The sequence below is a fragment of the Carlito syrichta genome, unplaced genomic scaffold, assembly GCF_000164805.1.
Source record: "Carlito syrichta isolate Samal-C Ts95f unplaced genomic scaffold, Tarsius_syrichta-2.0.1 Scaffold72152, whole genome shotgun sequence".
Classification (NCBI taxonomy): domain Eukaryota; kingdom Metazoa; phylum Chordata; class Mammalia; order Primates; family Tarsiidae; genus Carlito; species Carlito syrichta.
The window spans coordinates 42,629-164,016 of record NW_007016248.1 but is presented as its reverse complement, the minus strand read 5'-3'; the positions used below and the strand labels follow the sequence as shown (position 1 = coordinate 164,016).

The following is a 121,388-nucleotide window of genomic DNA, read 5'->3' as shown; positions in this document are numbered from 1 at the left end:
CACCGCAGCCTCGACGTGGTGGGCTCCGGCAATCCTTCCACCTCAGCCTTCCAAGTAGCCAGAATTATAGGCATGCGCTACCACGCCCGGCTGATTTTTTGATTTATTGTAGAGATGAGGTCTCGCTGCCCAGTCGGGTCTCGAACCCACGGGCTCAGGCAATTCACTCACCTCAGCCTCCCAAAGGCGCGGGATTACAGGCTGAGCCACCGAGCCCGGCTTTGACTCATTTTTAAAGATTGTTCTACTCACAAGGGTGTTATTGCTGTCATAAGTAGAACTGCCATCAGAGACAGGTAAGGGATCTGCTACTTTCATACTTGCCTATATGAAGACCCCTGATGCATTACTGAGGCATCCTCAGAACCCTCCAGTCTCAGAAGCCCTCAGAGGGTCTTTTAAAGCATCGGGCAAGCCGGCATCTCTACTCTGGGTTTGATTCTTCAGATTCTTTTTTATCTTTTAGTTTAATTTTTTTTTCAAATCTGCACAAACCTAGAATTTTGCCAATTCAGTTTATACAAACAAGCTGAGGTTAGAAAATTCAGATTATAATTCAGTCAAGTAACAGATCTCTCTCTATATATATTTTTTTTTCTTGCTATTTTAAGAAAGAGTATTGTATTAAACAAATTAAAAGTATAAACAGAGAGGATTTAATATAACTAGGGAGAAAAGCAAAAAAATCATTTACAACAACCTTTGCTTGTGAACAATGACTATTTTTATTACTAATAACAGCAATAGACTAGCAATGGTAATTATAATGATTACTAATAATAGTAACAAAAAATTGTACAGTACTTTGTAGCAGGGATTAGCAAATTTTTTTTCCTGTAAAAATCAGATAGTAAATATTTTAGACTTTGTGAGCCAAGAGGTGAAATAAAGAATATTATATAGAAACTTATATAATGAGGGAGAACACAAATATCCACAAAATTTTTGTGAAAAATATTCAATATAATAATAGTAATTGAGTACAATTTTTTTGCAATATCAATCTACTAATGAGAACAAACCATTCTCTTTTGGGAGGCAGAAAGAGAGTGATAATATTTTTTACAGTTGGGGTTTAAAATGTGTTCCCTATAAGTAAACTGGTGCAAATGTTCACCAGCATCATTCTCAGCTCAGTTGCTATACCAAAACAGATAATAGGCTGAATGTAGCATAGGGGCCATAGTTTGCCAAATCCTGTTTTATAGTCCTAAGTACTTTCAAAAGAGCAAAATGTTCTTTCATCTAAGTCACTGATGTTTCACAGTAATTCTATGAAACGGCTGGCTAGAGGCATTATTCCCACACTATAGATAAAGTCCCTAAAACTTTCACAAATAAAGTGGCTTCCTGAAAGAATACACCTAGGAAATACTAGAACCAGGACTTGAATTTGGACTTCTTAACTCTTCAACATATTCCAGCTTAGAATTCCAATTCTTCCTCTGATTTGCCAAGGTAAATATTAAATTAGACTCTAATGATAGTCCAAGATAATATTACTATTACCCAAAAAATTTTTGGAAGTCCATTTTTTTGTAAGGTCTTCTAGAATCTCTTCAATGGTGGTTCATCTTCATCCTTAAACAATAGATTAGGCCTTTGGAAATAGTCTCAAACCTTTTGATGCCAAATCTTATAGCACAAACTTAGTTTAAGTCACAGACAAGGTTTGGCTATAATGTAGTAAGACTTTTTTCTGGATAGGCCTGAAAAAAAAAAACATTTTAAAGAAAATATTTAAATGGAAACATCTCCCAAAATATCTTTAAAGTAAAGAAATCTTCATTGGATTAACAAGTGTCCTTTTAGTTGACTAATCTTTATAGAGTTTTAGAACTCAGAGGCTTTGAAAATAAATTTTTCCAATTTTCTTCATTTATAGAAGAAGGAAACAAAGTTAGAAAATGCTTTCAACAACAGCATCCGTTTAGGTTGTAAATTTTAATATTTGTTTTAAAACCCTTCTCTGAACAGTAATAAGCAATAATGAATTATGTTTCAGGATATATTTTTTGAAGTATGCTGGGTATAGTGACATTAAAATAGCAAGGGTAAGATCTGTACCCTAACGGTTGGGAAGTTTGGCCGTTTTAGGTCAAGCAACTGGTTCATATGACTTCTCAAAATCTCTTGCAATCCCCAGATTCCATGATACCATGTAAAATCAGCAAGCCAAGTTTTGTAAGTAGTGGTAACCATTTACTGAGTGCTGCCTATATGCTTTTCAGAGTTCTCAGCTCTTAGCTCATATAATCCTCACAGCAATACTTTATAGTAGATCATATTATAACTATATACATATGCATAACATATTCCCCATCTTATAAATGATGAGGAAACCTAGGCTTAGAGGTGTTTGCCTAAGATCACATTCATAACTAGAGGAAGACTTTGGATTCCTACTTGATCAGTTAATTAGGATTCAATCAGAGAAAGTTATTAAATGTGATATATACATGACCTCAGACAATTACAGGAAGTGACTCAACTGTTTATGTACTGCTGTTGCTTTCACATCTGGTGCTAGGCCTAAAGTCCACAGGGCAGGCTATCAGGAAAGAAAGGTGGACAGGAAGTAGAGAAGACTAAGGACAAACTAAATCCATGAGGATATGCTGGACTATGAGGATAAACCGGAACCTGTGTAAACCTCTCACCTTCAACGAGTCTCCAATTTGATGATGTATATAACCAGCAAAAGAGCTGGGGCACTTTACCACAATGTTGCACATGAACCTGTCCAGTTGGCATTCTTAACTTCCAGATGAATGAAATCATTGCTGTGTCCACCACTCCCTTGGGAACTAAGACCTCTAGATCAACAGAGCAGGGGGAGGAAGCAAAAATTCCACTAGTTTATCTCTAGGGGTGATAAACCATTTGCCTTTGTGCCTCTTGTATCCTAGTCTGGTAAATCCTATCTATGGGGAAAAGAGTATCATATATTAGTCAGTGATTTAGAGCCGATAAAGCATATTGGAGGACATTACTTCAGTCTTCCAAGTTATTTACATCTAGTTGGCACTGTGACCCAGTCTTCAAAAGGGCCTCCCACTGTTTTATCAAGTCAACTACTTCAGAGTGATGGGGATCTTAGAAAGATCAGTGAATTCCATGAGTTTGAGTCTATTGCTGCACTTAATTTGCCATACAATGAGTTGCGTTGTCAGAAGCAATGTGTAGTGATTATAGCATTCTATAATTCCATAGATGGTAGTATTGGCAGAAGCACTACATAGGAAGTTAAAGCAAATCCATATCTAGAGTAAAAATCTATTCCAGTGGTAACAAAGTGCTTGTGCTGTCCTTACCTCATGATATCGATCCAATGTAATCAACCTGCCACCAGGTGACTGGTTCAATCCACCAAGTAATGGTACCATACTAAGGGCTCAGTGTTGTTCTTGCTGCTGGCGGGACAGATCCTTAGCAGTGGCTGAAGCCAAAACAGCCTCAATGAGTAGACATCTATGTTGCTGAGCCCATGTATAACTTCCATCCATGTTTTTATTCAAAGAGCTTCTTGGGCAAGGACAGAGGTAGCTGGGGATAGACCCTGACTGTTGTCCATAAGACAAGTTATCTTGTACACCTGATCATTAAGATCCTCCTTTGCTTAGATTGATCACTGGTGCACATTCAGAGAGGTTCATCCACAAAACTCTTCCCCAGACCTCTTTGTCACTAATTTTCCAATAAGGCTCCTTCCAAGTTCTTGATAATTCAGGCAAACCAATAAATATAGTCATTGACTCACTGTACATCCAGATCTTGTACTCTCTCTCTCTCTAAGCAAAATGAACAGCCAGGTGCACTGCTTGAAGTTCTGCCCACTGGTAGTTTTTTTCCTTACCACTGTCTTTAGGGCCATCCCAGAGTGGGGCTAGCTATAGTGCTATAGCTGTCTACTGTTGGGTATTGACAGCATATCATGAAGAACTATCTATAAACCAGACTCAAATATTTTTTTTCTTCAGTTAATTGATAATAAGGAGTCCCCCATGAGGCCATATGTTTGTATGGAGAAGGAAGAAGCAGTGTGGCAGAAGGATGGCCCATGAGAATCTGTTACAGTTGGTTTCAGTGCCAACTGAATGATAGATATGAGCTACTGGGTTCAGCTGCACACACAACTTAATGAACCAAATATGGGAGTCTCCATAATCCACACTCGTAACAATAGTGCTACACTGCTATTAGAGTTCATAATAAACAGAAGCCAGTATATTTAATATAGAAGGAAAGGTCAGATAACCATCATTTTTTACAATATCACTGCAGACATTTATTGTGTTAACACTCCTGATTACAAATATAAAGCAGATTTAATGGAAGAACTATGACCCAAGCAGCCCCTGAGGAAATAACAATGAAGGATGTCTGATTTATACTCTTGGAGATAATGACCTGTGCCTAGTAACTACAAAGAGAAAAGATTTCCCAAATTATATATAATTTAAATTCTAAGTATCTTTTTCAGTAAATAAGTGACTCTCAATTTTTTTTTCTGTTAATGATGCATTACCATTGGAAAATAACAAAGTATTCAGGCTCATCTTGACTCTTTCATTTTCTTCGCAGTCTTTCCAAAATAAAACTGTATACAAACTATGGTAATTGCTCAAAAAATATAATATTTACACCGTCATCAACCTCAAAACATTCTGCATCATATTTTGACACATTATAAACCACAACCGTTTGATAAGCATCGTTGCCCTTTCAAGAGTTTCTGATTTGATTCAGGCCGATTTAATCCCTGAATTTATAAAGAGGGAGAAAGCAAAAATAAATGAAACTTATCTTGGGAGACATGGTGCAAATATGACATTGGGAAAGCACAGTTGTGGTACCAATGTTGCTATTTCACTCATCATGAACCAAAGGAAGACTCTATGGACGCTATGAATAGTGTCTGTTAATAAAGAAAAGTTACACCTGTTAACATTTCATACATAATAATAGCAAAGAGTGATTTCTTCTAAAAAACTCACTAAGTATTGTATTTGCAAAGATTAGAATATTAAAAATTGAGTCAGATATCCCCAGAATTTTCCTTCTGGTCTTTTGGGTGACTTTTACTCTCTGAGCTTCATGAGAGTGGCTGTGGTCTGCTAATCCTGGCTCTACGATCTAAGCTTCTGGAACCCTGGGGCTTCTCTAGTTTTTTCTGTGGTGATTATCCCACCCTGGCCACTAGCTGAAATAAGTGAAAAGTGAAGTTGAAAATGTAGTCACTGTCAAGGCTAAAAAAAAAAAAAAAAAAAAAGGAATGAGGGGAGTGGTGACAAGGATAATTCAAAAACTGTAGTTACTGTCAAATGCAAGGATAATCTAAGAATTGCAGTTAAGCCAAAGAGCATTAATGCTTGGCTTTGGAATGGATGATCAAATTTAGGGAGACTTCTTGTTGAACTCTAACAAATACTAAAATGAATCATTGCCCCAAGGATATCCCCCAACTTATACTTCTGGGAGGCCAGCTAGCATTTAATATTTTTCCTCAGTTGAGGTACAAAGTGGACAATCCACATAAATTAATAACAAATTGATTGTTTATGTTGAGTGTTGAGAAATGCCATTGGGATGGGGAACGGAAAGAAGAGATGGAGCAAGGAGGCACATTTCACATGTATCCAGGTCAACATGGCTTCCAATCAGATCTGTAATTCTATCCCCCACATTGTAGAGGATGCTTACAATAGTCATGGGTCACAGCACAAAATCCTTTCTTCCCACGGCAAATAGAATTTGAAAATGAAGCTCCATGCAATTAAGGTTTGTTGGAATTTTTTTTCTTTTCACATATGGCAATATTTATCTTCAAAGTTCTCCTCTCTGGCTCACGGGCTCCTTTGTAAAGCAGCTGGTCTTGTGTGGCCTAATTGTGAGATGATTTGTTGTGTGATTCAGTAGCATTGTTTATTTGCACAGTGGTTCGGTGGAATTTATAAACTGCATAATATTGTTCTAGACTGTTTTCTTTTTAGTAAGAAGCCACATATTCTCCAGCATTCATGACTGGGATTATAATTAGGTGGAGCACCCGAGATATTTTCATCCCAACTTCCTCTGTTAATTAATGACATTAAGCAAAAAACTCTTGCAGCTAAGTGAAAAGATGTTAGCAGAACACGGAATGAGAACTAGAGTGATGAGTCCAGTTGAAATCAATCTTTGTTTTGCATATGAGAACTTGTTAGCAAATACTCACATGTAACTAATACAAGCTGTAAGTTATTTCTAATTAGCCCTAGCTGTTCTCAAGAAAATCAAATCAAATCATGGAGTCTTTTAGAAAAGATCTTTTTTGCTATTCTTGGTCTGTCCCTGAGAAACCCTCAGTAAATGGTCCCAGTTACTTGTCACACGTTCTTTCATGATGAAATGTCTCCAATGTTGCCAGGCCTATAAAAAGTTCTAAAGGCAATTTGACCTTCCCACTTCGTTTCCTTTATTAAAAAGAAGTTACATGTGGGTTTTTTGTTTTTTTCCAATAAGAATACTTCTAAATAATGTATGAATGGAATTTTCAAAGTGCTTTGGCGATTATAAACAAAATGATAATTTCAGGATCTGAGATGGGACTTGAAATCTTACAATGTTAAGATATGTTGAAGCTGAAAAGAATGGATTGGAGCAAAATGGGATGTCACAGGAGAGCAGCCAATTAGCTATTGGTCAAGCAGTTTCCAACGTGGCATTGATGAATGAGTCACAAGCTAGGGTCTAGCCCTTTTTAGACTCTTCGGTTCAGCAAATGGACCTTATCAGTAATCTCAGACATGATGAGAATCTTGGGGAGACACATTCAAAGTTCACAGAATATTAATGTGTAAGCCAGAAGGTCAGTTTCCTGATACATTATGGGAGATATCTACGTCCAGTGTCTTGAATGCTTGCCCTTCGTAGCGAAGACATCCCTTTTCATGCACTGAAGGAAATGTTTCCATCTTCTCAGCTAGGAAGCTGGATTATTCATCTGAATGTTGTTTGATTGGCCTGGAACTTAAACAAACAGAAGGAAAATGTTTAGAGGGTCTTGTCATCTGAATGAAGATAGGAGTCAGTAAAATTTCCGTCATCTAACAGGGAGCAACAAACTACAGATATCTGTGTCCCCCAAATGTAGCCATTTTAATCCTCTGATTAAGACTGAGCATTAATTCTTCTATTTCTTTTTTTCTGTGCTGTGTGACTTTATTTAAAAGTGCTAAGATTATTGTTAGCATCAAATGGATATTTCTATGAACCCTAGGAGACATGCTATTTACTCTCATTATGTGCTTATTTAATTTGCTTAAATCTTAGAACATCCTTTTTGACCCCATCACTACATTTTTTGGAAAACTCTTGCCATTACCCTAATGTGTCATCTTCAAACTTCAGTATTCAATCATTCACTGAAGACACATTCATTTATTTGGAATGCTCAGGATATCTGCTAAGTGCAGAGCACTGAGTTGGGTACAGTTAAAGGCATAAGAAGGAAGAAGAGATAAGCCTGCTGTCAGGGAATCTTCAATCCAATTGAGGAAATGAGCTATACACACACAAATCCAAAAGAATAATGTAGTATAGCACATGACTTAGTGACAAATATATAATAAAGTTCAAAGAAGAGAGCAAGTGAAATTATTCAAGAAAGTTTAGTGGAATTTAGGAAGAAAACTGGATAAGTTATATCTTAGATTAAGGCGGGATTTCTCAATCTAGACACTACAATGAATATATTGTTATTGTGGTTCATATAATTCTTTGTTGTGGGGCCTTTTTCAGCATTGTAGAATGTCTAGCTGCATCCCTGGTCACTACCCAACATGACAATAGTACATCCCCCTCACCAAGTTGTGACAACCAAAATGTCTCTAGATATCGTCAAATATCTCCTGGTGGGCAAAATCAGTCTGGTTAAGAACCACAGGGTTAAGGTTGACTGGTCACCTAAGTGAATTATTCAATTGACCCTTCAAAATGGGTGAACAGTGCTCAGGACAGAGTTCAGGGTTTAAGATTTAAAGTGGTGAGCTAATAACACAAGGACATGAACAGATAATACCAAAGAGTGGGTGAGAAGATAATCTAAGAAAAGAGGTGGGTCTGAGACTGGATATAGCATATCACTGTAGTTATGACATTTGTTGTGTACACTTAGACTGATGTTTCATAAGTGCTTAAAATGTTCCCATCTTTATTCTGAGTTACTTTTAAAAATAGACTTTTCTTTGAAAATACTGCAAACAAAAGGAGAGGGTGACCACATGCAATTAATTATCTCTGGAGACATCTAAATAAGATCTTAGACAACATCTACATTTGTCCTGTAAGAACAAATATGATTATAAGCATGCCACCCAAAAAAGTTTGGGAGGATTAGAGAATTCCCTCCTTACTACATACGATTTTGCTTGAGAACTTGAAATCTGAACTGAGTGACTGAAATATATTATTATTGCAGAGCACATTTCCAAATAACAATCATCATAAGCAGTGCCATCACAGCTATCTAATAATCCCTTTCCAGAGTGCTTTTTTTTCCCTATAGGGCTGCACATGAGCAAAATTCCAATTGTCGTGAGTAGTCACTGGTTTTCCCAAAGTGCCAAATGACACAAGTCAGCTTGGAGGAAAAAATTGTTATCTATGATCCATTTGTGACTTTTCTGGCGACCCTGGAGGAGGGACCAAGGAGAAGTCCACTGGCAAAGGGGTACTCTGACACTATAGTAGACCTGTCTGTAGTCCATGAAGCAAAGTTTTCAGCAGCCTCTTTGTCTCCCAGATACTTTTAATAATAATTCAAGCAGGAAGTGAGAAGGCCCAATGAGTCATGCAGAAATACATCCTTTAAAAAACAAACAAACAAAAAAAACCCCTAGTTGACCTTTCCAACTTGTCCAGATGTACATGGGTTTTTAATTTTGCTTGTTTGCAATTCACCATACAAACAGGTGCTGTGAGAAAACATAGTTAGATGTTGGTCAAAGGTGATCCTTTAGCCTGAAGGGTGGTGCCCAGGGTCATAAAGGGGCATGGAGGAGGGCAACTAATTCAGAGAGGAAATTGGGATCAATTTGAAACCTTTGCCAGCCTTCCTGAGTTCGTTTCGATTCTTTTTATTTTGCTTTTTGCCTGGACTCCAACGCGGTGGGAGCAGCAGTGCAGAAACAACACTGATTCAGAAAGTCTGGTTGCCAGACATTCTGTTGGAAACAGAAAGACGAAAGGGATTCTGACTGTGTTGAGGGGGCAGGCTGGACATGGCTAGGGCCTGTTATCCTTGCATGCAGAGGAAAGAATCAGTATCCCTTGAGTCAAAAAGAAAAAAAATAGAGTACAAATTGTCTTACGAAAGAAAAAAAAAGTGCTAACTTTCCTTTGATTTTCAAAGTTTTGAGTTAGGCTCCAATGGGAAATGCCACAAGGGGAAGATATTCTCACACAATTTTTTCCCCCTCCCATTCCCGGATAAAATATTTCTTATATGATGATTTTAAGCTATGGACGAATGTTTAGGATAGTTTGTGTAATGTCCAACACTTTTATCCATCTTTCCCTTTTATTCCTCTTCTTTCCCATTCATTACCATTTACTTCCTTTAAAAAAAAAAAAGAAGTAACCACTCGCATTATGGCACAAACTCGAATAGCTCCATGACCTATTCTTAGACTGATATATAAAGAATTTACTCACCACTCCCTTCAGGATTAAGGAGTATTAACCTTTAGAACACAGTCTTAATATGCATGTCAGGGTATTTTTAAGAATGGGAAAACCCAGGATACAGATAAACAACAATGGTTCCAAATGAGAGTTATTTTTAGACATGATATTCCGAAGTATATAAAGCCACAGACACCAAAAAGGTTCTCATCCTAGTGGATGTGTCTTGCCCTCCTATCACTTTTCAGAAACAGCTGCCCCTCGGTCTAGCATGACCTCTTCATAAAATTCCACTGTCACAATCTCTAGTTTTGGTCATAACCTGAACCATCATGAAGTAAAATTATATAACAATTTCTCCCAGATAAAAGATCATTATTTCAGGTTTCCTCCTAAAACATTTCTAAAAAATCCTGTCATGATTGAAAGTTTTTAAAAATATTATGCACTTAAATGTTGGATGTTGCCAGGCATAGTGGCTCACACCAGTAATCCCAGTACTTGGGGAGGCTGAAGAAGGAGGATGGATTAAGATCAGGAGTTCGAAACCAGTCTAGGCAACATAGTGAGTCCTTGTCTCTATATATTTAAAAGAAATAAAGAATTAAAAGAAAAGAAAAGAAATATTGGATTACATTCAAGACTCCAAATCAGTTTTGAACTCTTGAGGGCGTAATGGGAAAATGTTGTGGATGTTACCCTTCCTGCCGTTACTACCAACAACCAGTATCTGAAAAATGGACAGAGAGTCCATTGAAAAGAACAGAAGGATCTCCCTTATGTGATATTGCATATAAAATCTGCAATGGAAACGAAAGTAACAACACTTGAAAATTTAACTCATTTGTGCTGATCTAGAGCACTCCGTTGAGGTTCCCCTGGGGACATGCAAAATGACATGCTCATTCCCAAAATGTGAATCTATCTAAAACATGGAGTACACTTGAATAAATCTTTTGATTTCCACTAATCTAGGGCACTTGTCATTCCCTAAAGAATGAATAAAGTCTGAGGATAATGTGAACTGTTAGTACTATTTTTCCCCCCTAAAGAACAGCAGCCAAATGGTTCTGGCACCCAGGAGGAGTCAACTTCTCTAGTTGGTTTGAGCAAAATTGTCTGAGCATGTTTATGTTCTAGGAGAAGGAATATCATTATGTTAATGATTTTTAAAAATCTAAGTCAGTTGATACAATATCTGGGATTTCTTTCAAAATAGTCCAGTGAGTGGAAGAGGAAAGTCAGTAGAAATGTAGATAAAGCAGTGATAGCTGAATAAATGATACCTGAGAGTTTTGTATTATTCTTGCTACTTTTGTATATGTTTAAACTTTTCCAGGATAATAAACTTTGAAAAATTGTGTGTAGCTGTTCATTTATTTTCCATATTAACTCTTTGAGTGGTTCTTTCAAAAAAGCACATTTTCCCCATTTAATTTACACAGGAAAAGCATACACATAGCTAGCAACCTAATTTAGGGGCATTATGGAGGAGTGTAAACAGTAAGACATTCAGAGACACAAATCCTGGCTTCACCACTTACTGAGAGAGAGGTTGAAAGCCAAATTACTCTCCCAAAGCTTGATAATTTCATATGTAAATGGGTGATAATACCTACTTTATCATAGAGTTGTTGTAAGGGATAAAGTAGTTAATATATCTAAAAGGGTCTTGATACAACAAGTGGTTAATTGATGTTAAGTTTATTTTCCATTAAAACCACTGATGGAATATAAAAAGCTACAATTATTTTAAACTAAAAAAAAACAAACCCAGAATAAATGTTTATTTAGGTATGTTTTTGGCCTACATGTAAGTACCATTTGTGTACTTTGAACTGTGCTGGGCCCAACACAATCATCTATGATCATTGTTTTAGAGGATTCCATAGCCTGGTGGTAGACAGATATATAAATGTATACAACAAGTGGGGGGAAAGCTAAACTAAGGATATGTATATGGAACTCCTGGAGTCCCAGAGAGGACACCGTGAGCCCAGTCCAGAGGGGTCATTGAGTGGTTAATCAGGCACTCAATTAGGGCATCCTACTAACCACTAAACCCTGCTCCACAGCCTCCCAGGGAATCCATCCAAGCTCCCAGCCAATCCTTTGCCTCTCCTGGTCATATCCTAGGTAACCAACAGACAGCCACGGAAACGGAGCATACACAGTGGAAGGAAACCAGAACAAATAACCTCTGGCATTTCCACTCATTTCAAGACAGTACATCAGAATTGTTAATAAACAGAGAACAGAAACTGTTGGAAGGAGCATAGCAGATTGGAGGGTCTAGCTTGAGGGGCTAGGGCAGGGATTTGGGATTGAGAGAGATATAATGGGAACACTAGAGAGGGTGTTTATTGCCAGTGAGGGGTCAGTTGCAGAACCCCTTGGGCATCAAAGGCTGTCTCTTGCAGGCTCTGCCTTCAGTCAGGGGACAAAGAAGACTTGAAAGACTAAAAAAAGAGAGAAATAGCTGGCAGGGAGAAGGGTGTGCAGAAAGAGGCAGTGGTCCAAATAGCTTACCCCTCCTATTTTCTATTGGCACTATAAATACCATTCTAAAATATTACCGTAACTTAAGGAGTCTCTTTTAGGAAGCATTTGGTAGTGACTCATCCCACAACTATGTATAAAGCTGAACACCCTGCTGTGACTCTGTGAAGCTCCTCAACTGGCTTTTACTGGGTCTGTTTTGGAATCCCATTTCTGTGGTAAGGAAGGACACGTGCAGTTTGCAGACAAGGTCACCTATGCTGCCATGATCTCACAAATTGCACTTTCTCCTGTTTTGTCCAGGGGATTTCCAGGAGAGGGGGGAGAGAGTCAGAAACCTGGACGACACAGATCCACTTTCAAGAAGAGAAGCCAGGGGCCTAAATTTAATAAATAAAATAAATTTTAGAACAAGACCCTTTTCAGATGACAGGCAACAGACAAAAAGAAAACAGACGCAGAGTTCAAGCCAAGGGGATTGGGGATGACTGAATCTTATCCCCAAATATCCTAGATGCACTTTTGCCTGGTGTCACCGCTGTAGCAGCAGCCAACCCGCCATTTTGGCCACCTGCCTAAATAAGCTCCACGCACTTCCATTTCAGGCCTCATCCCCTCTGCCTCATGGCCCTTCGGGAAGTCAGCAACAACAATCCAGGGCCCGTACTGTGCTGACAAAATCCTAGCAAAATCGTTACATTACCTTGCACAGTGAGGGCCTTTCAGTTTAAACTGAAACCTTACCAAACCCTGTGTGTGACATAGCTGGGGCTCAGTAGCCTCAGGTTGTTGATGTCATTTAATAATGCTGTCTTTTGAATAAAATTGTTTGTCAAGGTAATAGTAATATATGCTTACTATGCAAAGATTATAAAGCAAAAAAAAAAAAAGGTGAGAGAAAGAGAGAGAGAGAGACAGGTGAGAATTTTCCTATTCTCCCACCATGCAGAGATAAGAATTATTATTTTGGTCTATTTCTCTGCTGCATTACATAGTAGGTCAGAGCATAGATGCTAGAGACAGTTGTCTGCTCTGTGCATTCTTAGATCCTCCTCATGAGACCTATGTGACTTTGGTCCCTCTACTTAATCTCTCATCATCTCATGTTCCTCATCTGAATAGCCTCTGTCTCATAGGGTTAGTTGTGAAGACCATGTGTGTTAATAAATGAAAATCACTTAATAACAATGCCCAATATAATGAGCAGTATGGAAGTGTTTGCTTTTCTCAAGGTCTAGCTATTCTGCACATGCAACTTTTAAATCCTATTTATCACTTAAAATCAAGCTAGATGTATTTTTGTATGACATCAGCAATTCTTCATAAACATAATTTTATAACATTTCCACTTTCTAATCATAAACTATTAAATATTATTATTAAAAAATGTAGTAAATGCAGAAGAGAACAAAAAAGAAAGCATCTCTGTCACCAAATCTTACTGTGTTCAGAAAATGATTGTTAAGTTTGTATATGTATCCCAGTAGTTTTAATATGTAGAAATTTTAGCAAAATTTAAACCAATGATTGTGAGCATTTAACATTTTACTACATATTCTTCTATAGCATTTTAATAGCTTGATTGAGGCGTATAATTTATGTACTATAATATTCTCCCAGTATGAGTACAATTCTATGAGTTTTAATATATTTCTTCTGTTTGCAGCCATCACCAAAACACAGCTCTAGAATATGTCCATATTTTGAATATAATGTGATTTTAACCACTATATGGTATTATCCTATATAGTTTTACTGTGTAATATATGTTGCATATACAATTTATTCAGCTAATTTTGCATTGTTGGACCTGTGGATTATTTTTATATTCTGTAATTATAAATAATACTATAATGAATATCTTTGTGCCTAGAACTATTTTGATTATTTCATTAGATAAATTCTCACAAACAGCATTACTGAATGAATATTAATATTTATAAGGATCTTGATATACATAGTCAAAACTGTTTCTAAAAGAGTTAAGTATGTTCATGGATTCACTTCATTATAAAAGATGCTTATTTTACAATTCCTTACCAGTATTGACTGTTAATACTTATTACTGTTTCTTTCTTTTTTTTTTTTTGAGTTGGAGTCTCATTCTGTTGCCCGGGCTGGAATGCAGTGGCATGCTCAAGGCCACTACAGCCTCTACCTGTTGGGTTCAGAAGATCCTTCTGCCCTCAGCCTTCCAAGTAGCTGGAACTACAGGTGCGTGCTACCACACTTGGCTAATTTTTTTATTTATTGTAGAGATGAGGTCTCACCAAGTTGCTCAGGCTGGTCTTGAACTCCTGGGCTCAGGCAATCCTCTCACCTCCATCTCCCAAAGTGCTGGGATTACAGGTTTGAGTCACTGCGCTCCACCTATTTCTATATCTTAAAATGGAAACAGAGGCTTTAGTTCTGTGCTATCTAGTACAGTAACCACTAACCACATGAGGCTATTGAGTACGTGAAGTATGGCTAATCCAAATTGAGATGTATTATAAGTATAAAATACCCACCAGATTCTGAAGTCTTAGGATAAAGAGTGTGAAGTTTCACATTAGTAAAGTTTTATATTAATTTCATATTAGAATGATAATATTTTTATATACTGTGCTAAAATATATTGTTAAAATTAATTTCACCTGTTTCTTTTTACTCTTTAAAATATAAATTTTACTTAGTCCATTTTACATTGCTGTAACTGAATATCATAGACTGAGTAATTTATAAAGAAAATAAATTTACTTTTTATGGTTCTGGTGGCTGGGAAGTCCAAAGTCAAGGGGTTGCATCTGGTGAGGGCCTTCTTGCTGTGTCATTACATGGCAGAGGGTATCACATGGTGAGAAGACAAGCACATGTGAGCTCAGGTCTCTCTTCCACTTCTTAGAAAGCCACCAACCTCATGGAGGGCCTACACTGATGTCCTTATCTTATCCCAATTACCTACAAAAGATCCATCCTCCAAATACCATCTACATATCAATTTGGGAGTTAAGTTTCCAACACATGAAATTTTTGTGGACACACTTGAAAACTATAGCAGAATTCCAGAATATTTAAATTATAAATATATGTGGTTTTCATTCTATATCTAGTGGATAGCACTTGCTCTGAGATTAAATGGTTTATCCATGGTGTTCTCATATTGCTAGTAAGCAGCAAAACTGGGACTTGATCTAATAATATCCTACAGTTTTGAAGTCAGAACTTTTCCTACTACATTATTTGGAGAAAGTTATAGCATTTTCTTCCTATAAAAGTTTTTTGAGACTGTTTTCCACCATGTGCCAGGAACCATGTTAGTTATTTTACAGATATAATTTGTAATTCTTAAAGATATGTTTTCTTTTCCTTATTTTACACCTGAAGAAAAACTTCAGTATTGTCTTTTTACGTAAAGCAGTTATCTCATGGACTTCTAGTTGCCAATTTCTATAATGTATTACTTACTAGACTATGATTTCAAGAAAAAAACACTCATATTAAATTATGAGGACAGGAAATACAGGTAACATACAAGAAAATCATACAAATAAGTAAAAATAAAACAAAACTATTAAGAACACACTAATCTGAAAATTGTATGTATGCATATGAAGACTGAGCTTTGCACTCTTTCTTTTCTTTAATGTTAATATTTCCTTTTATTGGTTTATTATTCATGCCTTGCCTATATCCAGAAAGGATGAGTTGCAGCATAAAGAGAGAGAATAGAATAGTGGTTAAGTAACAGAAAGCAGAGGAGTTAAAGGAAGATTCCACCTGGCAACATAAGCTAAGAAGGTGACTATAGTAGGCTATAAAATTGAGCTTGGAGCTCACTGGCAGCCGATATAAATAGAGTCTATGCTTTCTATTCTCATAATCTCATTAAAGAAACCCTCCTATCACATCAGTAAAGATTTATATTTTATTAACAGTTGACTATAAGGAGAATTATTATATGGCATTTTATGTGTCAGACTATAAGAAACATGGCAGAGGTTATATTTTAAATTTTTACCCAAATCTCAGATAATTCTCTGGCAACTAATTCTCATCTTCTCTCAACACCATCTAAGTACATAATCATTTGCTTTCAAAACCGAGTATTTGTAAAAAACAAACTTAAATCACCCCTCATACAACAATTTGTCCCTGGTTTAGTAACCTCTTCTTGCTTTAGCATAAGTTTATATGGTCTCATGTCATACATTATTTTACTGCTTTATATAATCTCTATGTACACTATTTCTTGATAGAATGCATGAATTTATTTCCTGAGTTGAGAATATAAAATTTTTTAAATAGTATCAACATAATATTTTGACAATGGTATCAGAAATAATAGGATATTAAAACAAAGCTTGAATAATGATTAAGAAAGACAAAGACTGCACTGACCTTTTTAGAATAAGTTAAAATTCTTCATAAGCTGTTAACATACCAAAAACTGACAACTAAAAATAGTTATTTTGTGTTTAAATCTTTGTCTTTTGTGTGTTGATTTCCCAAAGCCTTTGCACTTTGGTCTAGAGTCATTGTACTTTGAATACTTGAAAACATTAACATTGCATTCTTAAATGATATCTCACATTTAGACTTTTTATTAATTCAATTGGTTCAATGACTACATTCCTATAATTATAGCATAGATACTGAGGGAATAAAAATAGGTCAATGATCAGAATCAGGTTCCTAGAACTCTGAAAATTTTCGAAGCCATCTATGGAATAGGCTTCCTTTGTGAACTGTGGGTTGATATTGCCAAACATCATAGAAACCTCAAAATAGCATTTTCTTTGTATGTGAGACTTAGATAGGTGTTAACCTTATTCATAGTTAGAAAAACATCACGATATTCTCAGAAGTGATTTTTGTTTTACCATACAATTCGTGTGCTTATCGGTGCATGTGCTGGTCATTAGTTGGTTGTGGAGGTGGGAGCAGAGAGATTCTTTTTATGCACCTGCATTGCACTTCCATGGTGTGAGGGCTACTTTCGGGCTGACTGTAAAATCATGAGAAGTGAACTTAAAGTTTTAAGGTACTCTGTTCTCATTCATAAGTGAACCCTGAACATCTAGTTTAATATTCTAAGAAAGAGATTGGCAGTAGCCTGAAACTGCCAGGGGAAGAGCAGGCGCATAACATTAATAAAGGTATCTGATCTCAAACTAGGCAAAGTGGGTACCAAAGGTAAGCTCAAACTTTACCTGTATGGTGACCACTTGGATACCAAATCCTGAATTATACCCCACATCTTTAAAATAAAATACATTTAAAAAAATAAAATACTTTATTCTTCAGAAACTTTGCACTGAACATTGCAGGTGTAGTCTCAGGTGGGCCATGTCCAAGTATTGTCCCATCATTATCAGCCACATTCAGCCACACTACCATTTCCCACCTAGACTTGTGGTGGTCCTAGGCAGAAGACATGGTACAATAGTAGGAAAGCCCAGTGAGGCAAGTTGAGGAGAGGAAGAAATTTTTACTCTAAGGCTCCATGCAGTTCCAATTGGTTCCCTTTATTGGTTAAGTTTCCCTTTGTGAGTTTTCCTTCTGGTCTATTGAGGACTTGACCAATAGTCCATGGAATGTGTCTGCTCTAATTGCCTGTGTGGATTGGCACAGGTCATACCTCAAAATTGGAATGTTGTCACATATAACATAGTCCTGCAGAGGGATAAATGTGGCCTGGAAAATGTTTTATACAAACATTCCTTAAAAGTAATTGTGTTCTGCCACGGTGAGGGGCAGACAACCTTTACAGAACCAGCAGAGAGAATTCCCAGGATGCCAAAGTTTCAACAGGTGTCAGGACACTGCTCCCTCCTCTAGCCCCTAAAAATGCAGATTACTTTCCCCTTCCAAGGACAAACAATGGCCAATTGCCCTCTGGGGTACTCTAGCACAGTTGTAGCCAGGGCAGCTTTCCAAAAGAAGTGGGTAATTGGTGAGTTGTGAGGATAGATGCAGGATCTATGAACCTGGGCTCCCTTTGGTGCATGCCCCTAATTGATGAGTAACTTACACAAGTGTTGCCTGATGACCAGGTAATAGCTGTCAAGTAAGCCTCATTGGAACAGGTTTGAAGAAAGTGTGGATGCTGTCTTTAGGGAAAGCTTTGTCACTAAGAAAGATACCATGAGGTAAGCACATAATACGATTAAGGAGAGAAGAAAGGACACTGACATATTTTGAGCAGTTATTATGTGCTAGGCACCATGAATTGATATTTTCACGTATTTTATCTCAGATCTCCACAGGTCAAGCCCTCACACTCTCAGACTGGGCCTGTTTTCTAAGAAATACATTGTGGCAACCTGGTCCCCAGGAACCAATTAAGCAGTCAATTCTGGGCCATGCTGACAAATCATTTATTTGCTTATTCACTCTACTTCCCTGACTGCAAGAGGCAGATAGGTACTGGGGGAAGAAAGCAGATGCTTGTACCAAACACCACAACAGAGTAGGGAAATGTTCATTTTATTCATTGTACACTCAGATAATGCTCCTCTTACCTCAGAAACATTCCTCATTAAAGGTACATATGCAGACACCAAAACAGTTGTTGAAAATAAAAAAAAAAATATTACTTTATTGCTTTAGCTATCTAAGACTAATCAGTTTGACTTGATTTCTGGGGACAAAAATTGCAAAATTGAATTTATCTTTTTATCTTGACAGATTGAGTTGATGGGAGACTATAAGCAAAGCCAAAACCCTCTATATCAGCTGGGAAGAGACAACCAAGAGCTGGAAAAAGATTCTACAAGAGAAATGTTCAAGAGAGTTCCCATAGAAAAATTCAGGCCCACAGGAAATGTCTAGTTGAGATGACGGATCCCAGACTGCCCCATTTGCCAAACTTCCATGGCAACCTCCTGCAGGCACCATCATTTGAAGAAACAATTCCCCTTTTTGTCTTAAGATACATCTTTTTTGGGAAATGACAAACTGATCTTCTAAACATTTCACGTTTGATATTTGACATTTTCCCGAGAGATCCAACCCCACCCTTATCATGCAATAAGATGGGGATAAAGATGGTTTTTTAAAAGAGATGGGCTACATTGCTTTTAGAGAGTTAGGCAAATACACAAGCATCTTCTGGCAGAGCATGGAGCTGAGATGACAGATTCTTGAAGAAGTGAGTGTGTATCTGTTACTTCACAGCATTCTAGATACTCATCTTCTGACTGTCTTTTAAATATTTTCAGTCAACAGAAAAATGACTCATTGAAATGGTCCCATTTTTGTGAACATTTTCTCACATTTATATTCCATTTGGTTAGAAAGTAATTGACAAATACTGGCATTGGACTGCATTGGATTTACTTGGAATCGATTTTTTTAAGCTATAAAATCCCCCATGTACCTCCCCAGATGATCTGACTCAGTAGGTCTGGGATGGACCTGATAATGTGTAATTGTAAAAGCTGTCCAGATGACTGTTGGGCGCCCCGGTTCGGTGTGAGTACCCAGTCATATAGGAGTGTGGGAGTTTTACTCCATTCCACAACTGTGGACGTATTTAAAGTGTCTTACAAAGAAGATTGGGTAACAGAGTTTGGTCTAACTTGCCTAAATATGTTCCTATTACTAGTAGATATATCTGGCCACCAGCAGGTTGATGGAGTTCATTGTTCATAGATTATTATTCCTTGAACTTTCTCTGAAAGAGTCACTTTCCTCTGCAGTTCTCAGTTAAATTTTTATGGATTGAATTGTGTCACCTCCAAAAAAATATATATATATATATATGTTGGAGTCTACCCCTAGTACCTCAGAATGTGACCATATTTGGAGATAGAGTCTTTATAGAAGGAATTCAGTTAAAATGAGCTTATCAGGATGAGCCCCAATCCAATATGACTGGTGTCCTTATAAAAGGGGAAATTTGGACACAGGGATAGATGTGAATAGAGGGAAGACAATGTGAAGAGACACAGGGAGAAGATGGCTGTGTATAAACCAAGGAAAAAAACCAGAAACAGATTGTCTCTCGCAGCCCTCAGAAGGAACCAACCTTACAACACCTTAATTTTAGACTCATAGCCTCTAGAACTGAGACAGTAAAACTCTGTGGTTTAAGCCATCCAGTTTGTGGTACTTTTTAAAGGCAGTCCCAGCAAATTAATACAAAACTTAGTGACTTGGCCTCTATTTTTCTTCCTAAATAAACTTAATTTTTCTTCTGTGTAATTGTTTTTCCTTCGTGTAAGCAGTCTTGCTGGGAGGGTAATTCTCTATCACTATTCTTACCACAGAAACCAAGGGGACCAGATTCTTTCCCTAAAATCCCATGTTCTAGCAAAGGAACTGGCACATGACCTAAGTTTAGCCAATTGAATGGTTTTCCTGGAACTTTCCATCTTGAATGAGAAAGGTTTAGGAAGTGATTTGAGACCTTGCTCATAGCCTCCTCAGAGCAGCAGTGGCTGATGCAGCAGCGCCTCTTCTGGTGCTGTGGTCTGAATATTTGTGCCCCTTACCCCCAAAATTCATATAGAAATCCTAAATCCCAAAGTGTTGTTATAGGAAGTTGGAGCCTTTGGGAAGTAATTAGTTCATGGAGGCGGAGCCCTCATGAATGAAATAACTGCCCTTATAAAAGAGACCTAAGTAAGGCCTTTTGTCCCTCCCACCATGTGAGAATGCAGTGAAAGGATGGTTATCCATGACCATAAAGTGGGATCTCATCAGACACTGAATCTGCTGGTGCCCTGCTCTGAGACTTCCTAGTCTTCAGAACAGTGAGAAATACATTTCTGTTGCGTGTAAGCCACTTAATCTACATTACAGTAGCCTGAATGAACTACAGCACCAGCTATCCTGCAGTAGTTCATTTGATTGCCTGTTTGCTGCCTCTAGTCTCTGCAAGACGTCTCTGCTAATTCTCAAGTCTGGTTTCTCTGAGTCTGTTTTTTCTGTGAATCTCATATGAAATGAGCAATAGGCAGTCTCTTTTTTTTTTTGTACGATTTCACATGGTTCAGCCTAGCTAGGGTCATTATCTTATGTTTGTTACTAGTAACTTTGATACACTTTTCATGCACCTCATACATAAGACAACTCAATAATATAATTTACACGTTGGTCTTGTTAACACCACTGCATTTCGAGTGCCTATAAAGTCATTTGTAATTCTTTTTCTTCTTTTTTTCTTGAGTCGGAGTCTCACTTTGTAACCCAGTTTGGGGTGCACTTGCACAATTATGGCTACTGTAGCCTCGACTTTATGAGTTCAGCAATCCTTCTGCTTCAGCCTTCCAAGTAGCTGAAACTACAGGCACGTGCCATCATGCCTGGCTAATTTCTTTATTTTTTATTTATTGTAGAGAAGAAGTCTCACCATGTTGCCTAAGATGGTCTCAAACCCCTGAACTCAGGTAATCCTCTTGCCTCAGTCTCTTAAATTGTTGGGATTATAGGCATGAGCCACGGTGCCTGGGTTGTGCTTCTTTTTCTGATTCTTAAGTTGTTCTCGTGTGTTTTTCTCTGATTGTACCAGTGGTCAATAAGAAGCATCTATTCATTACTTAATTAATTCAATAAATAATTACTGAACATATCTTCTATATGTTAGATTTAGTTTTAGGTTCTAGGTTTACAAAGTGAACAAAACAGGACTTTGTGAGTCACCTAATCCAATGTTTTTTTTAATTGATGAAGAAGGCATAACATCTCAGTGGCAGAGTTGAGACTATAATCCCATCCATGCCTTTCTCAAACACTTGTTAAATTGCCATGAACTAACTTGTGTACTAGATGCTGGAAACACAAGATAAATAAGAAGCAATTCTGAACAGGAAGCATAGGATTGGGAATACTCACTGTTCTGAGGGAGACCCCTGGGGGTGAGATGTGACCATCCCCAACAACTCCATGCAACAGGGCAGAGACCAAGAACCAGGAGTCGTTTTTTCCAGTCACATCATTTCTGCACCAGGCACTTTGACTTTTATAGACTCCTATTGGAAGACGATGGCACAATCAGATTCTTCAATTGAATCTTTAGCCTGAACTTAAGGCCAGTTGACCAATTCATTGTCTTTTGTCAACATCTGTTTAGTTGTTTTGATGCTATATGCAGATATCAAACTCTCAACTGAATGTGTGGTACATCTAACATTGGTGCTCAGTGTCCCCACCTCCCTTTCTTGCCTACTTCCCTTTTTCCTTTCTGCCCTTCTACTTCCACTGCTCTGAGAAATATCTCACTGGCACTTGTCTCATTATTCCAGGTCTCTGATGGAGATAAAATAAATCAGAATCAATCCTAGCACCTTTGAGTTGGAATGGTTTCCTGTGCTCCACCATTGAGAATATATATATTCTTTCTCTCTCTAAATATATATAGAGAGAGATGCTGTCCTTCTTAGTGGTGCATTGCTTGTATGTAATCATCAATTCCATTGAGGGCCTTGCCAGTGGGGCTTCTGTAATATTTGTATTTTCATTACTACATTTGTCATTCAGTAGCAACCATCAAGTTGAACCGTACAGAATTGCCAGTGTTTAACAAATTTTGTCCTGCAACACTAGCAGCTTCATGAGATATCATCTAATATTGTTCAATCATATGCTAATTATAGAAACAAAGGCTGGTAATGTAGCTTATGGGAATAGCTTAGTTGTTGTTTCTAGACAGAGTTGCTTTCAAATTCTACACCAAAGCTATCTAATAAAAATAAAACAAGTTACAAGGGTAAGTCATGTATGTAAATGTTAAATTGTGTGTGTGTGTGTGTGTGTGTGTGTGTGTATAATATCTATATTATATCTATATATCCTACAGGAACAATTCTTCATGGTTGACTACCAGTGCCTGTAACAAGTAGATAATATCCAGGGTTTGCTAGATCTCCCTGGGTCTCCTGGATGCCTCCTCCTATATCAGCTTCCATCCATTTTCACCTTTGTAGCAATCTGAATGCAGCCAGTGGTTTCTTGAAGTACCAGGTTATAAACAAAGGGAAGATGCACATACACGGTGGTATGAAATTTGGTACTTCACAAGTGAACAACCACACTTGATTTAAAGTTCTCCTCCGTTTTTTGTAGAGTTCAATTTTGTTTCAGATGAAATTAGTGTTACACCCATGCTTGAGGACAAGCCAAACTGCATGACTTCACATTGCCTTTAGAGCAGTATTGAATTACATAACTTCTTAGTTTGTTTGCTCCCAATATCCTGAGATTTGGAATTTTCTATATGATTCAGAATGGAGATGTGGGCATGGAGAGAGAGTTTCAACTCTAGGACTGGCCAGACCTGGGTGATGTCACCTGAGTAACACATCTGTGTTCTTTCCGTTGGGTTGGCATCTATAGGAGAGAAAATGCCCCAGTAAAGGGAAAACCTGAGAGATTATATCAAACTTTTTCTTTACCACTCATATTTTGCCTTTCTGTTTAATTATGTCTGTTCTCTTAGGCTGAATGATTTTCCTAGTTTTGATCACACAGCACAAAGTCTCTCTCAGTACATTCTGTTCCTTTTACAAGGTCTCTGCCCAATTACAGGAATACACTCATCTCTTCTCCAAACAGCCATTACTTGCTGAAATAAAGAAACCAACTACAAAGTATTTCAGGGAAATAAAGACTCACTCAGGGAAAAACCTAAAGCAATCTTTTCACTTCAAAAAGATAATTAAAAAGCATTCCCTTTGCAATTTTAGGTAAAGTTTTCCATGTATATTGATATAATTACCAAATATTTGTATCAGTGATTTCTCCAATCTCATAGGATCTAGTTATTGTGTTCCAGAAGAAGTATAAAAATAGCCCATGCTTTGTTGTCTCCCACCTGGAATGTTGGTAAAATCAGGGTCCTATTTTTCTTTGTTTAGTACATGGTTGCAGAGACAAGAGGAGGGCTAGAGAACAGACTGACAATTTCATAGATTAGTGTAAAAGAGATAGGAACTACTTTTTACAATGGCAAGGTAATAGTCTTTGATAGAAACAAAAGCATGTATTGGCTAAAACCCAGAGACAGGTTTGCTGCCTTTTTCTTCTTCCTCTTCTCCCTCCCCTCCTCCTCCTCCTCTTCTTCATCTTCTTCTTCTTCTTGTCTCGCTATGTCCCCCAAGCTGGTCTCGGGCTGGTCTTGAAATTCTAGGCTCAAGCAATCCTCTTACGCTGGCCTTCCAAAGTGCTGGGATTACGAGCATGAAACACCATGCCCAGTCACCTTGACACTCTTAAATCTTACATGCTCTGACTTTTACATGTATGAACCAAGCCCCTTTTAAGGCTCTGAATCTAATTTTGTACTTAGAATTTTTATTTTAATTTTTTTTGAATTGGAGTTGCACTCTGTTGTCCAGGCTGGAGTGTAGTGGTACACTCATGGCCACCCCAGCCTCTACCTGCTGGGCTTAGGCGATTCTTCCACCTCAACCTTCCAAGTAGCTGGAACTACGAGTACGTACTACCTTGCATACTATTTTTTGATTTATTGTAGAGATGAGGTCTCATCAAGTTGCCCAGGCTGGTCTTGAACCCTCATGTTCAGGCAATCCTCTCGCCTCAGTCTCACAAAGTGCTAGGATTACAGGCTGAGCCACCATGCCTGGCCTGATTTTTTTTTAAAGCAGTCCCTTCCCCTATGTAAGTTTCAGGAATACAAAGCCTAGATTTAGCTCCAAAAGCCTGTTTGCAAAAGGAGCACAGCTCCGCTTATTCCCCAATAGAAAAGCAATGTGTCTCAAAAAACAGTGTGTTTGGCTTTTTATTTTTTAATCCCCTAAAAATGGCAGAAAAGGTTGTTACAGGTACATTAATGATGGTTCCTATGGGCTGAAAACATTTGGTACAATAGTACAACTTGCCTAGTAGTAGGTTGTGCTGTCCCACTTAGAGGTGAATTGCTTGTATGTAACCATCAATTCCATTGAGGGCTTTGCCAGTGGGGCTTATGTAATATTTGTATTTTCATTACTACATTTATCAGTCAGTAACAACTGTCAGGTTGAACCCTGTAGAACTGCCAATATTCAACAAATTTTGTCCTACAAAAGCAGCAGTTTAAAGTAGCACAACTTAATGTTGTTCAATCATATGTTAATTATAAACACAGAGGCTGGTAACATAGCTATGAAAATAGCTTAGTTGTTGTTTCTAAACAAAGTTGCTTTCAAATTCTACACCAGAGTTATTTTAAAAAAATAAAACACTAGTTACAATAGTAAGCCACATATGTAATGTTAAATTTTCTAGTAACCATATTAAATAAGAGAACAAAACAGATAAACTCAATTTTAATAATGTACTTTATTTAATCCCATATATTTAAAATAGCATTATTTAGACATTTAATCAGTATAAAAAATCATTAATGAGACATTTAAAATTTTACATTTTTGTAGTACTAAATCTTCAAAGTCTGGTGTGCATTTTATACATCTGTCATATCTCAATTCATATTAGCCATACTTCAATTTCTCAGTAGCCACATGTGGCCAGTGTAATGGACAATGAAGTTCTAGACAATCTGAGTGGTTCTGGACAAGTAGTTTAACCATTCTGAGTCTGCTCCTTCTCTTTAAAGTTCGAGACCAGCCTGGGAAACAGATATAAAAACATCTACATCATAGGATTAAATGTGACATTAAATAAATTAGCAGAGAACAGTATCTGGTAGATGCTCAGCATACTGTAGTTATTATCATCATGTTAGAGAGAGGGTCACTCAGTTAGCCACTGTGTCTCTTTTATTTTGAGTTTTAGTCATGGACTTACGGCTTAAAATGAGCATTTCCCCTGTATTTTAAATAATTTCTTGTCAGTCCTGTAATCAAAAGATTAACAAATAGAATAGAGCTATAGAATATTCTGAGGAACAACTGATGGCTTGATCAATCTATGAGATAAGGATCTGGAGGTTTCACACGTTTAGCATCAAGATGGAGACGTATAGGCCCAGGTAACATTCTGAAAGTACAAAGTTCATTACAACAGGATTGCCAAGAAACCAAAAACAGAACAGCCTGGGAAATATTTTTAAGGTTACCATTTACTGATCAACAACTGCAGACTAAACACTAAGTAAAGTACTTTTCATGTGCTCATTCACTTAATAACAAGGGCACTAAAACAAGCAGCCAAAACTCTGTAGAGCTAGTATTCTCATTTTCATTTTAGAGATAAAGACATGGAGACCCATGGTGGCTGACACAGTCAATAAGGCTGTGAGGTGACTCTTTTCATCTCTATGATTCCATGATACTTTCATCAGTTAGATACAATGTGAGCTGGGGTGATGGGCCTGGGACTGGCCACGCTGCACAGAAGCATGAATTAAGTGGTTTAGCGTGAAATACTTCCCTTGATAAGTTGACTACAAAAGATAAAGCACAAATGAGACTGTAGAAAAGAGAATCCTCCTCTGTTCTACCACAAATTGACAGTTTATTTCTATGTGATGTCTGGACAATAAAACAAGCACAAACTGGTTCTTGTATTAGATAAAGCAAGACAACCAGATTTAATCACAGCTACTTTTACATTTAGGTAACAATCAAGGAAATGGGGTGGGTTTTTTGGAAAGAGAGAGAGAGAGAGAGAGAGAGAGAGAGAGTGTGTCTGTGTGTGTGTGTGTGTGTGTGTGTGTGTGTGTATGTGTGCGCGCGCGCTCGCGCGTGAGTGCATGCTTGCAGTGGTAGAAGTGAAACTGAGAGACGAGTAGCTGCTTCCAAACAACCAACCCCAAAGAGTACGTGGCTCTTGTTATATCTGGCTGGCTCAGCAACTATCCAAGTTATGGGGCTACAGGGGATACTGTCTAGACCAGTTCTTTTGGCCCTGGGGTTGGCAGAACATAGAACCAGAAAGCCAAAGCATGGTGCAAACATCGCTCTGCATTTTTTCTGGTAGACGGTCAAGCTGGATGGAAACTAAATCTCACACAATTACCAAATAGCAATAAACAAGACTGCAGAGGGTTTTCTTCCATCCTTGACAGATATATTCTAGCTCCAGAGCTCTAAAGTTTGACATTTCTGAAATGACGATCCTTAAGGGAAAAAGCACAAAGGGCAAATTTAAAGGTGGTACGATCTTTCCAGCTTGAGAATATTCTCATTGCATCACAGGTGTTTTCTAGACTCAATGATGGCACTGATAGGAAAAAGACATCATATCATTGAAATAATTTATTTACCACTAGAGCACCACAAAAACAGACATACATTGTGTTAAAATACAGCGTAATTGGTCATCAAAATAACAAAACAACTATTCTTTATTCCACTTTTAAAAACCATGCCAACCATAAAATTGTACTGCTGCTTAACACAGAAAAATTGCTGCCCCACCTGCATACTAATTCTTCTATTCCCTCCCACTTCCCCTCCCCTCCCATGGAAATATTTACTTGTGAGAAATAAAGACCTTATAGAATCCCAAAATTTAAAAAAAAGATTCAAGAGATCTTAAAATAGAGCATTTGAAATATTATCAGTGCATTCATGAGGAAGACAAAATAATACAAAACAAAAAATGTTATCCTATCCGAGAGGAAAATACCTGCAGAAATAAAAGTGATTTACACAAAATTAATAGAAAAGTGGAAGACAAAATAAAAATAATGAACACACACTCAAATCTGGGATTGGGTTACATTGAACACAAGGGTTTTGTTTGTTTATTTGTTTGTTTGTTTTACTATTGTGGCATCCCATCTCTTGCTTTTCTGGTTTTCAAATCTTAAAATCCAATTCTTCACCTGAATCAATGGTCAGGAAATTCCAAAAAAGAAGAATACCGTATCAAACAACTTCACTTTGTATTCACACCTCCCTATGCTGCTCTGTAGGTGAAATGACAAATATTCCATTGTTTTGCCTATTAATATCTATTTTAAAGCGAAATAAGTGACAAGTGACAAACTGACATATTCTACAAACCCCAACAAGGATACCACCTCTGCAATGATGTGGCAAATTATTTATTAAAGCAAGGTAAACTCAAGCCTCAGATATGGATAACTCTCACTCAGAGGAAAGAAATAAGCTTTTTATCATAGGAGAACTTGACTTGTGCCTTTTCACCTTCAAAGAACATTATAAAAACCTTAACTTCAGTGAAATAAACAAAATGACTTACACTGACCTGGACTGTTATCCCTTTTAAAGCATGAACTAAAATTAGGTATTTCAATATCCTCCTGAACACTAAAAACCTGATTAAAGGAAAAAAATGTTTCCTATGAATTGTTTGATTTTTAATAACAATAGAGTTCTGTAAAAATACTGATTAAACTAATGTAGAGAAACCGTTCTTAATTCTGTCATCAAGATTCTGAATTTTAGTCAGATCCTTAACCCATTGTTAAAACTAAAACATTTCACTACAATTATCTATGAATCAACAACATTCCCCATTTTCCTAACATAAAAGTTTTTTAACATCTGACTTAGTTGGTTAGTTAATGATGCTTAGAAGATGAAGGAAAACTATGGAACTTGAATCTATCATCTTTGTGGGAAAAAAAAAAAAAAAAGGACAAGTGGACCCAGGTAGCTTATGTCATAATAATGAACAATACACAAAGCACAAGTAGGGCAAATACTATAAAAAATGCATTTGTAGTGCAAGTCAAAATATAGGGGCTTTACTCAAAAGTACTGGCCAGCTAAAGGAAATATACAATTGTGAGTGATCATTAAAAAGAAGCCAAATTTAAGTCCAATCTAAATCATAGTTGACATTATTACAGAATATAAAAAATATGGTAAAAATTTACACATTACACATAAGGTAGTTAATGTTTTGACTTAATAGTTTGCAAAAGAGATCTGCAGATGTGTTTTCAATTATGCTGGCTTTTATATCCATCTATTTTAATAATATAGGTATGGTTACATATACCAAAACAAAGGAAAAAACCTATGGCATAGCTATACAGCAATACTTTAAGGTCCAAAGTTTGACCAGTACATGTCAAAACATTTCAACATTCCACTGGTTACTAAACTGACAAAGAACCATTTACAATTAAAAGGAAAAAAAAAAATCTTACAGACTTATTCTGACTGAAAGTTTCTTTTATTAGCAGGCTTTTTAGTTTTTGAACCTTACAAGAAGCTTCCGTAGGCAGTTGGTACATAACATGTGTTTTCAGGGTCTTTATCTTAATGCAGACTTGCTCGGTCATATAATAACTCACTTGGGTTTTCATCCCATTAATATGACCTCTTTTTTTCTGGCTCGTTTGAGTTCAAGTTCCTTAAGCCATCCATGAGTTTCTGGCAAAGTATTTGGTCTCCACTTTATACACCTGTTTTATTTTCCAAGGGCAATGAAACGTTCATTATATAGTAACACACAATAAATAACTCACTGTTAACTCTAAGAGTAGAAGAGTGCCTATTGCATAGCAATACAGAAAAATCAAGTGAGGCATGGGATAGGAACGGTACAGACAGCAACTCCACTTAACGGGATTTTCCTGTTTTGTTGTTGTTGTTCACATAATTAACGCTAACAAATTCTTCCAGTGTTTTTTTTCTTTACAAAAAAAAAAAAAGATTTTGCTTCTTGTCTCTCTCACTTACAAAGTAGGTGAAATGTAGAATAAGGCCTTCAACTTTTTTGTTTCAGATGCCAGTTTTAACAAACAGAACACAAACTTCCAACGTGTTTGAATTAGTACCGCTTTTCAAAAATGTTTAACACTGATGAACCAAGGCTTTCATATGTGTTCTTGTTACAAACATCATCATCGTTGTCGTCATCATTATCTTTATCATCATCATTGTGATTTTTGTCTTGCCACTTTCCCAAAAATTTTAGCTGCATTTGCAAGACTTTACGATCATATTAGAAAGCTGTTCAATCTTGGGTGTTTTGCCGACATAGTAGAGAATGGTCAGCGGTTCTAAATCTTGAGACACGCAGCAAGGAGAAGCAGATGCTTCTGGATTTACTGAATTATATAAGCCAAGGACCTGAAAGGCATAGGAGAGGAGAGACAACATAAGGAAAGACAAAAAAAAGCAACTATTTTAAAAAGAACTATTCCATATTGCTATTAGTCACAGCACTGAGTAGATAATTTTAACTATTTTTGGTTTATAATGTCCCTTTCTTAACTCTAAATTATGGTCAAATTGCTATTTGCCTTAGCGATCACCAAATTCAGTCTTTTCCCACATGGAATGCTTTAAAAAAAAAATACATCTTAAACAAATGATTCTATTAAAGACAGATTAGATAAAATTGCTCATTCAACAGATTTTCCAATAAGTCTACACTACACTCTGATCACTGCTTTGGTACACATAGTCCCTGGACCCTGCAAAATTTGATCCTCTCAGTATGTGGTTTTGTTTCTATACTACTCTGTAAATGAAGTTGTTTCCTGAGTATATACTTTCAATTCTAGATTAAGAGTTTCCTCCTGGTCAGGGACTCCGTAGATTTTGTTTTTACCTTACAATCCTAGTAAGTCTACTCTGGACAAAATAAGACTCAGGTGCTAGGTGAAAAATGAATGCATGAATAAGTAGAAGAACAAAACATTTTATTAAAGCTCTCATCAGAGCTTTAATCTATCCTTGGGTATAGAAAAAGACACCTGTCAGCAATGTGAAATCTTTCCATGTTAAGTGTCTTCTTAGGCCAATTTAATGTCACCTGAATTTTTGTTTTAAATAAATAAATAAGTCTTCTCATTTACCAATGCTTATACAATGATGCTAAGAATGACATTAAGCAGACTCTATTCATAAGCATCACTTCCTTACATTTTGCTGAAAATAACAACAACGATAATAATAAGAACAATCAACCCCCCATTAACCTTCCATGTGGTAAATGGCAGTGACTGAGTTGGAAGAGTGAGTCCTAAAACAGAATGAAGAGAAAGTTCTAATAGTTTGTCCTGTATAACCCCGTTCTATATCAGAGAGGTGTGTGACATTTACTAATTGAAGTATGTAGGTTCCCCACTGATGATACAGAGACATTTCCAAGGATGCCATTAATGTGTTAGTCAAACAGCAAGTGACCTTTTCCTCGAGATTCACTGCAATTTTTTCAGCCTAAGACAGAAGACCTGTTCAGTGCAGCAACACTGACTACTTTATTAAGCTACCTCTGGCTTTTTGGGTAACTGTCCAAACCACATATTTGTGACCATGACAGTTATTCTTCCTCTCTCCCTGAAAAACAAGCATGGTCTCAGCCTTCACACACTCCCTCTGTGTATCAGAGAGGAGAATTATGTTTCTACTTGGCAACAGGGCCTTGTCCACATTACAGCTACTGGTGCCGCAGCCCAGATGAGGCAGCCTGGCCAGAGAGCTCAGACAAAGGGACAGGCATGAGCAAGCTTCCCTCACATGGCCAAGCACACGGTCACCCCAGAGTGCCAAAGTCTACAGGGGAGTTGGGAGAACAGCTGATGGAAGGGGAGCCATGTTTGTCAACTTAAATTCCAGCATATGCAGGCATTAATAAAGAAATAGACTCCATATTCCACAAACACATTATTTTTCATATGAACTAAAGAGAAACTACTATAATATAGATTATCTAAAATAATTGATAACTCCCAAACTCTTGAATTCAGCTGAATGCCTTATGTGATCTTTATGGCAGCAGATTCATTTTCCTACCCTGCAGTGAAGGCAATTTTTCTAATGCCTCTTTATTAGGGAGATTTACAGAGGCATAAGGAGCAGAATAGAAACCCTCACGTGTAGCCACATTTTAGGAATTAAACCCAGTAAGACAGAGCAAATGGAGGCCTGGTTATAAAACAAGGAGGTCTGCGTTTGTCACTTTTATGTTTTTTGTTTTTTTTAATCATGGGCATCATCTACATGATCTAGATTCCAATTTCTTTCGAAAAATGAAAGGTTTGAATAACATAACTTATAAAGTCTATTCTAATTCTAAAATCCTACATTACAAGCTATCAGGAGAAAGCATATTGACAAATAGTATTACATAGGAAAAGTTTACACTAATCCAGTCTGGGAACTCATAGTATCCAGTCTAGAACTTACCTTCGGAATTCACCCTCTGTCCTCACTGTAGTAATGAAAAAAACTCAGATTCTCATTTACTTTAGGCTACATTTAAAAAGACATAGAGAAACTGATTTTCAAATCATTTTCATATACATCTTTTTGTACTTCAGGTTTGGCATTATTATTTTAAGGATATCTTTTAATAAATACATTCATTTTTACTGATAAGAAACTGAGGTTCAGAGAAGTTAAACTATTTTCTAATTGTCATATATTAGTAAATCACTATGCCAATCCATTGAAATCCTGAATGTCCTTTCTAAAGATGGCAGTCCCTGATGGAGGTGATAACAGACCTGTTTTTTAAGATGGAGCCTTGGGTCCCTTCACACTTTAGCTATATATGACACTATGTGATGTGCTGATTCAACAGGTTTGTTTATTTATTTTGCTACCTATTTGTGTTTATAGTTGCTAAGAATACAAAACTCATGGAGGTAGGGAGTAGAAAGATGGTTACCAGAAGCTAATGGTAGAGTACAAAAATACAGTTAGAAAGAAGGATTAAGTTCTAGTGTTTGACAGCACAGTAGGACGACTATAGTTAATAATAATGCATTGTATATTTAAACATAGCTAGAAGAGAAGATCTGAGAATGTGCCTAACACAAAGAAATGATAACTTTTTGAGGTGGTATATCTCCTGATTACTCTGATATGATCATTATACACATATTGTACACACATATCAAAATGTCCCATAACTAGGTACAACTATTATGTATCAACAGAAAGCATTTTTTAATAAAAAATATAAAATAAAGAAAAAAATCAAACTTTTCTCGAATTGTTTATAATCAATTGGTAAGGCAAGACCTACTGTTTGAAACTGACCAGTGTGACTTTCTGACTTCACCTACAGCCTACATTCTTCCTTCTCATCTAAAAGGATTTCTCCAGCACCCGTTCATATGTGATGGTAAAAGAACACCAGGTTAAATACAATTCATTTGGAAATACGATCAGTAGGTATCCATTGGCAACTCAAGAACAGAAGCAACAAGTTAACCAAACACTTACCCTACTGTGTTGAGTGTCTGAACTCCATAAATATGGGCATGCTCCAGCACAGAAGTTGGCATTGTACCCTTTAGGCTCATGGATCCATTTCCACCCAAGATCCCTTTTGAAATCAATATAAAGTGGACGCAGGCAGCAATTATCCTGCACATTTCTGTTTTTTAAAAAAAAAGCAATAGAGATTTTAAAGCTGATTCACTACCCCACCCCACCCCCACATCACCCCAAACCAGAAAAATGACTCATTCATGTATTCAACAAACATCTAATGAGCAGATATCCTGGGCCAGGTTTTAATAGTTTTATTGTGCTTGCAAGTGATTTTCAGAATAGGGTGTTGTGGTGATTTGCTACACCAATTTCGCTTATGAGCTTGATACCCTGACTCCCTGCGACCTAAAAAGTCAACCCTTCCCCCTCAAATGACTAGATACAAGCAGAGAGCCACTGGAAGGGACCAAGTTCTTTCCAACTAGTGCTAGACAGTTTCTGCCACCCAGTCTCTATTCCTTCCAAATATAACATGAAATACAACTACAATTTTCAACAAACTATCTAAGGCATTTTTCTTTGAGAACAGATCCTTTATTTCATCATATGTTCTCTGATTTAGGCATAAACCAGACATTAAGAAACAGTCTTGCTGAGTGCAACCACAGGCCCTCAAAAGCAAAAATTGCCACTTTACTCATGACCTCTTGGAACACTTCATCAGTAGGACCCTGCACTGTCCCATAACTCTCAAAGAAAGAGCCTTCCTCTTACCAATCTAAAACCACAGAAGAACACTCATATTCTCCCTCCATGAACTCATGTGGGAATGGGAAATACATTTTTCTCACTTTTATCATATTCTGTAGCTAAAGATGTGACAAATAGCATTTTTCTGCTGTCTCATCTCTGTTATTTTGAACACTCAAGTAAGAATAAGGGTGAAGTATTCATACAGATTGTAAGTCTTCCTTAATTAGAAGTCATCCTCATATATCTCAAACAAGTTTGTATTTGTTCTGAGTAGCAGAGAGCTCATTTTATTCTTCAGCACCAAAGCATTTCAAAGGAATTTAGGGAAAAAAATTGGGGGTGCTAGTTTTCTGTATTCACAGTGTGGTTTATTGCTAAAGAGCTGATGAATACAACCCAGAAATAACTGTTTTAAGTCTTTGGGAAGAACAATGCTATGAAATACAAGAGCTATACTGTATTGTTCCTGGTCTTAAGCAATGAGTACCATCCAGGTCAATATGTGGTAAAAGAAAGGGCAAAGGCAGTACTGGAGTTAACAATGTAATTACTTTGTCTTATTTTTACTTCCTTTACCTAAAGCAATAGGCTGCATCCAATGCACGCTTCTTCCGCCGGTTGGTCTGTTGTGACTCAAGTCTGTAGGAGGGCAATAACATTAGCAGGAGATGTGGGGTCTTCCCACTGTTTTTTTTCCTAGTGGACTTTATAGTTTTCTGATCACCACTGGTATATGTGGAGGTGCCATCAATACCTTGAAAAAATGCATTTGGGTAATAAACATTTAGCTTTACCTTCATCAAATATAATCAGTCATATTTTTTCCTTTGTATATTGTCACAAATAGCAGTGATGACCACCAAAGCAGCATCAGCTGGGTATAGTCATTCCCCGGGGAAATAGATATGACACAACAGGACTACCCCACGTGACAGTTAACATTTCTAAATGGGGCTCTTGTCCAAAGGCAGTTCAGTGTCAAAGGCAGGGCTGTTGGTTATGAAAGTCACTACAGAAGCAGTCTTTGACCTATGGTCCCAGGGCAAATTTGGCAGTTTATTTTAGTCAATCCTCAGTTTAGGCTGTGTTCAAACCCTCGACAACTGAACACATGGCAATAGAATATGCCTTGTCACCCGCTGGTTCACACTCTTCCTAAGACTACTAAACTCAAAAGACTTTTCTAATGAACATAAACTGAGACTTAGCTAAATTGGAGTGAATTAGGTTCAAGTGAAACAGAAGTCACCCTTACCTAATGCTATTTTGGGAAGCTGTGAAGAAAGGGCTTTTTCATTTATTTTATGGCATCCTCAACACTTTCCTGATTCCATCTGAGATTTAGAAACTTGAGCTCCCCAAAGCATGCTCAGGAGACTGCCAGTTTAAGCATTTAATCTCCACACTCCAGAGAATCATGACTAGGCTAGAGACTGAAATAAATCTCTAGACCTCTGGGAGTATTTTTCATGAGCAAGGGCCACTACAGCCTTCTAAAAGAGGATGGAGGTCCTGGGTGATGTTAGTAGGACAGGGAAAACAGCTCCTTGGCCTGGCACTGTGGCCTGATGCAGCATCAGCATGTGGGCACAGACTTTCCTCTCACCTCTCATCATCCAATGATTCATTATCTAATGCATGAGGTGACCTGAACCCTAGGCACCTCCTCATTCTCTCTGACTTTTGGCTAATTCACTTAAAGGTGAGCATGAAAGAAAGCTAAAACTTCTTAAATGTGTTTATAAATTATTATAAAAGTCTGCTAAGAAAGCCACTTGAAATGTTGGGTATGGGCTAGAAAAGGTGGAATGTTTCAATAATTGGAAGGTTAATTACGGAAGCTGTGGCATGAGGAGACTCCTTTCTTCCATGAAATACAGCTGTCCCATCCTGCCATTTGGTTTGGGGGTTTATCAGTGGCTTTTCTTAATGTGTGTTGTTTTTTATGATATCAGTTTAGATAGAAAGTGTGTTTGCTAAAATGAGAAATAAAGGTCTTAATTGAGTATTTAATAGTTTGAAGGGTTAATGAGTCAGTCAGTTAGTATTGACAAAGTCACCACTAGGTTTTGAGCAGTTGTAAACTGAGAACCAATTTCTATCTTCCAATTTTTTCTCCCTTCATATATTTTTATACAAACATATCATTGTCCAACTGAGTTAAACTATCCAGTTTTCACCAAACAATCCCATTTTCACATGCAAAGTGATTTTATCTCCCATGAGATTATCAACATAGGCCCCCTCTTTCCCCAACTTCTTATGAACAAGTTTCAGTTACCTGCAAATCTTGCTTCTAGCTCTTCACTTTTATTTGGGATGATGTAATTATTAGTTGGTACAAAAGTACAGCAGGGACAGTGTAAACTTATTTTAAATCCCAGGTTCCTGTCTGGAAAACATTAAGTCAAGGAGGTCATTTTACATGTGTTTTTAATCTGCAATCAATCTACAATAAGTTAAGGCTACTGAACATATAGAGAGGAAAAGAGAGAGTGGTTTGTAACCTTTATGGTGAAGCCATTCATGAACAGCGTCAGTTACGTCAAAGGAGAGCCATTCGCCTTCTGCTCTTGTTTTCACGACTTTGCTGTCAATGTAGCGCTGGGTTGGAGATGTTAAGTCTTTGGATTTGAGAATCTGGGGGTGGGGGGAAGAACAAGAGAAAAAGCTCATTTGGCACACTGACAGCATGACAAAACCAAAGCCATGAACAGTATTCCAATTCATTATCTAAATTTAGCTCCACTGAAGTATATCCATGTATTGTCATTTCAATAGCATGGCCACATGCATAAAAACATAGCACCAGGCCATTTGCCATGAAAAACAAAGCTACTAAATCAGCTGCATGTTATGATAAAGGTGACAGGAACCATAAAGCCAAATGTCTAAAAGAAAGTGACAGTAATTATTTAACTTTGCTGACATAAGCTTTGCAAGACTTCAGCCATAAATTCTATGCTATTAAGTTAATGGTTTTGTTGTTTTTCTTCCTTACTTATTTAATTTGGGGAGCTGGGGCACAGAGAGGGACAGGAGGAGAGGTCCAGTTCAGAGGACCCATGCTTACTCTCGAAGATCCTAAATTATAAAACTCCTTCTAAAAAAAAGGGAAACTGCTAGGGGAGGGAGGGACATACCTCATCAACAAGGGTACCTGCATGATCAATGTTGGTATACCTAATCCTGAATTGTACCCCACATCTTTATAACAAATAAATAAATTTTTTTTTAAAAAAAGAGAACAGTCTTAATCTAGGTTCCTAAATCCACTGGTATTAAAATATGTGTCATGCTTCAGCTTTTGAGGTAAGATGCTAGCCGAGATTTTTTTATTCTCAATGTGGCTTGTTATGATTTATTTATTTATTTATTTATTTATTTATTTATTTATTTATTTATTTATTTATTTTTTTTTTTTTGAGTTGGAGTCTCACTCTGTCGCCCAGACTGGAGTGCAGTGGCCGCTCCTGCTGGGCTCCGGCGATCCTTCCGCCTCAGCCTTCCAAGTAGCTGGAATTACAGGCATGCGCTACCACGCCCGGCTGATTTTTTTATTTATTGTAGAGATGAGGTCTCGCTGCCCAGGCGGGTCTCGAACCCGCGGGCTCAGGCAATCCACTCACCTCAGCCTCCCAAAGGCGCGGGATTACAGGCAGAGCCACCGAGCCCGGCTTGTTATGATTTATAAAGATATTTCATATCCTGCAAACTAAGAATGAATTTGGGCAGGTGCAAATTTGGTATAGTGGATATATGAGTGTCTGAAAGCATATCAGCCTGAACACTAAGACTTTGGGAAGATGCATTTATTTCAAATAAGGATTGAGCAACTTCAGTATGTTCTTGGGTTTCTATAGAAAGGGAACATTTTAGGTGGTTTAAAAAAAATTCTATATTGAAATAATAGTGTTTTATGAAGCAAACCATGATCCTAAGTCTCCTAGAGCTACAGTAAATCCCTGCCCAAATCTTGTATCCTGCCTTTCCTCAGTACTTAGGGGCTCAGGACCTGTCATTTTATACTGCCCTTCCTCATATTAAGTCTAACTGTTTTTGCAGACATTTCATACACATGGGTTTGGTCCTACCAATAAGTTCATAAGCTTCCCCAGGTCAGGGATCATGCCGCCAATTTGGTATCATTTCAAAGCACAGCATTCAAATGAATCAATGTCTATTAAATGATTATCTGAATATCTAGAAGACATATTAACTCTCCTCTAAACCGAAAAAAACAAAAATGCATACTCTTCCATTGATTTTAAAATGCACTTTCCTTTCATGTGTGTACATGATTTGCTTCAGGTAATTTGGCAACAAATGCTTCCTGAAATATTTGTCATTATAGTAAACTTTTTTTCTGGATTAAGTAAATTTAGAAAAAGGAAAGAGATTATACAATTGGACTCTTGGGTACCCTCATACATTTTAGACCAATCCTATTCTACAGACCTGCCTCCATGGTCTAGAAATCCCTAGTAAAAGAAGAGAATGTAGATGTAATCATAATTCCATCATAGGCAAGAAATGCTGTTTGTGAATTAGAGAAAGCAAATAAACATAACTTGGGGGCTGGGCGCACTGGGTTCTGGGCTTGGCACACATGATTCATTTAATTTAATCTTTGAAATATCTTTGTAAAGTAGACTAAGGAAACTGAAACTCAGGGAGGTTAAGTAACTCGCCCAATGCTACACAGTGAACAAGTGTGGAGAGAGGATTCAAAGTCATCCCAAGTCATTTTCCCACTTCAATGCTGGAGATTTTAAGGCCAAAAAAAGTTGTAGAAGTCAAAAATGAATCATGATTCACCCTTAACCCTTTCCAGATGGCAGAAAACCTTCAGTGGGAAGCAAATGTTTTTTAAATAAAATTAAAATCAGTGTTGGTACAAGATGAAAATATAACATGGTGGAATGCACACACAATGAATGCTGACATAAAGCTATAATTTTAAAGATACAGCTTAACAGCAGTCAATCCTCTGAGATTCAAACCTTGCCTTGAAAATACTCCCAGGTGGGCAAATAAGACACTACTTATCCAATTCAGATAAATGGTACAATTAGCCTAATATAGAGTAACAATGGTTGAAAACAATGAGTGAGAATAAGTTTTCAGGCATTTCCATCTGCCTCATTGGCTACAAATTAATAACATTCACAGAACTCATTTTTCAGTCCTTAAATTCTTCCCATAGCTGATCTGTAATGATGTATTATTACATAATGATTTGTATATTTACTGCGCTCCTAATTAGCACAGTGTACACCTCATTCATCTTCATATAGCTAACACTTAGACACACTACCTAGAACAAAACATTACTGAATTAATTTTAGATATATTATACATATCATATACCAAATGTCTATGACATATATATATATAGATATTCAGTCTCACTGAAGATACAGATTTTTTTTTAGATTGGAAACTATAGTTTATTTAGAAAGTAGATTGAAGAGAGAGAGAAAAGGAGAATCCACCTCCCCCAGGTTGGGGAGGGGACCAGGCTATAACTCAATGGAAGCATGGCCAGGCCAGAGCTTAACAAAAGCAATGGTAGCCAAGATACAGAATTAAAAAAAAAAATCATGACCATATTGGCCAAATGGGGAGAAAATGCATACACTGTTGAATTCTTTACCTTACAGAAAAGAAGAAAATCTTAGATGAACTTGCTTTAAATGGAGATCAAAGGGGAGCAAAGAGACTCTGAAGATTTTTCTCTTTTAAATCTCACTAGAATCAAGACTTAGAGATGAGGGCTTCCTCAACCACAGCACATTGGTAGGCTCAGACAATGGACAACTTCAATGGACAACTTGGGTGAAAGGTCCTCTAGGTCTTTTTACTCGTTCAAGCTTTAAGAGCAAGTCACATATAACCCACCAAGAAAGATGGTTAGTTAGCTACATAATTCTGAAACAGAGAAATGACTTTGGTCATCTGGGTTTGTCGTCTTGAACTTTATGGCCAAAGAGTTCTTAAACCTACTTGTTGCGATTTAACTCCATTCTTCTTATCCAGTCTTTAGTGGAAACAGGAAACAGCTGCTTTCCATCACTCAGAGAATATCCCTCATATTCTCAGAGACTATTATTAAGTCCCCCTCATTATGCTTGCTTGCTCTCTCTAAGCTAAATAAACCCAGTTCCTTTAGACCATATTTAGAGGGGCAATTTCCCAAACCTTTAATCATGTGGGTCACTAACAAGGATGAATGATTCTTTATAAATATATTCCTTCTACAGCTCCATGATTTTGCCTCAGAACTATCTAGAAAACCTTCTAATCACATCTTAAAGTCTTGACTCTTAACTTGAAGGGTATATTCTTCCTAAGAATAGGAACTACCAACCTGTTCTCTGTTGATTTCCCACTTATCACCCACACTAAATTGAACTGTAAGAGAAGGTGGCATGGGCAATCAACCTGCTGGGATTGTTCATTAGTACTTTCTTAAGTTCAAGAGTTTATACAAAAGTGACCAGATCAGTTCATTTCCCATACTGTTTTAGTCTTTGCTGTCTGCCTTTCTCCAATCTCTGAATAAGGTATTGAATGTTAGTAGTCGTGGATATGCAGCTGTTATTTTTTTCTAGATCTACTAGTTGTTTGTTTCTAAGTTGCTTTATACATCTTATAAGCACAAAGATAGTTTAATGGAATGGTAGAAGCTCTCTTAACTGGCCTTCATATAACTGGCCAGATTAACAAATATTCTCCATTCGTTGTACGTACTGGCTGAAGCTTCAGCACGCTGAGGATCATTGCTGGAAAGTTCCTCTCCAAGCACTTCTGGTCTTGACTTGTACGTTTAGCAAATATCAATTGTATACATGTCTAAACATGTTTATGACACATAGATTACTCACCATAATTATGCAAGATAATTAAATGGGCTAGAAACTGATGAAATACAAGACCAAAAGTAAAAAAGAGCTGTTTCTTCTGTGAAAAACAACTTGAAAATCTTCATGAAGACAAGTTGCTGTGAGAAAGAAAGTTTTTTTGGAAAACAGTTTGAAAGTTCCTCAAAAAGGCAAACGTCACATTACAATATGGTCCAGAAATTCCATTGCTAGGTATATATCCCAAAGTATCGCAAGTAAGCACTCAAACAGATACTTGCACATAAATATTCATAGCAGCATTATTCACAATAGCCAAAAAGTGAGAAAAAAATCCAAGGGTCCCTAAACAGATGAATGCACAAATAAAATTTAATATATTGATAAAATGGAATATAATTCATCTATAAAAAGAAACAAAATATTGACACATGCTACAACATGGATGAACCTTGAGGATATTATACTACAAGCTAGACACAAAAGGACAAATATTATAGATTTCACTTCCATGAGGTACCTAGAGTAGGCAAATTTATAGAGATAGAAAGTAGAGTAGAACTTACCAGGGGCTGAGGACAGAGAGTAATAGAGGGTTATTATTTAATGGGTACACAGTTTCTGTTAGAAACGTTTTTTTTAAGTTACAGAAATGAAGCTGGGCTCAGTGGCTGAGCCTGTAATTCCACACCTTTGGGAGGCTGAGGTGAGTGGACTGCCTGAGCCTGCAGGCTCAAGACCCACCTGGGCAACTTGGTGAGACCTCATCTCTACAATAAATCAAAAATTAGCCAGGCGTGGTAGCTTGCGCCTGTAGTTCCAGCTACTTGGAAGGCTGAGGTGGAAGGATCGCTGAAGCCCAGCAAGTCGAGGCTGCGGTGGCTGGGAGCGGCCACTGCACTCCAGTCTGGGCGACAGAGTGAGACTCCAACTCAAAAAAATTAATTAATTAATTAATTTTAAAAAATAAAGTTACAGAAATGGATAATGGTGATGGCTGCACAAAATTGTGAATGCACTTAATGCCACTGAAAGAATGGTTGAAAGGCACTTTAATGTTATATATAAAGTTTTTTTCTAATTTTAAAGGTTTGAGAGAGACAACTATAAAAGAAAAACAATGATAACAATCTGGACGAATCCTGCATCCATGTTGCTCAGCAATTGTTCTTAAACTTCTTTCTCTACTTCAAATAAATAAAAAATTAGAAAGCATAAATATTGCACTATGGATATGGTTTATGCAAAAAAAATACAATGTGGATTGGCAATTGGCATGGTCATGTCAAAAAATCCTTGGCCTTTTACAAAAAAAAAAAACAAAACTCAGCCTCAGCATGTTAATGTGTACAATTGTATATACACATACATATATACACACACACATATAACATACACAGATATTTGTTTTAAGTTTAAAAATTCAAAGTTTGTATCTCTTTGTTTTTCTCTCCTATGTTTTTATAATCCCTTGCTTTAACAAATGTTTTTCTTTAAATAACTGATCAACAACTCTTCCTGATTGAATTAGAAAGGAGGGCTTCTCAAGTATTGAAAATGAGATTCCATTGTCTCTGGCTTAGCTACTACCCATAGTGTTGTTTGAATGCCACCTTCATTACATTACTAATATATACACATTATATATAATACGTGCAAAATACCCACATATCGCCTTTAGCAAGGCTCTAAACTGTTCACTGAATTACAAAACTCCCTACACAAAAGCATCCATTCATTTCTCTGCCATTGGAAAGCAGCCAACCAAGGAGTGGATAAAGTTGAAAGTTATGGATGTTACCCAATCGTTTGGGGGGGGAGGGAGAAGAAATCTAAATGCAAAAGTATAGCCAGAAAAAAACTTAGTCTTAAAGGGATAATGCTGTAAATCAACTCAGGATTTGCCTTAGACACTAAGGGGGGCATCTCTTACACACCTATGAGACATTGGAAAGAGTTATAAGAAAGCATTGGGAATTCAATGTTACTTTCCACATCCAGACATCAACAGACATGTAGGAGAACCAAGGGGCCAAATCAATCTGACTTCTAATAGGAAGGGGATTTAACTAGAGGGCTGTAGAGAAAAACTGACACAGGTTAACTAGTGTGGGCCCATTTTGTTTTTAAATGCCTTTAAGTTTTTAATGCTTCAAATGCATTGAATGTTTAAATGTAGTTAGATGTTTTAAATGTTTGCAAAGGATGATGAACAAATAAATGCTGAATCAGACATTCACTCTGCTGGCTAGGAGCATGATTCTCTCAGATCCTGACCCCAAGTCATTAACTTTAGTGTTATGAAATACTAGCACTGGTAAGGCATTTAGAGGCCATCTGCTCCAACCCAACACAATTCATTCCCTAGTACCTCTGTCTAAAGACCTATCATGACAGTGAGATTACCACTTTATGAGAAAGGTCATCCTTCTTTTGGTAATTCATATTGTTGTGGTTTTTAATCTTGAACTTATAATCTCCATTGATTGGTTTTAGTTAATAATAGTACCATTGTCTCATTTGTATACTCATAGTAGTTTTTAAATATTTAAACATTTTCCCATGTTTTTTAGTCTTCACAAAAAACCCTGTGGGTGAACATCATGTCATTTATTATCTACATCCTACAGTTAAAGTAAAAAAAGCCTGAAGTACTTAAGTGTGTTTTCAAAGCCCTCTAAGAAGAGCCTGAACTAACATTTTACTCTTTTAATACCAGTGGAGAAGTCTTTCCAATATTGTATTTTGCTCTCTGAGCAGGATGTAAAATACTTTTTCTTGTCCAGGGATAGTGGCTCATGCCTGTAATCCCAGCACTTTGGGAGGCACAGGTGGGAGGAGTGCTTAAGCCCAGGAGTTAGAGACCAGCTTAGACAATATAGTGAAACCCTGCTTTACAAAAGATAAAAAAATTAGCTGGGCGTGGTGCATGCCATGAGCCATGATCATGATCGTGCCACTGCATTCCAGCCTGGGCAAGAGTGAGACCCCAACTCAAAAACAGACAAACAAATAAACAAGAAAACCAGAAGAAAAATTATCTTTCTTCTTTATGTCAGGACTCAAGAAGTGGCTTCCTTCAATTGTTCCTTTTAGGACAGGGTTCAAGATGCTTCACCATCCTTGTTAAGCCCTTTTTCAATGTCCCTTTGAAAGTTAATTCAACAAACTCCAAATAGAGTCTAGCAGAATATGGAGAATACACAGAATATGTCAAACATGGGAAGGGGAGTAGCTCTTGCTTCTCTTGTTCTGGTCACAACTTTTAATGCAAACTATTTGGTTTTGGCAGCAGCCACATCACACCATTGAGTCATAGAAAATTTTTTTGTAAAATAAAACCTTTGTTCTTATTCACAAACTGTTGTTAAGTCAGATTTTCCACCCCAAATCCTTTCTGGAATGAGTTGGAATAAAGAGAAAGAAATAAAGGGAAGCAAGAAAGGAGGGAGTGTTGGTCTTTCTAGCCCAGTGGTCTCCAGTGCTGGCCTGCAGCAGAAACATCTGGAAGGCTTATTAACATAGATTGCTGAGCCCCATCCCCAGAGCTTCTGAATTAATAGAATGAGGTGGAGGTCCAATAACTTGCATTAGCATGTTCCTAGGTAATGCAGATGCTGCTAACTAGGGTCAACTCTGAGAACCACTGCGGTCGTCTATACTTATATAATTCATCTTTAAAAATAATTGCAAATTACACACATATAGCTGTTAATTTTGGACTTTATTATTTGACCTAGGATTTAGCCTTTCGGATTCTTTCTGAAACTTAAGTTTGCTGTTTTTCCAAGCCACACAGCACTAGCAACAGCACAGAAAACGTCTTCAATACATTGGTGATAATGATGTTAAATATCATAGGGCCCAAACCAGAGTCTGTTGCTGGATCCTTAGTTATGTCCTTCCTGGTTGGCCATCAATACTCCGTGGTATGTTGTATACAGCAGAAAAAAGTATAATTTCACTAGTTGAAGTGAGCTATGAGGCCCAGTGTAGGCCAGGAGTCCAGTTCATCTGGGCCAATGGACAATCCATTCTGTTTCCTCAGTGGTCCCTTAGTGTTCTCTGAAGAAGCTTAGGGCTGTTCAAGTGCCTTTGAAAGTCATTAATGTAGTGAAAATATCCAGAGCCTTTGGAGTCAGACAATCCAAACTACCGCTTAGAATCTGTGATTTTCTCATTTACGAAACGGGATATCAAAACCCATCTTGTATACTTGTTGAGAGAATTAAGTATCACAAAGTAGGGAAAGCATCGGTCACATTGCCTGGCACTCAATAAATGTGAATTATAATTATGTTCCTGACCTGGTTGAAAACTTCCAGAGGCTTCTAATGCCTAGTGAATAAACTTCAGATTCCTTAGTTTAGTATTTGTGACACAATTTGCCACCAACTTATCATCCTAGACTATCTTCCTAAACAATACCTCTAAAACTTGCCAAACTCTGTCTTTTGACTAGTAATCCCCGTCAGAATGCCTTCTCCGTCCTCCAATTTCTACCTAGAAAACAAAACAACCTTTTCCATTCTTCATATCCAATTATGAAGTCCAACTTTACAATGAAGTGTTTACTTTCACTCTAAGCTAAAGTCAAGCTTCTTTCCCTAATTTCCAGGCAATTTGACCAAGTATGCTGCGCATCTGGTCCTTTGCACACAGTGACTTCAAGGGTAACCCTGGGTGCATGCTAATGTCCATTTCCTAGAATAGAATATTCAACTCCTAAAAGATAGAAGGAAACATAAACTTATTTAAATAGCTTCACAAACCTTGTATTCTGATTTGCTGATACTGGTAGCTTAAGAAAAACACATTCATTGGCTAATTTTGGAGCAATCTACTCTCTGAGCTGACAATCCTGATAATACGAGCATTTTTCTCTAATGTAGACAGGCACACAGAACACACTCCTGAAAGAATTTCTTAGTTTATTCACAGGAGGAACAACTGATTCTCCAGCATACCACTCCAACATTCATACTTTGGAAGGCCTTCATTGACTTTTACTCTTAATGCCAAATAAGAATAATATTAATAACAAGTAGTGGTATTGGAATATTTAATATGACCTGTTATCTTGTTGTTATTTACTCATTCATTGAATAATTGCTAAGCATCTTGCATGCACCTAAGTCTTCATTTATTCATTTGTTTGAAATTATTTTATAGCTCACTTTCTTCATTTTAGTTTAACAAATACTAAGCATGGCTGTGAGCAAAACATTACACTTAAATCCCAGGACAATAAGATGGTTCCTGTTCTTAATAGAATTCATTGTACAGTAAGGGGTTATAGCCATCTCAACAACAACTTAATACAATGTGTTCATAGGGCACAGAGGCAGGGCATCTACCCTAGCCCAGTGAGGCTGGGGAAATTTACCTGGAAAAAGGAGAGGGTAAAAAGATCTGAAATACTGGTGAGTATTTGTGGTATTTGCAAGGATACTGGGCCTCAGAGAACACAGTACAGGTAATAGGGATGTCCTAACTCCTTGAACAGGGGAATAAATAAACGTATCCCCCTTTCTTTTTAGTGCCCTTACCTTCTTTCAGAACTCTACACAATTGGACTTATGGAGTTTGCTTTATAGATATATTGGTTTCCTAAAAATATAGTAACAAAGGACAACACGTTGGTGGCTTGAAACAGCACAGATTTATTCTCTCACAGATCCAGAGACTAGAAGTGTGAAATCATGGTGTTAGCTGGACCACATTCTCTCCGAAGCCTCTAGCAGAAGATCATTCCTTGCCTCTTCTAGTTTCCGGTAGTTTTCTAGCAATCTTTGGCATTCCTTGGTTACAGCCACATAATTTCAATCTTCGCCTTTGTCTTCAAATGTCATACTCTGTCTTCATATGTCTGTCTTCTTTTTACTTTATTTTTATTTTACAGATAGGATCTCACTTTGTCACCCAGGCTGGAGTGTAGTGGCGTGATCATAGCTCACTGCAGCCTCGAATGCCTGGGATCAAGCGATTCTCCTGCCTCAGCCTCCCAAGTAACTGGGACCACAAGCAAACATCACCAAGCCCAGCTAATTGTTTTGGCTTTTTTTGGAAGGTACGTGGTCTCACTATGTTGCTCAGGATGCTCTCGAACTCCTGGTTTCAAGTGATCCTCCCGTCTTGGCCTCCCAAATTGCTGAAATTACAGGCATGAACCACCACACCTGGCCAATGACTTCTCATAAGGACACCAGCCATATTGGATTAGGAACCCACTCTCCTCCAGTAAGACCTCATCTTAACTACTTATATCTGCAATGACCCTCTTTCCATATCTTTTTTGTGGGAAGGGACATAATTCAACTTATAACAGTAGGTATTCATAAATTATACTGTGCCGAGTATCTTCTAAATGCTTAATCTAACTATGAGGTCCTTCAGAGCCAAGAATGTTCTTTCTCTTTCTTATTACACCCACAGGGTCTTTTTTACACAATCCCTGCTTGGTAAATTCTTATTAACTAGCAGATTTTGTTAGAAAGACACAGTTGATCAAATAGCAAATAAGTTTCTGAACAAGCAGTCTTTTATGTTGATAAAAACTGTTTCTTGGAATTTTATATATACCCACAAACCCACCGCAGAGACTATGTATATAAATCAAAAAGGTCAGAAAGAATTATCAGACAGTATAAGCAATGTAACACTATATTGTTCTCTTTCTATATATTCATTATGGGAATGAAACGAGGGAGAGAAAGCAAAGAGAATTTCCAAGTAATAGCAAGTGCAGCCTTATAGAGAACCAAACCTAGGAGAAATGGTTTTTATTTCACTGAGGCACAAACAGAGCTCTCTCTTCCTGTTTAACTGTAGCCTCCTTGATCATGCTCACTTTGGGGGTGCCTAACAAACCGACACACTACATGATTATCCTTCAGAAGTGGCTTAACAGACCCAGTACTTACCTTGCTTCTGCCATCACTATGTCCTGTAATTGCTATGGCTTCTTTGTAATTGCATCTTTCTAAGAGGTCATAAGTAATGTACACCTGGCAAGAGCTTTGTGAGAGCCTACACAGTTGGCCCCTTGGAATACACATCAGCTTCAGAAGAAAGAGGCATATTGGCACTCGGATAGCTACATTATTATGTTCACTATAGGAACTCTTTCTTTATGGTGCACAGTAATGCACACTGAAATATATTATACATGCCCATGCGCAATTATGATAAAGTATGGCATACAGAGATCTTTCATGACCTTTATGGAAATGTTACCAGATATGCCCTTGATTACAAAGTTACACACACACACACACACACACACACACACACACACACACACACGCACACGAAAGTCCTTTGTGAGGAAAACATCTTATAATTCCCCATTGTTTCCTTGATTTTTTTTTTATTCTCTACAGATGGACCTTTGTGCTGACTGCACATGTGCATAAACAAGTAAATTCACTTCTCCAGGTCTAAGGGATGAAGGAATCCTTTGTGTGCACAGCAGGTCTCTCAGATGCTGCAGCTCAGTAGTATTCATGAGACTATCAGGCATAAATCACAGAGCAGAGAAAAGGATTCAGTTGGACTAATGTCACCACATCAGTACAGGCCAGGAAAGAGAAAGGGGCAGTACAACATTTAATGGTAGAATCTGAAGGAAAACTAAGTCAAGATCATAATGTTCTTTTCCTAGCTGAATTCCTACAGTCTTCAAGGCTACACCACATAGCTTAGACTATGAATTTTGACAACTGTCCAGCTGTTCCCTGCTATGGAGGGAAAGAGTCTCCACAACCAGACCAAGAGTTCCCTATGGCCATATCTTCTGATTTTCTTATTTGACCTCCCCCTTTCAATTCCATTCTGATTTGACACTAATGCATGTACACTAGGGGAACACACTTCTAACATTCTTTTCCTACCCCTTAGTACCTATAATACATATGGTCTGTACTGTATTTTAAGTCCCTACTTGTATTCTGCTGAGCACTTTAATTTAGGGCATTGACCATAAAGTAATGAGCCTAAATAGATAAATTATGAGCCTGATCTTTCTACAGACATAGTTTATGGGGTACCCAAGAATATTAGTTTCATTAATTTATGACATAACTTTATTTTTTACCTACATGGTTATTATCTACTTCACCAGAATTATCTCTGCATAAATCACAGAAGATAGGTAGAAATATACATTTCTCTTTTCATAAATATTTAGATAAATGTCTTTAAAACAAGATGCTTCTCAAAAGAATTCCCTCATGAAGTTATATACTTAGTTACATTCCTTGTACTTAAATTTCATTTTGAAAAATTTAAAGATTCATTCAGAAACATTTATTGAGCCCCACCATACACTGGGCACTCCAGGAGTTCCTCTCTAGAGGTGGAAATAAGACCATAAACAACATAGAGTGGACCAAATATAACTGATAAGGAAAAAATTGCAGTAGACATTAGGACTAGGACATGTTGGGAAGAGGAACCCTGAGCAGGTGACCTTTGAGGAATGACCTAAAGGAATGAAGGGAACAAGCCATGTGAATAGCTGTGAAGCCTGTGTGGGTGGAGGGGAGAGCGGCCACAAGCCTTAGAAGGAAGTGGGCACAGAGTGTTCGCAGAATAGCAAAGAGGTCAGTATGGGGAGCTGCGTGAGTGAGGGGGCAGTTATGGCAGATAGGTGGGGGAGGAACAGGTCAGAGACAGCCTCATAAGGTGCAGGAGGAGTGGATTATTATCAAGATTCTCTGTTTAAAGCCCTACAGTGGCTTCTTCCCTTTCTCCGAGTAGGAGCCAAAATCCTTACTGTAGGGCTTTAAACAGAAAATCCTGATAATAATCCACTCCTCCTGCACCTTATGTGCCAGACACTTAACATGTGTGTTCTCCCCACAGTAACTCATTAGACAGAAGCTGTTATCTCCATTTTATGATGAAAAATTGAGGTGCAGATCTAACCAACATCTTGTTAGGAATCACTCTGACTGAGATGCTCAAACAGACTCATAGGGGGCCAGGGCAGAAACAGGATGACCAACCAATTATCTACTGGTGAAGCAGATAATTTGGCCATCGTTATAGCCCAAGTGAGAGATAAGAACTGCTAGGACAAGGGTAGAAGTAGCAGCAGGAGTGTAAGCAGTGGTTGGCTTTCAGATATACTGTATAAGAACCAAGGAAATCAACTGAATTACTTATTATTTTCATCTTCAACAGAACCTTGGTAGTTTTCAAAAATCAACACTACCTTTCACAAATCCAGATTTGTCTCTATTAAAGGAATTCTCAAGTCTGTATGACAGGTTCTGAACACAGTTCTAGAATAGGAGTTCCAAAAATTATTCTAAGTACTGTTGACATTGGTAAATAAGCACACATCCTCCCTTGAAACAGTTTTTATCCTAGTGGAGGTCATAGAAGCATATATCAGCCTAACAGGAAGCATATATCAAGCTTATTTGTGTGGTGGTGGAGCAGGGAGATGCAGTAATGGGACATGGAATAAGATTAAAAGACACCTCCGTTGGGGTGTCTCTCTATGATCATTCTTCAAAAAGAGAAGCAAGATACATCACAGCCTCCACTCCACCACTGCAGCCCTCAGAGACTTGATACATCAAACACACAGAGAGATAAAACAATGGCTGCTCCTCTCAAACCCTGCTCTGCCCCACTGATAACACAAACTGGGTCAGACCTTGTCCAACCAGAGATGATTGACACTATCATACAGTGCTTTTAGAATCACAAGTCAACTCTAGGGGAAATAGGAGCTATGTTGTAGATGACAAGAAAAATTCTGATCATAATCCACTCCTCCTGCACCTTATGTGCCAGACACTTAACGTATGTGTTCTCCCCACAGTAACTCATTAGAAAAAAGCTGTTATCTCCATTTTATGATGAAAAATTGAGGTGCAGAGAGAGGAGTGATTTGTAAGACCAGAAAGCTAATAAGTAAAAAGTGTGGAAAGTGAACTTGGGGCTGACTGACTGCGAAGGTTCCCTCCTTTCCCATCTGAGTATAATGAGACCACCAAAAGTAGAGTTAGTAGAAGACATTCTTGAAAGAACCCTGAAGCAAACTCCTGGGACAGCAACCAACAACTCAGATCCTGTGGCAATAAGGGCTAGGGGGAGCTTTCAATTTTAAGAGATTTTAAGCAGATCACAAATTTAGAAAATCAAACTCATGCTTTGGAAGCTGTAATGATATTAATAATAGTAGCCACTGAGGGGACATATACTGTGCTAGGAGTTTCCATGCCTTGTCTCAGTGCCTTACCAAATCTTTGCCAAGTCAGTGCTTTTATCTATATTTTACTGATGTGGAATCAGTGACATGACTTCCGTGACTTGATTTCCTCAGATTCTCCAAAGGGTCAAAGCCATGCCCTGAACCCACCCTGCCTAACTCCAACAGCTGCATTCTTTCTAGTAGGATGGTAACGTGGTCAAGAGCATGGACCCTGGGGCCAGACTGCCTGGGTTCAAATCCTGACTCTGTCTTTTCCTAGCTGCATGATGTGGGCAAGTGACAATTTCACAGAGCCTCAGTTTCCTCATTTGTGAAATAAGGATGATAATAGTACTTACCCATGGGACTTTTATAAGGATTAAATGAATTACTATATAAAGCACTTAAAGTAGTGCCTAGCACACAGTAAGCACCACATGTATTAGCAACAATTATCAATATTGCTACTAAGTCAAATTATGAAAAAAGAACAGTAGAATTATTAGTTACTAATAATAATCTTTAATATTTCTTTGAATACAGTAAGGAAGGGTTTCTGTTCACACTACTTTTTAGGGTGGGTTCTGTCTGATCACAAGGTTAACAGATTCTAGGTACTGTCACAACCTAATGCAAATAATAACAATTCCATTTCCTTAGGAAGCAAGCATGCCATTTGATCAGTTTGGAGAAACCTGAGATATTAATAGCCTTGTGCAAACAAAGTGTTTATTATACTTCATGGCATTTTTCTTAGGTGGGTTACTATGCTATACATGTCTCCAATGTGGCGCCAGGACTACAATCAGTATTAAGGAGATTGTACACTGTAAAATTCTGTACAACAGGAGCACAGTATAACTTTTTGCTTTTTTTCAGTAACGCTTTTTGCAAGTCTAATGCAACAGACAGTCAGTTTTTTTGGCTAACCTCTTTTTATTTTACACTCCCTTGGGCAATGTGAGATATGAAAGCCGAAGTGTGTATGTGTGTGCATGCATGTGCATGTGCATACGCAAGCATATGCTTGTGTTTAGGGCTAGGAAAAGGAGGCAATTTTCATTAACCCCATAGTGGTGTGCTCCCTGCTATAACTAAAATCTCACCTTTCAGTTTTGCAGCATTAGAATCTCTTGAAAAGTAGGCCTAGGTCACCTACCTTGAACTTTCACTAAAAAAACTTAGGGTTGCGCATTTTAAAATCTTTTGCATAGATGTCATATATGGAATGCCCATTAAAGGTAACTGATGAGTCACTCCTCCCTACTAAATATCAATTCACTCTATCATCCTCAAAGCTGAAAAATCATTTAATATTTACCATACAGCTTAAAGTCAAAAATAAATGAATATAAATGACTTAGGATTTAGCCACCATTTTATATATCCTTGCAATTGACCTCCTCTAGAAATGGCATTTCATCACATTTGACAAGTTGGTTACTGTTTACATGCAAATTCAACTAAGCATTAAAATCCAAGTATTAAGAAAAGAAGCCAGAGAAAAATCAGATTTTATTTTACATATGACCCTTGACTTATGATGGAGTTAACTACTGATATCGGACATATGGATGTAATCCCATGGTAAGTTGAACATACTGAATGCTATCACTTCTGCACCATCATAAAGTCAAACAATTGTTAAGTCAGGACCATCTGTACTCTCATTTGTCAGAGTTCTGAGAGAGTATTCTATAGAGAGGGGAGTTCCCTTTCCAAGTTAGCATTGGCTTCAATTGAAGCTGGATGTCCTAATTCTCTGTAGAAATGCATAGTCTTCTAAGGCCACAGTCAATAAATCTACAGCTCCCTTTAAAAAAATCCACTGAGTTTATTTCATCTCCGCACATTCATCTTCCACTGATTAACGGGGACTCATCAGTAAGTTATATTCTACCAGCTATCCAGCACCAACATTTGTGGCCTCATGTCAGCTCCATGGAACAAAGTGACATTTTGGTGGCTTTTTCTCCCAGATGCTATATAATGTATGAACCCAGTACATCACTCTGTTCCCCAGGGAATTATTTTTGCATGATTTTATTCATTGGTCTGAAGCTAATCAGTTAATCTTAAAAATAACCTATCAACTGACTTTCACAGGTAACTTGGTAGAACTCTTCTTCCTGGAAGAATCACAGACATAGAAGTCAAAATCTAGTGGTAAAACTAAAGGAAGGAAACTATCATATGCTGAAAATCCACTCCCACCTGGCAGTTACACACATTGTTACATTTCACCCTTATAATAAACACCAAGTGAATCAGGAATTATTAAGAAAATTTAGGTCACAATGCCAATGTCATTGAACACTACACCATGCTGCCTCTTAAAGATGAATAGAGAATATAGATGTAGACACCAAATCTCAGGATATAACTGCACATCGAAACACAATGAAGGTAGAGCTAACATAATATTTTGCATACCAATGAAACAAAACCACTTTTATCTCAATCTAATCTACTCATATACCCCTGAAACAAATATTATTGGGCTCAAAGGAAGCTCTTAATTCATGCATATGGTTCAGTCCCTTTGGAATTATGTGTCTGCCCACTAGAGGAGCCCAAGCAAGATGGCAGATTGTCCTCAAATTCTCACAACTCCCTTTCTGGAAGGAATGAGATCTTAGGCATTTCCCTGGATTCTCCAGATTTTGCTCTAAGAATACTATGGGTTTAATCTCTGTTAGTAGAAAGACACACTTTATATGTCTGCTCACCCACCAGACCTGAGCAAACTGTAAGTTAGATGCTGAGTCTGATTTATGTCTAGATAGATGGCTTCAAGTATGGTGTAACACCAGGAGGTGCTCATTCAGCCTCTGTTAACTATTACTCTATTGTACATAGTGGATTGGTATGGCAGATTAAAGATGGCTACAACTTTTTTGACACAATTTCCATTGAGATATGGGGTTTATTTCATTTCCCTTTGAATGTGGTCTGCCTTTTAGCTCACTTGATCAATAGAGTAAGGTGGAAATGATGCAGTGTCAGTTCTTGGCCTAGTTTTTAAGAGGATTGGCAGCTTCTGCCTTGGACACTTGGACCCCTGAGTCTCCATGTAAGAAGTCTCACTACTCTTCTGGGAAGACCACATGGGGACAACTGAGACTATCCAGAGAAGGAGAAAGGCCCTGCCTTCCAGTCATCCTGCTAAAGCTTCAAACATATGAGCAAAGCCATCATGCATCCTTCAGAAAAGCCCAGATGTCACCTAAATACCACCAACTGACCCTAGTCAAAGCCACATGGAGCAAGAGAACACCCTAGTAAAGCTCTGATCAAATTTCTGCCCCACAAAAAATTGTGAAGTGTTATAAAATGTTTATTACTTGAGGCCATAAAGTTTTGAGGCAGTTTGTTATACAGCAAATAGATAACTAAGATAGTAGCACAAACCTTATTATCCTGGAGGTGATATGGTTTAAATGAGAAATAAGTGTGGAAAGAGTGTGAGTTAATGAGAGGAAGATAAAAATATTGGAGAGCTCCAAGTCCTCTGAGGTCAGCAAATATAAATATACATATTCTTTGGTGGTTCCAAATAATTCTTTAGGGCCTTTAGATCATAGGTACCCTTGGATAAGTCATTAACTTCTTCAGGCCTCATTTCTTCACCTATAAAATAGGGGATTTATCCCACTCCAAGATGGTGGGTGTCCTTGCTTCTAGAGAATGTGTTCAACTTGACAAGAATTCTCCTTCCTAATTTTTCTCCCTCTACTTCATAATACTGATCATGGTTTTAACCATAAATTAAATCAGGACATAAAACAGTGGCAACTTAAACAAAGAAAGATGTGTTTAAATTTCCAAACAGGCTGAGAGCTAGAGCGACCATTGTGGGTTCGAAGGCATTCCTAGAGCGCTGGAGTTTTATCTGAGCATAGTTTAATAAAGGCTGCCTTAGGCATAAAGCTTTACAAACATAGCACAGATCATTCCTATCTGAAAAAAAATTGTTTTATCTTTTTCTTTTTTCCTCTGCCCCTTCAAGTGTCATAGAGCTCTAGCCCACTCATACTCCTTCCATTACTAGTGTACATTTGAAGTAGTATCTGGATCACACAAATAGCTAGAGTTCATTAACATGACAGAGGTTAGAGAAAGCAAGACAGTAGGATTTTACTTTACTACCTTTATTAACATTCTGACAGAATATTCTGTAGAGAGGGGAGGTTAGTAAGAACCTTGAGTCCCACGTTTTTAGTTTCGCCAAGCTAAAAATGATTTTAACAGAAGCTTGCTGCCTTAACTCTCCCAGGCAGAGAGAATCAACAAATCTTCATATCCCTGGACAAAATAAACCCTGAACTCATTCACAAAATTGCCATCTTAGGTCCACCTAGCCTCATATTATGACTCTAAAAAGAGTACCTGGATACATTTTTATGGGACACAGTAACCCAAAAAGCTTGAGATAAGCCTGAAATCTGTGATTCTTAATTTAAAAAAATAGGAAGATCCAAATCTGAAGGGGAGAACAATCACATCTTAATCACCAGGAGAGCTTTTTGAAACCATCACTTTCCAGAAACAACTCTCCTTGTCCTTTCCAGAGAAAATCAGAATCTCCTTGAAGGGAACTATGGCTAGGCTTTATAAAAGCTCCCCCCAGAATTCACACTTGAGGGAGTGCCTTTGTCTACATGCGGGTTCACAGGCATATATGCACAAATGTGTACACATACACATTCTCTCGCTGCTTAAAATCGGTGTCCTGAAGAATCCTAATAAATCATCCATAGACTCGTCTTAAAACTTAAGAAGCTATTCACAGTCACCCCACCTTCATCTAGGGAATAGGATGCCAACTGTGTGTTAGGTTATACAATAATCAAAGAGTATCCGGAAACATTAGAACTTTTTCTTCTGAACAGTTGAGCTTTCCAAGTAGCTGAAGATCTGCCCATTTAAGCATCAAGCCTTTTTTCCTTCAAAATACTATTTCAGCAATTTTGGATATGAAGCTGTCTAAAATTTATTGCATGTGTTCAATTTTCTGAATTTAATTTAGCCACATCTTCATAATTCAAGGCTGTTACCATAGGCATTGATTTCTATACTGGGACTAGACAGAAGAAAGTCCATGAAAGAAGACAGCAATAAATGGCCACCGAAGGCAAGTAGAAAGTTGGAGAACAACAAGGTAAAAATAGGACTCTAAATAAAAAGGCTGGAAGAGAAGTCAGAAGTGAGGTGGAGAGCCAAGGAGATAGAGGAGGTCACCTATGAACAGGATAGGATTTAGGGAAATTGTTTACAAGAGGCATTGGTTTTGTGACTTGACTTTCTGGGCCAGCATTGCTGTGGTACACTGGCAAAAATCTCTAGTCTAAAGGACCCTTTGCTGCTGTCAAAGTCTTCCTCTAGCCCTATCATTCTAACTCAGTGCTTCTGACTTCTTGTGGTCCTGCAGATAACTAACCTAGTCACATGAATAAAGGGCTAAAGGCTGCCTCTCTGATAAGTCAGCGGTGTGTGTGCTCTGTCTTCTCTTAGAGTATTCAGGGATCTCTTTGATTTAGTCCCTGGACCTTGGCTGTGCTTCAGTAGGTGAGATTGCTGCAAAGCTGAGCCACAGATACATAAGGAGTTGCTATTCTTTTTTATTTTCTGCTAAAACTTTCTCCTTCTGGACCATCATGTTGCAACAGTGATCATGCCCATCCCTTTCCAAACTAAAAGGTTCCATCTTGGGCTATACCTTTTCTACTTGTGGGACTCTAATCCAGGCAGATCTTGTTGGTTGTGTCATGGAGCAGCCAGTGCCAGAAACCACTAAGAAGGGACACATTCACCAAGAACTCACTAAGGTTCTCTAAGTTACCAGCTTCATTGGACACTTCCCTGCCTGAAGATCATATGATTTCTGGGAGGAAGAGATATCATCAGCAAGCCTGCTGGCAGAGGACAATCCTCAGAGACAGTATCAAGGGGCAACAGGATAACAGCAATTTAGCGGCTTACATTACAGGTAGCAAGACCTAAGAGACCCTGCCTCTAATTTACTGAAGTCATGTAACTAAAACAGGGCCAAAAAGAACAATCTATGATGCTGTTATCAGCACAGAAAGAAATGTAAGAGTGATTTAATTGGGGGGGGGGGGAAGGTGAGTGGTGGGGAAGAAGATGTAATCATGTTTGTTTACACTTTGCAATGTATCTGGATATCCTTAATCTGGCTTCTTTTCATAGGAAACAGTCTTTGCTTTCCCTCCAAATATCACTCCACCCTCTGGCCTAGTTTTTCTTATTTCTCTTCTCTTCTGGCTGATACCAAGGAAAAGAGAAAGAGAACAATTTGCTGGTAACAGGATAGTGTGTGGTGCAGAGCAGAAGGGACTTGGGAGTCAGAGCTAGATTTGTATCCAGACTTGCCACTTCCTAGCTGTGTGACCCTGGCCAAGTTACTTAATTTCTCTAGGATTTAGCATCATTCTCTCTAAGATGGGGAAAGAAGATAGTAGTGGAAAGTATACTTCATTGTGCAACGTTCAATGTATGGCTGTATCACCTGAAATAACATTTCGGAAGTGCTTAGCACAGTATCTGGTTCACACACACATGAGCATGCTCTCTATCTGACTCTGCAGGCTGTGACAGAAGCAATGGTCCCCCTGTTGGTGCTGCCCTCATGGTGGTCTCAGAGCACTAGCTAAGATTTAAAGGCCTCTAAGTAGAGGTTCTTGAGGAACCATTTTAATAAGAGTTATTTACTTTGTGAACACGCACGTGAACTAGTACTTTAAACTTGTTTTTAAAAATTTTAACTTATTCTTGAGGTCTCACAGACAACATTTATTTGCATGGCGATTCTCCATTTTCATAATGCATACAATAACAATTCTTATCCTAATTATCAAACTTTCCAAATAATTCGAATCCGGAACAACTAGAGGTTTCTGCATACAGATGTCAATTTCTTTTTTTTTTTTCTCAAGTAAACCCACTTTTTAATCATGTTGTCATACAAACCTACTCCTTAACATTGGGGTTCCCATGGGTCTTTTCTTAATCCCCTTTAGTTTCCATCTACACAGTCTCTGGAGGGCCACCTTCTCTCTAGTCTCTCTTCACCTCCAAATACTGAAAACCATGTTCCAGGTACCCTCAATAAGCCCATTCAAGACTCTGTGTTTGCACAATCTGCTGTTTTGCCAAGAATGAACATCTCCCATACTGTTTTAAAACATATACCATACCCGAGGCCCTGCTCAAATGTCAGCTCTCTGGTGAAATCTCCCCAACTACACTCTATATGCTGGTACACATTGTTCATATGACACTATGGTATATTTAAAGTTGTCTCTCTCATTTTTTTTTTTTGAATTGGAATCTCACTCTGTCGCCCAGGCTGGAGTGCAGTGGCACGCTCACAGCCACCTCAGCCTTGACCTGCTGGACTCAGGCAATTCTTCCACCTCAGCCTTCCGGGTAGCTGGAACTATAGGCACACGCCACCACGCCCAGTTAATTTTTGATTTATTGTAGAGATGAGGTCTCGCCAAGTTGCCCAGGCTGGGCTCAGGCAATCCTCTTACCTCAGCTTCCCAAAGTGCTGGTATTATAGGCGTGAGCCACCTCACCTGGTTAAGTTGTCTCTTTACACAGCTGCCTCTTGTACCAGACTCAGGGCTTCTTGAACGGTGCATTAATGTGCATAAAAAGCAGCAGGGGATCTTGTTAAAACATAATTCTGATTCACTAAGCCTGGGGTGTAGCCTAAGATTCTGCATTTCTCACAGTCCATAGATGATGCCGATGCAACTGCGGCTGAACACCACTTGAATAGCATGTTTTTAAGAGCATCTCTGAAATCGTTTATAACTTGATACTTCATCATCATCATCATCATCATCATCATCATCATCATCACCATCATTTGACACAGCTGCCCACTACTCTACTAGGAAGATGAGGAGACATCAGGGCTGTTGAAATAATGGAGAAAAGGGTGTGGAAAAAGGATAGGTGGGCACACACGTGTGCATGTTGCAGGGTGGCCTGGAATGCGTGGATAGAATGTGAAAGGACATAGTATGAGGTTGATGAAGAGGCTGGAGGTAGCAAAGATAGGAAGAAGAAAGAGTGAAAAACGTAAGAAGAGAGAACACAATCAGAAGGAAGAGACGCAGAAATAAAAGGAGAAAAGAACAGCCAAAAGATGAAAAATAGAAAATCAGCTAGCTGACTTCTCTCCTCAGGAGAGAATCAGGCCTCCATTAGTTGAGGGGTTTGACTTCTGGACTAAACCTGTCCCAAGGGTAAATACTCCAGCTGTTCATGCCACCAAAGATGTGTGTTCAGACTTCAATACTTTATTCTAAAGGACTCTTCCTGAGTGGTTAGGAATGAGCTATTACCATAACAGTAATAGCAAATGAGGGCCTATATCATGATTGTGAATGCATAGAATGGTTTGTATCAACTGAAAAATCCAAGACGGTAGAACTCGTTTACCCTAAGACCTCAAACAGATTGCCTATTAAAACAAACCCAATGAACGTTACCTGATATAGCTCAATCCGTTGTTCAGGCACTCTGGCTTTGGGGTTCTGCAAACGAAAGACTCTGAACTCGGCTTTCACCAAATTAGAAGCATTCTTCTCCATTGCTGAGACGTCAAATCGGACAATTCTGAAGTAGGGTCTGTAGAAAGTGGGTGGGATGGCATCTGCAAAAAGTTAAGGCAATCATTGAAAATGATAAAATCCATTGTGCTCTTAAAAAGACCATAGCATGAGATAATACCAAGAAACCATACGGGAAATATCTACAGAATGATTTTGTTTCCAATGGCCAATTTAATACCATTAACAATTTAACCAGAAAAAATAAAATAAATGTGTGCATTTGGTTATAGGAGTAGTGGATTAATAGAGATTAAGAAACTACTTTCAATTCCATTTGAGAGCATGCAATTAACCCTGTTCTTTGAAGGTTGACAAGAGTGGTGGAAAATCCTAGATGGTTATGAATTGGAACAAGTTTATGACAATTGATGTCTGGAGAGAGCTGTCGGGCTTGCATACACTTTCATCAGATGTGCCAAGAAAACAGTTTCTAATAGCAAGCAGTTTGCCCATGTACTTTTTTTCCTTGAAAGTTTGGCATCCAAATAATCTTCATTTATCCAGGCTCATGTGCTACATCTTTTTTGGCTTCAATATTTTAGTTTTTCACACACATATGACCAAACACATTCTCTGCTCAAGTTACAGTGAGGAAATCTGAATAAACAAAACTATACCCACAAACTGGCTTATGCCAGGTCCAGTCTTAAAATTTTTTATTCAGGATAATGTCTGTTGGTGGGAGGTAATCCCAGCTTAATAAGGAAAAAGAATCAACACAAATTCCTTCAGTTGTGAACCGTGAAAAATACAGAGTTGCTGAGAGTATTCAACAATTTCATGCTTGTGGGTTGCTTAGGGTTCTGCTGTTACTTTTCTAATGATATGCCGTGGCCTCTGAATATATAACTGAAGTCAGACCAAGCCTAAAGCCGGTTCTATTCTACCCTCGTGCTTTCAAATATGATGTTCATTTATTGAGCACCTACACTGGGCAGACCACTTATTACTACAGTCTTCTACAGTCTTCTTCCAAAAATCTCCTGCAAACTTTTTTTCCCCACTCCAGTGTCCCATCCAACTCTAGTGGCTCCATTTCTTCCTGCCCGCTCTTCAATTATCTGACTTCATTACAACATAATCATTCACAGTTGTTTAAGTTACTATGCAAATGGTTTTATTACTTCTGCATTATGTTTATTTTGCCCCCCCATCCCCTGCCATGAAATTTTAAGAATCTTGAGGGCAAAGAGTGCATTTGCCAGGATTTTTTTTCTTTCCCACGTATCTAGGACAGGGCTCTGCACACATGGAGTTCACCAAATACCCACTATTTGCATAGTTGATCATCAACAGGAATCTTGAAAGACTCAGGCAGTTGGCTACTGGCAACACTAACTTCTTATTAAATAAACGAGCCATCTTGCCGATCTCAAAATAGAAATAAATACCTTTCGTGATTTCTTGGGAAGTCCATGCCCTGATGATTACACTGGGGAAAAAAAGTGCTAGGAACACACCAGTATTTTCTCATCTTAAGAGTACTGAATTTTTTCCTTCCTAGGGACGTTCCCCTATTCCTCTCCCTTTCCCATATACTTGTGAGTCTCAGAAAGCAGACTCCTGGAGAAGTGGTGAATTCTACGCCATGCTCCATGCTGCTTTAAAATAACTGTGTGAATTGAAGCTTTGTGGCTCATGAATCAGAAGTCTCAGAAATAAACAAACAAACAAAAAACCCCCCAAAATCCAAAGCATCCAGGTTTCAGAGAAAAGAAAGTATTCATGCAGATGTGATGATGATCTGCTACATCTGGGAAATAAACGATAGGCAGGCCGCTTTTAGGCCAGCACACGGTACACGTAGAAAGGCGTTTGGAGCCCCCTAGCACGGCCATTTGAGAAGGTAGCTGCTGAGAAGAAATATATCTTTTTCTCCTCTGCAATATGCTCACCCTCATAATTAGATAGCACCCTCATAATTGGTGGGCATATTGCAGAGGAGAAAAAGATATATTTCTTTTAAAACAGCGCGGAGCATGGCGTAGAATTCACCACTTCTCCATTTATTTCTGTCTTGACGGTCTGATAACAAAAATCTGCGCTTTTCTTTCTTGTTTTATAAGTAGAGACAGCTGGTATATCCTGACCAGTTCAACTGAAAACAGGCCTGATGCCCAGATAGAGTAGCCAGGGTAGAGCTAGGGTCAGGTTCTCTGGCTCTGTACACCCTCTTGGTCAGAACCTTCCTCAAGCCGAGGACCGCATTCATCTTCTCATACCCTCTGCGTTAGACAGCAGAAACTGCGAGTATCGTTTGGAAGAGAAAAGTTAATTTAGTGTGTTCCCTGTCATTAGGAAGAATAAACACCTCATTCATTTTTCCCCTTCTTCTTCATGAAGCTCCCTGCAAGCCTCTTCTACTTCCACAAACACTCATCTTTCACATCCACCTGCCTCAATCTTATCCTTCCATCAAGTTTGTAAATAAGTACTCTTGAGATTTATTTTTATTCTCTTTTGTGTTTATTAAACTTTGAACAATTTTTTTCCCCCTTTCTGGTCTTCTGCCCATCTACACTCTTCCATTTTATAGCTGCCTTGGACCATGAGGTCAGTTTTGTTTCTTCTTCTCCTAAGCAAATCGTCCAATGATCTTGTCCTAGGCTTTTGAGCTTTGAAGGGGCATTTGCAAATATTTACAGGAGTAGCCTGCTTGCTAAGTACATTTCTGCTCAGCTGCCTATACATTGGCAAACAGCCCTCCTCCCTTCTGGCTCTTATAACCATTTAGACGGCTTATATTTCAACGGCCTGATAACAAAAATCTGCGCTTTTCTTTCTTGTTTTCTAAGTAGAGGCAGTTATTATTGCATAAAGTGAAAGGATGCAAAGCAGCCCCCAGTCACGACTCTGCTTCAGTCTTGTGACCACAGCAAGGCAACCGGGCCAGGAGGAAGCAGCACCCTTAAACAGTTCTCCACTTTGGCACATGAAAGCACGATGAACACTGTTGACCAAAGAAGTGACGGCCACTGCCAAGGGTCAGTGACAGCTGTCCCTTGCTGTCATCTGCTATGGGCCATAAGCCCCCTACCTAGCTGAGCTACTGGTCAAATGTTTCATTTGGAAAAACCAAATCGCTGTAAATTGCTCTGGCTTCATCCATGACCTGACATTACTTCATATATGCTTCTGGATGCGTGGTACAGGGGGACCCAAAAAGGCCCCTCTACACCCAGCTTGGACACGGCAGGCTCCCTCCCTAAGCTCAGGGAGTGCAGGGTCGGTATTTAATGGCTTGTGCAGCCCTTATCCACCCACTTAGTCTTGGAGGGATGGAGTTTTTTCCTCTGCTTCCTCCAAGAACTCATTTCCCCCTTTGGAATGGGAGTTCTCTCTAAAGTCCTCTGTAATTCCCATCCCAGTTCCTATTCCATTGCCAGGTGGTCAGGTACTTGTGCTTGACCTTTGCCAACTTACCCACACTCACTTCCTGGCCTGCTCCTTCCTCGCAATTTCTGACCTACTTTTTTAGTTCAATCAAATAGATTTTCCTTCAACCCTTTGGATTTCATATGAGCAGGCTGATTCTGGTCCTCCTCCCATACTTTCTCATGGGCCTTCCTTGCAGGGAAAATTTTGCACATAGAAGATTCCAGCATGTCATCAACTGAGTGGTATCTCCCTCACCTCAACCCTGGCCACACATCCCTGCTAAATCAAACTTTGGGGAGTGGAAAAAGAAGAAAAAAAGAGAAAACCTGAGGAAATTTAACTAGTCATTGATTTTTAAAGTAACAGTGTACAGAAAGCCTAAATATAGGACTTAATTACATACTACTTTACAAACATAATATGTTGACTTGTATCTATTCCAAATACTTTACTGACTTGTTGTGCATTATTTTCTCCCTAGTTAGCACCTTGAGCTCAGAAATTTTTCCTAATAGTTTTTCTCCACAGTCTAGGGCTGGCTTCTGGGGCATGTGATCAGCACAGTTGCTCACAAAGGCCTCCTCCCACTTGAGTTTTCTACTCTGTGGTCACCATCTTGAAATCCTTAATAATTTTATCTTTGAATGCATGTTTTGTAAGTGAAGTCTTGGAAGCATGTGCAGAAGGCTTGGAACCTCAGATCCTGTGCTATCCTACCTCCTGTCACCTGTCTGCTTCCTCAGGATTCTCTGCCTCCTATTCCTTACCCTCTTGTTCCTCAGTCACACTTCAGCCCACCCAATGATTACTGTTGTCCTCCACCGCTGGGAGAACTGGGGTCAGGCAGACAACCTGCAGCATTTCAGGGAAGGGCCTGGTGACAGCTGTTTCCACTCCACACTCGTAGTGCCACAGAACATTCAGTGGGCAACTCAGTAGGAGCATGCCTCATGCTCAATCTTAATCTAGTACCAAGTACAACCCAGTGTGGAGTTTGAAATCCTATGGGTTGGAGCAGAAGTCCCATGGGAAGAGAGATTTGGCTCCACATGACATCAGTCTGATGAATGGTGGCAGGGGGACCCAGCAGCCAGTGGACTGTGTGCTTCAAGTTATAAGGGAGGGCCCTGGGTACCTGTGAGAGTCTCCTGTCATTCTGGGAATATTCCTATACCCAAGTAAGCACAATATCAAATAGCACATAAAAAACAGCACAACAATCAGAGAGAGAGAGAGAGAGAGAGAGAGAGAGAGACAGATCGATCATGGAACAAAGGAAAAAGTTTCATATTTTAGTATCTTCAATATACTATTTTCTTGCCTTTTGAACAAGAGGCCCCACATTTTCATTTTGAGAAAGAGTCCTGCAAATCTTGTAGCTAGCTCTGCCAAAGCCACATATAGTTTTTATAGGATCTTAATTCACTGAGTAGGACATTTAAGGCTATCTGAATTTTAGTCCCAAATCAACCAGCTCCCAGCTGTGTGGCAACAGGGACATTACTCGGCTTTTTGAGCCTGTTTCTTCATCTATATAATGAGGTATATAATTTCCTGCCTTATACATATTGAATCATGTTGTCAGGATTATATAAGTCAGCAGATGGAAAGTTAGAACTCTGGGTCTAGCACAAATTTCTACTCAGGTTCTGTCCTGCCTCCCTTCTCATCCTGCAACAAAGCTGAGAAGTGGTCAGTGGGCTTTTTGTGAATGCCCCTAGGGAGGGAGAGCTGGCTCTTATTGCCTGACAGACTTAATTAGAAAAAGAGAGAAAGAACAGGAGCAGCTGAATGTCCTGGGGCAATTTATAAATGACTCCACATACTCTAATTCTTCTGCCCTGCATAGGGAGGAATTATAGCCACCAAAGTTCTCACAGACTTCCCACCAAACAGTTCACCTGTTTTACTAGAAGCCCTGATCATCAGAAAGGTGACAAGAGAATTTTATCTTCCCACCAAACATCTCTGCATCAAACAATTCCACATCCCACCACAATGCTCATATTAGAATTACTTTTTAAAGCTTTAGTTAAAACAAAACAAACTGAAGAGTCTTATAACATCACCTATGTGTGAGGAGCTCTGACAGAGAAAGTAGATCTGGATCCTGCAAGAAATACCTCAAGGATATCCAGAGCCCTTAGGGAGGGTGATGCTTCAGTTACCTATTGTTTATTTCCTATTAGGCTGGTTACACGATGAAACTGGCAGGAAGAAAGTGTGCAACTCATCGAAATGCTCAAAGTGAGGTTCCCAGCCCACAGTGCTGGTGGCACCTGGGAATCTGTGATAAATCATCCAGGAAAGTCTCACACACCATCTCATCAAAGTTTGAGAACCACTGTGTGAATAAATACTGGTTGACTCCTAGCTGGTGAAATGATTCTAGTTATGAATTACAAGCAGATTAGTAAAGTCTGGGGGATAAGAGTATCTAACAGTAGCAGAATGGAGTCAGCACTAACCGGAACCCCCAAGGGAAGCCTGGCACTGATTTCAGGGTCCTTGGGAGTTTTCAAAGACAAGCCATAAAGGTCAGTAGTTCAATATGAAACACATGGTTTCTCATTACAATATCCTGCCTTCTGGGCAAAGAAGACTCCTAAGTCAGAGGCATGAATACCACCCCAGTCAGAAATACAAAGGTATGCATTGGAGCATGGTTGCAACAACAACAAACCCATAAAGAAGCGAAGAGGCTGGGCATGGTGGCTCACACCTTTAATCTCAGCACTTTGGGAGGCCGAAGCAGGAGGATTACTTGAGGCCAGGTGTTAGAGACCAGCCTGGGCAATATAGTGTGAGACCGCATCTCTACAAAAAATAGAAAAATTAGCTGGGCATGGTGGTTTGTGCCTGTAGATCTAGCTACGTGGGTGGCTAAAGTAGCAAGATCACTTGAGCCCAAGAGTTTGAGGCTATGGTGAGCCATAATCATGCCACTGCACTCCAGCCTGGGTGACAGAATAAAACCTTATCTTAAAAAAATAAAGGTAAAGAAGCAGCTCCTCTACTAGAGATTAGCTTGATCTTACAAGAAAGCTTGAAAAACTTTAAGGTAAGGTAAAGTATTTTCACTGATACCCCTTAACAGAATGGCCCTGATTTCGAGATCTGGGGGCTTACTCAGTGAGGAAGTTCCCCAGTAAGAGGTACTTTACTAATACTGATATTTCCTAGGATCTTTCAGATCCACATACGCTTGTGCCCAGTGCCTCTATGCCCTAGCTCTTATCCCCAAACTCCTTGAATGAACAGAATAAACTCCCCATTTCTCTTTCCAGAAATGACTGCACTTTTCCTGCAGCTCAGCAGTGACTGGTGTCGACTTTAGACAAGCTTAATGAGTGTGTAGTGGCCCTTATTCCTGACATCCCCAGCTTTGAGGGAAGTGTGGGGTTCATTAGACATCCCCCAGAGGGTGGCAAGACAAGCAATCCACCAAATGGTTGGAGGGCAATAAACTAGCTACTATTTGTGTGTGCACAGACACAGCCAGCAAGAAACCAAGACAATTGTGTTTTGGGGTTTTCTGAAATTTGTCTTGGCACACTGGATATGGATTTTATTTCACTACCACATCCCAAACACTGCTGACATTCAAGTCACAGCAATTTAACACAAAATGACTGAGAAATAAACAGCCCATCCGCAGTGGTTTCTGATTTTCTCTCCGGCCACCCCACTTATTAAATGTAACACAGCACCAGAGCATCTGCAATGTAAAGAGGGAGACTCCAAGAGGGTGATGGTGTCAGCCACGACAAGCTGTTGGCAATGGTGAGTCTAATTGTGTCAGCATCAGCTTATGTGACTCGGCCTTCATCTAACTGCTATTTGAGACTGTGCGTACTGTCAGCATGAGTGTTTGGGCCCCTTCTTACACGGTGCAAAAATAGTAAAATAACAGTGGTGCCGGCCTATGATGTTTGGTTTTCTTGAACTGTGTCAGACATGGGGTTTCTAGTTTCTATTCCAAAGTTTCCATCATCTCCATAAAACCTCACCTACATGGAGACACCTATTTTGTTTCAGTTCCTCCGTGTTTATCGTCAAGCTTGGGGCTGGGTAGGCAATTTGTATAGGGTGTACTGGATTTTGGCAGTAAAACTGGGTGCTGAAAAGGTAGGCAGGCCAGTTGTTGCTGTTGAGAGGCTGATGACTAACTTAAAGGAGTCTCAGAGCCACTGAGCATGGAAAGAGTATGGTAGGACCCACTTTTATGGGCTGGTGAACCGTGAATATGACATATCCCTTTCCAATGGCCCCACAGCAGCAGGCTGTCCTTGTGGTTGGAAAAGGCCATTGAAGCAGCTCTTCTCTGCCATAGTCTCATTCTTGAAAGCAGATAAATCTCTTATTTTCCTTTCTTCTTCTATCTCCCTTATCCTTTCTCATTCCTTGCTCTGTTTTCTTTCTCTCTTCTTTTTCTTACTTTTCTTTGATCTTTACTTTTGTTCTCTATGATATTCAGGGACCAAAACAATCATGTTTTTGGTCCAGTGATGGCTTTCAGAAAGGCTAGCGACCCCACAACATATGATAGCATATGTAGGGTTATCCATACACTATTCTAGAATTCTGAAAATGCTCCAAACAAAATCTATAGAAGGAAGCCAGCCTGGGTTGATTCCTTTAATGAATTAAACTTGGAAATTTAGGATAACATCCTTAATCTTTTTAATGAATTAGAAACACACTTTTTTTTTCCTTATTAACAGATTGAAAAACTGAGTAGTAAAATTTTTGCAGCATTACACCAAACATTGGCAACATAGGTCTTAAACACATAGCCCATTCTTGCTCATCCTTACAAAGACAGCTTTTTCTAGAACAAACAAACTTCAACATTCCCCTTTCCGGAATGCACTTTTCTTGCAGCTCTGCAATGACTGGTGTATTTTTTACATGCTTAATGGGTGCAGAGGATCCTTATTAGCCTGAATTCTTTCTCTGATCTTTCCAAAATTATAGCTGTGGTACATATAGTGGCCAATGCATGTCTTGTACTGTGAGCTTTCCTTTGTGTTTTCGATAAGCTTCTTGCTTGTGGCCTAATTTTTTTTATAAGGCAATCACCTAATTACTTTGAGGCACTGTGCTGATTTGCTGCTATGCCCTAAAGCTTAAGTTAATAAGTGGCAGGGCACACCTTCTTACCTCCACACCCTCTTACCTCCACATCCCAAAGTTCTGGGATGAGCCACCCTGTCTGGTGAGCCACCATGTCTGGTAGGATTGCAAGTGTGAGCCACCATGTCTGGTAGGATTGCAAGCTGTTTACCAATATAACCAAGTGGTATGAGCTATTATTACTAATATATTAAATTCATGGCTTGGGGATGAGTAAATATGAAGAGGAATAGATGGTCTAGATAATCCAGTTTGAGGGAAGTAAAGCAAATAGAGCTGACATTCAATCTCTCTGCAACTCTTCATTGCAATTCGAAACAACAGCACACAAACAACTTCCTGGCACCTATTAGGTGCTTCCTTAATGTTATTGGCATCTAACTCCTCTTACTGCAATTTTCTCTACAAGACAAGGTAATTTCTCCCAGAACTCTTACAGTGACAGAAAACTCAGAACTTGAATAGGTGGCCCACTCCAGCCTCTGCCAGTTACAACTCTCTATGCATTCCTTTCTTGGGCTGAGAGCTTGCTTTCTACAAGGGCTATACAATGGGTCTGGTTCTACCACACAAGATGACCTATTTCCTTTCCACTTGACCTTATTTAGAAAATTTGAAACTTATTTTCATGTCTTCTCTTCCTCATCTCTTTTCTTCTCTAACATTTCCTTTCATTGCTTGTCATGAAAGTCATTCGCCTGTTTCAGTTGTTCTCTACTTTGTTCCAATCTTAAAATGAACCCTTAAATCTGAACATAATTCTCCTTATTGTGAAACTTATGCTATTATTAATGCATCCCAACAGTGAATTGTTTTCTATTTCTTTTCTTTTTTTGGGGGGGGTCGGAGTCTCACTCTGTTGCCCAGGCTGGTGTGCAATGGCACGCTAACAGCCACTGCAGCCTCAACCTGCTGGACTCAGACGATTCTTCTGCCTCAGCCTTCCAAGTAGCTAGAACCACAGGCGTGCACCCCCACACTCAGCTCATTTTAAAATTTAAATGAGACGAGGTCTCATTGAGTTGCCCAGGCTGGTCTCGAACCCCTGGACTTAGGTAATCCTCTTACCTCCACATCCCAAAGTTCTGGGGTTATAAGTGTGAGCCACCATGTCTGGCTGTATTTTCTCTTTATTTCTTGACCTTTGCACTAACATATTTTCTTTGTGTTTTGAACACCTAGTAAAGGACAAGTCTTTGGTCGTTTCCACACAAATGGTTTTATAGATGTCATAATCTTATGCTTACACCCTGAGGCTTTTTTGTGTGAAATATACAATATGCCCCTATTCACTGTGTACTTGTTTGATTTGATTCTTCATTTCAAATACTCTGAGAAAGAACTGAAGCCTCATGTGGCAAACCTGTGCATTCACTGGTTAAATGATATTGTAGGGGACAGGGTTGTAAAATCAGAAGGATCCTTAGTGTCTATTTCATTCAATCCCCTAAATTCAGATAAGCAACAAAGTTCCTAAAATTTGTTCAGGGTAAATACAGACCTGAATACACACTAGAACTTCTGCCCACTCTCCTGGTCAACTCTAGCCGGCACAGCCAAGTCTACAGGCAGGGGGTCCTGGAGCTGTGCGTGCACACACTACTGCCACAGTGAGGTTTCTGGTTTGCCCAGTGGCACATTTTCTTCAAGGGGGATCAGTAGGCCTGCTGTGTCCTACTGCAAATCATCAAAGGAAAAGGCCAATGGGACACAACTACAGAAGTTTCTGGAACCCATCTTATCCCAGAACACCTATCCTCTATTAATCAGCACCCTGAGAGATTCTTTCAAGATATGTTTCCTTGAAAAGCTGAATCGAAAGTCTGAATTTTTCTTTATACCAAATGGCAGCCTTCTATCTAGAATATAAAGATGGTAGGGAGTAAGAACTGCTTGGAAGAAATATTTAGTTAGCTGTTTTCCATATTAGCATTTCAGTAGACAGTCATTTAGTGCCTTACAAAGAATATTAGAGTTTCAAATGATGGTGCTTTCTTAGGGTTGGTAGATGTATTCATTAAGGGTGTGCACTCTTCCCTCATCCTGTTTGTACTGGCAACACAGCTATGGGCAATTAAGATATGGGAACATACAGGAATTATAGGAATCCAGATGAACTGTGGCATGAACGTGTTCTGGAATGGAGCCAGGGGTGTTACGCTTGTTTTAAGAAATCATGTTCATTTGGGTGCTAAACAGCTTGCTGTTCTTCTAGGTTGGGCCACCATTTGTTGAGAGGAGGAAAAACAGTCTTTAAACTAATATTCTTCATTGCAGAAGATTCACGGTTAAGTACTTTAAAATGTTTAAGTATGTGTTATTTTTATTCAATCGAACTAGTAAAGAGAAAGCCCTACAATTTAGCTTCAATCTCATTATTTTTGTGTATAGACGCCATAAAATTTATCCAAATTTGAATCTGCTATAAGGACACTGAGAGAGATACCTGACCAGAAGGTTAATCCAACCAGTCCCAATTTATTGGAAGACACTTATTTTTCAAATGAAAGGATAATTCTTAAGGGGGAAAAAAATTTTTTTTTTCTTTCAGGAGGTTAAGAGCTGTCCTATAGCTCTATTTTCTTGAGGAGCCTTCAAGAAGTCTTTGTGACAGGGTCATAGTCAGGTGGTTTCTGAAGTGTTCCCTGTTCGTTTGTCTCACCAACAGTTGTGTAGATGGAACAAAACGAATGCCTTTATTTAATCCCACATCAACAGCTCCTCTATGCTTCTTAAAAAGTATTTACTGAGTCTTCTTTAAAGGAGTGTTCTTTGAATAATGCCAGTGCTTCATAAATGTGTGAGGGTGAAAGCAAACAGAATTCCCAGAACATCACAGTAAAGTGTATATACATATATAACCTGAATAAAATAAATAGCAAACGAAGGTATAGAGATGGAAAATTTACACAGAGTCAGCACAGGGCTTATCTATATATACTCAAATATATCCTAAAGTCAGTGGAATAACTTTTAGCATGTAATGTCATTGAAGATGTTATTTTATCACATATCACTTTAGTTTCATTAGACTATTTCTAAAAGCTAGGTAACATGTCTGAAAGCTTTCCTTGTGTCAGAAAAGTGAGAAAATGGCCAGATCCATAATCTCACCTGAATAGATTAATTTAGCTTTTGTGTAGTGCATGAAGGTGACCAATAAAGAACATATATTCCTCGGGTAGTTGATTAGCACTTATATACACTAAACAACAGGGCACCCATGCGATACTATCCTGAGGACACTGACCAGGAGAGTTTTGACCAGGGAAACTTGGTAACTCCTCTCAATTCTTTTTATTTCCTTTTAGCAGGGAGTGGACTGCGTGGCTGCTTGGTTTAGAGATCACTGAGAGCCAGGAAGAGGTCTGCACACATCTATTTTGCCTTACCCAAAAGCTCCCTTTTAGACCTCCCCAACCAGGACATAGTTGGGACCAGTAGTGGGAGCACTGGGTCTGTAAGGGTGGGGGGTGGCGGGGAGCTTTGTAAGTTTCACTAGCACAGGTACTGAATCTGTTGTCTTCCCATTTCTGTGTCCTAGCTTAGAACCCAGGACCAGACCTCTCAGTATACAATAGGTACTCAATAAATATCACAAGCAAAAGGAAATCAATTCTTCTCAAACAGCTAAGTCATATAGCAACGACGAACACCAATCACAATCCGTTAGGTCTTCGTAGAACTTTAAGTTTCACAAAAAACTTCTACATTCATTAATTTATCCTTGCCTGATAACCCTGTAAGCCAGGTAATATTATCTTCATTTTACTTTTGAGGAAACCACAATTCAGAGGCCAAATGGATTAATTTCAGTGACTCCCTGGACTCAGTGCTAAATCAGTGCTCATCTTCTGTCACCAGGCTCAGAAAGTCTCCCCTATAAGATACAAAGCAGTTGGTGGAACAACACAATCGCTCCAAAAGTGCATTCTAAAGTGAAGCATGGTAGGTGAAGAAGGTCACTTTTGAGAGCTTCATCATATCTCAATTTGAAGAAATGCAGCATCATTAAAACAAACAAACTGCCTTTCCACTAGTTCTGATACTCTAGTGAAAGAATTTATTTTCTCTTCATTAAGATTGTGAATAGTTACTTCTAGTGCCAAGAACAGAAACATCTTCCTCTAAATGCACAGCAGTCTAAGGGGTGAGTGTCTGGAAGAGACCAGGATGGAGAAAGTGATTTGTGTTTGGGCAGATCCCTCAGGGATCAGCTATTCAGCAGCTCCTGACATATGGTGACCTTTGGAAATGACCTAAAGATGAGAATCCAAGAGAAAGCAGGGGAGTGCCAGGTCTACTGCAGGATGAAGAAAGCTTCAGCAAGGCCTGCTCTTTTGTTCGTGGTAGGTGAAGAGGAGACTACCACAACAGTAGGCATAGCAGAGACTCAGAGATGCTATTTGATTATCAGTCTCAATGACAAAATCAATTTTTTGGTGTTCAAAGCAATCTATAACTGCACAGAGTTTACTGTACTTTTAAAAATTTCCCTCTGGATGTAGGGGTACCAGCTGTGACCTCTTTTCCCTCAAGAGGGCTTCACACAGGTCAATCTGTAGCCCAAAAAACAGACAAACTTAAAAACTCCAGTTAGGCCAGGTGCAGTGGCTCACGCTTATAATCCCAGCACTTTGGGAAGCAGAGGCGAGAGGATTACCTGGGTCCAGGGGTTCGAGACCAGCCTGGGCAACTTGGTGAGACCTTGTCTCTACAATAAATCAAAAAATTAGCTGGGCGTGGTGGCATGTGCCTATAGTTCCAGTTACTTGGAAGGCTGAGGTAGAAGGATCACCTGAGCCCAGCAGGTTGAGGCTGCGGTGACTGTGAGTGTGCCATGGCAATCCAGCATGGGCGGCAGAATGAGACTCCAACTCAAATAAATAAATGAATAAGTGAATGAATGAATGAATTCTCCAGTTGGGCTGGGCGCGATGGCTCATGCCTATAATCCCAGCAGTTTGGGAGGTGGAGGCAAGAGGATTGCCTGAGCCCAAGGGTTGGAGACTGGGCAACTTGGCAAGACCTCATCTTTACAATAAATAAAGAAAAATTAGTTGGGTGTGATGGTGCATGCCTGCAGTTCCAGTTACTTGGAAGGCTGATGTGGAAGGATCACCTGAGCTCAGCAGGTCAAAATTGTGGTGGCTGTGAGCATGCCACTGCACTCCAGCCTGGGTGACAGAGTGAGACTCTGACTCAAAAAATAAAAGCAAAAAAATTAAAAAAAACTCCAGTTGGTCCCTTTGCTTCCTTTTGTTAATCCAACTGACCGCACACTACCTTTTTTTAATGTAGGAAGAGGCCTGGGAGCTCTAAGAGGCACATATGCCTTCTCTATAGTTCTACTATAATTATACACCATGTTTAATTCCACATCCATTCCTCTGTGGGTGCACAGATCCTCTAACTATAGCTTCTATTCTTGCAGAGGACACAGATGTGTGGTCTTGCTCTCTGTGGGCCGTTCAGGTTGCATTCATTTCCAAGCATACTAATGGAAGTAGAGATGGGGGGAGGAGACACGAACTTCATGGCATGTTTACTATCAGAATCCTAAAGGCATTTTATGTGTCTAAGATACAAAGACAACCGACATAGAGTCAATCCTATTTTCCCAGTCATCATTTTTTCACAAGTCTAGTGTGGGTGAAGGGAGTAAAAAGGTGAAGTAGGGATGGGTCTTGTACAGTGACTACTTGGGCTGGGAAGGGAGCTGAGGTGAGCAACACGGGGAGGGGCTTTCCAGAAAGGAAGCATTAAGAGGATGTAGTGGCACAATGGGTTTCTCTGTAGATCTCACGATAGGGCATCATCAACTTTCCCAGCCCTTAGTTCCCTGGTGTTTAAAATAGTGATAGACTCAAGTGAAACTCTTCCATCCAATGCTAAGAGAGACACTGTCTGCCCTTGAGGTTATTGGGGTTCAAGGTGAGAAAGCACTACCCTGATATAGCTTTGGCAAGCCGTTTCTAATAATATAGACCTCATGGGACTAAGCCAGCCCACTCTTTTAAGCATCCACTCTTCTCTCTTCACCTCTAACATGTGAAAAGTCTGGACAAGTTTCAAATACCCTCTAAGAGGCAATTTCACGACATGTCTATCTTTGTACACTTTGCACCTAAACCCTTACCAGCTTTATGGGCACCCTGCTGTCTCCCCTCAGTTCTCCTCTGACACCACACTGGACTCTGCCCCAGGCCCTAAGGGCACCTTCCAGTCTCTAAGGGTACCCAGTGCTGACATACCACCATGCCCATGTCATGTCAGCCCTTTAGTTAGAAATCCTTTACCTTTGGCAAATTCTATTCATCCTTGAAGGTCCAGACTACTGTCACCTCTTTTTAGAAATGTTTCCATCTTTTCAAGAGCAGAATCAATTTCTTCCTACTTTGTGTCCTGACACTCATAATATTGCACATTACAGTGACCACTTCGGGTATTTATCTCAATAGATGTGAGCAGCAAGAGAGCAGGGACTCTCCTTATTTCTGTAGCTTTAAAATGTGTTTGTCGCCGGGCTTCGTGGCTCAGCCTGTAATCCCAGTGCTTTGGGAGGCTGAGGTGAGTGGATTGCCTGAGCCCGCGGGTTCGAGACTCACCTGGGCAACTTGGCGAGACCCCATCTCTACAATAAATCAAAAAATTAGCCACGTGTGGTGGTGCATGCCTGTAGTTCCAGCTGCTTGGAAGGCTAAGGCGGAAGGATCACTGGAGCCCAGCAGGTCGAGGCTGCAGTGGCCGGGAGTGGCCACTGCACTCCAGTCCAGGCAACAGAGTGAGACTCCAACTCAAAAAATAAAGATAAAAAAAATAAAATAAAATGTGTTTGTCTCTGAGAAGTGCTAAAATGGATTAAATAAGGTAATAAATATGAGCTTAGTAAGCACTCAATAAATATAAGCTTATATTATTAACAGAACACTGGGAGCCAAAGGAAAAAGTTTGTGCCTACTTTCAGAGTCTGATGCCATAAGACTTTCCTAACCAGAAATACAGCTCTCAAATCTTGTGGACAGAAGTTTTGTAGACAGTAACCGTGTGGCTAGAAGCCAGCCCATTCTCTGTCTTCTAGAACCAAATAAACAAGAATGTTCCTCTGGTCCGCCTCTATTCCATGGTTTTCAATATTAGCATCAGGAACCTGTGGACAGTCATGAACCTGATTCAGTGGGACACATCTTAGAAAACCACTCTTAAAGTCACCAGACATGATGACGTTTTGGATTATTTGATAAACCAGGTGTACAAGGAGACTTCCTGTGATTTGAAAACAAATTACAAAGTGCTTTCTTGGAAATGATCTCATTTTTAACCTCAGTGACACCTAGTTATCTCATACAAATGCTATCTTATTGATAGCGCCCACTAGGTGTGCTAGATAATTTTTAGTCCCCACCACCCCCATTGCATGAATGAAGAGACTGAGGTTTCCAGCATGCAAGAAACCTGTGCTGCAGCATATACGGAAAGCAGAACATGGGCTGAAAGTTGCAAACTAAGTCTACCTGACCCCAAGTTCACACTCTTTCCACATGGCTTGGGAGTGAGTAAATATGAAGAGGAATAGATGGTCTGGATTATCTAGAATTCTATGTCTTCTCCCCTCTGGATAAAAGTTTGTTCTATTATACCTCAAGGACCAGGGGATGGGAAATCCCTGAACAGTGCAAGCTCAGTACAAGGAAGAGCTTTCTAATAGAGTTACCCATGAAAGGAGCTAGTGACATCCCTGGGGTCTTATGACATGATTCAAGGTGAAATGACAGAACTACACAAGCTTTAAAATGTGACCACCATAACATGTGACATTGTGTTGAGGCTTTTTTAGTCACGTCTACTTCTAACATTTTAAATCTTCACTTCTCAAAGAGGAAAAATAGGGAAGGGGCCAGACAGCACTCAGTCAGTTCAGAGACTGAGCCTCTGAAGAGCCTCATTGAGGTTTTGAAGGAGATGCTAGGAAACCCACATTACCGCTCCTTCTCTTAAACCCTCACCAGTCAAGGACACAAGTTTTGTCTGATTTCTCTAGCTCCTGATTCAGTGCTGTCTGATGCAACCAAGTGAGGAGACTTTGGTCTTAGTCTTGACATGCAGACATATTAAAACTTTTCCATAAAAATCTCCCAAATCTCATGGTTAAAGAAATAAAGGTTTATACCAAGGACTGCCACTTCTTAGTAAGAATTCCTATTTGCTTCTGAAGTTGTGTTACTTTGGTGAAGGCCCATAACCTCTTTGTGCCTTGTGAACTGGTAATCACAGGGCTCTAGCCAGGATCAGATATGATGATGAATGTCAAAGTGCTTTTGTTAAATACAAAATAAGAAATAAGTGCAATGTGGCATGACTATATTTAAACAAAATTGTTATTGAATAAGAGCAGGCTGCCCATACATTTCCAGAGGTCATCCAGAAATAAAAAGCATTTGCTTACATAATTCTACCCCACTCCAAAACAACTTTTGAGGTAGATTTCCCATTTTGTAGATAAAGACGTTGAGGCTCAGAGCTAATAATCAGAAAATACTAGTAAGTGGAAGAAAAATAAAATCAAACCCAGATCCTAACTTGTAATAGGTGTTCTTTCCACTCACCACATCCACCTCAAACATGGGAAGGGTTCATTCGGATTTCAACACATCTAACCTGAGCCATGCTGAGGGTAGTATGTGAGATCACTGTGTCATCAGCCCAGTAAACAATAACTGAAGGGGCCACACTAAGGCAACCCCTCCGTGGGTCATGCTCCAAATTGCATGTGAATCATCCATTCTCCGCATATCTGAGTTTTTCCTTCTATACCTTTTTGGTCAGACCCTAGTGATGTGAACGAACTGTCTAGCAGCCCCTGAGCTCAAGAAAAAATGAGATGAAGCAAGCATATGTTAAATCCACGACCTGGAAAGCCAGTCGCTCAATGTGTAAGAGGCCAATAATAATAACGGCAGCAGGTTCTTACTTGAATCGCTTCATTTAAGCCTCACAAGAACTCTAAGAGATGGATGCTATCTTCATTTCCATTTTGCAGATGAGAAGACTAAGGCTTAGGAGAATTAAATAATTTATCTAAGGTCACACAGCTAATCTGTGGTGGAGTCAGAGTGGAAGGGACTTATAATGAACTACTTTTAGTACTTTATAAGACATAATAGTATAATAGCATCTTGTTTTTGCTTTTTTCCCCCCCACCCAGGCTGAAGTGCAGTGATGTGATCATAGCTCATTGCAGCCTCCAATTCATAGGCTCAAGCGATCCTTCTGCCTCACTCTTCTGAGTAGCTAGGACTAACATGCCTAGATATTTTTTCCTCTTTTTTTGGAGATGGGATCTCACTATGTTGCCCAGGCAAGTCAAACTCCTGGTCTCTCACAATCATTCCATCTTGGCTTCCCAAAGTGCTGGGATTACAGGCATCATTCACTACAGCTGGCCTATACAGGCAGCATTTAACATACTTGCTTCACTAAGTATTTCAAATATCCCACATACCTGGTAACACTTTTTACACCATAGTATGCTCAAGTTAGTCTAATTCTATTCCAATATACAACGCAAGTTTAAATGTGTACCTGAAAATTATTATAATTTCTAGTTCTATAAAATAAGCAACATGATATAGTCATTACAAATGAGACACATACCCAATCCATTCAATATACTTGTACTATTTAATTTTTTGTTCTTTTTCTTTTTAATGGATCAAGATGCTTTGGAAGAGGAGAAGGAAAAACAAACACTGTGAATTATTTTGTTGTTTAAATAAACCTTAAATAAACTTTCCCCATATCTCATATTTGCAGAACTGTTAAAAACAACCACAAAATTGTCATAAATGACAAAACTCTGTGACTTGGAAAGGAAGGAAAAGAAGGATGGAACGTATTTTTTATCATTTCACAATACTTTTGGGATCCAGAATATAGAGCTTTTTTGTCAGTATGTTTACTTTCTATCTTTCTAGATGGAGAAATCCAAAGCCAATGTTTCATACTCTAAAATGCCTTTCATGAAAAGTTCTTCAGAAGCTTTCGGTTGCTTTTGTTGCAACTTCTAACCCCTTGAAACCTGACTCATTGGACATATCATCACATCTTGCAAGTCCTCTGACAAATAGTTGTGTTAAGATTCTTCAAGTAAAAAACTCCCAAACATCATGACTGCGTGACACTGAAGGCCTGTGGACATTCTCTTTACCATGTACATACTTCTCCTCATGTGTCTGATTTTCCAACAACAACAACAACAAAAAGGACCTCTGAAAGGCAAATTAACAGTCGTGTTACTGCATATTAAAATGGTCTTGTGTTTTTCTAAATGCAAATTCATGTTTGCAATAGACAGTATAAGGAGGACCCCCAAAAAACTGGAATTGTTTTTTGGAGGATGGGGCCCTTATATTACAGGCTTTCCCTGCTAGGTAAGTGTGCTAGGAACCTATTGGCATCAGTGCACCAGCTAACATTGTTGTGAGAGGATGCAGTCAGCTTTAGTGAATTTTTTTTGGAGATTCTTTCCACATGCTTGCCCATTTCATGATGGATGGTTTGTGAGCACATATGTCCACACCGTGCTGAGTGTTCAGCAGCTTTTAACCAAAATGACTTGACCCCTATGCCCACACTCCTTATTTACCTGATCTTGTCCCAAGCAACTTTTTTTTGTTACCCCAATAAAAAAAAATCCTCAAAGGGAAAATGTTTTGCCGATGTGGAAGAGGTGAAAAAAAATGGCAGAAGCACTAAAAGGTATCAAAATTGACAAGTTCAAAAACTGTTCTGAGCAGTGGATAAAGCATATTGATAGGTGTCTTGTATCAAACGGAGAGTACTTTGAAGGTGACTGAAGTTTAAGCATGTAAAAATAAATACATGATTTTTTATAAATAAATTCCAATTTTTGGAAGGTCCCCTGCTGCATTAAAAAAAGACACATGATTTCCTACCTTGCATTTTGGACTCTCCTAAAGGTCACTTGCAAATTCCTGTAGGATTATGCATTGACAAAACAAAAGTTTCAGATTCTGTCTAAATATGGGTCCATTTGTGATCACTGTCTTTTAACTAAACACCCGATTCCATCATAAAACCAGTCCTATAGCTTTCCCATGATATTCGAGGAGAGAATCCAAAAACTTAAGGCTCTATACATAGTTTTCTGTCCTCCTGGTTGAAAATTGCTTTTCTTTAAAAAAAAAAAACAAAAAAACTTCCCTTGAAATCTTTCTTTATCACCTAGTGTTTGATTCAGAAACCCAATTATTCTCAAGAAGACTCTAAAAACAATTTATAGTAGGCTCAAGTCATATAAAAACCTCCTCACCCCCATGGACATTTGTTTTCAAAAGTTGAGATGAGTAGCCAAAAGAGAAACAGCAACTCATGCCTTCATTTGTACCACCAGTGCTTAAAAGGAACACCCATTAAGGATTAGGCCAGGTGCAATGGCTGACGCCTGCAATCTAGCACTTTGGGAGGCTGAGGTGGGAGAATTGCTTGAGTCCAGGAGTTTGATACTAGCCTAAGCAACATAGAGACCTCAACCCTCTAAAAAGTTAAAAAAATTAGTCAGGCATGGTGGTGAGTGCCTGTAGTGCCGGCTACTCGGGAGGCTGAGGCAAGATTGCCTAAGCCCAGGAGGTCAAGGCTGCAGTTAACCATGACTGTGCCACTATATTCCAGCCTGGGCGACAGAGTGAGACCCTGACTCAAAATAATAATAATAATAAAGATTAGAGTTCCTAAGAAAATGAGAGGTGGCATTTGAAGATGATCTTATCATTGCATTGGGAGCAGGAGTTGGTGACTTTAGTCCTTGTTTTCCTAATCCTGACTCATTTACCGAAAGACTGGCTGGTCATTGCATGCAAGTTACTTAGTCTCTCTTTTAAGATTTCAAATGATGGAAAATCATCCTTTGGATTCAATTCCTGTTTCCAAACGTCCCACAGGACATGGTGGCCCTGTGAAGCCAGGAGAGAAAAATCTGACTTTCCACAGAGGAAAAACCTGACTGCCTACTTTAATTTGGAAGTCTGACTGCCTGCTTTAAACTAGTCACTTTATCAGTCTACATCAGCAAGTGCCTCCTTGATGGCCTAGCTTAGGTGTGAATATGTGTCTTGGAGCACAAGTCCTTCATGCTAGTGATTGTTCTTCTACTGACAACATTAACCAAAAAGTTTCATTTCACACCTTTGCTTTTATAATTTTCCACTTCCAGCTAAAAGTACTGCTTTTTGGGTAAGACTCAACCAAAGCATAGCCCCCAAAAGCAAAGGGCCCAGTAGCTGAATAAGAGCTCTTGCAAGGGGCCTTGGGGCAAAAGGTTCTTCTGTTTATATTTCCAGCTTCCTTGGAAGAAAGCCTTGAACACCGTGGGGGATGGTTGCAAGATGTGGGAGAACCGTTTCCAAAGCTGTGGCTTAATTTGCACACAAACACTTCAAAAAAATGTTATGTTTTGTTTGTTTTCAGATGAGTTGAGGATTCTAATGGCTGCCCCTCTCTGGTAAAGGCAGGAAAGAACTAGAGCCAGATTTCACCATCTCTTTTTGCTGATCTGCAGGGATCTCCTTAGCATTTACTCATTGGATGAAGTGATGATGAAAGTAAAAATATGCGATACTGCACATGTGCGTCTCTGGCAACTGCTAACTCCCTCAATTTGAAAATAACTCTCCCAGGCTCTGGCCTGCAACTGCCCACTGTGTGCGTGCCCACACATGCACACACACACACCCATACTTACTCCTAGTAACACTATCACGTTTACTAGCTCTGTTTATAGACATATAGGATTCAGTACAGACTGTCTGGGACTCTGCTTCAATCCTTTTCTCTTTTAGGAATATCCTAGAGAGCAGAGCTTATCCAGAGTTAGGGTTTGGTTTTGTTTATGATCCTGTCAGTGGAGCCCAGGGAAGACGTCACATCTTAACACAAGGAGAGTTAAGGTTTGGGATTCAGCAGACCCAAATTCTATGCCTGGCTTTGCCACTTAAAGGTGTGGCCTTTGGCAAATGTCTTAAGCTTTTAGACCTCAGTTTCCTTGTCTGTAAAATTTTAATAACACCTAGTTCGTAGGGCAGCTGGAAAAGTTAGAGAAAGTGAGAGCCAACGAAAGATACAGTGAGTGCCTCTGCTCATTTAGGCGCTGCCCTATGCACTATCATTCCTTGCTCTACACAGTTTTGTTTTTGCCACAGAGAGACCTTGGAACAGAACAAAATTGATCTTGGTGATCCACTTAACTCTCTAAGGTGCACCTTCTCTGATGATCAAGTTAGGGATAATAATGGCACCCGCTTCTTAGAACTGTGTGGGTAAGATAGGCTCGTGAGAACAGAACATTCAGCCCATGGGAGGCACCCTAGCCTGTTAGTCTCAGTATTATTTTTCCCTAGATTCCAAGTGGCCAGCAAAAGGGCTGCTTCTGGCAAATCTCTGTTCACTGTCCTAACTACCTATTCATTCAGGGATTCCTCTCCACACTGAGCTCCCTTCCCAACAGCCCGACCCACCCCCCACTCTATTCAGCTCTGCTCTTCATCTCCAGATGAAGCAAAAATCTGGTAAATATTACACTTACAAGGTAACAGGTCTGGAATGTTTGGCATCCCAGGCGGAGTGCAGTTGCTTCTTGGCACCCAGACACATATACTCTGCAGCCTAGAGCCAAACTACATTTGGCCGCTTTATGCAATTCAAATAAAGATATTAAAAATCTTCCAACTCTATAAACATTTGTACCATTTGCTAATCAAAAAAAAAAAAAAGGCAAAAGTCATCTAAAGAGAACTTAGCTTGTTGACTATTTTTGCAATTTCAGACCCCAAGGAGCACAGCATAGGTACATGCACCACGTAGGTAACTAACTTGGTATGACAGCACCATGATTTATATATTTTAGGCCAAGTGGAATCCACTTCTAGGGTGGAATGACTTTTCCCAAACATACAGACCTGGGCCATTTTCATTCTGGAGTCTGTGCCCTACCATTACACCATACTGGTGCTTTGGGGTCACATGATTGGTAAATGACTTAACCTCTAGTGAGATCAATAATGCTGATAGTGGCAGCTTTGGTGGGTAGGTGTCCCAGTTCTACCACTGGACAAGTTATTTAATCTCTCTCATTCAGGGATTTGCCTCAGTTTTCTCATATGTGAAATGAAGAAATAATACCTATGATTTCCAGGATCAAATAAATAAATAGTATCAGGATCAAATAAATAAATCAGTATCTCTCAAAGTACCTAGAAGATACCAGCAGTACCAGCAGTATAAGAAACACTACATAAGTATTATTATTGTTGTTATTATTGATTAAATACCAAGTATGGATAAAAGGAACTAGATATTGGTACTTATCAAAAGATAAACAGTTTCTTAAGTAAGCTAAAGAGGTTAAATGCAGTTGGACGTTTTCAGACCCTTTTTTCCCATTAGCTAAAAACATGTAAAGGAAAAATGTAAAATGAGATTATATCCCAACCAGTGGACCTAAACTTTGGTCTTCCCTGATTCAGAAGCCTGGACTGACTGAACTTCTCTTGGGCATGAGAACAGAAAAAGGACACCGTTTTCAATTGGTTTCATCAATTTTTCCAGATATTTAACCTCAGAACTTTTAAATAAAACCTCCTCGCAAATGGCAACCTTGAGAAAAAAGACAAAATCTGAATTTGAGCATTGAAAAGGAACAAAGAAAGATGCAAAATTTTCAGAAGGTTAAAGAAAAGATGCCACATTCTGTTTTTACAATGAAAGGCCACTAACCAGGCCAGATTTCCCCTGTGGGTGGCAGAAGATCATGTTTCAAGGTCTGCCCGGATGACACCTAGAATCTACAGGCAGATACCACTCTTGGCTTAGCTGGCCTTGGAAGGTTCTGCTCAGGAGGGTAGAGGCCGCAGAGCCCAAGAAGTAGCACAGGAAGGGTACCCTATCCACACCTCTTTTTCTACTACTCTCCTTTCTTCTCCTTCCCCTCTCCCCTCCCCCATCCTTCAGTGGGCACTCACAACTCTTGCTGTTGCCCAGGGCTCCTTCTGTGTAAGAAAAAGAAAAAACAAAACACTCACTAAAACTAAGGAGGTGTTAGCTAATGGGAGACCTCATCTCAGGATTCACTTTTTTTTTTTGAGACAGGGTCTTGCTCTGTTGCCATGACTGAAGTGCAGTGGCAGGATCATAGCTCACTGCAGCCCAGTTCAAGGAGTTCACCTGGGCTCAGGTGATCTTCCCATCAAACTTCCTGAGCAGCTGGGACAACGGGTATGTGCAGCCACACCTGACTAATTTTTTTTTATTTTTGTGAAGATAGGGGAGTCTAGCTATGCTGCCCAGACTGGTCTTGAGCTCTTGACCTCAAGCAATCCTCTTCTCCTCGGCCTTCCAAAGTGCTGGGATTATAGGCTGGTCACTGTGATCATTTTAAAGAAGATACAGGAAGAAGCCAGAGTTATATTAGTAAGAGAAAAAAGAATTTTTACTCAGTAAGGTCTTCTGGGATTTCAGATTACATCCTTCAGAAACTTCTAAATTGTCTCCCCAAGGGTTTGGGCAGAGTTTCACATTAGCCACAGTCACTCAAGATACAGGAGGATACTGGGCTCCCTAGGGGTCGGAGTGGTATGACAGAGGGGCAGGCGACCGAGAGAAGAGGACTTCTGTTCTTTGTGCTTGAAGAAATCTAAGTATCTTCCAATGTAAAGTATATTAGGGGGGAGAGTACTAAGTTCAATGAATCACAGTGCTGATTTGGAGGTGGAGTTGGTGGGGAGGGATGTCCTTGTGGTTAACCACATTTTACTGGGGTTTTTTATTGATTGCAGTTGTATTGAAAGAGACATGACTCACACATACCATATCCAAAGCCACGTAAAGCCCTGGCTTCTAATGGAATTTCAGTGTATGAAATGTCATGAACTATACTATGAGATGTGAAAAGTTCTGCTATCAACATAGATATCGTTTGCTTCTGTCCTCTAACAGCTGAAGAAGGGGCTAATATTCTATTTCCCCTTTCACTTTTAGGCTGTGGCTATTCACTGCATAGTCGTACATGTTGCTCTATGCATGTTAAGAGAAGACTGTTTCTCTTAAAAGTTGGGTTCGTTAACCAATCACCTACCTATGATTTCCGATTGCAATTTGTTTGCAAATGCCATTCAGCAATTTTTAATTTTTCTGCTGTGTGTAGGGTAGTGAGTTTACAAGTTCATTTCCACAAATGGGTTACAAGCTACTTGAGGGCAGGGAGGATATAATAACAATTTTTAAAAATAACAACAAAAGCAATGTTACTAATTATTGGGGGTATATCATCTGTCATGTGCCCACCTGGGTTATCCCATTTAGACAGGGGACAAGAAATTGGGACTTAAAGAGGGAACTTGCCCAGTGCTATGTAACTAGAAACAGTCACACATCCACTTAAACCTAGGCTATGTGATCCTCACACCCTCTGGGGTTTTGATGCTACCTTTTCTCAGAAGGAACCATCGCTACTTATTTTGTTTTTTAGTCACTTGAGGCAGTATATGCTCAGTGAATATTAACCGAATTAAATGAAATAAAACAAAATTGTCCAGGTCACTGTTTTCGGGAACCATCCAGGCAGAGCTTAAAGTGCAATGACAAGGAAGAGAGATAGCTGATGTACACCTAGGAAGAGTTACTAACACAGAGTCCTTCTAGGCAAGTTCTGAGTTTTCACCCCCCCTACCAAGACAAACAATGTCGTTCTGTCTTATTCACTTATTCTACCAATGTTTTAAAACTTTTATTGTGGTAAGAATACTTCACGTGAGTTCTATCCCCCTGACACATTTTGAGTGTACAGTATGGTATTGCTGACTATAGGTACAACGTTGTACAGCAGATCTCTCGCTCTTATTCATCTTGCATAACTGAAAGTTTATCCACATTTATTTCTAGCTTACCATTTCCCCCTTTCCTCAGCCCCTGCCAGTCATCATTCCTCTCTTTGATTTTATGAATTTAGTTGCTATTATAGATACCCCATATTTTCAAACACTGTCTCCAATATGATTTTCCTTTCACAGAAATTAGTACTACTTTTTATATTTTGCTAGATTTTGAAAAAAAAAAATCACTTGTTCTGAACGTATGCCAACATATTAAAAACAGGGACTGAAATTTCTAGGTTTTCTAAGGGTCTCAGAATAGAAAAGCAAAGTTGTTAAAGGCTTCAATGATCATCTTAAAGTGAATGAATAGATAAATGACAATTTACTCAGCCCATGCCATGTGAAAAACATTTTTATGTGTTAAATAATTTCTTTCTTTAAAGAACCATTAAGGAGTAGAGTTGTTTTTCCTTTTTTACTTAATTCTCAATTTAGAGGAGGAAAAAAAATGAGACTCAGAAAGAGTAACTGACTTGTCCAATGTTACACAGTCAGGATTTTACCCTGGTCTCCTTTAGGTATAGATGGTGTTTACTTTTTACTGTATCACAGATGAATTGTCACACTCAAGAGTCATTGTTGGCTCATGTGTGAGTCACTTTCTTGGATTATCAACAGCAGGTTGGGCTTTGAAAAAAAGCTAAAGGTTGACATCTTCACAAAATTTAAAGGAAGGGACCACCGTCTGTTATACAAAGCAAAAGAAACAGAGAGGCCCATTATATGAACTCGTCTGTCTAGACAGATGACTAAACAGGGGTCTCTCCAGGGTTAGACTTGAATTTCCTCCGTTCTGCCTGTTGGATATTTAGCAATAAAAAAAAATTTAAAAAACTGTTTAAAGCCTGTAGTACTAATCCAACCCCTCCTACACTACCCAGAGAGTAGTTTAAAAGTATTTCAGTGAAGCCTGCATGTGTTAAAGTTTCAAGCAGAAATCAGATTGAGACAAGAAGAGCCCTAAAAATACTTGTGCTGTCTGGCTACAGACCCAACAACAGGGGCCTCAATGTCCCTTTATAACTCCAGTGACAGCAGTTTGAACTCACAGAGGGAGCAGGGTCTAATCCAGGTGTCCCTGTAGCAGGGGACAAGAATGCATCTGAGTTGGGCTTCTCATCTTTCACAGGGCCTGGCAAGGAGCTTCTCTCCTGATTCTGGGCATGCTAAACTTTTTCTAACTTCTAATATGAGAAATGTTACTTGAAGTGATGTAAGTCAGCATGCTTTCATCAAGGCTGAGAGATACACATGGAAACTGGTGATAAGATTTTTTTTTTTATAAAAGCTTATTAACCCTGCTATGCTTCTACAGGTAGGAAATTAGTAGGTAGTTAGCAGACCATGGGGCCCTATCAATTGACTAAGATCGCTCTCATTTCCCAAGAAGTCCCTAGCAATATGCAGGGTGCTATTTCTATTATGTCTATATTTGCAAAATTCATTCACTCCCTCCTTTAAAAAATATTTATTGGATACCTCAATCAGTAACATTTCTTCATAAGGAGGGAATTGACAGGCCTTCTAGGAATTGGCTATGGAATTTCTAGGATCCTACCATGGATAGTATTCTAATCTTTTAATAGGCATTAGAGAATTAATGCAATCATTTGAGTAAGAAAGACTCAGACTTACCAGCCTGCAAACAACAACAACCACACAACAACAACAAAAACAGCTGTCTTATTCAGGGAAAAAAAAGCAAAACAAAACAAAAAAAACCCACAGGGTTTTGTAGTGCACATTCTAATTATTACCCAGCCTGGGCAAGAGATACACTCATCCTCCATACAAATTCCAATAAGAAGAGACACTTTCATTCTTCAAATGGGAACACAATGAACATTCATGAGCCATGCTCAGAGGTCATTACTTAATTCCAATACTGGTACTCCAGTCTTTAGATTCTACTGCCTGCCTTGAACTTTCATAGGTTTTTAGAAGAAAATATTACATTGAAGAGAAAAAAGAAATATATCCAAGCATATTTTCCCCTTTATTAGAAAATAAGAATGATTTTCTCATATATACAAAACCACAGAGTTCTCACTAGAGGATTCTCCTTTTTTGACATCTGGTTCATTTCTTGATTCACATTTTCCTCATTTAAATTTAAAATTTATCTTTTTTTTTTCTGAGACATGGTTTCACTCTGTCACCTAGGCTGGAGTGAAGTGGTGCTTTTCCAGCTCAACCTTCAGATCTTGCTCAATCCTTCCACCTCAGCCTCCTGAGTAGCTGGGACAACAGGTATGTGCCACCATGCCTGGCTAATTTCTGAATTTTTTGTAGAGATGAGGTCTCACTAGTTTGCCCAGGCTGGTCTCAAACTCCTGGTCTCAAGTAATTCTCCTGCCTTAACCTCCCAAAGTACTGGAATTACAGGCATGAACCACTGTGCCTGGCCTAAAATTTATCTTGAGAGAATGATTAATAGGGTGAGTTCTGGAGTCAGACAGACCAAGTCCACTTATTAGCTGTGTAACTGTAGGGAAATTACACATGTTTGTAAACCTCAGTTTCCTTACTTATAAAGTTGAGAATAATAATAGTGCTTATATAGAGTGCTATTAGGGAGATGAGCTCAGCGTCTAATATAACCACTCAGTAACTGATGGCTATCAAAATTATTATCAATCATATTATTATCAGAGACAGAATTCACCCTCCCATCCATCACACCCTCACCCAAATAGTTTTTTTTTTCCATGCATAAATTCACTAGACAGAGCCACACAGTTTTACTGAAAGTTATACAAGCCCCCCAAAACAGGTTCTCTACTCTGGTTGCATATTAGAATCTCTTGGAGAGCTTTTTAAAGGTAAGGTGCCAGGTTCCACTCTAGACTAACTGAACCAGAATTTCTGGAGGTGGGCCCCGGCCTGAGTAACATAAGTAATGTGAAATGCTTCCCAGGTGATTCTGATGTAGAGTGAAGAAACTCCACGCCACAGCTACCAACAGAAACCACAGCCTTGACAGTCAGGCTCCCAACATAAGACCCGAGCGCTTTGATATCTGAACCCCAAGTCCAGGTCTTTGCCAGGGTACCAGCATACCTAGTAGGTCAGCTCTTCTTGGTGCTTCACCTGTTTAGTTTCTGAAAAACAACCTGCTCTCTTCCTAACAATAACGCCAGAGTTAACGATCCTTGAAGTCACAATGGCCGCAGCTCCACAGGGAGCTGTCTTCCCAGTTTACCGAGTATGACAGAGGATGAGGTAAGTAGCAGTCTTGGGAAAACAAGCAACATGGATCAGAAAAATAGAGAAGCAACCCCTGCTGCCGCTGTGAACACATACAAAGTCAGCTCCACTTTGGAGCAAAGAAACAATCCAACTGAATATTAGAAAAATATGGTCTGACCATTTCGATTTCAGAAGGATCCAAAACCAATTTAGACTCCAGTCGGTGGACAAAGTTCACATTCAGCAAAACAGCTCCAGCAGTTGCATCATACACACAACAGGGCAATTCAGAAATACAGATGTCCAGCCGTGTGCAAAACAATGCTTTCATTTTTTTCTTCTCTTTCCCACCACTGACCCCGAGAGCAGGCTGGAAAAGCTCAGCATCTGTTGCTACTAAGAATAGGCTGTAGAGATGATTATTTATGAACTTGCAAGCACTAAGCTACCTAGCATGCTCAGAGGCAGTCAGAGCAGATCACTATAACTGTGTTAAGAGTCACAGAGCAGATGCCCCATGCCAGGCAAGGTTACTTTCTAGTTTGCTCACTGGATACCACAGGTAGGAGCATGACTCTAAATCAGCTATCTGGTGGGTCACTGTCAGGAGACCAACGTTCAGGTTAGCCAGGATTCTAGGGAACTGCATGGTACTTCATGTTTAAGTTGGCACAGAACTCATACAAGAGAGATAAGAAGCAGGAAAGTCCTGCTAGAAAACAAACAGTTAAACATCTACAGACCCTCATGGAAACTTAGCCTGAATCAGTACTGTGGCCAACATCTACCAGATACTGTTCGTCATATTAGGACTATGGTGGCAATCTAGGACCCTAAGGCTGAGGGATGCCACTATATTTTTTGAGGTAAGCCTGAGTTTCAGCTTCCCTGATACACACAAACTTCATATAACACATCAGAACTTGCTTTAGAAACTTGATGTTCCTAACTGTGCCTTTTACACCACATAAATGTGTCTTGATTGAGGGGGCACGACACTGATACAAATGGAGGAGAATATCATTTACGTCTGTCTTACCAAATCAACCAAATCAACTTAAAGTGGATACTTAGTAGATATTCACTATAAAGTTCCCCAGATTTCCACAGATACAGCAATTGTGTGGATCCGACCATGTCATACCCACAAAACAGAAAACTTTTTTCTCTTCCCCAACTCCTCACCTTACACTGTGGTAGACTGTATCATTTGTTCAAAATGTTGGCTGTCCTCTCCTATAGGTCTGTCTCCTCATGGCCTCTCCTTTGTGCCCCATTCTTGCCCCAATGAAATCAGACATGGCCATGTGACCCACTTTAGGGTGAGGGTAACTGCCACATCTCCTGGTTCTCCATGAGGTCAGCATGCCCAGGTTAGGGGTTGCTCCCCTAGCCCCAGTCCCTGAATGGAGATTTCATGGAATGGAGCCACAGCCAACCCACAAGGCCATGTAATAAGTAGGAGAAATACTCCTGTGCTGTAAGCCAGGTGCAATGGTTCATGCCTGCAATCCCAGCACTTCAGGAGGCCAAAGTAGGAGAATCGCTTGAGGTCAGGAATTCAAGACTAACTTGGGCAATGTAGCAAGATCCCATCTCTATTTATATAATGTACATAAAAGTAATTTTTTAAAAGACCTGTGTTGTATGTAATTTATTTATTTTTTGAGTTGGAGTCTCACTCTGATGCCCAGGCTGGAGTGCTGTGGCACAATCATGGGTCACAGCAACCTTGACCATCTAGGCTCAGGCGATCCTTTCATCTCAGCCTTCCAAGTAGCTGGGGCTACAGGTATGTGCCACCACACCCAGCTAATATTTTTGTTTGTTTTTTTTTAATTTTTATTTTTAGAGACAAGGACTCACTATACTGCCTAGGCTGGTCTCAAGCAATCCTCCTACTTTGGCCTCCCAAAGTGCTGGGATTACAGGCATGAGCCACTGTGCCCAATCAGTATGTTATTTAGAGTGTAAGAAAAGTTTTATGTAGCAACCTTGAACTTATAAAATAATGCCATATTCCACAGAGTCCTATTATACCAAAGTATTTCATTACATAGATGTTTATATAAACAGGTCCATAATGTCTTCTGAATATATCAATTTTAAATAACAAATACTTGCTATAACAATATTGCCTTATTCTTTAGTCTCACTATTTCAAAGTAGTTCTCTTGTAAGAACAATTTTTTCAAAGACCACACTAAGCATTTCTTGCTCTTTTGTGATTCATCAAGACGGTAGTCATGCAATCTCACAGAAGAAACAACAAGGGTGAATCTGCTTCTTCCAGAAAACATAAACATAAACAGTTTCCTGTTGCTGCCAGATGACTGCCAAACTACAATCTCAAAGGTCAACTTTCAAGAGCAAATACCATATCTCCCAGTAAGGCTTCCTTCACCTCTCTAGGCCAAGTGAAGGATTATTATTCTGACCTCTCAGATGCCTTGCTTGTAACCAACCACCTGGTGTTGGTTTTTTGTTTTGGCTTGGTGGGTTTGGTCTACCTAACCTCCTCACTAAGTTGTAGACTTCCTCAGGACAGGATCTATGCTGTCTTCCTACATTTATCACCTAGCACACAGTAGACTCAATCGACGTTTCTTTTACAGATGGATGAAGAACTAAAAAATCAACATCCCAGTATGAAGTCTTGCTATTCAAAACTTAAGAATTAGAAAGAAAATTCTGGTCCAACAGAAATGCTTTTTGACTGATAAGAGACATAGCTTTACAAATTCTCTGGCTTATGACCTCATTTCAAAGTTTAGGCAAAAGCCTTTCTATTTCACGCACAAGGCACAGCTGCACAGATCCAAAGATCCTTCTTCATCTGAATTTCTAGTTCACACAGGAAAAAACCGCCATTCTCTTAGGCCAAAGCAAGGCCATCTATGAGTTTAGTGCCATGTGTCCCTGGCCACCGAGTTGAAGAGGGCCATGATTTGGCAGTATGGTGAGTACAAACTCTAGCAGCTACCATTCCACAAGTGGCAGCACAAGATGGGAGACCCAAAGGATTATTTTCATATGCAGAAGGGTGCAGAGCTAGCATCTTTTCAGAAAGGGGGTGAGTTGCTAATAACTCTGCACTATTAATTAAAAACAACCAAACAAATATAAAAACATATTCCACATAAAAACCCACGGCAGTCTGCCCATCAAACTATTTGCTGAAGAAAAAAAACTCAGCACAAGGCTGATCTGTTTGAGATTCTTGTAAAAGTGTAGCTTTGCCTAGAAATGCAGTGGCACAGTGCCATTCCGATGCATTACAAAGACCTACTGAACTTCCTGCTTCTACCCTGGCCGCTTTACACGTCTTTCTCAACTTTGCAGCCAGTGACCCTTTTGACTAAAACTGCCCTTCTCTTCATTTTATCCAGAGGAAAAGCCACAGACCATATGATGGCCTACAAGGCCCCACGACACCTACCTCTCATCATCTCTCTAACCTCATCTCCTAGGACACTTTTAATAATCTTTGAACATGCCAGCAACAGCACTAGCTATTCTCTCAGCCAGAAATGTTGTTCCCCAGATAGCCCCAGATGACTCTCTGACTGCCTTCAAGTCTACTTAAATGCCACTTTCTTAATGAACTCTTTCATCCATGCCCAGCTTATTTAAAACTGCACCTCACCTCCCTACCCCTGACCAATCTCCCAACATTTATCAAATTCTACCATTCTCATTTAATCTTTATTATTAATTGTCTATCTTACACCACCAGAATATAAGCTGCCCAAGGGTAGGGATCTTTGCTATTTGACTTACTGATGGTATCACTAGTGGCTAGATTGGTGCTAGATGCAAGAAGATATTCAATAAATACTGTTAAATGGACCAGAGTATCATAGGAATGTCCTCTATTTTTGTCTTCCCATGATCTCTGCATGCATTGACCATTTATCTTAAAATTATTCATAGTTAATGTAGAGATCTTTTAACTGAGGGCTTGTTAGGAAGTAAAATTAATACTATCTAGTCATTTTTCTCATACTTCAGTAGCCATGTGAGCTGTTTAGTAATGGAGACCATGGTATTTCTTTAAACAGTTCAATGGGCCATGTGTAGTAGCTTACTTTGGGAGGTGGAAGAGAGCAGATCACTTGAGCTTAGGAGTTCAAGACCAGCCTGGGCAACAGAGTGAGGCCTTGTCTCTTTGAAAAATAAAAAAAACATAAATGGGTGTGGTGACATGAGTATGTTGAGAGCTACTCAGATGGCCCATGCAGGAGTATCACTTGAGCCCAGGAGTTGGAGGCTGAGGTGAGCCATGATTGTGCCACTGCACTACAGCCTGGGCAACAGAGTGGGACCCTGCCTCTAAATAAATAAATAGTCAAAAAGAAACCTACAGTAGTTATAGAATACTTATACTGTACTTATACTGTATGGTCAAAACAATAGGTTGTTCAAAAATAACATCAGAATACTAGGAGCTACATATAGTAGCACAAAGAAAATACCAGGTAATTTACCATTAACTTTACTTTTTAATAGCTTGGATTCTCATCTGCTCTAATGCCTCTGGTTAAAACAAACAAACAAATGAAAAAGCATTTGCAAAGAGAAACCTGCAGTTACCTGAAGGTGAGCCTGGCTGAGACAGCAGAGTTTACATTCCATTGTTGGCTAGGTCCTTACCCCATGGAATGCCTCAGAACAGCATACTCAGGCCATGAAGAGGTCAGCAGTGCTTTGACCAAAAGCTACCTCAAGGAATTATACATTATCTTATACTTTATATATGTCATTTATGCATTAAACATTAATTAGTTTCAAAAATCCCCTTCCCATTCCATAGTCGCCCAGTTGAAGGCACTTGAGTGCAGACATTCACAATACATAACTTCTAAGGTAGGTATTCACCACCCATCCCACATGATTAATTTACTTCCTTGCACACTCATTGTCCTCTTCTGTGGTGAACAGTGAGCAGGGGATATGTGCAATGCCTTTTGAGACAGGGTCTCACTCTGTCACCCAGGCTGGAGTGGTGGTGCAATATCTACCTATAACCATGACTTCCTGGGCCCAAGTGATCCTCCCACCTCAGCTTCCCAAGTAGCGGGGATTATAGCTGCAAGCCACCTCATTGGACTCATTTTTAAGTATTTTATGGAGACAGGGTCTCGATATGTTGCCCAGACTAGTCTTGAACTCCAGGACTAAAGTGATTCTCTCATCTTAGCCTCCCAAAGTACTGGAATTAGAGGCATGAGTCAAAACGCCTGACCTTGAGTGATACCATGAATAACAAGTCTACCTCAATATTTTCATGCGTTTGGGAAAACAAAGCACACAGCAAAAACTCTACCACTGGGGCTGTGAGTTCAGGGTCCCACACTTGAAGGACCAGCTGATCAAACAGAAGCCCTACTGGATCTGAATCCCTCTGTGTGGTATGACTGAGTAAACAGACCTGCAGAATCAGAGCACTGCTGCCTTGAGCAGCTGCAAGCTTCTGTGAGGTCAGAAGCACCTGCGGTGCCTGTTTAAAATGTACAGACTTCTGCTCCACCCACCCCAGGGATTCTGACTGGGCAGGTCTGAGAGAGGGTCAGAAATCTGCTGGACACCTTGGGAGATACAAATGCAGGCCGCACTTTGAGAAACACCACCTTTAAATCTTAACCAAGCTCCTCAAACACCTCTTACTCAGTGAGTACTTTTATAAAAACTGAATTCAACTTCATGACTGATAATTCATTCCTGATAATCCAGATGCAGAGACCATCTCTAATGCCTACCCTCTGGATTCTTATACCTTATTAGATAAACTTTCAGGCAGGCTAACCTCACCTTTGCCAGTGTTACTGGGGATGACCCATTTAAAAAGAGAAAAATGATTTTGCAGTCCCATGGGCTATGAGGAGCATGGACTATTTTATTCTTTAGGGTATTTGATTTAAAGCTGATGAAGCATCAGAGCTGCCAGTCCAATCATCAGTGTCAGAACACGTCATTATCAACAACACCAGGTTAGAGAGCAAGAAAAGCAAGAGGCGGCACAGGCCTTGGGCTCCCCCCAGCCGCTCCCAGCGTCTCGTCTCCCTGGAATGGAGAGGTGGTTCACGCAAGGTGACAGGGATGGCCCTGGAGCTGCTTGGCACAGGCCGACTCCACTTAACGAGTGTTCAGAATCACACTCAGCACAGAGAAATTCACCCTGACCCTGGACGCCCGCCCCCTGGCATACGCACACTTACATTTTTACTCAATTACTATTTCTAAGAACAGAGACGAAAATAAAATGCAGAGCCCCGCTGCTTGGCAGTCTTGCATGGAAGGTCTGAGAGGGGTCTGCAGGGTTTTCCCACAGTCTGTCAGCTGGGCGGGGTGGAAGAGCCTCCCACTGCCTGGGAATCTACGTGGAGTGTGCATCCTAACTCCACTTCCACACCCTTGGAGACACACCTGGCGTTCCCAGACTCGCTGCAGAGTGGGGTGGGTTTCCATTGTTTTCTACCACCAAGAAAAGAGGGATGCTTGCAGCTATTAAATGACTGAAAATAACCCCAAGTGAGGAGTGTCTGAGAAGAAAAACCACCCAAAGAACCAGGGTAGGCCTCTCAACTTGTTTGCTATTGGAGGAAAAGATGAAAAGGAAATTAATCCAAAGTAGTAAGAAAGTTATAAAATTAATGGGAGAGGATTCCAAAGGAAAAGCAAAAAAAGGAGGGGGAATTTGGGGTCTCGGTGGTATGGTGGCATCCAGGCCAGACTTGAATTCAGATTTTGGCTCTGCCACTAGTTAGCTCTGTGACCAAGGACAAGGTATTTACCTCTCCAAATATAATTTCCTGAAAAATAGGGATTGTCATTGTAGCCCTCCCTTATCAACCAACATGGGGAAAATTAGAGTGATGTGTGTTAAGTAACAGGGATACAGGGAATATTCAACAAATGTTTTCCTTCTCTCATTCCCTCCCCTTTCCCTTTCCAAACAGTGGAAAAGATATCAGACTTTTAACCTTTTGTTTTAGATAGTGAAATAATATTAAAAATTATAGTTTAAACCCAAAATATAATGTCTCACAAAAGGGAGCTCTAAAAACACAGATGAAACCTTTCACTCTTTTGTTCTTCTTATGGCAGCTTCTGGCCACTTTGAGGGTTTCTGTATTAAAATAAAAGTATGCTTCCAATAGAATCAGTTCTTTCTGAGGAAAGTCCAGCTTAGATCACTGTAATAAAGTCTACTGATTTCTCAGAAGCAATGTTAGGCATGATAAATTGCAAAACAGGATAGCCAGTAAACCAGGCATCTCCTGGGGTAATACAAAATATATGTCCTTTGTCCCCATCCAGGACCTCCACCTACATTTAGAATCAACATAATCCAAACCTTCTCGAGGCCTCAAAAATATGGAGTGAAGCAATGCCAGGATGGCTGAGTGTGTTTTCTTTCTTCCCGAGCATGGTTCACAGACAACTTAGCCACTGAATTCCTTGAAAGTCAGGATCACTCAAGTCCTATTTTTTGCTGTGAACTCACTACTCAGCATATAATAGGCATTCAATAAATGCCAGCTGAATTAACTAATGTTCCGAGTCAGAAAGGGGTAGAGACCTCTGGTTTGGGGGACCCTCAGTCTAACAGAGCTTGCACTTGGTTTGAGGGTCATGACTAAGTGATATGGGCAAGTGGCCAGCTCCCAGGTCCAGTTAGCTGAGGGCCTGCCCCATGACAATCCATTTCTTCATGCAACCCAGACATTTCAACATGAAAGTCACACATAACGGCATCAACATAACTCCTCCACAGGTCTTTCTCTAAAACATTAAAGGAGGACGCTGGCGGCTGTGCCTACCACTGCTAATCCCAACACTTTGAGAGGCTGAAGTGAGAGGATTGCCTGAGTCCACGGTTCAAGACTAGCCTGGGCAACTTGGGAGACTTTGTCTCTATAATAAATCAAAAAATAAGCTGGGAGTAGTGGCATGCACCTGTAGTTCCAGCTACTTGGAAGGCTGAGGCAGAAGGAATTCCCAAGCCCAGCAGGTCAAGGCTGCAGTGGCCATGAACATGCCGCTGTACTCCAGCCTGGGTGACAGTAAGACTCATAATCAAAAGGAGGGAAAATCTCCTTTCACTTTAGTTCAATACAAGAAACATTAATTGAGCAACTACAATGTGCCAGGAATAAGTACATAGATACAAATAAGATATAAAAAAAGGAACATTCTCTTGACATGCAGGCCATAGTGTTCAATCCTCCAGAGAGTTAACCTCCATAGGGTCAGGAGATCAATATTTCAAATCACTCTGCGACCCCTGGAACACATATCTCATTCCCACAAGTTATTCTGTCACATTCTGCAATCAAGTCATTGCATTGCTTCAAACTGATGCATCAGTTTTTCTCATGTAAACTCTGACCAGCAAGTTTCAGGCACCCTTGTAATATCTCAGTTACAAGGCTGCATTTCAGAATCCAATTTTGCCTCTGACACGTTTCCCACAAGAGACAAATACTAAAGAAGGACTTGATATAACTATGTCAAATGAGGAATAAAGCAGACAAGTGTACTCACCAAGGTACCCACAAAGCACCTGGGACTGTCTGGCGCACAAGCTGCCCACTGAGCCAGAGGGTGTTGTAACAACTGGGCAGACAGCTAGGAGTTTTAAAAAGCACAGTCATTAGCTATTTTACTGAAGTGATGCCTGGCACAGAACTACATAAGATGCAAAGTAGAAGAGGTACTCACTGAATGTTCTTATCATTCCCCCAGAAATATAAGGTCCCTGCTGCCTGAGGCCAGGGGATTAGACACTATGGAAGATTCCGGATTCTAGTTCCAGATCTTCTGGCATCCCTTAACCAGCAGTCAGACTCCTCAATTCACTTTTCCCTTTGCATGCTCTAGTGTTAAAATAACAATGTACAATTTATACACTGAAATGGTAAAATAAATACCTTGATTTACATTAAGATGAATAAGAAAGGCCTTGACCTCCTTTGACAAAAGACAGCCTACCAATTAAGAATAAAATGTTGTTTTTCATTTGGCTGGGCTAGATCTTAGAGTTCTTAAAACCACCTGTCATCATTTCTAACTTGCATATGAAAACTTCTTCTCGAATGAGTCAAAAATATAAGTGTATATCGGTGTGGGTTACGTGGCTGCAGTTTTAAAAGCTAGAGCTCTTTGAAATAGATTAAACATATCTTCCATGATAGTTATTATGTCCAGAAATTTTGAACTTCATTTTCTTGAATGCAACAGCAATCCAATTTGTATATTACCCACCGTATTTTTAGAAAAGAAAATATACCAAAAAAATACCCAAATTGAAGAAAAAAATATTGCTGAGTGTTCCGAGTCTTTTCTAAATGCAACTGGGTCAATAAATACAGGATTTTTCCAGGAGAAAATATGGATTAAAACTCCTTTTCTTTGATTTCCTGTGAATCCTTGAACAAGCCCCTGAGTTAACTCAAGCCTCTGTGTAGATGGGAAAGACATAATGCTAACCCTGAGGGTTTATATAAAATTGAATTGAGATGATATATTTAAAAGAGACTGGCAGATAAAAAGGTAATCAAGGAATGTAATCTGTTATCTAACTTATGTGATTAAAAGAAGCCCTGACTGCCTTCTACACCTGGCATAAATATAATCCTTTTCTCACTTTTTATGTAAATGTAGAATCTATGTACCTTCTATTCATATAGGGCATATCTTCTAGAAGTAACACTTTCACAATTCAGACCTGACTTAAAAACTTCTTTAGACAAAGACTAGGGCCTTATGGATTCCTCTCTCAATTTTTTGCCAGATTTGTGCCTCTTATTTTAAAATGGATAGTAAAAGCTTTTCCCATACCCTGGAACTTACCGTCTCCAACATTCAGCCCCCTAACAAGATCCCAGTCATAGATTTTTCTCACCTTCTAATGGTGAAGGAATGGATTCATGAGGGTATGGTTTGCACTTTCTAATCAGAACACTCTTGAATTAAGATATGGGGCTCGGAATGGCTGGTGTGTCATGGAAGACGAAGACCCATCACCCGAGCTTCTATAAGAACATGCTGCTATCATGTTGCCACCATATGCTGTTTCCAGCTGACATCTGCTCACATATGCTTCCACCAATAAGCAACCATGTTGTTTATTTTTAGAGCCTTCTCCACAGTCTTGCAGGAAGAAAATTCTCTCATATAACCAGTCAGTGAAGACAGGAAGCTACACTGGATATAAACTGTTTGTCACAAGATTAGCAAGTCAAACAAAGTTTTCTCATTCCTATCTAACCTTTAAAAAAAGATGCTGAAAGTTATCTTAAATAAAAATCTCAAGGAATATAATAAGAGAAAGGCTGAATATGCAGAGTAAGTCACTTGGTTAGCGATACATTTTCTTCAAACTATGGCCCTATGCATTTCTTGGGGGGATCTAAGTCCTTTTCCTGGGAAACAGCACCTTCTTCAGGCCAGTGGTACGCAGTGGTACAGAAGAGGGATAATTTTATTAAACAATTCAGATCCCTGAAATTACCCCAGATCTTCTATAAGCACATGCTTAGGAAGTCTGTGGGGAACAAGGTGAGGTAATTATTGTCAGTTGCATTTTCCAGCATGCAGTCCTCAAGTATGCACCTTTGGTTTATTTGCACTGTGCTATAAAGTTGCAGTATTAAAATCCTTTCTTGTCTTCCGTTTCTTTTTTGTTTTTAAGCAGGGCCAAAGGTCAGGGAGCTCTGGTGCTGATCCAGTATCTGAGAAATTAAGATCATGAATTGGATGGAGATATGAGGATGCTAATAGTGATTACGCAGGTTATGGAAATCAGCCCTTAGTTTTTTTAAGTAATCAAGAATCTACTTGATTGAAGTGGCACAGTAGTATGGATACACTTTATTTCTACAGTGAGGCTTTGGATATATGGGGGCATACTCTGTAAAATATAAGACATAAAAATCTGAGACATTCACAGTCTTAGAAACAATATTTTTTAGAAGAACCTAGGCACTCACTAACTTATAATGGGGACGATGGGTCACAAGTCATAAGACAGAAACTGGCCTGGAATTAAAATTTTGTATGAGTAATTTACAAAATAACTAAACCATGAAGTTAACTATAAAAGTGTTGGAGTTCATTTTTATGCCTGTGGTGACAAAGCTAAGAAATAAAGCAATACAACAAAAAATACATGTTTCTAGAGTATGTTTCTGAACCACCTGCATGAGAATCACCTGGCCTTCTTGTCATGATACAGGTTTCTGGATCTGACTAATAATCCAAATGGGCTGGGGAACGAAGGCTTGGGAATCTACATTTACAAAAGTACTATAGGGAATTCTTTTTTATAGTAATTTTTGAGAACCATTGGTACAGGTCTTTGTGACTTGCAGAATAGATAAGTCTTACACAGTTTCATTAGACTGCAAAACAATCCAACCAGGTGGGTCAAGGAAAAAATTATCCTCTCATAAGGATTATTTGTTCTGAGTAAGTAGTGATTTTGTGTAGTATGGAAGTGTCTATAGGATACAGATAAAGTCATTCTTGTTGCAATGATATCTTAAGCAGAATTAGATGTCATTAGAAGGAAACGTAGAACTAAACTCCATATCAAAAAAGTCCTACCCCAATCCCTCTAGCCGCTCCAAACAAACATGTAAAGCATATTCTCTTGTGATAAAGCAATCCCATAAGTGGGAACAATTATTCCTCCCAACACTAGCCACAATGAGTTTCTACTCTTCTTAGAGAATTCCCAGGAAATGTTACTGAGAAAGGGCAAACTGATCCAAATGTATAATGATTCGGGGTCAGCTTGTATCAAGACCCTCTTTCTAGAATCCAAGTACTTGTGACAGAGAGTTAATAAAATTAGACATGACTTTACACACATAGTTTCACCATTGATGGTGATATTTTCTGACAGTGGAATTCTTCTGAAATACATCTCTCTCCAAGACAAACTAGCGCCAGTCACCTCATTCTATGGAGAATGCGTAAGATTAGTAGGTAAAAGAGAGGCAGTTCAGGGCTAGTTCATGGATCTGACCAAAAACTTTAGTTACACATTTAACAACCTAAGGCTTAACACTATGAAGAAGATAAATAACTGACTAAATTACTATTCAAATCAGCTTTGATTTTTTAAAAATGCCTTAAGATGTCTCAGATAGAAAACAGGGTAAAGATAGATACCAGCAACCTAGGGTAGTGGAGTTTAACAACTATCTAAAGATGAGATGTTGCTTCAGAGCCTGAGGTGATGACTATAATTCAGTTTTGGTTCTCCCAGCTACTTCCAGGTAAAAGTCAAGAGGTCTGGCATGCTTCTTACCTTGTCTCCCTCTCCTTAACCTGAAGAGCCCAAAATGTCAAGGGATGAGCTTGGATGTAGAAATATCTGCCCATGGAAAATCCAGGCAAACCTAAGAGGGTACAGTTCCTTGACCAAATTATCCTTTGCAAAGAAATGTCCTCAGTCTGTGTTTGTTTCTTTCTCCTTCTAAGGTACAATCAGACTAAGTCCTCCACCATTTGTTGGACTTTTTGAGCCAGCAGCTTAATTACAAGAGTTCTTTATAAAGCAAGTAGAAAAGACTTCAGTTGCATTGGCATTAAAATGTCAAAGCAAAAGTGAAAATGAGATTAAGCCAATAGATAGGGAAATAAATGACCACATAAAAAAGAAACCTCCATATGGAAGGAATGACAATGTTACTGCTACAGCTGGTGTAGACAGATGATCCCCGAAGCACTGAAATCACCAACACTGAAATTAATCCAAAACTTAAAAATTAAATTATATTTCCCAGAAAATTTCCATTTATGTTTTGGCAACAGTAAATAGATTAGTGTTCTTAAAATCCACTAAAAAGTACATAGTAATCTTTTTCAGATAGAGAGATATACAAAGACCAGTGGACTTGTGATCATTTCAGTGTCTTTCTCGAAACTAAACTTTGCATTCTTGTTCACAAGATGAAGTAATAAATAAGGATTCTTACAACAGCCTAAAGTTATGAATGAATAGTTATTTGTGAACTAGCTTGTCAAGACAGATGTTGGTATTTGTCAGCAAGGTGTGGGTTAGATAGAAAAAACAAATGGAGCCAAGGTCAAAGTCACAATATTTTTCTTTTTCTTTCAGGAGACCAAAAAGATGCTATAGTATTTCCTGAAACAAACAACTCCAAAAGAGCAGTCTTATTCTCAAATAGCTGCTCCATGACTTTTCTTTAGAAACACAGTGTCTCTTCTTAGAAATAACTTGCTTCATCATTATCAACATGCAGGTATCTAGAAAGGCCTGAGGGAACAGAGACACTCTTCCTGTGTACAGAGATGTGTGGCACATGCTAGTGTAGGAAAAACAGTTGCCTGTGGAGGGATGGAAATACTTTCAAACTATTTCCAGAAGGTCTGGGCTTTGCAACATCCAGAATGCATTTTCCATTTGCCTTAAGTTCTTCAAGTCACTGTGGTTAAATGAACATCTAAGCCAAACATTTCTGACTTATCAGGCAATAACAAATCCAAATGTTCATTTGGGAGAATGAAGGGATGGTCCTGGCTCACAGAGGATAGGTTTCTCAGTACCATGAAGATTTTCCTCCTTCTAACAGACACTAAAGTCAATAAACTCAGTTCCTCTTCGGCAGCAATGTTTTTCCACACAAATGAAGTGACGTTACCAGGTTGCCCCAGGAAAGCCAGGATGCTAACTTGCTGAAAGAATGTCTTACACTGTGAACAACTGCCCAAGGCTGTAGTGTGGATTCTCTCTGACAGCACCACCCAAGTTTTCTTTTCTACTCAAAAACTTTGCAGTGACTGCTGGCCAGCCCTTCCCCTTCATCTCATCCAACTTCCTCTGAGACTTCTACTCTGCAATGTCATTCCATTGCTAAAGTCTCTTTTTTTTTTTTTTTTTTAAAGAATTGTCTGACAGCTAAGAGGCTGCTGTGGCCAGTGCTTGGTTATGGAGGTGAAATGAGGTCTAACTGAGTGTAACCATGGCTGCCTGACCTGCTTCAGCCTTGACTCCAAAAGTCCTGGCATCTTGATCAACAGAGACTCTCTGGGGAAGGTGAAGAGAGATAGGACCCCTGTGATGAGAGGGTGGACCCAGCCCCAGAAGCACATGACACAGAAGCCCCCTCTGCATGTTAGCCTTATTATCTACATCCCCTCTTCTGTTTGATTTTAGACTTTGTGACTCAGAAAGACAAAGAGAAAAGTACTATGTGACTCACACGCACATTCAGAGAGATCAATCCAAATAAACATTTTTCCCCTAAAAATGTATATACTCTTTGAAACAACTGGTAACATCTTGAGATACAAAAAAAAAAAAAAAAAGCCGGGCTCGGTGGCTCAGCCTGTAATCCCACGCCTTTGGGAGGCTGAGGTGAGCGGATTGCCTGAGCCTGCGGCTTTGGGAGGCTGAGGTGAGTGGATTGCCTGAGCCCGTGGGTTCGAGACCCACCTGGGCAGCGAGACCTCATCTCTACAATAAATCAAAAAATCAGCCGGGCATGGTAGCACATGCCTGTAATTCCGGCTACTCGGAAGGCTGAGGCGGAAGGATCGCTGGAGCCCAGCAGGTTGAGGCTGCGGTGGCCGGAAGCGGCCACTGCACTCCAGTCTGGGCGACAGAGTGAGACTCCAACTCCAAAAAAAAAAAAAAAGTCAAACCTGGAAGTTTTTGATTTCCAGGACTCTCTGGTTGAGAGGAATATGTTACATGGAACTTCTGCTCTTGTTTCCACAGGTGGAGATCACCAGTTGGAGGCTCCTGACATTTACTAAACAGAAAAGGTTTCTGAGGACAGATGTCATGCTTCCACCTAATTTTATTTTCCAGATGCTTCCAGTATAACATTCTGTGCTATGTGCACACAGACTGCTATTCTTTCATTCTACAATTTTTTTTACTTCACTGATTCTATAGAGTTTTTATATTTTAGTGTCTTTAAAATCTAGGCCGGGTATGGTGGCTCACACCTGTAATCCCAACACTTTGGGAGGCCAAGACAGGGGGGTTGCTTGAGTTCAGGAGATTGATACCAGCCTAGGCAACACAGCAAGACTTCTACAGAAAAACAAAAACATGAGCCAGGTGTGGTGACATGCGCCTGTAGTCTCAGCTACTCAGGGAGCTGAGGTAGAAGGATTGTCTGAGTCCAGGAGGTAGAGGCTGCAATGAGCCATGATTGTGCCACTACACTCCTGCCTGGGCAACAGAGTGAGATTCTAACTCAAAAATAAATAAGTTAATTTTAAAAATCTAGATCCTCTCTTATAAACAATGGCATGTTGTAATTAACTGGCAGTGATATTTCTCTGTCAGTGGTACATAAAATAATGTCACAGCTTAAAGTCAAGGGTGCCTGAGATTCAATGAATAATAGCTGCTGTGCAAAGAAGGTTGACTAACTGCCAGAAACAGTTACATTAGGGACTTTCTCATATACACCATTCTTTATAGCCTCTAGAAAGCAGGTGTTATTTTCTTCATTTTTACAAATGAAGAAATAGAGGTTGGGTTAAGTGAAGGTGTTTCAAACCCAACCACAAAGCCAATAACAGCAGAGCCAAGATTTGAATTCAGTAGGAATGTCAACGAGGCAGTTTTAATAACTTGCATTGAGAGAGCCAACTCACTAACCAAAACAGGACCATTTTTTAACAATTGCCATAGGCCTGAAATAGGACTTCTTGTCTTTGATGCTACCGCTTCCCTTTCAGCCTGAGATTCCTTTGGTGCAATTTTCTTTTATTTATTCTCCTTCCTTTACTTTATTGGTCTGCCTTTCTCCAAAGTCCATGCTCATTGTACAACACCATTTTGCCTTCCAAAATAAATTAATTCTCTAAAAGAAACAAGAGGAGGCCAGGCTCACACCTGCAATCCCAGCACTTTGGGAGGCTGAATCAAGAGGATCACTTGAGCCCAGGAGTTCAAGACCAGCCTGGGCAACATAGTGAGACTCCATCTCAAACAAACAAACAAATAAACAAAAAAGAAACAAAAGGAATGCCCTATCAATCAAATGTATAAAATATTTGTGAAGAAAACTGTTACAGTTGAAATCCAAAACCAAGTGCTTGTTAAATCACATTTTTAAAACACTAAACAACTACAGAGTTAAAAGCTGAATGTATTAGAGGCAAGAAAAATGACCCAAGGTTGTGTGCAAGGCTTCATAAGTATATTTCCTTTCCTAGAAAAAGAATTAAGACTTTGTGAATGTGAATCTTGATAAGAGAGGAGAGTTGCCATTCTCTCACAGATGCACTATATAATTTATCAAGAGGGCAAGAAAAGTCATGCCCTCTATTTCATGGGTTCCATTTTAGGACCTTTATTATCAGTGGAGAAAGTCTTATTCCCGTAAGACATCACTGATAAAAACAGCTGTCTCCATGTCCTCAGATGTCAAAGGGAAAATAGGTATTAGTACCGACTTCCTAGGATTGCTGGAGAGGGTTAAAGAGTACATACATGTAAAATGTTTGGCACATAAGCACCCAGTAAAGGTGAGCTTTCCTCATCGTCACTATCACCATGATTATCACTATCACCTGAAAGACTGGAAACAGGAAATGTATGATTAGGAGAAGGCTCCTGTTGTCTTTAGCACAGTGATATGATCCATCAGGAACATTTTCCCTGATAATTAAAGTGTGGAGATCTCGGCTCTCCAAGTCTCCCAGTCCTGATACCACTTTGGCCTCACTGATCCTTCTTCCTGCAGTTCAACCTTATTCTCTAAAGAGAACGCTCATTCATTTGTAAAATGTACACTGAGCAAATACAACGTACTGGGTTCTGTAAGAATATAGATAAGTTAGCCTCAGTTTCTGTTCTGAGGAAATATACAGAGCAATGAAAAAGACAGCCCAGAACAGAGTTAGATTTTACCAACAGCAAAAGAAAAGCGGCAGAGATAGAGATAAACATTCAGTACAGTGAGTGTACAAAGGAAGAGCTAATTAAATAGGACTGGGAAAATGTCTTAGGAAGGGGCATCTGACTAAGCCTGAACGAATTCTTAAAGGTGTCAAAAGATAGATCTCCAAGTGGAAGAAACAGCATAAATGAAGGCCCAGAGACAAAAGAATGAATGGCCCATTTGGGTAAAAGCAGAATGTGATGTGACTGGAGTGCAGTTTTCATGCAAGGATTTAGTCAGAGGAGAGACTAAGCAAGAGGAGAGGACAGATCCTGAAAAGTCTGAGCCTAAGAAGCCTAAACTCTCAGGGCCTTCTCACATGAGGACTAGCTAGTGCCAGACATGGTGAATTACCAGTCCTGTAACTCTCTGTTCCCAGCACCAACCCATCCCTGCCTGGAATGGCAGAGACCACCCGAGGAGCAAGGGAAATAGATCCATTGGGTGGAATTACAAAGTAATGAATGGTATGGAGGTCCCAAGACATCCCAGGAGAGTGGAAGGGGTTCTCAGGACATCACTGATAATCATATTTTCATACCTCTCAAATCCAGACTCTTTCTTATAATCAGTGGCACATCACAGTTAACTGGAGAGGCTTATAAAATAATGATATGCCTTCAAGTCAAGGGTGTTTGAGACTCAATAAATGCTTGCTGTCATGCATAGAAGGCCTACTCAGTGCCAGAGCAGCCATATCGGGTGCTTCCTCACACAGGTCATTGTCAAGCCTTTATAACCTTAGGAAGTTGGTGCTATTTTCTTCATCTTTATAAGTGAAGGAACTGAGGCCTCGTTAAGTTAAGAAACTGCTGTCACCCACAAATTCAGCAGAGTATTGAATGAAAACATAATGTGTGAGCATTCAACCACACTACCTGCAAATATTCCTTGACAATGCAGCACTAGATGGTACTTCAGAGATAGTAAAGAAGAGGTCAAGGGGCAGTTTTATTCAGGGTCAAGGCCACCAAGCCAATCCAGGAAGCAAGGTTGGTGAGAGTGCAGTGCAGTTAAACACCCACTTCTGGATATCAGAGTTTAGAAAAGAAACAAAACAAACAGGCACTAAAAGCAGCTTGTGATTGAGGCATGATGCAAATTCCTTCGAAACAAATGATGAAAGCCAACTTTTCAGTCTAAACAAGTCCACCAAAGAATCCCTAACACTGTTATTAAATTTAAAATAAAATACCTGGAGATCATTGAATTCCCAGGTTAAAATCTCTCATTGTTTAAAGAATATTTTTTTTAAAATGAAAGCACACCATATGCTTTTGAAATGACAATGGAAACATTTGTTTATCTCGCTCAGAGCCACATTTCATCAAGCTGTGTAGAATCTGCAGAGTGGAATACACCCTCAAGCAGAAGGGCTGCCTAAGTAGAGCAAGCACATCTGGCAAATCCAAACCCTCTCTCCAGGAGCCCGTCAGTACCGGAAATGCTACATCAAGATAGCTGAAAGGGCTTTTTCCAGAGTTCTTCTATGCAGTCTCTTGTTTGCCGCTCACCTTACTCCTGAACCTATAATGGGAGCTGGGAGTGGTGGTGTGTCAGAGTCTCACCCCCGTGGTGGGCCCACACCCCTCTCCCAGAGCCCAGCTCCTCCCCTCTATTTTTCTGAACCTTCTAAAAATGCAGCCTGAAGTGTGTTGTAATCTCTGGGCGAAGGCCTGGGAGTCAGTGACCTCCTTGGTTCTAACCCAGATTTGATGTGGGCTCAACAGTGAGTCATTAGCCCTATTTTCACATCTCAGTTTCCTCTAGGAAAAATAATCTGTCATTCTTTCATATCTTTATATGAAAGATACTGCGACTAGGTTACATCAACGTCTTTTCACCAGGGAGAAGTCATGATTCAAAAACTGCAGCTCCTTGAGTAGCCCGCAGGGGTCGCTGTGGAGACATGGAGAGCCCCCCGCCCCTCACCCCCTTTCTTCAGTCCTGCCTGCCCCCCTCAACCTTTGCAAAGCCCAGCCTCCGTCAGGTGGGTCTCCTCAGGGGAGGCATAAAGCAGGCTGGCCTCACTTGGCAACAAAGACTACCCAACTGCTTCCGTTATAAACAGTATATTTCTTTGAGAGGTTTTTCTAGTCTTTGAAAAGTAAAAAAGAGGAAATCCTGAAAGAGGAGTATGTGGCCTAACTTAAATGTAACCACAATTAGGCACTAGAGTTAGTATAAGCAATGATGCAATAAAAAAGGAAGAATTAAAGTTTGGTCTGTTGCATATTATTAACTCAATCATTCTGGAAGTCAAGGGGTTCAAGTCTGTCTTTGCTGCTCCCTCCCTTTTTCTGTCTGTCTCTTTCATACATCCACATACAAACACACATAGATAATCCTAAAAAATACAGTAAAAATACTACATAAGGCAAAAATACTACTATGTTCCAGCAACTGCTAATATTTTCCTTCATTGGGCAACTGGCCAATAAACAAGCAACTAATATATAGAAAGACATATTCATGAATTGAATGCTAAGTAAGTCACATTGCCCAAAACCATAGTGTAAATGGTATTCATTCTACATTCCTCAATTTCACTTGGAAAATTACAGAGGAAATAGGAAAGGAGATTGCTTGGTATTAAATGTTTAACATTTATGTGAAACAATTACAAAGGAAACCTCATTGTGATTTTTCAGGCTGTATATTTTAGTTCAACTAATTCAATATGGTAGAATAAACCAACAGGATTATTTACTTTCTTCAGTTGCCTGGCTTGGAGATTCCACTCTTCATTAACACAGACTGCTTATTTTCCTTGCAAGGAAAATCCATGATAATTCCTCACTGCTTTTTTCTCTGTCCTAACATCACACTGCTGCTGACTGAAGTTACTAAAGGATGGCTCAACACCACCACTTTTTGATGTCTCCAATTTAGCTGCTTTAAGATCACAAAAATAAAGTGTACAGCAAACAAAATGGCCTAATTCACCTCCATTTAATTAAGATAACTCTCTAGTTATCTTCCTATTCAATGCTCTCATTTAATATTCTTTGATCATAAACAACTTCATGCTTGTGATTACTTTTTAAATGGTACTACTAACTTCAAATAAATACCAGGGCTACCTGGTTATTATTATTGACATTTTGGGTTAAATAATTATTTGATGGTGGGGGGGGGTTGCCCTGTGCATTATAGTATAGTTAGAAGTATCCCTAGCTTCTGCCCTCTAAATGCTAGTAGCATCCCTCCACCCTCAGTCATGATAACCGAAAATGTCTCCGGACATTGCCAAATGTTCTGGTGAGGGGCTAGGGAAGCAGGAGTGTATAAAAAACCTCAGGGTTAAAACCACAACATTTGGCGATTTATTACAATGAAAAGGGAAAGAAAAGAAAGAAAATGAAACTTCTTGCCTCTGTTGATTGTCCAAGCCTCTATAGATTTTACATTCAAGTGTTTAGATTCTTCCTATATTTCATGGAATCACTCTTTCTAACTGTCTAAAACTTTGTGCAGCGTCTTTTGAATCAATGTGCCTTGAACTTGAAATGGATTGTTAAACTACTAGAAGTCAACTAATTCCCAGTGGGCAAACTATCGGTAAACCTTAGCAAAATTCTACTTTGAGCCTTAAACTAACAGCACGTGAAAAGATCAATATGAATAAATTCAAAACTAATCAAGCCCCTTCTTTAAATGTTGACACAGTATTATTTATATCCCATAAATACATTCATGACTAAAATTCATCCTAGGAGATTGGCACCTGGCCAGTTCTATTCATATTTACTGTATTTATATAGTACACTTGGCCAAGGATAATATTTAAGACAAAATATGCCTGAGGGCATATACAATATCTCTTATATTTTTACTTTTGAATCTCCACATTGCTAAAAATATTTAGTCTGAACTTTATAAAATGTCCCACAAAGGGCTATCAGCCATCTGTAATGATATATAGCTCATTGAGTATAATTAGAGCATATTTGTAATACTTGAGCTGAAGTCACTCCCTGAACACTAATAAGTTGGTGGTAAAAAATGAACCAGTGATCTTTCCCATGCCTTCATCTCTCAGGCTTATGACCCTCACCGGATTCACTGCAAGAAATGACAGCCACACTCCCTCCCCATATCCACTTCAATGACAGCCGAGTTAAAAGTTAAGCAGAAAAGTCCTAAAGAGGGAAAGTTGGTATATAAGCCAATGCTGTACTTTCAATTTGAGTTTTAAAAATATGTTTTCTTTCTTTTCTTCCTTTTTTTTTTTTTTTGGAAGGGTTTGCTATATTCCAATATAACTAGAAAGTGCTGGAAAATCAGTTAACCTACTTTCTATAAAATTACCCACAGTCCTTGCACAGTAGTATCAAACCTGCTATTAATATGTATAGCTCTGTGCTTCTAAGCTTCCATACAGAATATGAGCTTCTTAAAGACTGTATTCTAAGTATAAAAACTGGTCATAAATTCTTTTATCCTTGACTTATCAGAGGTTTTAATTTATTTGTCAGCTGTGGGTGAAAGGGAGAGAAGAATCCACACAATGACTTTAGATACCATACCTTGAAGTCTTCCTAATAATTTATGGATTTTTCCAATTTGTTTATGACCATGACCCTGAGTTGGACCATCTCAGCTTTGGAGACTGAAGTGTGCTTGAGTGAACAAAGAATTCATGCCCTCTTGGGTTACTTGCTTTCTCCACACCTGTACAATAATGAGATAAGATCTAATGTCTGTGCTATACGCTGACAGTTTATTAGAGATTTCACCTGTAACACTGAAGGATGGAGTTATTCAGGCTGTACATAACATACTTGCCTGTCTGTCCAAATACCAGTAAAACAAATGCACGTGCTAGAGAAAGCAAATTGACTCAACTCCTTGCTCTATCTCAATGGTTTTGGACTAATTACAACAAACTTTCTTTCCTAACATCTCCTTGGCTCCACCCCAGACAGAAAGCTTTACTCCCCTAGGGGTATAGCCAGGGTGGGGTGTATTTATCACCACTGTTGTGGATAGTGCCATAATTACAATAGTAAAATCATCCCGCTTGCCAGAATTCCCTGCATCTGTTCTGCCATTGAATAAGAAGAGGAGACACCGCAGCAAAATAAAGGTCGCCAGGAAGGCTGGGGTTAAGACATGGGCTGACATTCTGAGACCATCAAGTACAAGACACGGCATGTCACATAGCTAGGATGTGTCAAACTAAAAATAAATATTAAAAAAGTAAAGCACCACCCTGCAATTAGAACCTCTAGGATAAAATTACCAAGATGTATTATCTATTTAGGCAAGACACAGAGACTGCAAAGGCAGCCAGCAAGTGTATAGGGCATGGAAAGGGGAGGAGAGAAATGAGCAACCAATGAAAAGTTTATGACTTGGGATTTGGAATACACAAATGTTAAAGCGTTTTTCTTTTCTTTTTCTTCTTCTTCCTGGTATTTAACCCTCTCAGGTACCAGTGGATGCTGCTGCTTCTTTCCTTTTTTAAAAAATTTATTTTAAAGAACTCAAATAATTCTACACTCTGTCCTCTTCCCTTCCCCCCAAAGAGCTCTACAGTAAATCACTCACTCCCATTGCTACTGTATGCCAGTTGGTTTTGAGGACACTGTTCTTGGAGAAGGCAGTTTTTTAAAAAAAAAGAAAGAAAGAAAAACCTCGGCTGTCTTCTACTATATCTGAGTATTAGGAATGCATTGAAGTAACTACAGGAAGCCTGTCAAAAGGCAGGAGAAGCACACAGCTCAAGGTTAAAAAATATCAACAACAAATCCCTAAGAAAAATCATCTGCTACACAGAAGATTTTAAGAAGGCAGGTTTGGGTGGATTCTGAACTAGAACCTTTTCAAACCCAGTCAGAAACGAAATTGTCTTTTCTACCACTCCTATGACTCCAGGTGAAAGCAACAGGGGTTGTGGTTACAGGATCTCATCTCTGGGTAGTTAAACGCCTAGAGATGGCAATAGCATCAAGTATTGTTTCTCTAGGGGTCTCCAACTGGGGATTTGTCTCGGCGATGCTGACGTTTTTAGGGGAGCTAGAGACAATAGAGAAGCCTTAGGGAACAAGCTGATAGGTCAGCACGGAAAGGGGGCGCCTTCCGGAGAGGCTAGTTTTGAGCCACTTTTTTTAACCCTTCGTGCACCAGCTCGGCGCGCTCCACGCCAATGGGAGCAAAGAAAACAAACCTATCAAGATTACTCAGTTTAACTCTGCCCTGGGGAGCGCCTCTCGCTTGACAGAGGAGGGCTGACTCCTCGCTGGCGACCGAGTAAAAGAATTCCAGGGAAGAAAAAAGAGAATAATTCCTTATAAAGGACGGAGGCGTTGGGGGAAGGGAGAGATGGAGAAAATAAAGTAGAAAGTGAACTTTGAAAGCCTGACGGTCTCAAGCACACAACTGGAGAGGTGGATGGGGCGGAGGACGGGAGAACTGGCAGATGGCGAACGGGACCCGGGAGAGGGAAGGGTATCCCGGGAGCCGATGCGGCTTTGAGAGCACCGGGCAGCGCTGAACCTCGGGGGATGGAAGCGAAAATCAGTACTTACTTTCGGAGGGGAAGAAGGGTGGCATGTCTATTTTGTAGACCTCCTTGGCGTAGTATTCCTCGTCGCTCCTCTCGCGTTCGCAGGCGGCCGCCCTCCGGCTCGCCTTCTCCTGGAGCAAGTCCCTGGTGCTGTTGTAGATGGAGATCACCTCCGGGGGGACTTCCTCGGGCTCGGGGTAGTCTTCTGGGGGGCTGGTGAGCTTCAGCTTGCTCAGGATCTGCCCGCGGATGGCCTCGATCCTCTTGCGCATGAACTGGTCCATGTCGAGTGTGCTGCAGGTAGACAGGCTGAGCGCGACCGTGACCAGATGCAGGATCAGAAAAGCGCTCAGCACACAGTAGTGCATTTTTTTTTAAAGTGGGGGAAAAGTGGTTTTTTTCTTAAAAAAAAAAAAAAGGCAAGGAAAAAAAAAAAGAAAATAACAATTCTCAAAGTACTGATAAGAGAGTTGATTGGGTTTTTTGTTTGTTTTTAATGTGAAACTGTTGCAAACAATCAAGAGTCAATGCCCAATAGAAAAACGTATCTTGCTTGAATTTCTTTTAAAAAGAAAAGACAAGTAGTTCCCAAAGTGGAAATATTAATACGGGGTGGGCAGGGGGAACCCTGACTTTAGGGAGTAAGAAAAAAATTTCTTGGAGCAACGAGATGGGAGGAAAAAAAAAAAGAAAAAAAAGAAACGAGTGGCTATTAGGCAGAAATAAATTTAAGAGGAGGAAATGGAGTTCAGTGTGTCAGTCTCGGGTGCGGAGTGGCGGATCTGAACTCGGCTCCTCCAGCCAAAAGGGAAGAGATGAAAAGGTCCCAGGGCTGGCAGCTGGCGAACTGACGGGAGGGGCGCCGAGAGCGCTGGAAGGGGGGCCGCCAAGCTGACCCGGGCTGCAATTTATATATTTAAAGAAGGAGAGGTTCGGCCCAGCCTTCCACTGCGGCGATGAGAGCAGGAGCAGCAGCAGCTCCGGAGCCGAGAAGCGCACACGTGTGTGTGTGCGCGTGTGAGTGCGCGCGTGTGCGCGCGCTGGGGGCGAGCCCAGCGGGTCGCGGGGAGGCGGGTGCGCTTCGCACGGCGCTCTGGACGCGGCCGGGTGCTGCAGGGTCCGCAGAGCTGCCGAGGCGGCGAGGATCCTGCTCCGGGAGCCGCGCGCTGTGGCCTACACCTCGGCCGGCGCGCGCCGCTCGGCTGGGTTACTCCACGTTGCCGCCGCCGCCGCCGCCGCCGCCGCTTGCAAACGCGTCCAGCCTCCAGCTCCCTCCTTCTCTCGCTGCAGACACCAACCCGGCCGCAGACGATCAGCCGCCGCTGCCGCCGCCTCTGCCTTCACCTCCAGCGGAACACAGCGGCAGCCCTTGGGACGCGCTGGCTGGGAACTTTTATTCCTGATGGTGTTGCGTAGGGGATCCCTTGGACTCCCACCCTTTCCCAGTCTCTCCTGGTTTCTCCCCCACAGGGACTTGCTCGCTTAGGGTAGGTAGGTACTTGCCCCCTGTAATAGACCCTCTCTTTCTTTCTCCTTTCTGCAGCCGAGCAACCCCTCGGTGAGTTCCCGAAAGACTCCCTAGACCGTTATGCTAATGTTCTCCATCTCTCTCCCCTGCCTCTTCCACTTGCGCTCTGGCTCGCTCTCTCTTTCTCTATCCCTATCAGTCTCCCTCTTGTCGGGAGCTCCTGGAGCTCCGCTCGGAGCGAACCTTCCGCTGCCAGCAGATAACATCACGATCTTGCCGGGGAGGAGAGATTTATAAGTTCTCACTGAACCACGTGTTTGCCTTCAACAAAGTGACGTGCTAGGATTACAGTCAGAAGTCCTCTCGCTACTTAGACCACGAGCTCTCCCCGAAGCGTTGAGGGGGTGTGGAAATGAGGACGCCTGTGAGGAAGGGAGGAGGAAGGTGGAATGTGCGCCCTGACAACAATGATTTACAGTATTTACTTTAATCTATAGTCACTGTGGACAGGTCTGTTGAAGGACAATCAAGTCTCCTGTTTTACTCAGTGCGCCTCACTCACAACCTCCCAAATCGAATCACTCATTCTCACTAGAATGAGTCTTCCTTCCTGGATTACTGTGCATACACACACACACACCCCGCTATGGGAGGGAGCACCAGTCCATTGAGGGTCCGACCAGTATTAAAGACGTGCCCTCCTTCCAGTCTAAGATTCATGTCCTACCTTTTAAATTTACTGGGATTCCACAACAGGTTGCCATTCCAGAGCTTATTTTATGAGTTTGTTTTTTTATACAAACTTGTTCTCTGCTTGACTGGGAACTGTTAGAAAACAGATCTATCTTTTCTACCTAAAGAACAGGTATATTGGTTGGTCTTTACGGTTTAGTGAAGTGTCACTTTTATAATTTGCTGCCTAAGCCGGTTCTTGTATGGCTTTCTCTTCACCTCCTTCCTAGGCTAAACATTATCAACCAACTTCATTCTTTCCACAATATTAATACAGGAAGCTGGAATTTTAGGTGTTTGATGTCTACTGCTATACACTACTCATAACTTGACATTTTCTATTTCAGCCAAGTCCAAATTAGAATACAAGAACAATTCTTACCACTGTTCAATTTTCCCTTTTTCTTTTATTTTATCTTTAGTTACTCAAAGTCAACATTTTCATTTCAGCATGACTCTGTAGCCATACTGGCTAGACAGATGATTTAAACTGGAAACTCTGTTGAGTTTTGCCCCAAAATTCAAGGTCTCTATATTATTTCCTAGTTCAGATGTTCCCTAGTTCAGAAAGTTCCTTATGAAAAGTAACTTCCTATAACTTTTGGAATTTACACTTTAGATGTATATGGGGACCATATCATTAGTAGAGGGCTGAATAAATAGTAATAATAACAACAGCTAACATATAGTACACTATATAAATGCATAGAGATTCATTCTTCACAATAACCTCATAAAGTAGGGTTTACTTTACACACATTTTGCAGATGAGGAGCCTGAGGTACAGAAAAGCCATGTACTTTGCTCAAGACCACAGCAAGTGGTAGAGCTGGATTCTGCGATCAGAACCCATTGTCTATGTTCTTACCCACAATGTACTTCTAAGAAATATTTGTTCCAGAATATGTTCTGACAAACAGGGATTCTAGGGTCAAAGAAGTTTGGGAGATTCTGGGTACTCTACTGCCCTCTTACAGATTCATAACTTCCATCATCATGTTAGAGGCTCTGAGAATCCTGCAGAAAACTTTTTAACTCTCTTAACCCAGCATTTTCTGAATTCCCTTAAATAAGGACTTTTTTCCTGCTATTAACACACATTGAAAAACTCTGGAATAAAAGAATTATTGCAATCCACTTGTGAATAATTCAGTTTAATTTCAATTTAAGAACTGTAGTAAGAAATGTAGACCCCTGACCTATTCATAAGAGGCTACTTTAATTTCCCCAAAGCCCAGGAGGGGAAGACAAGGGAGGGGTTTCTGAAGTCTTCTGATATGGGTAAGCACTCTACAGAAAGGACAAAAAGTGAACATTACTACACCTGAGCAAGTACAGAACACAGATCAGGAGCTACAAACTAGAGCTACTGAGTGAAGATGCTTTGGAATATTGCTAGTTATCGGAGCTAGCTATCACCATATTTTGCTGAGGATGTAGGTTCGGCTTCCTCACAAGCCAGTGAGTATTGCTCAGTGTGCATAGACTACCTTCTTGGTACAGACACAAATGCACCATAGGTTAAGAAGTTTCAGATTAGAGTGTGGCTAGAGCAGCAAAAGTCCACCTACATCACTTCAAGAGAAACAACTTAAGCCACAAATTCTTCTGACAACCACCCCCCTGCCCACCATAGATATACATACTTTTGTTCATAAGAGTTAGTTGAACACACTGATCATTTAAGAACCCCTTGGACTTAAGATCCCTGACCTATTCATAAGAGGCTACTTTAATTTCCCCAGAGCTCAGGAGGGAAAGACAGGGGAGGGGTAGCTGAAATCTTCTGGTATGGATAAGTACAGTAATGTGAGTAAAGCAGGAGAAAAGGAGTCCCATCCACTTCTCTAGTGTTCAGTTTTTTGAAGATGTAACGGGCAAAACTGACAGAAATGCAGTAAGAAATGCAGACCCCTGACCTATTCATAAGAAGCTACTTTTCCGTAAATTAATCCTTTCCTCTATTAAGGACTTTTCATCTCTGTTTAAGAAGCAAAACATTCACCAAATTTGTTGAGATCTTATGTGCTAGGGATTCTATGCTATCTTCACGGGAAAAGGGATTTGAACTATATATACCATATTGATTACCTCAAGGTGGCACAGAACACAGTGGTTAAAAGATCTGGCTCCAGAATCAAAAGTTCTTGGGTTCAAATTCCTGTTACTTTCTGGCTTTGTGACCAAGTTACTCAGTGGCTCTGTTAGTTTCTTCAACTATGAAATGGAGATAAATAACAGTATGAACCACGTAAGATTATTGTAAAGATTATATAATATAGTGAAAACAGCCACTTGATGAAAATACTTATAACACTTAGCACATGCTCATTAAATGTTACCTACCATTATCTTGTCCTATCCTCATTTTTGTTAGGGAATTTATAACTTTAAAATAATTTTTAATTTATTTTTTTTGAGAATTTACAACATAAATTGTGAGAATTTATAATTTTTGAGAGAGTGGAGACTTGTTCTCAAATGTAAGTAGAATGAAAAAGCCAGGGAAGAACCCAAGAAGAATTGACTTCTGGTTGTGCCTCCTAACAGTTTCTGCAGGCATAAGCTTACTACTTTAAACATTATATTATTTTGCCCCACCCCCAGTAATTGTAGGAGGAAGGGAGGAAACACACTTTTGGTGAATATAACACTAAATGACTATCGAAGGTCAGTTAAACATGCAAGATTAAGGTCTCTTATTATTTAACACCCTCAAATGGAATTCTTTTCCAGATTAGAGAGGGAGAGGGTACAGCTGTTTCAACCACTAGCCATTCTCTCTTCAATAATGGGTCTGAACTTAAGTTATATGGAATTCCTACAAGAGGCTAAACAAAGCACAACTACTCATCCCTGTCCTGGAGTTTTACCCCTATGGCAAAAGCTTATGGTCTAATAGGACCTTTCTAACTTTGATAAAAGAATAACTTCATTTTTAACCATTCTGAAAGCATCCCAAGATGGTTTCAAGCATTCAAAACCAGGAGGTGGGGAAAATAAACACATAAAACTCCTGTAATTGACTGCATTTTCTCCAAATAATGATACATGATAAATCCAAAATACCCTTTTCATATAAAAATATACCAAAAGTCTTTTAAGAACTTAAATTCTTACTTAACAAACTTATGTGCTTAGAATGAGATGGAAAGGTAATTTATTCATGAAAAGTAATTCAATTATTACTTCCATTTTTGTTTCTATATAATCTCAGAAAGACATGATAGGAAAAAAAGGAGGGAACCATGATGGACAGAGGAAAATGGACAATGGAGAGTAAGGGCTTAAAGAGATCAGAGGTGGTAAGAGATAAAGGGATAAATTCAAGAGACAGGACCAAGAAAAAGCAGAGCTTATCAGTAGGTGTGAGGCTTGAAAGAGATAAACTCATCACATCTAATGATATACTGTGGGAACATGATCTTATCCTTTGGAATTATGATTAGCTGACTGGCCACTCATATCTCCACATTTCCAGCTCTTGGTGAGAGTTCCAAAAAGGGGTGTCTTTCTTTGGAAGGCAGCCTCACAGTGGCCTGGGCTATGTCATCCCTGTTGATCTACGGAAATTAGGCACAGCCTCTAGTTTCCCCGCCCCGGTAAAATTCATCCACTGAGATAGCATTTAGTGACTGATATAAATAAACAAACATACAGTGATAGTTGGCATACAGAATAATGATATGAGTAGGTGCTTGATAAAATACTAATGTTGACAAAAAGAGGCTGCCAGCAGAATTGTCCTTAGTTTTTAAGACAGTGCTTTACAGAATTTCTACTCCTACTTTACCTACCCCACCACTGCAGCAGTTCAGATACATAAAGCAAGAAGCTTCAATCAGGTAGCTGAGAAGAAGGGAGAGAAAGTATTTCGGTCAAGTAAAAATAAAAGATGAGGAAGGAAAAGAAAAGCTAAATGACAAAGAAAAATTTGATTATGTTCTCATAATTAAAAAGGGTATGACATACCATAAAAGTGGAAAGGTTTTTTAAGATGCATGGTCTTTAAATGAACTTGTCATCATCTCAGTGGGCTTCATAGATGGGGTAAAATTCCAAATGTGTAAATTTCCACTAGCAAGTTACCAACCTATATTTCAAAAAACTTTAACTTTCTACTGCCTCAATTGGCTTAAAATTAAAAAATGACAACAAAACAAAAACCAAGAGACAATAGTAATTGCATAAAAAAGAAAACCTCAATGTAATTTTCGATGATAGAAGGAAAAATTCACAAATTAGTACTTCCAAAGTAAAAGCACTGGGTGCAGTAGTTCACGCTTGTAATCCCAGCACTTTGAGAGGCTGCGGCAAGAGGATTGCCTGAGCCCAGGGGTTTGAGATCAGCCTGGGCAAGTTGGAGAGACCTTGTCTCTACAATAAATCAAGAAAAATTAGCCGGGCATTGTGGTGCATGCCTGTAGTTCTAGTCTACTTGGAAGGCAGAGGTGGAAAGATCCTGCCTGAACCCAGCAAGTCAAGGCTGTGGTGGTCCCAAGTTTGCCACTGCACTCCAGCCTGGGTGACAGAGTGAGACTTTGACTCAAAAAATAAATGAATAAAACAAAAAGTAAAAGCTTAAGTATACAATAATAAGTATTTTTAAAAGCATGGCTATATAGTTGGTCGATTTGTACAACTGAAGACTATAGACCACAAACGCTAAAATTTAAAGACTTGAAAGTCCTTGTAACTCGAGTAACCACATAGTTCATCACATAAACCCAAGCATTTTGAGAGGAAAGAGAATGCCACTCATAAATACATTAAGACAACAAGGATAAACCAGGACTGTCCCAGATAGCTACCCTATTTAAAATGAAGCCACTTTAAAACCTAAATCTTTAAGAATACATAAATTAGACTTTCACTTTTCTGGTTACAATGGTGATAATATATTTTACATATTTCCAAGCCTCTCCCCATCACCCCCTTTGCCTATGTAGCAGATTCTAAAGCTCTCCATCAGAGCTACATTTTGGAAATGCTTACTTGCACAATTTTAGCACTGATATAAACCTGCACTGCCACAAAAATGATGCCCCCAAGAGGTGCTTGGTCAAGATTATTTTAAGCTCCATGAAAACCAGTCTCCCACACAAACAGGAATAAGAGGATAAATACAATGATTGAGATTAACAAGCAGTTCATGTATTCTGTAGTCAGCCAGAGAAATTCATTTTTAAATTTTGGAAGATAAATAATAGATAAAGCATCTCAAAGGCAGAAACAAGTTCTGTCCCCTTTCCATTTTAGTGCCAATACAAAAAAAGAAACATTGTTTTACGTTTGTCTGTCATTTGGTGCTTACAGGTCACATAATACTGACTTTTTTAAAGGTTGATCTCTCTTGTTTAATAAACAGTAACTGTTTCACAAACCAAGGACACCAGGAGTTAATTAACTTCATATAATTGAAAGGATTATTTTCTGTTACCTTGAAAAGTGTTGTGATCAAGAATCCTATAATCTCTGGTTTCTCTTTAGATTATTTCAATTTATCTAAATGTGTCTTTTAAGTACTAAGGCAGTTCCTAGCAAATGACAAGCTATTTACCATAAACCAAAGAGATAAATCCAGAAATCAATGTGTCACTGTGACCTAAAGAGACTTCAGCCCTGCACAAATTCAGCCCTGCACAAAAATGATTTTGACTGCTGCTTTATTATAATAACAGGTTTGTAGTATTTAAGTTTTTGTTTTATAATTTTAAGTAACATAGGGTAATTAAAAAACAGGCTGTTGCAAGGTCTATCTGGCTATTGGACCAGTTGTAGCAATTAAATCTAATCAATGCCACAGTTATATTGATTGTTCAGAAACTAGCTACTAATGTGGTTGTGGGGGAAAAAAAATTTATCAGTTGAATCAATGACAGCCTAAATCATGCCACCTAGAGGAAAGCAGTGGTATGTCTTACAACTTCATATTGTAACTCATTGATTTGCAAATCACTGATTTGTAATTTTCCATTAATTTGTTGCTACTGCACATCAAATAAAAATTAGTTTCACATAAATATTGTAAACATGCATTTTTAAATATGCTAGATCAATAGCAATGAGACATCCTTAATTTTAGTTACCTATCTCCTAGACAATACATGCTAAGCTAAAATCTAGTCCTTATTTAAAAGCATAACTTAAATATCTAAATTCTTCACAGCAAAAATGTCCAGCCACTTATACCCTTTAGTTATATAACATCATTAACAAACAGCAGCATATAGCCAGTATATTGTATCTTAGTAATACAAAGGGCAATAGCAATCAATCTATTTCTAATAGACACAACTTACATTTCTGCAGCATCAAGATAATTAAAATATAAAATTCCGGCTGGGCGCAGTGACTCACACCCATGATGCCAATACTTTGGGAGGCCAAGGCAGGAGGATTGCTTGAGCCCAGGAGTTCGAGACTGGCCTGGGCAACAAAATGAGACTGAATCTGTATAAAAAATAAAAATAAAAAAATAGCCAGGCATGGTGGCTTGTGCCTATAGTCCCAGCCACTTGCGAGGCTGAGGCTAGAGGATTGCTTGAGCCCAGGAATTTGAACTGTGATAGAACCAGTGCACTCCAGTCTGGTGACAGAGTGAGACCTTGACTAAAAAAAAAACTGTAAGTCTTAATTATCAGACATGCTCAGGCAAGACATATAATGGATCCTCTAATAGCACATTGCATGGTAAACTGACAGCAGCAACTACAATGAACCCTGGGGTGATATGTTAATTCTAAATTGCCATTGTGAAGAAATTTTTCATCTTTTGATACATGGCATCCACTTTTATCTTCCACTGGCCATAGTTTTGTATCATAGTAAACGAGACCAACAGATGAATGCCCACTTTTTTCTTCCAGAGCAGAATTCAATTTCTATGATCTCATTTGCCATACGACATTAACATAATCTAAAATGCAAGGCATCACTGTTATGCAAAGCAGCTCTGTGACTTGAGCCTGGATTTGACTACCATAGATAGTTGTGTGACTTTCGGTTATTTAAACCACTGCTTATTTCCCCATCTGTATAATGGGGCAATAACACCACTTACCTAATACGGTTATTAGAAAGACTGTATGGGGGCATTAAAAAATGCTTAAATAGTATCTGTCATACAATACATAAAGGTTTGCTATTTTTATCACTTGTTCTGTTCCAACCTTTACAAGTGATGGAACTATGCAAAATGGGATGGGATGGTTGAAAAAAATGGCAACAATATTTTAAAAATAAAACCAAGAAAACAAGTTATTTTAAAATAAATTTTTATTAATCAAGAGGCACAGGGAAACAGGTGACACATGAGGAGATGAGTCAAACTTCTTACGTTCACTATTCATTGCAGGGTAATCAGTAAACTTTTAAAAATAAAGAAAGATTCTAGCAAACAGGACTCTTC

At 39.4% G+C, this 121,388-nt stretch overlaps 1 protein-coding gene across 2 annotated transcripts; it reads right to left on the bottom strand.

Moving 5' to 3' along the window:
• Nucleotides 1–28,918: 28,918 nt before the first annotated feature.
• Nucleotides 28,919–112,805, bottom strand: TGFB2 (transforming growth factor beta 2). 2 transcript variants are annotated; one of them, XM_008052850.2, is made up of 8 exons: nucleotides 111,800–112,805; nucleotides 96,874–96,957; nucleotides 59,555–59,718; nucleotides 36,467–36,599; nucleotides 36,241–36,351; nucleotides 34,536–34,713; nucleotides 33,216–33,369; nucleotides 28,919–30,107 (listed from the first exon to the last, which is right to left on the bottom strand). In XM_008052850.2, the coding sequence occupies exons 1-8, from the start codon at nucleotides 112,143–112,145 to the stop codon at nucleotides 29,949–29,951; spliced, it is 1,329 nt and encodes a 442-aa protein (XP_008051041.1). In that variant the 5' UTR covers nucleotides 112,146–112,805; the 3' UTR covers nucleotides 28,919–29,948. The 2 variants fall into 2 exon arrangements, with proteins under 2 accessions (XP_008051041.1, XP_008051047.1); XM_008052856.2 differs by lacking the exon at nucleotides 96,874–96,957.
• Between the last annotated feature and the right edge of the window lie 8,583 nt (nucleotides 112,806–121,388).

What these genes read in the sequence shown, in the direction of transcription:
- TGFB2 (XM_008052850.2), bottom strand. Translation starts at nt 112,145, where the DNA reads ATGCACTACTGTGTGCTGAGCGCTTTTCTGATCCTGCATCTGGTCACG. An exon ending in GGTGCTTTGTGGGTACCTTG is followed by an intron (nt 59,719 to 96,873) that starts GTGAGTACACTT and finishes AACTTTTTGCAG; the next exon opens with ATGCCATCCCACCCACTTTC. An exon ending in AACGGATTGAGCTATATCAG is followed by an intron (nt 36,600 to 59,554) that starts GTAACGTTCATT and finishes CCCCACCCCCAG; the next exon opens with ATTCTCAAATCCAAAGACTT.